This window comes from Aricia agestis, chromosome 16 (genome assembly GCF_905147365.1).
Source record: "Aricia agestis chromosome 16, ilAriAges1.1, whole genome shotgun sequence".
Taxonomy (NCBI): domain Eukaryota; kingdom Metazoa; phylum Arthropoda; class Insecta; order Lepidoptera; family Lycaenidae; genus Aricia; species Aricia agestis.
Genome location: NC_056421.1, coordinates 65,307 through 209,485, shown reverse-complemented (window position 1 = coordinate 209,485; position 144,179 = coordinate 65,307). Strand labels below are relative to the sequence as shown.

At 38.1% G+C, this 144,179-nt stretch overlaps 10 protein-coding genes and 1 long non-coding RNA gene across 12 annotated transcripts; 8 read left to right on the top strand and 3 right to left on the bottom strand.

Moving 5' to 3' along the window:
* Nucleotides 1-2,457: 2,457 nt before the first annotated feature.
* LOC121734867 (major prion protein 1-like) lies at nucleotides 2,458-4,887 on the top strand. The gene is made up of 2 exons (XM_042125506.1): nucleotides 2,458-2,484; nucleotides 4,453-4,887. Exons 1-2 carry the CDS (start codon nucleotides 2,473-2,475, stop codon nucleotides 4,789-4,791), a joined length of 351 nt encoding a protein of 116 aa, XP_041981440.1. The 5' UTR covers nucleotides 2,458-2,472; the 3' UTR covers nucleotides 4,792-4,887.
* Nucleotides 4,888-15,177: 10,290 nt separating this feature from the next.
* On the top strand, nucleotides 15,178-16,977 carry LOC121734851. The gene is made up of 3 exons (XM_042125479.1): nucleotides 15,178-15,221; nucleotides 15,652-16,017; nucleotides 16,712-16,977. The coding sequence occupies exons 1-3, from the start codon at nucleotides 15,210-15,212 to the stop codon at nucleotides 16,916-16,918; spliced, it is 585 nt and encodes a 194-aa protein (XP_041981413.1). The 5' UTR covers nucleotides 15,178-15,209; the 3' UTR covers nucleotides 16,919-16,977.
* Nucleotides 16,978-21,008: 4,031 nt separating this feature from the next.
* Nucleotides 21,009-22,518, top strand: LOC121734929. The gene is made up of 2 exons (XR_006036803.1): nucleotides 21,009-21,056; nucleotides 22,333-22,518. It is a non-coding gene; the product is annotated as an uncharacterized LOC121734929 (long non-coding RNA).
* A 12,122-nt stretch (nucleotides 22,519-34,640) lies between these two features.
* Nucleotides 34,641-36,879, top strand: LOC121734985 (intermediate filament protein ON3-like). The gene is made up of 2 exons (XM_042125652.1): nucleotides 34,641-34,702; nucleotides 36,487-36,879. The coding sequence occupies exons 1-2, from the start codon at nucleotides 34,691-34,693 to the stop codon at nucleotides 36,877-36,879; spliced, it is 405 nt and encodes a 134-aa protein (XP_041981586.1). The 5' UTR covers nucleotides 34,641-34,690.
* Nucleotides 36,880-40,126: 3,247 nt separating this feature from the next.
* Nucleotides 40,127-40,841, bottom strand: LOC121734984 (keratin, type II cytoskeletal 5-like). Its single transcript, XM_042125651.1, has 2 exons — nucleotides 40,830-40,841; nucleotides 40,127-40,705 (listed from the first exon to the last, which is right to left on the bottom strand). Exons 1-2 carry the CDS (start codon nucleotides 40,839-40,841, stop codon nucleotides 40,127-40,129), a joined length of 591 nt encoding a protein of 196 aa, XP_041981585.1.
* Nucleotides 40,842-42,592: 1,751 nt separating this feature from the next.
* Nucleotides 42,593-47,129, top strand: LOC121734983 (fibroin heavy chain-like). Its single transcript, XM_042125650.1, has 4 exons — nucleotides 42,593-42,612; nucleotides 42,782-43,271; nucleotides 44,199-44,239; nucleotides 46,488-47,129. Exons 1-4 carry the CDS (start codon nucleotides 42,601-42,603, stop codon nucleotides 47,127-47,129), a joined length of 1,185 nt encoding a protein of 394 aa, XP_041981584.1. The 5' UTR covers nucleotides 42,593-42,600.
* Nucleotides 47,130-55,123: 7,994 nt separating this feature from the next.
* LOC121734982 lies at nucleotides 55,124-57,176 on the top strand. Its single transcript, XM_042125649.1, has 3 exons — nucleotides 55,124-55,234; nucleotides 55,723-55,989; nucleotides 56,909-57,176. Exons 1-3 carry the CDS (start codon nucleotides 55,124-55,126, stop codon nucleotides 57,026-57,028), a joined length of 498 nt encoding a protein of 165 aa, XP_041981583.1. The 3' UTR covers nucleotides 57,029-57,176.
* A 10,859-nt stretch (nucleotides 57,177-68,035) lies between these two features.
* LOC121734588 (DNA repair protein XRCC1) lies at nucleotides 68,036-76,056 on the top strand. The gene is made up of 12 exons (XM_042125168.1): nucleotides 68,036-68,167; nucleotides 68,438-68,548; nucleotides 69,023-69,109; nucleotides 70,174-70,338; nucleotides 70,827-71,052; nucleotides 71,857-72,106; nucleotides 72,512-72,759; nucleotides 73,036-73,177; nucleotides 73,704-73,842; nucleotides 74,042-74,332; nucleotides 74,649-74,762; nucleotides 75,581-76,056. The coding sequence occupies exons 1-12, from the start codon at nucleotides 68,117-68,119 to the stop codon at nucleotides 75,722-75,724; spliced, it is 1,968 nt and encodes a 655-aa protein (XP_041981102.1). The 5' UTR covers nucleotides 68,036-68,116; the 3' UTR covers nucleotides 75,725-76,056.
* Nucleotides 76,057-76,170: 114 nt separating this feature from the next.
* On the bottom strand, nucleotides 76,171-89,990 carry LOC121734589 (eukaryotic translation initiation factor 3 subunit F). Of its 2 annotated transcripts, XM_042125170.1 has the most exons (7): nucleotides 89,850-89,990; nucleotides 89,462-89,608; nucleotides 80,103-80,326; nucleotides 78,533-78,679; nucleotides 77,031-77,162; nucleotides 76,339-76,420; nucleotides 76,171-76,303 (listed from the first exon to the last, which is right to left on the bottom strand). In XM_042125170.1, the coding sequence occupies exons 1-6, from the start codon at nucleotides 89,956-89,958 to the stop codon at nucleotides 76,346-76,348; spliced, it is 834 nt and encodes a 277-aa protein (XP_041981104.1). In that variant the 5' UTR covers nucleotides 89,959-89,990; the 3' UTR covers nucleotides 76,171-76,303; nucleotides 76,339-76,345. The 2 variants fall into 2 exon arrangements, with proteins under 2 accessions (XP_041981104.1, XP_041981103.1); XM_042125169.1 differs by having other exon boundaries at nucleotides 76,171-76,420.
* A 2,582-nt stretch (nucleotides 89,991-92,572) lies between these two features.
* LOC121734590 (bolA-like protein 3) lies at nucleotides 92,573-93,772 on the bottom strand. Its single transcript, XM_042125171.1, has 3 exons — nucleotides 93,629-93,772; nucleotides 93,380-93,529; nucleotides 92,573-93,202 (listed from the first exon to the last, which is right to left on the bottom strand). Exons 1-3 carry the CDS (start codon nucleotides 93,674-93,676, stop codon nucleotides 93,065-93,067), a joined length of 336 nt encoding a protein of 111 aa, XP_041981105.1. The 5' UTR covers nucleotides 93,677-93,772; the 3' UTR covers nucleotides 92,573-93,064.
* Nucleotides 93,773-95,376: 1,604 nt separating this feature from the next.
* On the top strand, nucleotides 95,377-115,852 carry LOC121734587 (ribosome biogenesis protein BOP1 homolog). Its single transcript, XM_042125167.1, has 10 exons — nucleotides 95,377-95,533; nucleotides 95,687-95,800; nucleotides 96,210-96,281; nucleotides 96,596-96,872; nucleotides 98,174-98,336; nucleotides 102,407-102,554; nucleotides 102,982-103,158; nucleotides 103,631-103,774; nucleotides 105,810-106,152; nucleotides 114,889-115,852. Exons 1-10 carry the CDS (start codon nucleotides 95,459-95,461, stop codon nucleotides 115,833-115,835), a joined length of 2,460 nt encoding a protein of 819 aa, XP_041981101.1. The 5' UTR covers nucleotides 95,377-95,458; the 3' UTR covers nucleotides 115,836-115,852.
* The last annotated feature ends 28,327 nt before the right edge of the window (nucleotides 115,853-144,179 follow it).

Sequence of the window (144,179 nt, the reverse complement as noted above, 5' to 3'; positions counted from 1 at the left end):
GGTTAGGTGTTGTAAGCGGTGATAAGAGATATGAGTGGTCGCTGCAAATAACTTTTTTGTTTGAACGCTCAATATTTAAAATTGGTCATTTGCGCGTCAAATTTTATATGTTTTTTAAACCATCTACTTACAACTAGTTGTATAGTTTATGAACGAACGATTTCGTATAAACTTACTCAGATTTTATGGTCAAATAACAAGACTCAGAATTTTGTAAAAAGATGTAGAAGATCAGGACAGACACTCTTCTTGAGATATTCCTACAATCGTCAGCATTAGTATCAAGATTACCGCGACTCAGCTAAATCTAACATAGTATATAATTAAAGGAGCACATAATATAATATATAAATGGCGGCCATTACACATTTCCGACGGAAGCTGCGCTTGCACAATGAGGGCAGGCGGGTCACTCCCAAACTGGAAGTGGTTAATTCGCTAAATTATATTACTAGCTGTTGCCTGCGACTTGACGTTGTCTCAAACCCATCTTACGAAGAGCTGTACACGATTTCACCAAGAACAATTGATATTTGATAGCAACATACTATAAAGAGAATTGTACAGTGTACTATCGTACAAACTACAATTATGTTTTTAGGGCCGAAACACATAACCGCGTTGCGGCATTACAACGGAAAGCGGAATTCCTTAGTTTTTTTTTATATGAGTTTTGAATTGTTTGGCCCCCGATTTTTGCGGTACGATGGCGCAACGCGGCATCCGTAAGTTGTTCCAGACTAACGCTCTTTGTCATTTTGCCTGATGTGGAATTATTACTGGTGTTATTTTATGTGACGCCTAGTTCGCATCTAGAACAACTAATACAGTCGTCTAAACGCTACAAGATCATTGAAAATCTGTATGAAAATTACAAAGGTGGCTCTTCACAATGGTCTTTGCTGGCCCACTACAAGCCATCGCCATTGTGTAGACAGGGTGGTGTATGATGGCGGACGATGACCAGCTGATTGCCAGGCAGTAATGAGCCTTACGCCATTGTGTTTAACACCAAGTGATCGCGGTCTATACTCTATAGTATAGGCCCACGATGGGCCATTGTGTTTTGGCTACTTAAAAGATATCTTAAATAGCCAGTACACAATGTTGGTTATATGATAAGGTTAGGAATACTAAGTTGCCACCCTCTTAGCCTCCCCCTTTTCACGATGAGAACCCAAGAAGAGCGAGACACAATAAACGAAAAAAAAATGCAAATAGTATAAACTGAATAGTAATATTTAATAGTAGAATGATTGTATAACGTGGGAGCCGAAACAGTGCTTATCGTACTTCGTATCTAGACCTCGAACATATACCTGTGTGCAATTTAGATGTAGGTTTCCATTATGAACTTAGTATTAACTAATACAGGATAATATTATACACAGAACACGCCTTTTATAATAATAACTGGCTTCAAATGATAAAATATTGAAGTAAATACAATTCATGGAGTATTTAGTCTTACGGACCTCGAACATAGTATTTTTAATTATAGTTTTAAAATTGAAATACGGTTCATATGTATGTGTGTGTGGTCGAAGAGTCTTCACAATAAAATTAAATTTAATACGGTATATTTTTACATTAAAAGAACATATTTTCTCCCTATTATCCGACTACAGTAATTTCAAAAGAAATGATTTTGAATCTATCATTTCAAATCAATCATAATGATGAATGATAAGATGAAAAATGGTTTTAGTAGTTTTTTATTTATTTACACTTTATGCAATTTACAAAGGCGGGCTTAATGCCTTGTATCATTCTCTACCAATTTTATAAATCTTTTAAGCATGTTTGTATGTATATTTTGTTCTACCATACTTAACGTCTAAGCTACTGATCAGATTCAAATTAATGAAGTGTTAATAGATTCATACCAATAAAACGAGAAGACATATGCTTCATATCAAGTTTCCAGTATCGTCAATGCCTATATTATATAATACTATATTATATTATTACATCTTTCTTTTAACTTTTAACACTTTAACAAGTAAACCGATTTTAATGGCATTTGGTGAGAAGATATTTGCGTCCTGGAAATAATAGAAGATTACAACTATGAAAAAGAATATAATATTCCAATCATGGAAGAAGTGCAGTTCACTATCAAAATAATATAATGGATTTCTACGCGAACAAAGTTGCAGGCTACAACTATCAATAGTATTTGGAAACACTTTTATGTGAAATTAGTTTTGGACACACATGACTACAGCCGTATTAGCCATTAATCATCATCGCCTGGCAGGACTATCGCTCGCCAGTTGCCACAGTAACACCTGCTAGTAAGTGCTCAATCGATTAATCATTATACCTATTCATACGGATTTTGTCTTGAGCGTTATCTAGCTTAGTTCAGCTTTAGGTTTAGGAGGGGCTAGGCCTAGGGTTTGTATATAAGCACTAGGGCCCGGCCCTAAGTCTAGTCTCACAGGTTACCCTACAACGACACTTGTTAAAATGAAAGCCATAGTAAGTACTCAATATTTTTTATGTACAGAGAAAAAATATAAACAGATCACTAAATTTTTAAGTTTTGATATTAACATCTAAATATTTAATATGAAATTGCATAAACAAACCATAGTTTTTCTTAAGTTTTGAGATTAACATTTAAATACTTAATTTGAAATTGTATAGAATTTGAGATTTAATAATGAAATTGACTTATATATTTGTTATTTTGATTGGTTGATTTATAACTTAAAAGTTCAAGTTCCGTTCTTTTTGGAGATTGACGTAACTTTCAACTTTAGTCGCAGGTGAGTTCAACTTTGGTCGCAGCAGAGTCATAATTTTCAATTTTGTTTTCCTAAAAACTATACGAGTATAAATTTTGCGATTTGTTACGGTTTTAAAGTAGAGTTTTAGACATGCGATTTGTAAATATTATGTACTTAAAGTGACTAGTCAAAAATAATACAATAAAATATAGTATAATCCGCAAACTATATAGACAAAATATTGTAATTACTTCGGTTAAATACGAATTGACACATTATTAATCATATGTAATTAATAACAACTTTATTAACAACAACTTTACATCTGTTACATAATTTATAGTTATTAATGAACAAACATTTAATAATTGCATACTTTGTGCAGCTATAATTGACTAAATGTATTACTTCGAAGATTAAATAAATTTTAATTGCTTTCCCGTTTCATTATTTTTACAATAGCAACAATGTTTGATAGAGTTAGCGGTAAGCTGCGGAACTCGCGGTCTGACATTTGATACACAAACCATTAGTAATCGTGCGCATGAGTTTTAGTGAAGAACCTTTAATAATGTGTGTGTGTTTAATAACATGTATTGTGTAGTTGGTAACTAAAATTTCAACGAAAATTAACTTCGATCCTGATTGTAGATCTTCAAAATATATCATGTTAGTTTGCTTTTCCTTGAATATTTTGAAGCTCTTCCACTGAAACGCGGGAAGTCCTTATATTAATCCTAAGTCTCATTAGTAAAAACTAAACAGAGAAGAATATTATATATTATACAGTAAAAGATTTTACATAAAATTACCCATCGAATCCGTTTCGGTTACAATGTTTTGCTTTTAATAATATAATAGCTCGGAATAAATATTATAAACGCGAAAATGTGTCTGTCCGCCTGTTACCTCTTCACGCCCAAACTGCTGAACTGATAAGATATTATACTTCGAGTCCCGGCAATATAAAATACTTTTTATCCCGAAATCATTCATTCCCGCGCGGTATTCGAAGTTTGATACAAGAGAGTTATGGGCGTCAATTAGTATTTGGACTATAATAACGATTATTTATAAGCGGTTTCCCCGAGTAGAGGTGATCTTAGTTACACGACTTATATCACCTTCTCCGGGGTCAACGTATGCTCGCTATGACCGTCACTAATCGATTTATCACATCCACTTTACCGGATACTGCTGTAAAAAACTATCGATCTATAATATTTTGATGATAATGTACCGCGGCCATATTTCATATAAGTTATGCTAATGAGTTCAACACTCACGAGTGTTGGGAATCTGCTGCTTATTTCTTTCGATACGAAATATTATACTTTATTTTGTAAGTTACAAAAACTCAACGCATAAAACGTTTAAAATTATTTTCAAATCTAACTAAAACTAATCTCCCAATATTGCAGATACAGCATAGAACTAATGATCATTCATAACATAACATAGAGACCGCTACAACTGCCTACATTAAATATATAAATATATATAGTTCTATAAAATAATGTGTATATTTACAATATCTCTAACTTAATACTCTCACGGGATCTTACCAGCAGGCAGTGGAGTCTATAGATATATTGACAAAGCTGTATGTTAGCCTATCTATACATCCTGGTAGTTACCATTATAGGGGTCCCTGTTGTCAGTAAAAAAAAACAAGTAGTCGATTTGTAGTTTTTAATTTTAGTTCGTTCTATCGTAGATTTGCATCGTCCTGCTGGCTGCGGCCGCCGTCCTCGGCGCCGAGGAGAAGAAGACGGAGAAACGCGGGGCCATCGGCATCGGCGCGCCGCTCGTCGCCGGCTGGGGCGGCCACGGTCTCGGCTGGGGCGGCGCCCCGATCGTCGGCGGCTGGGGCCACGGCGTCGGCTGGGGCCATGGCGTCGGCTGGGGCCACGGCGGCTGGGGTGCCCCCCTCGCCGCCCCGCTCGTTGCACCCGCACCCGTCATCAGCCATAGCGTGGCGGCCCCCGTGCTGTCGCACGGCCTAATCGGTGGCGGCCTCGTCGGCGGCCACGGCCTCATCGGCCACGGCTGGTAGAGAAGTTCAGTCGAGTCTCGGTGTACTCGAGGGCCGAGACGAGGTGTGCCAAAATAGTGTTTCGTGATTCGTAAAATAAATTCCTTTTGTAAATAATTTCATGTTTTTCTTGTGTTGCAGCTTTGCAAAGATCTTCTGATTCCATCCTAACTTTTACCTTCCTTCATTCGCTTATTTAACTCGGCCATAATAATTTATTCTACTTTAACACCTAAACATTAAAATCTTTATAAAAATAAAGTGGTAGTTAAAAGAATAGGCCCATATTCCGTTGTAGTAACATTGAGACATCTAGTCACCCGCAGCGGGGCATGTGTGTCGGCAGTAGGAGAGCTCCTCCACCGACATTACCGCGCCCTGTGCCCTTATAACATTTAAATATCTCTCATTTTAAAGTAAAATCGTTTAACCAATTCCGAATATTAATACCGTCATTTGTATGTATTATACGGAGTGTTTCAGGTTTATAATTATTTGAACTTATAAGTTCAAGGAGAATATATTCTATGATAAAACTGAGTCGTGGTAGCAGAAGCAATTGACTACGTTTTTGTAGCGTTAGCTAATTTTTGAGATTGGGCTCGGTCATCATTTTATTCGGTTATCTTTCTAGGGCGTTACAAATACGAAGATTTGCCCTGCCCACCATGTTCAAGAATGAATGGAAAATTCGAACTTCAACAGATATTTTCATCCAAAATAGATTAGTTACATATTTATAACTACCCACGCGAGCTAGTAATACCAGCTAGTCATAGTAAACCTTTTTTTTTTAAACTCACATGTTGTAGGTATAATGGGATATGGTAATTTTGATATTTGGGTCATTAGGTAATCGTTGGAGTAATTCTATTTTTTTAAACTCGGTCCTTAGAAACAAGAAACTTTTTTCTTTTTCTTGCTTGCCATAATATTGCGCTGTTTAAAGAATGTTTAAAATATTATAATTAATTATAATATTTTAAAACTCAAGACAGCTTAATGGTGCATTCAATTCGTGTGAAAAGTAAAAAAGTTGTACCGAGTAATACAATTTCATAATAATCTTATTGAGCAACAATTTACCCTTTGAATTATAGAATAGTCTACAAATTTGGCATTCAATACAAACTCACAAGCGCACGATATCGTAGGAAGTATAGCGCTAAAGTTTCACCATTATAAATGGAAAATATAACAAATATAACAAATTCCAACCATTTATAAATCAATAACTTAACTGATTTGAATGAAATATGGCACACATATAGTGATTTATAGCCTTAAAATATATGTATTATGTTACGGTCTTTCATCATATTATGTGCCAAAGTCACACACCGCAGCTGATTATAATAAAATGTAGTAAAACTTTGCTTTATATAATGAGTAATAATTGTAGCAAAATCTAGCACAAGTGAAATGTCGAAATAATAACTTTCCTCCGTCCCTAACTGGGACTTAAAGTACTTCCATATACTTCAGTGGTTACATCCTAAATATCAAATAGACTGACAGATATATTTCGCATGTATGGCTGGACTAAAGTTTATATAACTGAGGAGTTTGTGAGCTACTTATAGTGATGATGTATACGTATGTTGATACACAGATAAAATCTAATGTAAGATAGCGAAGTTGCAAAAAATCATTGTAAGTGTAAATTTCGCAACCTGTTTATACAAGTGGGCCGAGCTAGGAATGGGTTTGGTAACCCGGGACCAGAGACCAGTATGTGCCTATGTCACAATATGTGGCGTGTCCTGCGCGAATGTGTAACATGCAGGCATTCCATTTGCGCGAATGTGTAAAGGAAAATCTAAAAAAACAAGGTAAAATCTATACATCTATACATATAAATAAAATTGGAGTGTCTGTTTGTAATATTAAAATAATCGTTTTTTACCACATGCATATGAATTTTTAGACGGTACATACACCAAAATAACAATTTTTAGAATTTTTGTCTGTCTGTATGTCTGTCTGTTTGTTCCGGCTAATCTCCGAAATAGCTGGACCGATTTTGACGGGACTTTTATTGGCAGATAGCTGATGTAATAAGGAGTAACTTAGGCTACTTTTTAACCGACTTCCAAAAAGGAGTAGGATATTTTTTACTTTTTTATGTTATACCTATGTATTTTACTCCGCCGTTTGTGGACCGATTTTCAAAATTCTTTTGTTGTTGCATAAGATAATTATGGTCCAAATTAGATACCATGTTCATAACGTTCATTCTTTGTTATCAACTTATCACATTTTTTTGACGCGGACGAAGTCGCGGGTAATAGCTAGTAGTCAATAAAATTACACGTTTTAGCAAAATATTATGTGTCTACTTTATGTGTATATATTATGTGTATATTAATTCAATATAAAAAATATATTACTTTGAAATATTTGCATATCTACTGTAAACAAAATAAAATGTGTAAGTATATACTACAATAATTATTTATTGGTGACGAAGAGTGCTTGGATTGGTATTGATATTTTTTTGCCCGCATTTTCAAACTCTTACTGTGTATTCCCTATTAGGGTAAGCTAGTGTATAAAGTAATATAAACACTTGTTAATCTTAGAAAAACTTAAGAGGTGTCAAGGGACACCCAAATGGAACGAAGTTATAAAAAAAAACCCGCCATAGAGGATTCCTCTATGGCGGTATATACCATTCGGTAGAATTATAATTTTCCCGCCAGTTGACGTCATCGTCACATCAACGCCCTCTGCCCCCTACTTTGCAGGTACTAAATAAGCGTCGGTCAAAAAGTGTCGTTACAACTTTTTCCGTCTAGCCCCTTTTCGCAACACGCGATAAGGAACTTCGTTCCAAAAAACTGATAGATCGCATTTTTAACCCCCGACAAAAAAGAGGGGTGTTATAAGTTTGACGTGTCTGTCTGTCTGTCTGTCTGTCTGTTTGTCTGTGTGTGTATCTGTCCGTGGCATCGTAGCATCCAAACGAATGGACCGATTTTGATCTAGTTTTTTTTGTTTGAAAGCTGACATGATCGAGAGTGTTCTTAGCTATAATTCATCATCATCAGCCTACTCAGTGCTGGACAACCAGAGTTTATCTGGTTCATGAAAGGCCGTTAGCAACTTGTATTCGTTTGATGGGTTTTATATTTCATTCTTTATTATTATTATTATTATTAAACCTCCTTTGGAAACCTGACGTTTTTCCACAACCAAAAGTAGCCTATGTGACTCTTCATCCTTTCAACTAAGTCTACGTCAAAAATCAAGTCGATTGGTTGCTTCGCTAGGCCGTGAAGGAAGGACAATCAAACTAACAAACACACTTTCGCATTTATATATTAATATTAGAATGGATATTGGATAGTAATGAAAGGCAAGTAGTATAGTAATACTGTATACTCGTACTGTATACATAATGATTATATTATTATTAATAATTGTAAGTTTTATTTGTTTCTTATAAAAATCGTTATTGATATTTATAGTAGTAAAAGGTACCAAAAAGGAGAAAAGTAGGACTCTACAAAAAGAAGTGAGATCCCATCAAAAACATCCTGTAAGAAAACCAAGTCTCGCAACTCAGTTTTTATACTGTAAAAATTTATGAGATCCACGCAATACCAAGTCGGTTAATTTATTCAGTCCCTACCTAGGGGACCGTCTTTCTCAAGTTATTACGTAAGTTATTATCATAAATCAATATTAAAAATCTTTTACGTTTTAAATAAATAGATCGACTTGGACATCGCATGAAAACACAATGTATCTTACAATTTAAATACATAATTATGCGATTGATGCAAGCCCGTAGTGCTGTGTGATACTTTATAGTGTTATAAAACAATCTAATCATGCGATGTCCAAGTCGATCTATTAATATATATCGTATATTAATAGATCGATATAATAACTTGAGACAGACGGTCCCCTAGGTAGGGACTGAATAAATTAACCGACTTGGTATTGCATGGATCTCATAAATTTTTACGGTATAAAAACTGAGTTGCGAGACTTGGTTTTTTTACAGGATGTTTTTGATGGGATGTAATTTTCTCTAACCTACATTAAAAACCTTTTTGCTATGGTGGCAAAAACGTCCCCACCGAGGAAGCTTCTTACTAAAATGTGGGCTTTATGGAACCGTCGCGAGCTCTTTAGTTGTTTTGGCGTATTGTAAATGATCGGAATGTCACCGCCATTATAGACCAATTATAATTAAAGCGAAGTTGCGGATATAAACGAGTTGGGACGGCCGGAGAATTCCCGACCGCCAAAATACTATCGTACGACAAGAATTGTAGTCTTCGAGCATAGAAACGTAGTACAATTTCTGCTGTGTAAAATTACAGGTTGAATAATCATACTCTTTTTCTCTCCTATAACTTAAAGAGGAGTGATAAAATTTAGAACGACAACTAACAACTAACTTTTGTGACGCTTAGACATTAATATTTATCTAGAAATCTCTTAATTAAAGCAAGGTTTTGATTATGAGAAGGATCTCATTTACTTCCTTTTACTATTATACTTCCTTTACCAGGAGGTAAAGGAAGTATAATAGTCAAATTTCTGCACGAATAATGTGGAAGTCAACAAATGTACTACTAACTAAAGTTACTACGATTTATTATAACAGGTGTCGTGATGTTAGAACTAAAATTCATAATAGCCCTTGACACATCGTATCAGTTACATTTTCACCACCATTATGAGGTGTGGCGATTCAAAGAAATATGTCTAACGAGTGGGCAGCGAAATATAGAGCGATATAGCGTCAACCATAAACCTTAAGTTAAAATTCACATATTATGTGAATACAATTTATTTTCACATGCGTAAGTATGAAACTATAAGAATATAGAGCCTAAATCTCGAACCTCGGAGCGAAAAAGCCCGAAAATCCAAACGAGGTTTTTATGAATAAGTCAATGAATAATTATTATTATAAATTATTACTAAGCAAAGGGGCTGTCTGCCTCCCTTTAAGATCAACCATACAACTAGCAACAGCTCCAAAAATACGTGACACGGTTTAAGGCAGATCCGGCATACCAGCTTTCAACTTCAATACTACATAATAAAGTTCATATGTCACCGGATCAGTCGACTGTGCCTACTGTGTAAAATGTAATAAGCTGAAGCTGTTTAAAAAACCACTAAAATATAGCATTAATATTCATTGGTGTTATTTGCTCACAGGTCGGAGATAAAATTGGGGCACGGTAGTGGACGCGCCAAGACGTGAAAATGGAATGCTGATATACAATGCTCAAGTCCACGTACTTTTCTATGCGAAATAAATTATACTGTATTCCTAAAAATTGTTCTGTTTAGTTATAAATTCAAAATATTCACAAATGTGTAGTCATAAATCGTTAAGTCAGCTATGGACTGACTGTACATCTTGGACCCAAGGTGGACCCGCACTCAGAGACGAATATTAATTACTAATAATTAGAATTAAATGAATATTTTGACAAAAGCTCCACACATTATCTGCCAAACACTTCATTAAATTGAAGTTTAATCATCATTTAATGTCTCTGACTGTGGCCGTTAGACCTAATATTCTAGAACCTACCTATCGCCGTTTGACCAATACTTGTCTACAAATATAACATCTCAATCAAACTCGACTTGGCATGACATTACATGAGCAGTTTCGTTGTGATGTAATTATACAATACTACTGACCTATCTGCTCGTTGACTCACTCAATCCCAGCGCCTTCGACTTATTATCAGCTGTTTAAGTATTTTATGTACAAGTTCTGTTATACACTACCGGGTGTCAATGTATTATTATTAACTATATTTATCCTCATCTTAGTCTGACTAGTCCTATTGGGCTGAAATATAGTCGTATCGTATGAAACTTTCAATTAACAATGATGATAATAATGGAAAACAACGTAAGGACACTAGCACATAGTTGAGCCCAGACATATTGACCTGTTCATTCCTCTGGACTGGTGCACTACATACTCTGTGTTTGGACAACCATATAGACGTTTAAAATAAACTGACCCAGTCCCACAAGCGATAACGGATGCTAAAGTCTTAGAAGTTAATCTATACATATAAATAAAATTGGAGTGTCTGTTTGTAATATTGAAATAACCGTTTTTTACTACATGCATATGAATATTTAGACGGTAAATACACCAAAATAACAATTTTTAAAATTTTTGTCTGTCTGTATGTCTGTCTGTTTGTTCCGGCTAATTTTTGAAATGGCTGGAGCGATTTTGACGGGACTTTTTTTGGCAGATAGCTGATGTAGTAAGGAGTAACTTAGGCTACTTTTTTAACCGACTTCCAAAAAGGAGGAGGATATATTTTAATTTTTCATATTTGTTTGCGGATAACTCCGCCGTTTGTAGACCGTACTATGTAAAAATTATTTTGTTTTTGTATAAGATGTAGTCCGAATTTAGTAACAATGTGATAACAAAAGTGATGATCTTATGATGCATTTCATGAGATATCAACGGGATCTTTTTCTAAAGGATTTCAAGCACATACTACCAAAAAGTATGGATGTGCACCGAAGTATAATATCCTGGTTCCGAAGGTGCTGTACAGAACTCTTGAATCATTTACCCTTTGGGTAGGTAAGCCTAAAATGGGGAAAATCATCTTTATTATTATTTTTATGTTGACGCGGACGAAGTCGCGGGCAACAGCTAGTTACTAATAAAATAATTAGGCAAAAAATGATGTAAAAAGTAGTATTTAACAGGGTGGATGATTTAGATTCTTAAATCTAAATCATTGAGGTTATTAAGAACATACAATAATGTATACACAGATTACATGACCTTGAATGTTCACACATAAAATTATAGAGCAATAATTTATATTATTTTGACACAAATATACCAAAAAATACCTGACATTATTGTAGAGGTGCGATAAATTATGATATCAAAGTTAAGCAGCCTTCGGCGAACTTCAATGTTTTGGGGATCCTTAGAAAAATATATTTACAACCATTACAAGTTTTTTAATTATCTTATAATATAGTTTTAAGCATTCATTGACAGATAGAGATGTAGATAGGGCAAAATATTAAATATCTTCTCCTAGCCAGCCATAAAACTAGTTTTTAAGCTAGTCCTCAGATATTATTAATTATGAATATTTCGATGCTATAAAATTACAAACGTGAATACGACCTCATTATTTTTGTAAAACATTAAATTACGTCATCAGAACTTAGAGGAGAACTGTATTAAAGTACTAGTAACTAGTAGTCATGCCTATTGCTAGTTTTAAAGCAAATACAAAATCCCAATATACGAAACCCTTTTTAAATACACGGCTTACGATTGCTAATGTTATTGAAGAACAGCCATAAAAATAATATGAATTATTGAATTTGGGAAATCCATAATACCGACCCGATCGCCAAACACAGATGTGCAGATTATTGTAATGTTTTATTTTTATGTATCTTACATAATGTTCATTGGGTTATCTTACTACCAATTCCTTCACAAGATAAAAATTATATGGTGATTTCATTACGCAAATTTAAAATAGATTAAAGGGTAAAATACAAACCATGAAATCAAGATTGAGTTTTGATTCCCTATTGCCTGAGTACCTGTGCATTAAGGGTTTAGCCTAATTGTTGAAGCATTATTTTGTAAAAACACAATTCAAGTAAGTTACAAGTTCAATACTCTTGAATAGCAGTTATTCACTTAGCACATAAATGGTTAATAGAGATTTAAGCCTACAAAAGTAACTCTACAGAAATCTTTTTCCACATTTTTTATTTCTTGTTCATTAAATAATATCACATATAAGTCCAGCTGTTATGTTTATGGATATATAATTATAGAATATTCTTTTAAAATATAAATATAAAACAAGTTATGTTTGGCTTTCGTATGGTCATGAACTCAAAATAGTTTCTCGAACAAAATATTAGATGCCAACTAATTTAAATTAGTTATTTATTTTAATTGGAATTCCTAATTATTATATAATTGCAATAAAAGGATATGACAGGATATAATATATAACTCTATCTACTAATGAATTACATTATTTAACCCATCAATCCCCGCATAACAATTGAAAATCTATTGTGTCTGCGATTCCCACGATCGAGGTATTACTGTGGTGAAAATATTTGTAGACTAACGAGTCACAACGTGGTGACTATCAAGATAGGTCTACAGATATCTTATCTGAAGACCTGACTTTAACTTGCTTTCAGCTTTGAACTTGCTTTCGATGTCTTAAATGAAAAATTGATCGTCACCAAAAGACGCTCTTAATGATAAATACATAACAACAGACTGAAAATAGCAAATATAATGAAATCACATTATCACAAAATTATCAGATTTTAATAACATAAACAAACCTCGCTGCAGCCGCATGCCAGTCTCGGCCAAACCAGCTAGTGATGAGCTTTAAATTGCAGTTTTATTCTTCTCTCAAAAATATCTTGCAGACATTGGTGTTCATAAGGCAGGTAACTTATCGACTATAATACTTAATGTATCTAGTATAATTCTTGCATGCTTTAAACGCTCCAAGAAACGCTCCAAAACACAGTTATTTAAACAGTTTTTTTTATAAAATGTAAAGCATCAATTATACAAAATTTCATGACAAGGAAATGAATTCACATCCGTGACCAAGGACGTTACTTATTAAAAGCTAAATGGTCGAGAGGAATGTGATAAATATTTAGATAACATTTTAGAGACACATTTTACTAATGCTTATTAATTAGCCCTATAAATAATTTTATTAACGACTTGGTAAAGTAATTCTTTACAATCAAGATTGATTAAATATTGATACTATACTGTATATAAATTAAAAGAAAGACCTACCTAATACAGGCATTTCATCCAGATATTATCTAGTACACAGAATTTAAAAAATTAGGAAATTTCTGAATTTATCCAAAAGTTAAAATCTATCCAAAAATAATAATGTAAGTTTTTTTTTTTTTATGAAATAAGGGGGCAAACGAGCAAACGGGTCACCTGATGGAAAGCAACTTCCGTCGCCCATGGACACTCGCAGCATCAGAAGAGCTGCAAGTGCGTTGCCGGCCTTTTAAGAGGGAATAGGGTAATAGGGGAGGGTAGGGAAGGGAAGGGAAGGGAATAGTTGAGGGTAGGGAAGGGAATAGGGTAGGGGTTAGGGGATTGGGCCTCCGGTAAACTCACTCACTCGGCGAAACACAGCGCAATCGCTGTTTCACGCCGGTTTTCTGTGAGAACGTGGTATTTATCCGGTCGAGCCGGCCCATTCGTGCCGAAGCATGGCTCTCCCACGTATAAAGTTTTGTTTATTGGAGTAAAACTTAATATTTCACATCACTATAAACACATGATGAACCTAGGAATAGGCTAGACGAGACCGGGATCCGGCCACTAGACGTCGATCAGCTCATTGAATATATTTCACGCGATGACTTCATTGCACACGAAGCACCCGACATTTGAGCAGAACCTGCAGAAAGCCATTAAAAATATTTACCGCGTTCACTGATGTAAGTACCCCACTTCTTACCGACTATAAGCTACTAATATCTAATAATAACAAAAGTTTAAAATATTGTTAGTAACGCTATGTGTCAAAAATTCCCATAATGAATATTAATAATAGTATCCCAGCTTGGAAAAAAATTGAAATATGACAAACTATAGTATAAATCATCAAAAATCAAATCATTTATTTCGGGCATCAGAGGCCTATAAAACAAATACCTTAAATCTAACATACATAATATTAATTATATAATAAGTACCTTAAAACTAACATTCATATTTTATATAATAAACTTAAAAACTAACACTGTCACGTTTTGCCGGCGACGTGACTCGCTTCGTTCCGGAGTCTCCCCCGGAACCTCCGGTAAACCACATCTATCGGCCAGAACTCCGGTGCCTCGAAAGTCGACAGAAGATGCGTCGGTACTCTCACCACAAAGGAGCTAAATTTAACCTTGGGGCGAGACTGCAGACGCTCGACCCTAAGGCGCTTCTTCTGGATGTAGTCCACCACGTCCTGGACCTCCATGGACCAGTGCAGGCGGGATATAAGAGCATATATAGTCTGATTCATTGATAGTGATATAATCAGACATACTACAATATATCTATAGATCTCAATTATGTAACAAAATATGCAAATGCCGGCGCGTTATACGAACAAATTATAGGATCCGATGTGTGATAAGTGATATATTTAACTGTAGTAACTCGTTCACAGAAAAATAAGCCTTTTAATTAAATATTCATGTTTTGTAAATGATAATATGATAAGTTCGTACCGGTCCGTAGCCGGTTTGGGATCTATCCTGCTCATAGGTATCGATATTATTACCCATCTTTTCGTATATATACGATGGGAGGAGCAAATTAGAACAGTACACACTTGCCTTATTCCACAGTAGCGGGTCACACACTCTCATTCAACATGAAGGTCTTGGTAAGTTACCCTCAACATCACTGATATTTTTAAATATACTTTAATTACAGATAAGAAAAGAAAACAGTTAAAAAGTAAAAAAATAAAAACTATTTTTGGAAGTTATTCAGAAAAAAACATCGGATATTTGTGGGCCTCTTTCCAAAAACTTAATTGGATCGTAAAAAAATATTGACTGACATGACTGATGATAGAGTAAAAGCCCCGGTGTCTTGTACTTGAATACAATATTTCTCTCATTGCTTGTACTTTTATTTTACTCTAAATATTTTATAACAAATTTTCGACCTATAAACGTTTGCTTATAATCAAGTGGCATCAGACGTCATATCTCTCACGTGGAACAAGCGTTGGTATTTTCCATCTCTCTCATAAAATCTGCTATCTCATTTCCACACAGTTCACAATGTTATTCATCGTCTTATTTTAGATTGTTCTCGCCCTCGTCGCCGCCGCCAGCTGCGCCCCCGCCAAGGAGGCCGAGCGCGAGAAGCGCAACCTGATCGGCTCCTACCCCCTGGGCTACAGCACCGGCTTCAACAATTTCGGGGTCTCTGCCGGCCCCCTGGTCTCCAACCAGGTGCAGCAACAGGACACCGTCGAGTCCCAGCACGTCCAGACCTCCAACCTCAAGTCCACCTCCACTAAGTCCCTCCTCCAGCCCACCTACCAGGCCATCCAGCCCGCCATCCAGGCCTACCAGACCTACCAGCCCGCCGTCCAGACCTACCAGACCTACCAGCCCTCAGTCCAGGCCTACCAGCCCGCTAGCTACGTCAGCTACCAGCAACCCGCCGTAAGTTATCATTTGATATATTAATGATTTTTTAAAGGCTAAGCTATTCAGTTATCTCTATAATTAGTAGTAGTATACCTAGTCTGTTTTTGGTACAAAGATCATCATTACCTTATCAAGCCATCCAATAGCATTGAATCTAACGTAACTCTCTTTTTGACGTCAATAGACTATAGGCTGAAATTGCAAGATTACACTATAGCGTAGACTACAGCCAATTAATTAGGGTAAATGACTAGTAGATTGGACAGTACTAGTCCAATGACTATATGTTATTTTCTGCTTTTGTGCTTTTTCCAATGAAAAAGCACAAAAGCAGGAAATTTTTAAAGCAACATTAATAAATATGGTGTTTTTGTGCTTTTTCCAATGACTGGTACTGTCCAATCTACTAGTCATTTGCCTTAGCTTTTCCGCAGTAAAAAGTTTAAATTTCATATTTCACTCACAAATTATAACCTTTGAGCCATCCTAGTTGGCTATGCGGAAGTTGTGCAAAAATTACGTGTTATACATAATATAATATTATATTTAACATTTATGTAAACGCAGCATTAATCAATACATTATCTTCTTAAAGATTCGAAGCCTGATTAACCTTACAACAGCTAGAACCATCAAGTATTAAAACTTTTTCATCTGGATCTCGTGTTCTTGGTGTACATTGTTTGATGATCGTTTCTCTCTCTTGCAGTACTACTCATCCGCTGCCCAGGTCCTGCCCGTGCAGTCCTCCTACTACAACGTGCCCTCCTCCGTGCAGTACGTGAGCCAGCCCTCCCTCTACAACAGCGTCTACCAGCCCTCCTACTCCGCCCTGCCCTCCTACTCCGTCTCTTCCCCCGTCGTCTCCTCCGGCGTCGTCTCCTCTGGCGTCGTCGGCACCGACCCTTGGTGCTAAGCAGCTCCTCGACAAACTCCCACCAAATCTAGTGCCATTGTAGTTACCACATTATGCAATAGTTACAGTTAAATAAAACACAGTATTTTCTCAATATTTTCTTTTATTTTTGCCTAAACGGTTTTTTTTACTTAAAAAGTTCTTTGATAATTTTTCTAATTCATTTTTTAAATACTAGTAGTTTAAGAAGTTATGTGGGAATTCGCAAGAAGTAGATGATATTAATGCATTCTACAGAACTTTTCATTTAGTTTAGATAAATAAATAAATAATCCCAGACACCGTTTTGTTACTTTTATGAGACAAAGCCAAAAAAACCTTGCTCTCACAATATAAAGCTCTCATAAAGTAAAGAAATATCAAATAATGCATGCTGCAGGGCCCGCAAGGTTGAATTGTAGAAGGTAGGGCTCATATTCTCTTCAGCTATTATAATACAACATTTGTGTTTTTTTTTCAATATAAATTGAGTATAGTTATATAAAAATAAATAGAAGTACAATAAATTTAATGGTGGAGTTCAGGAAAAATCAAATGTTACTGAAACGGTGACATTATTATAATTGCAGCATTTAAACGATAAAATCGATAAATCCCATTATTTTTAATTAAAACTTCTTTTAACTTTATTTATATTTTAAATGTGATATAAACAACGGATGATCAATTACCGAGGACCTTCACAACCTGTCGTAGAGGTCCCGGGCTCCGCCGGCACTTGACCATTAACTTGGAAGCGAAACTGATTTGATAAATTGATTACCAGATTGAAACACCATCAGATCAGATTATCGTAATAAAATTAAAGATTATACAAATGCTTAGGAAGAACAGTGAATTCCGAAACGCAAATCTTTCTGCCTAGTGATAGTGTATTTAAAGCAAAAACAAATTAGCATCAAAGGCCCTCCAGCAGATTGTAAATTGATTTTACCACACCTAAATTTATTACATATTTTATCCATACTAATATTATAAATGCGAAAGTGTGTCTATCTGTCTGTCTGTTACCTTTCACGCTCGAACCGCTAAACCGATTTTGCTGAAATTTGGCATGGATATACTTTGAGTCCCGAGAAAGGACATAGAATAGTTTTAATCCCAGAAAAATGTACGGTTCTCGCGCGATAAACTAATTTTGGCGCAACGGAGTTGCGGGCAGCTGGCGTCATCTAGTATAATATAATTTAGTACCTGTTTAAAGTAATAAAGTAGAAGTTTCAATCTCTCACGCAAGTGAGTGCTATTATAATTTTTCAGGCGTATAATACAAAAAATATATGTTACTCGCAATACTTGATTAGGATAAACGCGGTGTATAAGTGTCCCTGACTGTGTGCTTGTTACCTCTTCACGCTTACACCCCTGAACTGTTTTTTTCTTTTTGATATGGAGGCATAATTAGAATCCTGAAAAAGGGTTTAGGATAGTTTTGATGCCGTAAATAAGGCAATTTCAGAGCAACGAAGTTAGATGGGCAAAGTTAAGGATAGACACAAAAGTCAAGTTATTCTATTAGACACCATAATACATCATATTGATATTATGTTATTCAATATAGCCATCCATAAAATTAATTGAAGATAATAACACGTGTAGTCTCCAGGTAATTTATTGCAAATCGAGATACAAAATCAATTGAAAAACCAATTAGTTCCTTTTTTTTCATTTATTTTTTTACTACATACTTAATAGGAATAATTTAAATTTGAAGAATTTTCCCGTCCATTCTAAGTTATTTTTTACACTTGAATCAAAATGAATAATTGAAAACGAGTATAAGGGCGAATGCTCACATAAGAACAGTCTTAAGACAGGCTATTGGAAAACAAATTATTTGTTTGTGTATTTACGCCATGAGATTTATTTTACTGTAGCAACAAGACTGTCGTAATAAATAAGTGGCCCTATGTATCTAATTTACTGAATTAACGTGTATTAATTTATTGCATGATGATTGCTTGATAAAAGAACTGTCATTTAATCCTTCAATCGTTGATTCTTAGAAATCTAGTGTTATTCTATTGTGTCTCGCTCACCGGTGAGCTTATGGGGCTTAATGGGTTAAATTGGTAGAATTACAGTGTCTTTTCTTTGTTTGTATCTGAATAGAGTGTAGTACAGAGGCGTCAATATCAACAACATTTGTTTTGGATGGTGTTATGCAACGGCCGGTAACTCAGCACCGTCCTCGAGGTGTAGACCGGCTCCATATTTGGCAGATCCATTTTAAACTATTTGCATACACACCGTTGTGATTACGTAATTCGGTAAATATTTAACCAGAGTTGGTAAAGGAGATGAAAAAACAATGATTTAAATGAGATGTATTATTTTTGTATTTAAAATAGCTCACTCTACATGCCATATCCATCTTTTCTCAAGTTTTATACATCTTCGAGGTGGAGGAGTTCTGGCCTGCCGGTGTAGTTTACCGGAGGTTCTGGGGGAGGCTCCCGAACGAAGCGCGCATCACGTCGCCGAAAGAGACTTTACGTGATAAAGTGTAGTGTGATTGTGTGTGTGAATGTGTAAATAATATTTTTTTTTATGAAATAAGGGGGCAAACGAGCAAACGGGTCACCTGATGGAAAGCAACTTCCATCACCCATGAACACTCGCAGCATTAGAAGAGCTGCAGGTGCATTGCCGGCCTTTTAAGAGGGAATAGGGTAATAGGGGAGGGTTGGGATGGGAAGGGAAGGGAATAGGGTAGGGGATTGGGCCTCCGGTAAACTCGCTCACTCGGCGAAACACAGCGCAAGCGCTGTTTCACGCCGGTTTTCTGTGAGAACGTAGTATTTCTCCGGTCGAGCCGACCCATTCATGCCGAAGCATGGCTCTCCTACGTGTATATATATATTAGGATAAAATTGTTCGGCGTGCATCCGTTGTCTGATTGCCATAACACAAGTTTTTACTTAGCATGGGATTAGACGACGTGATGTACGCTACCTAGCTTTTATACTATTGTATAATATTATTGTATGCTTAATAAATAATTTGAATTTCAATATGAATTAATTTTGTCTGTGCGAATGGAACATAATATTGTGTTCGTATGTTACTGTTCTTTCCATGAGTATAATATATAATATAAATATATAACGTCTGAAATAAAATTGAATTCGTAGAAGCTAGAGTTTCTGTCTAAAGCTAAGGATCTCTCTGAAGCTCAGCAACAAAGGCTTGAAGCGAGGCGCGTAGCTAAGAGGCTACATAGGCGGCGTCTGGAGAACGCCGCGCCGCTTACACGAAATGAACCAACAGTGAAGCTCTCTTCTCAAGAAGTTCTCGAAGAGGCCAGCAAAATCATTCCATACCACCGCTGCGGCAAAAAAGAACCGGGGATGGCTCGTGCTTTGCGGTCGAAAAATAATGCTCTGCTTACCCTCCGCTTGGCATCCACGGCCGTAGCTAGAGGGGGGCATTGGGGGGCAATGCCCTACCTTAAAATCATAATGCCCTACCTTAAAAATACCAAAACCCAAGAAATCAATAAATTATGATTATTTTTTTGTACTTCTGCCCTACCTGTAACCAATGCTGCCCTACCTCAAATCTGACTGTAGCTACAGCCCTGTTGGCATCGCCGAAAGACAAGGGTATTGGGAATTTAGACGGTAAACCCTGGTAACTACACTTCATCTCGGGCCACTTCATAATTGTTATCATATGCCGAGGGTGGGTAGGGACATACGTGTAACGTATTTCCTTCCAACAAATAACACTTCCTTCTAAGAAAATACCAGTCTTAACCACTGAGAGTATTTAGAACATTTCTATTTCTACAAGTACCTTATGAGTTACTTACTAAAACTCTCCAAAAACCTATGTTTTGTACTATTTCAATATAATTTTATTATTGAAATGTATTTTTTTGGAAAATTCTAATCGCACTTGATCTTGGCGCGTCCGTTGACAAATACCTTCGAACATAAAATTCGTTAAGCCGTTGTTATTCGATATTGTGATTCAAATGAGGCGATTAGCTGGACGATATATAGTGGTATATATAGTTGTATGTTGTATGTTGTGATGCATCATGAGGTATATATAAGATGGGTCTCGAGCTTGAGGCACAAAGTCTAGTGCTTGCGCTGTAACAAACAATACCTCGATCAACATGAAATACTTTGTGAGTATTTTAATATTATAAATAATATTATATTTAAATTTTAAACTTAAGTTTGCATTAATAATCTGAATACTTACTGTAATTGATGTTTGTTTTGTTTAAGTGTTGTTGTGTTGTTTAAGTATTGTTAAAAAGTAATCTAAACTTTACTAATCTTTGGAGCCAACCGTGTTATAAAAGAAGTGAACTGTTTCAAAGAAAATATTCTGTTAAAATGCACAGAAATTTGGAGCAATGAATATTTTTTGGTAAATGTATTATTTGAAACTAATATTGAATGGTTCATAAAATGTAAATAACTCTACATTCTTCGAAATCACCACCACCAATAGTGTCGCGTAAATTTTTGAAAATATTATGTTCCGTAGCATTTATTTAAAAATCATTTACAATATGGAGTGTCAATAATCTTGTGTTATGTACTTAGATTTCTTTAAAAAATCGTTTATTTTTCATTTTCTTTTTGCTAATTACTACTGTGCGCCAGAAGGAGGATTATAATAATATTATGTTTTCGGGAATGTATTAAGTAAATACATTACTTTAGCACGCTATAAAACCTTAAAATGTTCATCAGTGTATGAGAACTTGTGATGAGATGTATCAGTTATTTTCATTTGATTGATTTCTTACTAATTATGTCATGCAAATTACGCTAGGTATAAAATAAATCAGTTTTTCGGTTCGTTAATTTTATAATTAATAGTCATGTTTATAACTGCATGGGTAAATCTCATGTCTACATCTGACAGATGTAATTAAAATTAGAACAAATTCGTAGTAATATTATACATCGTACAGATCAGCATTTTGGCATTGTAATAGTCGCATTCGCATGTTGCGAGCGCAGTTGTCGAGTAGTTGTCGAGTTGTCAACCAATCGGTCCGCCGTCCGAGTCGCTGCCTTGACAGCTCGTAACCATTACCATTTACCATAGTTAAACCATAATATAATTGACCAGTGAAACCCGTGTAGTAAATAGTGAATAAATAATTTAAACAGTTTTGCATCTTTTAAATCTACCAACCACGCGTGTGTTAACCATAAACTAAACCATCAGAACAACCAAAGAACCAAACCAAACCACCAAAAACTCCACCCCCAAAACAATACCCTTTTCAAATGGAAACGTGTCTGTCTCTCTATCTCTCTATCTATCTGTTATATCAAGGTTAAACCGGTAAACCAATTTTGAAAAGAACATAGGATATTTTTATCTCGGGAAAATACCGTCAGCTAGTAAGTTAATAAATTAAAATTTTGCCTTAATTCCAGTTGTCCCTGCTGTTGCTGGCCGTGGTGGTCTCCCTGGCGACGGCGAGCTACTCATACTACACCTCGCCCGTCGTCTACTCCCCGCGCGTCTACCGCCCCTACGCCTACACCTACACCTACCCCACCTACTCCAACTACTACACCGGCTACCGCGGATGGTGGTGAATAAAATGGTTGAATTGTAAACTTGTTTTATTGTAATTAATAGAATCAGGCGTTACTTTACGGAAATAGCTTTAGTAATATATATTTCGCGGAATATTGGTAAAACTAATAATAAACTATTTTTATTAAATTGTGTACTAAAGTCCCTCATCGAGTTTGCGTGCGTGCGTATTAACTATAGTAAAAAACAATTAAGATCACGCTAGCTTCCAAACAAACATAAAAACTTCAAAATCGGTTAATTCCGTTTGAAAGCTACGATACCCCGGACACAACCCCATGAACAAATTATATTATACTGATTTCTTCGCTTCATTGAGACCTTTTGGTCTGAATCTCTCTGTCTTCTAGTGCGTGATAAGTGTGTTGGATCACTTGTATCTTTTTTCTTTGGCCCTTTTCTTCACGAGGATTAACTAAGAACTATTGCGCCAACAAGCGAAACAATTTTTTTTAATAACCGGCCAAGTGCGTGTCGGGCCACACGCAATATAGGGTTCCGTAGTACCGCTAGATTTTGATAATTTTTGTATGGTATTGACCATACAAAAATTTTCTAAAACTTGCTGTTTATAACGTGTTTTACACTACATACTAACTACATCATCTCAGTTATGTTCAAAGGACTTTTAACTTAAAGTTCCTTTATACTTCGCCGAATTCCTTTTTTTTAGTTGATAGACTATAACCCAATAACTTATGAGGTCTTCTTAGCCGTGATAGTTTTCCTTTTAAATTCAGCATATTGCCTACTGCCGTGAATTTTTTCACATTTCCGTTTAGCTGGTAGAAGGGGGGGACACTGGACTCTAACGATTTTTTCACTTTAAAACTTCATGTTTCACAAATGGATCCCTAAATCGAAAAAAAATCTATGAATACTCGTAATATTTTTGAAAACGATCCAACACGGTGGGGTGGACACGAAAAAAAAAATACACCCTGCTTGATGTGTATGGTACCATAAAAAATATTTTTTCTTTCAAGAATTTATATACCATTTTGTCGGCATCATTAATAATATGTGCATTCTTGCCGAATTATAGCTCTATAAGTATAAATCATTATAAGAGACTATAGGTACCGACTATACCGGTAAGACTACCGTCTCTGAGCAAAACCGCGGACAGACAGACGGACAGACAGATAGACGGACGGACAGACTGAAACTATAAGGGTTCCTTGTTAACTACAGAACCCTAAAAATGGTTTCATTCAAGTAAGTTGAAATTATGATTTGCTATAAATTTTGTGTAGGCGCTTAATAAACTCCTTAAGCGACCTCAAAAACCTTAGCTCCTTAAATAGCCTTGGGTCACTTAATACGAATATACATATTTTTTTAAATATCTACACATACATAAACATTAAGGTACTGATGAATATTGTAGGTTTTATTTCATCATAATCCTTTTATAATATTTATCCTTTTAACATAGTATTTACTATGGGTGGGTTGTTACTTTAACTATAACTGTAACTTTAACTATAACTACAATGCAAAATGTCATATATTTGGTTAAAGTCAAAATGGACACCATATTTAACCATAACCTTGAGCTCGACAAGGCTTTGAATGAATGTGGCGAAAGAAGGAACTAACGCTGTCATCATACAAAAACGTAATTTTTGACAGTTCTCCTTTACCAGCAGCGCCCCCGCCCACGTTCATTTCAAGCCTTGTCGGACCAGCTGTCATCTGTCAAATTCTGTGGTCAAAGGTTAAGGTTAAAGTTAAAGTTCACCTTAACTATAACCATAACTTTGAGCATAACTTTAACTTTATCCACGCCTCTGGTGCAACCCACCCTATTCCAGTCCTGGTAATTTTGCTCATATTTATCATCATTGATTATGAAATATGAAGACGTAAACACAAAAAAAAACAATCAAATGTACAAGTTTTGGAATATTTAACCTCGGTCCTCCGTCCTAGGTGCTATCAGAGAAGTTGATTCATAGACAGATGGTCCACGTAATTCGGTCGCGTTACGTCAAACCCATCAGCAGCAGCAGATTGCAGTTGACAATGAATTAACATAATTCGATTTAAAGACGTAGGTCCGTCAACTGAAGGCTATGAATCAATTTTTTCGATGGTACATGACAAAAATATTGTTACCATTTCACTAAGCTGTAAAAAATAAATTTAAGATGTGAATGAATTAACAGAAAAAACACAACATCATTTTTGTACTTCTTTAACTTGGCTTCATTAACTTACCACACAAAATAACAATAACATACCTTATGTTCTGCCTTTCATTGAAATTAACATTTTATTGAAATATTTCTAAAAATATTGAAGTAAAAGTATAAGTGGAATTTTTTTTCATTTCCAAGTAAAAAAAAAATATAATTAAAGAGAAAAAAAATTTTTTTGAATACGTAATTTTATTATTATCGATTGAATAAAATAAAATTTGAGTTTAACATATAAAACGAATTAAACTACGTGTTGTTAAAAACTTTTTTCAGTTACAGCATTGGAATAACAAAAAATATCAGGCGAACATATAACCTCCTCCTTTTTGGAAGTCGGTTAAAAATGGACAAACAATTTTAAATCAAACCAGAAATGATTTTGAACATTTACAGATTTCTGATACTAGTGCTAATACGCCCACGGCAGCCTAAGAAATCGTTACAGATATCAACATAATAGTCTTCGAACATTACCTGCTGCAATTATAATAAACAAAAGATTGCTGTCGGTCTGTCTGTCCGTGTATATGGTCGGCGCCGCTGTGTCTCCTGCGGGCGGCGGCGCGGCGTGTGTGCACGTGCGGCGCGCGGCGGCAGTCGGCACTGAAGGGACATCATTATAATTTGATTGACAACATTTTCTCATCATTTCCATATCGAATCATTAATCGAGGTTTCTTTTTATGATATTTAAATTAAATCACTTAGAATTTTCGAGGGCCGTGTCAACTGATCCATATTTCGTAATCTCCGGGTTTAAATAGGGCCACCGTGGTCGTCGATCATCAAACACATCTGCTCCTTCGAACTCGCAACCCCCAGCAACCGACAACCGACAAAATGAAAACTTTCGTAAGTGCCTTTAATTTTTTTTGTTCATTTTTCCTTGGTTATGCAAAGTATCCTTTATTTATGTTTAATACTGATTTCGCAGATCACTCCTCCCTAATTTTAATATTCGTGTAAAATCTAACATCATAGTAAAGCTATCTTAACCAATACAAGCAAAGTACAAATAATATCGTAGATTTTTAATATTTAACAGACTGAATTGAAATCACTGGGGTAATTCTGTACTAGAAATCCAATGAGCTATGTATAAATTGATATATTTATAAAAACGTTATTTGAAATAAAATCTGTGACTGTCTCTAAATACACCTCGAATTAGTCCCGAAAAATACTATAGAGACGAAATTTTATAAACAACTTCTCCTTTAACGCAAACTCAAGTTGTAGACAGCTTATTTGTTATTATTATTGTATTTAACAAGTTATCACCTGTTAAATACAATAATAATAACAATTATTAATATACCTCTATAGTAAATCATTAAAAGATTATAAAGATAGACTGCAATGAACTATGAAGTGGTCGCTAAGGTTGGGTTGAGCCAGAGGCGTGGTTATAGTTAAAGTTAAATATGGCGTCCAAACACCCCATATCCTCATACGACATCTGTCAATTTTTCCTGTTATAGTTAAGGTTAAAGTCAAAGTTAGTTGGTGCAACCCAGTCTTAATGTATTTTCGTAGCGCCTCGTAGCGCGTCGCGGCGCGGGCGTCGCGGCGCGGGCGTCGCGGCGCGGGCGTAGCTCGCGGGCGTAGCTCGCGAGCGTAGCTCGTAGACGCACGAGCGTGTAGCATCTACGGGTGACGTAGCAGGATATATTTCGCATAACAATAAATAATAATATTATGTAGCTAATAAAATTTTTTCTTTTTTGAACATGACTTAAATAAAGTATTACATTTGTTTTATGTTATATCGTTTATTAATTTAAATTACATAGCATAATAAAAAAAATATTTAAAACGCTTAAATAAGTTATTGCTATTTTTATAAAAAAATCGTATCGTTTAACTTTACTTGACTTGAATTGACCTACGAATAATAAAAACTAAGGAATCGTAACTCCCATGCTATTACCGTTTTAAATTTGGTTCCTTTTGATCCGTCATATAACGTCAGCCTAATACCGCTCAAGGTCACCTAAATATTGCAAATGTATTGAAATGTGTGCCTAAGGTACACTTTTTTGACAAGTATTGTAGAGCATGTTTTTTGATGGAGTTACTTTTCCTTAGTTTTTATTATTCGTAGGAATTGACATACGCGGACCACAATATGACGTAGGTCCGTCAACTGCCTAGGCATCAATTTCCTCGATGGTACAACCCGCTCGGTACAGCACCACGTGGTGCGCCACGGTACACGGTTACCGGTAACCCAACACCACCCAACACCACCCAACACCACCCAACACTCACATTAACATAACGACGCTCGTCAATTATATAATGATCACTTTCTGTCACAATATTATATGTTCGTATTAATTAATTACTGTTTTATTCAATAATGGGTGTGGATGGTGTGCTGTGGTTCTAAACTTTCACGTAAATACCACAATTATATCGTAAAAATTGTAACTAGTTCTTTGACTTTAACAATTCATTGCTACCAGAAGCTTAGAACTAAACCGCTGAATAGATTTAGATTATATTTTGCTCAATAAGTTTATTGCAAGCCCCGAGAACGATATCTATTTTTGACATTTGTATGCATGAGAAACTTACGATATGAGGAAACCATATTAAGGCAAATATACTATATTAATTGTGATATTTTAATCTATAAGAAGTGCTGTTTTTAACCAACGTTTACAAAAGAAGAAGTTGTATGGTAATCTGCTTATATTCTATTCATTATTTCAGGTGGTCCTCTGCGTGATCTTCGCTGTGGCGTTCGCGGCGCCCGCCGACAAGCCGGACGCCAAGCCGGAGGAGGGCGCGCGCAACAAGCGCAACCTGTACAGCCTGGGGTACCCCTACACCTACACCTACCCCGCCTACTCCGCCTACACGCCACAGGTACCTACTCTTATTCAAGTATAATTATCTATAATCCAGATAACGAGGCATACAATTTTACACAAATTTTCACATTTTAGATAAAGTTTTGTGGCTCGATACGCCGTTTAGACTTTAGTAGAAATTAACCTAATAATAGTTCACAGTGAAATCTTTATCAATATATTATGGTGGACTTTTATATATTTAAATACTATATGAACTATAATTTCAACTTCTATATCAGAATCAGGGTCACACCAATGTCCCCGACATACCGAGCGTTTCTTTACGTTTCATACTATGAGGTTTTCGTTCGTGTGGAAGAAACGTTTTTTTCCCATTTGACTTGCTTTTGATTTCGATGACCATATTCTGCACTAGCGTTTGCCTGCGACTTCGCTCGCGTTAAGAATTATTATTATGTACAAACTTTCATCGCCCTTTTAACCCCTTGACGGTAGAATTGGTCAAAATCCTTTCTTAAGGGATGCCTACGTCATAACATCTACCTACATGTCAAGTTTCAGCCCGATCCGTCCAGGGGTTTTGGCTGTGAGTTGATAGATCACTATGTCAGTCAGTCAGTCAGTCACCATTGAATTACATATATTTAGATAACAATGGATATACGATGTATATGTGTACCTCACAGCAGCATGGTACAATTTACCTAGTACGGTTATATTTTTCATTTCAAATATTATGATAATAAGCCCTTACTTCTTCCCAGGTGGTGAGCTACAACAGCCTTCTCCACGTGCCCAGGGTGGTGAACGAGCCGCACGTGGTGACCGTCCCCCGCGTCTACCACGAGCCCCAGGTGGTCTCCGTCAACCACGTCGTCCACCACCCCACCATCCTCTACAAGTAAAGCACCCGACGATTTCACCTAGCTATTAAGATCAACGATTAGGGTGTTCACTTGATGTAAATTGTCCTACCTTTGATACTTAAAATGCAGGTATACAACCCGAATATCAACGATAGGAGCTTTTACCTGGCGATTAAGATCAACGTTTGGAGTGTTTACCTGATGTAACCAATTGTTGATACCTCAAACGCTAGAACCTTATTGTTGTATTTATTTTGACCCGTGCTATCCAAAGGACTACTGATGTTACAATTGTTGTCGAGACAACGCAAGTCATTTTATTTTAAGTTTGTTATATTCTGTTGTTATTATATTGTTTTTATTTACTCCGTCATTTGCTTTAACTACCTGACCTCTTTTCGTTACGGACTCGTCCCTGACCGATATAATTAATTTAAGATCTAAACAACCTCTAAAAGGATGTAGTGAATACTTTAGTTAAATTTATGAACCTCTTAAAACATTCATAAATATTAACACCGACACTCGGTCGGTTCCGATCGCTTTAATTTAATATGCGCTTGCGCAACCGGTCGGAATCGATAACATTAAGCCCGAGTCATCACTTATTAGTGACTTGTATCTTATTATATTTTGCCAGACATATAGACATAGAGACTAAGCTCGAAATGATACGTATACGATTTAAGCCTAATGATTTTTAGGAATTTATCTTTAGGAACAACTGCAATTTAAAATATATTTTAAACTAGATGACGCCCGTAACTCCGCTGCTCCAAAATTCGTTCATTTTCACACTTCTTCCAGAATAAAAAGTATCCTATGACGTTTCCCGACACTAAAAGTGTCTCCATATCAAATTTCACAAAAATCGGTTCAGTGGTTTAGGTTTGAAGAGGTAACAGACACACTTTCGCATTTATAATAATATTAGGTATTGATGTTTTAATAAGTATAAAAATTACGATCCATTGCTTAGTAAAAATATACTCATTTATTTACATCAGCAACGAGTTTTAAATAGATTTGCAACATAAACAACAAAAAAGTCGTTGTAATTGTAGAACATGTAGAATATTAAGTGTCCAGTTCTCACAGGGTGATGAAACGTGGCAATGGGATCAGGTTTGCTGATGATGAAACCGTTACAATTCTACGGATCACAATATTTTGATCACATTACGGAGTTTCGGTGCTACGATGCAAATTATACCTTATGTTTAGTACATAAGGTGGAAATTCGATGCGTCTAAATTAATCATCAGCTGATCGACGCACAACGTTGACGTCTGCAAAAATTAACTTTATTGCAAAGTCAGATGGTTCGATTTTGTTTGCAGCTTTCGAAGAATCTGCCCGACGATGTACCGGGGCCGCTGCTCGTCCTTGCTACGAGGTGTTTGACCAAACATGGCAAATGTTAACAAATTGCGACAAATTTAACTCTAAATATTATAGTATAGATAGTTTAATTAATTATTTAAAAACAGACACAATTCTATTAAGTACACAGCCAAAAGAGACTTGTATAAAAATCAAACTAATATAGTCTACGCTAAGATGCTTGAGGCGTTGAATTTTTTTCTGATTCAAATTTGTGATTTTTAAAATAATTTGAGTACCGTGCCCAAAAACAACTGTAGATAATAGTATATGAAAGTGCTGAAAATGTTTTAATTTGATCAAACAATAATTATTATAAATACATAAATAGTCATTCTCGTCTTAAAGTTAATGTTAAATAAACAAGATATAGCAAAAAATAAGTATATTAATTAACATGTGGACATAAAATAGTAATATAAATAATGCTAGTAAAATGTCTTGTCACATTTTGCAACATTCTAAAGTAGTTCACTTTTGAGCCATACTCTAGTTTATTTCAACATTAACGTTATTGTGTAAAGCTATTTTTTATTTTAATTGGCAGAACGCTTATTATTTTATAATTTGCAACCATTTGTAACATTTTGGTTTCAAAAATTATTACCAGGATACACTGATGATCGTGCGAGGATAAAACCTGCAATTATAGAGTCACATTTAAAAAATTTGCTTGGGGAAATTCCTAAGAATTCACATTTTAAGATAGGACTGCGGAAAACACTTCTTAAAGGGTATCGTAAGGAAAGGGCAGGTAATTAATAAAATCTTTGTAATGATGATGGCGTAAGAGCGAAGATACGTCGCTCTTCTACATTACGTAGCGGTGTGATCGCTGTGCTATAATATTATCCAAACCACATTTATGCGTTTCGTCATCGGATCTTTGATGCTGGATTATGGGATAGTTCTATAAATAATTTAAAAAAAAGAAAGTGTTTGTGGTTACCGATATGTGACGTGTTACTCGCTGGCCATCATGTGTGTGTTATCGACGCAACGTAAGTCTAGCATACGATGCGATAATCTGTTGCGCCGCAGACACACGACACGACGCAGTGTATCAACGCTTAGGTCGTCACCTCCTAACCGTGACCTTTATAACAGATGTACACGAAATCTAGAGTACAATATTATATAATGCTCCGTCACAGAAACATTTTTGGAGCTCTAATCTCTGCCACACTCGCATTTGAAACAGAATAGGCACACGCGAGTGAGACGTAATCGTAACGATATTCGAGGTGTGAGAATCGAACCCCTTAAACCGTTTGAAAATGAACGTTTAAGGTGGCACATTAGCCTTACATAAATTAATACGATACACTCCTCGCGCAAAATTTTTAATTAAAAGTTTGGCTTTTACAAAACATATGAGATCGTGACTAAAGATCCATAAATTATTGTGATCAAGTGTACAGTCGACGACATATCCGTTGCACCATCTTTGAGTCTTATCGCCAAGAAATAAAGTCGATAATTATTCAACTTTAACTGTACGTTGAGCGAGTGGCTCGCCTTCGTGGTCCGTTTTGAGTGTTTTTATTGACCGTTAGTTACCAAATGCATGGGCGTGGCGAGATTCTCGCTGATATGAGCCAGGAGACGAGCATCAGCATCAGGATGTGATCCAATCTCAAAACACAAGAGTTTTCCCCCATTCGAGCTAATGGTCCTGGTTCCAAAATCAACTGGTTAGGGTTCCGTTTTAGGGTTCCGTAGTCAATCAAGTTTTGCTGATTACAGAACCCTAAAACGGAACCCTAACTAGCTGATATTTTGTATATTTATATGTTATTGGTTATTTAATTTAAGAGTAACATTGTCCTACAAATATAACAATCCATATTTTAAGACCATCAAATCAAAGTATGAAATTTTTTCTATCTCAGTTAGCTACCACTTTCGAGATTTTTCGCAAATAAAAATGTTGTAAGTCTTATCATAACTGTATTTTAAAAAGATAAAACCGACTTCAAAATTGTACGTAATTTAGAATTATTATCTCCAAAACTACTAAACCGATTTTGATGAAACTTGCACTATTCCATAAATTGAACAATACCTAGTACAACAAAAAAAGAATTACTGAAATCGGAATGGTAATTCCAGAGATATCTGAACACAAACGTAAAAACATACATACATACTTAGATACATACATAATTATATACTTACACTTTTGAAATTTGGCATTAAAAATGAAGCTATTTACAAAAAATTAGCTTGATAGTAATAAAAAAAATGTTCTAGGGAACCCGGACCACAAGCTGGGCAATAAGTATCCCATATATAAGGATAAACATTGGAATTAACATAATAGTAGGTCCGTCATCTACCAATGAATCAATTTCTCCGATGGCATATAAGTGAGACCGTCTTACTAATGTAAGAGCATGATACATGGGAGAGCCATGCTTCGGCACAAATGGGCCGGCTCGACCGGAGATATACCACGTTCTCACATAAAGCCGGCGTGAAGCAGCGCTTGCGCTGTGTTTCGCCGAGTGAGTGAGTTTACCGGAGGCCCAATCCCCTACCCTATTCCTTTCCCTACCCTCCCCTATTCCCTTCCCTACCCTCCCCTATTACCCTATTCCCTCTTAAAAGGCCGACAACGCACTTGCAGCTCTTCTGATGCTGCGAGTGCCCATGGGCGACGGAAGTTGCTTTCCATCCGGTGACCCGTTTTTCTTCGGGTATCAAGAGAAAGACATCGAGATAGTAGATGTCGCAAACAACACGACTTTTAGACGAGACTTTGAACGAGAGCGGACCTCTTGACCACTAGATACTAGATAGTTATTAACTACCTCTTGAAATCTACACATACACATAATATTAGAAATCGGCCAAGTGCGTGTTGGGCCACGCGCAATATAGGGTTTTTTTTTTATTATTATAAAATTGTGGCCGTCTATGGACTGTTCGTCCATATCCTTTTTTTGTTATTGTATTATTTAGATTTTTCGCACCAAGGATAATTGAAATAATATTATGAATTTTAATTAATTGTGGTCCATCACGCCATGGACACTTTTTTTTTTTTTTTAACATAAGTAATCTATAATTATATATATACTTAGTAGAATAGACTATAATATATTATACATATAATAAATAAATATATATTTATTGTTTTATAAATTACTAATAATAATAGTATGTTTTGAACGGTGAGGTCCCAGTCGGTGTGGCGGCAATATAGGGTTTCGTAGTACCGCTAGTTTTTTTATATTTATAACGTGTTTTACACTACATACTCGTACTAACAACATCATCTCAGTTACTTTCAAAGGAATTTGAACGAAAAGTTCCTTTATACTTCGCCGAATACATTTTTTAGTTGTCAATAACTTATGAAGTCTTCTTAGCCGTGATAGTTTTCCTTTTAAATTCAGCATATTTCCTAATCTCGTGAATTTTTTCACATTTCTAGAAGCAGCCGTTTAGCTGGTAGAAGGGGGGGACACTGCACTCTAACGATTTTTTCACTTTAAAACTTAATATTTCACAAACGGATTCCTAAATCGAAAAATGATCTATGAATAATCATAATATTTTTTAAAAACATATCCAACGACACCCCATACGATGAGGTGGAAAAAAATTCATCCCCGCTTGATGTGTAGGAAAGGTACCATAAAAAAAAAAAATTAAGATTTCAGATACCATTTTGTCGGCATCATTAATATGTGCATTCATGCCAAATTACAGCTTTGTAGGTCCTATAGTCTCTGCGCAAATCCGCGGACAGACAGACAGACAGAGAGACGGACAGACGGACAGACAGACGGACGAACAGACCGAAACTATTAGGGATCCTTGTAGACTACGGAACTCTAAAAACTAGATGACGTCCACAACTCCGTTGAAATTCGTGTATCACGCGGGACCGTATTTTTTTCGGTATAAAAAGCATCCTTTGTCCCTTCTGAGGCCCAAAGTATCTCCATACCAAATTTCAGCAAAATCGGTTTAGCTGTTGGAGCGTGATGGGATAACCGACGGACATACACACTTTCGCATAATATTAGTATCCATATTATAGTAATTTCAACGTCATTTTGCGACTTCTTACAAAAATAAAGATTAATGTTTTTGTAAAAAAAATCTCCAATTCACTTATCAGTCCAACCAAACTTCCACCGCCTTAACAAGCATTTAGGAGTATGCCTCTTATGCCATCGACCTAAAGGACCCGTTGTGCATATCTATACTAGCTAAAAGCCGAGCTTTGTGAGGGCTCGCGTCGTTTTTCTGACTGATGATAACACATCTACATGTTATAAATAAAAATTATTACTATGTTAAATCACAAATCAATAGACATGATAGTTTTTCCGCAAAGTGTACCACAAAAGTGCTCAAGTTGTGGGATATAGTAAAGCTCGCTTCGCTCGTCTTGATTAAAATATTATCTGATTTCTGGTTTGCAGGAATCTGCAGCTGCTTAACTGAAAAAAATCGCTAATAACAACATCGCACTATAGACACGCTCTTTTAAGCAGGATGTAGCACACTACTAGTAACTAATTAAATGTAGGTTTAATAGCACCAGTTAAATACAATTAATAAAACACAAATAATCAATTTTTAAAAATAAAGTCTTTAACCGTAATTTAAGTACCCGTACCTAACAACAGATTCCTAACTTGAGTCCCTGACAGCGAACATAGCTATTATACGATTGAATTTACGATTTTACCAAAAACAATCTTAAGGTTAAACGATAGGATTAAATTGTTGGATTCCCAGCCTGGGGCCAGAGCCTCACGAAGGTCGTCGCTGCACCGAGAGTTGCGCACGCGCAGCTATATATAGCGAGCGTACTGTCACAGGACATCATTCGCCACTCATTGTCGAGTACCAACAGTACCAACAGTACCAACAGTACCAACACCAAACATCACCAACATGAGAACTTTCGTAAGTATCTCAGCCTCCCGACTTACATTCAAGTGTAGTGTCGCATTACCGTCTCAAAGCGTAGTTAGTATCTTGTGTTGTGTCAAAGTGACAGTGAAAATAAAATAAAAAGTGTCCTAACTAATGGCATCGCCAAAAATAGAGCTAAAGAAAGTCTAAGCACATAAAATTCTAAATAGACTCATCGGTGCTTTAATACGAGGACAATTTACATTACAATCGGTTAAGTCACATTAGACCCTTCGCCTAAAATTACTTACTTCAGTACTTCATTTGGTTTATCGCTTGCTACCTCTATATTTGCCCCTGTAAACTCACTACAATCTACACTACTATTATAAAGAGGAAAGATTTGATTGTTTGTTTTTCTTGAATAGGCTCCGAAACTATTGGACCGATTTGAAAGATTCTTTTACCAATGGAATCCTACATTAATTCTGCTGAACATGGGCTAAATTTTATTTTGTAAAAAAATAGGGTTCCGTAAGATATTTGGGATTTTCAGACCCAAGGTGTAAAAAATCAACCAGAAATGTTACTTTTTTCGCGTACGTGTAAACTATAAAAGATAGAACCATAAAATGTTCTAAGTAGTGTAGAAGTAAGTAGATCTTTTAAATATCTACAAAAAAGTCCGCGACACACTATACCTATCTATGTTGAGTGAGGCACAATAACCAATTTTTTTTTTTTAAATCTTGAAATTTTTTTGGACTACATTTAAATGCCTTTATTTTACTCATGGCATTAATTCTTATCAAAATAAATTATTTCATTACTAAATACAGTTAATGTAGATAATATATTTTGGTATTTGAGTGATTAAAATTGGACGTTTGGTTTTAATGTTATGGCGAAATTAAAATATTACGATTTCTGCTGCACGTTGCGAATTGGGCGTCGTCAAGGCGCGCCGCGCGGGTGTGCTCGCCCGGAGAGTCCACGTAAATATTAATTATTATTACCTCGATCATGGGAATCGCAGACACAATAGATTTATAATATAATAGTTATGCGACAGCCGGGTGCCGCTTCATTGATGGGATAATATTATAGTGCTTCATTAATTCATTACGTTTTGAATGACTATTATTTTTGATTGCTATTATAATTAATTTCTATAACTATAAATCTCCAATAGCGGCAGCCGGCTGCCAGCATAACAATTATTGAAGATCTATTGTGTCTGCGATACCCACGATGCCGATGGAAGTATAATTAGGTCAGACTTTCAAATTAGTAGGTAATGTTTTACTAATGGTCAACTAAACGTTGGCCTATCCCGAGTTAGAGCTGCTGATAATCAATTTATTTTGCTGCCACAAAATAAAACAACATCAAATATCGTTTACAGGGAAGCTTTAACCCAATTTTAATGGAATCTTTTACGCATGTATGATGTAGGTAAGCATAAAATAATAAAGCATAAAACTACAAAAAAAAATCAAATACTTTAAACAAAAAAAATACATTTAGGAATTACAAAATAGTATAAATAATAGTATCTTCTGTAGGTAAGGATAACATAATCAAACATAACACTTAAAATATAAAAAAAATACAATAAAAATGTGTATAATATTTATAATATTTATAATATAGTAGTTACTGGCTAAATAGTGTAAACCATTTTTATGTTCTGCTTAACATAAAGATTGACTAAGAAATAAAGATTGAAAAAGAAATATTTAAAAATCAATGTCCACCCGTGCGAAGCCGGGGCGGGCCGCTAGTTAGGATATAAAATAGACACAATAATTAAGCTTATAATGTGATGGTTTCAGTTGATCGTCCTCGCTGTAGTCGCGTGCGCCGCCGCCGGCAACGTGAACCGCGACAAGCGCAGCGGCTGGGGCGGCTCGCTGGGCGGCTGGAGTGGTTCCTCGGGCTGGTCGGCGCCCTCCGCCAAGCTGGTGACGGTCAACAAGGTGGTGAACACGCAGCGCGTGGTGGAAGTCCCCCAGGTAGTGAGCGTGCGCAAGGTCATCAATGAACCCCGCGTCGTCTCCGTCAACAAGCTGGTGGCTGCGCCCAGCTACTCCTCCTACAGTTCCGGCTTGGGCTACGGCTCCGGCTATAGCTCCGGCTACGGCTCCGGCTACGGCTCCAGCTACGGCTCCGGCATTGGCTCCGGCTATGGCTCGAGCTACGGCTCCCACAACAGCGGCTGGTGGTAAACCGTAGTTCAATGTAGACCCTAAAGTATTGTACAGTTTATGTTTATATATATTTTAGTTCACTCATTTTGTTCTCTCCGATGGATGCTATTTTTATATGTAAATAAATTTTATTTTTACACATATTAAAGAAATTTCATTTTACCTTTCAAACTGGCAGAAGTCCTATTAATTGCAGATATTCTGGCATAGAACTCACGATTGACCGAATTCAAAATGATGAAGATTGAAAACAGAAATACTGCGTAGAGAGAAAGAATCTAATATATAAAATTCTCGTGTCACAGTTTTCGTTGCCATACTCCTCTGAAACGGCTTGACCGATTCTCATGAAATTTTGTGAACATATTGAGTAGGTCTGAGAATCGGCCAACATCTATTTTTCATACCTAAAATTATTTATATGGCAAAACAACGTTTGCCGGGACAGCCAGTATATTATAATTATAAGAATATATTAATAAGGTTCATTTAAGAATACTAGAGATCGCCCAATGGTCGAAATTCGACCTTAGTTTCAAAGACATTAGGACTACTACCTATATTTTGTAAAAAAAATATTGACTTTATCATAATATTTTTTTCAACTCTTATCTCTGGGACTCAGGCTCTGATCTGCTACTGGCCATGTAAGCATTGTCTAATAGTACATAGATTCAATAAAAAAAACTATAATCTAGTTTCAATTTGTCATCTTGTTGTCAACAGACTTCAACTATAAATAAAGAGTGACATAATTCATATTATGCTTGTATAGGCTTGTCACTCAAAAATCTGTCATTTTTCCTAGTGTGTGTGTTGTAGTGTGTGTAATGTTTTATTTGTTAAAAAAATGTATGATAAAAGCATAATTTCAAAATAATATTAGCTCGGTGCACTCCTTCACCATATAAACTATAACTGTGCAAAATTTCATTCATCTACGTTTTTCCATTTTTCGTCAAAAGGGATACAAAGTTTTTGGCTCACGTATTAATATATTAGATTATAGTTTTTACCTTGGAAGTCAGTTTCAATTTTTTGGTTAAAAATAATACATAATACATCCATGACTTTACTGATACTTTGTTTGCTCGATATCTAAACTACACAGTTATTTTCTACAAATTCACGTTTTCTGCTCCACACTATTTGGTTCGTAATAATTGTTGATATGTACTTTTTATACTTTAATAGAACTTAGAATTTGACTTAAGGCTTTGAAAGCTAAAGAGCTTAAGAAGCTATTAAAGTCTAACTAATATAGATGGTGTAACAAAACTAAATGATAATACTTTAGGGTGTGTATAGAGTCCACTATCAAATTAGCAGCGCTGACCACCTTTTTTTAATTAAATGTATGGGAAAATTGATGTCGCTCGGGTGCTTGCCCATACAAAACACACAAAAAATTACTCTTTCAGCGCTGCTACTTTCACAGTAAACTAATACTTACATAATAACTACGTTCACAATAAACTCATAAGGGACACATACAAACCCTAAAATATTATCATCATAGTTATGTTACACTTTTTATACATTTAAGACTAATAAATAAAGTATTTTTATATAAAACTATATGTACGCAAAAATTACCCAAAGCATTTTGTAAACTCTTCAATTAAAATATTTAAATAAAATGGTTTTTTTTAAGATTTTTATTAAATTATTCTGACTTTAAAAACGTCTTTCAAGGTTAGCATTTATTAAAATTTAAATCTAGTGAGTAAGTAACACAGACTCACTTGTTATAGGCTATAGCTAGGCTTATAAATTATGTTAGTAGCATTATATTTATGTTTATGTAAATAATAACTTAAAGGCACAGCAGTGACGCACATATGGACAGTCAAGTCGACTGGCTATCATAGCAAGATTGCTGTCGGTACTCCCCCTCACTTTGCGCACTAAGGACGCGCATCGTTTGCTCATAGTGGCGTAAAAGCAATGCTCGCGTGCCTCGGCACACCCTGAAGCGATGCAGTAGCGGGGAAGTCCCAACAGCATCCTGAATGCGTTATTGACCTGGACACTAGTAATGGGAATTAATGCTATTTTCTATTAATTTCATTAACATGCTAATTTTGATGTCACAGCATGCTTAGTATTATTGCTTTGCTATTTGTTAAAAATGCGGCATCGTGAATTATCGGTTCGCATCGCACCGCTCGCGTCGTGTATTATTTCGCATCGAGTGAAAAATAGCAATTCATTAACAGTTAGCACCGCGGTGCGAAACAGCGCGCACGTGATTTTTATATATCGTATTTATTAGCAAGTACGATTAATTTAATTATTGCTAATAGGCATTTAACAATTAATTATTATTGCTAATGCTAATTTTACAAACACTACTGGACACGGAGAGCGTTGTAGGCCCTTAGCGTGTATGAGCTCCATAGAAGCTGCAAGTGAAGAAGGTGGTGCAAAATGCTCTGAAGAGAGTTATTTTGACCGCCCTCGTACAGCGCGCAAACCTGCGGACCAACATATTAGCACGGACCGGTAACGCCCAAAGTCGGAGTCAGCATGTGTCCTAGGTATTAAAACTTGTGTAAAAATATCCACAGCCGAACCTATAACCTCCTCCTTTTTTGGAGTCGGTTAAAAAATGTGATAAAAACCTATTCTCAGACCTAACAAATGTAGTATAAAAATTTCATTAAAATCGGTTGAGCCGTTTTGGAGGAGTTTGCGCACAAACACTGTGACACAAGAATTTTATATATTAGATGTAACAGTGTTAGAGAATCAATAAAAAAATACTATCCATTGTCAATTTGATCACAGACCAAAAACCAAAGAGATAATTCTGGTAATATGCACATTGCAGTGTGTGTAATCTAACTACTATTATAAAGAGGAAAGATCTAACTACTATTATAAAGAGGAAAGATTTGATTGTTTGTTTGTCTTGAATAGGCTTCGAAACTACTGGACCGATTTGAAAGATTCTTTTACCATTGTAATTCTACATTAATTCTGCTGAACATAGGCTAAATCTTATTTTGGAAAAATATAGGGTTCCGTAAGATATTTGGGATTTTCGGACGCAAATAAACTATCACGGTTCAAAATTTCATGCTCCTACGTTTCCGCATTTTTCGTAAAAAAGTATTTCGCTCGCGTTTTAACCAAAAGTAAACAAAAAACCAGAATGTAAAAGAATAAGACTTTATTTCATATAACTTATAAATAAAGAAAGACTAGAGGAACAAAAACATAACAAAATTACAAAACACTTTGGACTACTATCACTTTACATCTACCACCAGCCGTTGTTGGCGGCTACGAGGCTGGAGCCGCAGCCGTGGCCAGAGCCGCATCCTGAGCCGTAGCCGATGCCGGAGGCATAGCCGGAGCTAATGCCGGAGCTGATGCCGGAGACGTAGCCGGAGCTAATGCCGGAGCTGATGCCGGAGCCGTAGCCGATGCCGGAGACGTAGCCGGAGCTAATGCCGGAGCTGATGCCGGAGCCGTAGCCGATGCCGGAGGCGTAGCCGGAGCTAATGCCGGAGGAGTAGCTGGGAGCGGCCACCAGCTTGTTGACGGAGACGACGCGGGGCTCGTTGACCACCTTGCGCACGCTGACCACCTGCGGCACGTCCACCACACGCTGCGTGTTCACCACCTTGTTGACCGTCACCACCTGCGCGGCGGGCGCGGCGTAGCCCACGCTGGGTGCCGCCCAGCCCGATCCGCCCAGCGAGTAGCCGGCCGAGCTGCCGAGGGAGTACCCGCCCAGGCCGCCCAGGGAGCCGCTCCAGCCGCCCAGGGAGCCACTGCGCTTGTCGCGGTTCACGTTGCCGGCGGACGCGCACGCCACCACAGCCAGGATTACCACCTGAAACGTAATCAGAAAATTAATTTCCAAATCCCAATATTAAGTACTATTCAATTGGGTTTCGAGTACACCATAGTTAGAATCGTGATGTGAAATTTTTGTGGTTTTATTAATGTATACTCACAAAAGTTCTCATGTTGTTGGGTAATGAACTGGTGTTTATCTCAAAGGATATAAGCGAGTGATACTCTTGCTGCAAATCATTTCTAATTTATATCATATTTTTTGCACTATTTTGCAACCCTGTCCTTGGTGTCTTCGTAGATCACATCTCATTATACAGTGTGGCAAGAATTGTATTTTTTTTACTAATTTTAATTAAAAATATTAGTTATCCTTGTGTGATAATCGGTTTATCACACAAGGAAAGTTAATTTTATCTTTATAGGTACACTATGTTTTTTTGCACACATACATAATGTGTGCAATAAAACATAGTTTGCTCTGATCTCAATGACACTAATAAAAAAATATTAAACTTGTAAATAGCAAAATAATAATTAATTATAATATTATTTAATGTTCACACGCTAAAGTAAAATTACAAATAAAAACTAATAACTATAGTGTAACAATGGCGGCCTTATATTATTTATTTATTTATTTAACTACTTATTGCACATACCATGAAATACAATACATACCTACACACAGAAGAAAAACGACACAACAGGTACTACTGTCTACTTATCTCTAACAGTTTCTTCCAGCAGTCTCGGAGAGAAATGTGATAGAAAATATCAGATAGGGACATATAAATTATAAAAACTAGATAATAATACACAATATATAATTTAAAAATAATAATACTAATATCGTGTGTTAATAATAATATAATAATCGTGAGCCACTTTAATTTCTTTCTTAAATTGATACAATATTATGATCGTACTTTTTTAGCCCAACGCAGATGGATGCAGAAATTCCGCAACCGTTCCAGTTTTGATAACAGCTCTTCGGTAATGTCCTACTAGCAGGAGTCCGCCTAGTCAAAGGTATGAAAAGTAAGGGTCTGAACTGTTAAGTTGTTGTGTTTTAGTATGTAAGGTCAAGACTTTTTGAAAGTTTGTCACTTTGTTCGTATAATAAATCGGAGTACAATTATTAAACATGATCTTGGCACAATGCAAGCGCTTGATCATGTACTTACTACCGACTTTGTGACTTTTTGGGATTCACCAAGAGACCAAAAGAGTAAGCCCAATCTGCAATCCGCTGTAGATCAGTATTGACGTCGCTGACTGCTTACTTATAATTTATCGCCAATCGCACATTGAAAACATAATAATATAATGTGATTGACGATAAATCTGCAAGTAGTCTGCATAGATGGATAATAATGGTCCATGATGCCTGCAATAAAATAGAGATGAAAGTTACATAATATGACTAAGGTCACTGTGTTACTAAAATTGAGAATGTTAACAGTATTAACATTAGATGAAAGTATATTATGTAGATAAAAAGTAAACATATGTCATATTTTCGTAACATAATATGTTCTTCAGTAAAACTTGTTTCAAGCACAAACTTCAAGCAAATATTTTTATATACTTTCTAAATACATAATTGAAAAATAATAAGAGGAAGTGCCGAGTGCGTAGTACTCATACATACGTGTATACCGTATACTACGGAGTACAGTTATTTAGCACAATAACCGGCGCTCGGCCTTGAACTTATCGCGTGAACTTGCGACGTCAGCGGCCGGCGCACGCGCAGCCCGCGTGTGACGTCACCGGGTCATTGCGCGCCGCTGCAACCTAAATGTCAATGCGAAAACCACGAGGCTGAGATTGCAGCATCACATTTTGGTCCTAGTATATATTGTGATGACTCCGAGACGAGGATATCATTCGCCAATCCTAGCACCACTAAGATAACCAAACATCATCATGAGAGCATTTGTAAGTATATCAAATGCGACAGATAAGAAAATATAATCATCGATTTCGAGTACGACACATAAAGCTTGAATATTGTTTGGAGTTAAGATTGTTATTCCATTTTTTTTCACTTTTTAATAGTAAATAATTGAAAAACACCGTTATTAAATTGCAAATATTTGTCTTATAGGTGGTAATCCTGGCTGTGGTGGCGTGCGCGTCCGCCGGCAACGTGAACCGCGACAAGCGCAGCGGCTCCCTGGGCGGCTGGAGCGGCTCCCTGGGCGGCCTGGGCGGGTACTCCCTCGGCAGCTCGGCCGGCTACTCACTGGGCGGATCGGGCTGGGCGGCACCCAGCGTGGGCTACGCCGCGCCCGCCGCACAGTTGGTGACGGTCAACAAGGTGGTGAACACGCAGCGCGTGGTGGACGTGCCGCAGGTGGTCAGCGTGCGCAAGGTGGTCAACGAGCCCCGCGTCGTCTCCGTCAACAAGCTGGTGGCCGCTCCCAGCTACTCCTCCGGCATTGGCTACGGCTCCGGCATCAGCTCCGGCATTAGCTCCGGCTATGTCTCCGGCATCAGCTCCGGCATTAGCTCCGGCTACGCCTCCGGCATCGGCTACGGCTCCGGATGTGGCTCCGGCTACGGCTGCGGCTCCGGCCTCGTCGCCGCCAACAACGGCTGGTGGTAGACCTGACTCGACTCGTCCAAAAATCTCAAAGTCTGTTTACTCGTAATTTATTGTTATGTTCAATTCTTCGTTGATTTAGTTGTTTAAAATGATTACAAATATATTTTTACAAAACAATTTATCCGGTTTCAATTATAAAATATCATGTACCTACTCTTTTTAATTATTAGTAGATATCGAGTGACAATAGTAATTAATAATAATTGTTAAGAATACAAGCAATCGTAATTCGTAAGATTAAACTTACCACTAAACAATATTCAGTATGCCATTAATTAGCACTAAGCGGCGCGCGTTGATGTCTATTGTACGAGTACTATTGAACAGAGTTATACTGGAGCTTTCGTGTTCCTCTTTTAACTCCAAGTTAATAGTAAAGCAGGTTATAATAATATTATGTTTTACATTATAACGTGCAATTAGTATAATACGATGTTTTATACTTGTCTGTTTGGGACTCATCTCACATTTCGGACAACGACAAACATGCTCATTCATTATGTAAATAATATTATGTTTGTTTGCAGGTACCTACCTTGCCCTACCTACCTTGAAATGACTACAATAATGCAAAACTCTAAAGACATTCGCGGCGCGCATAATTGCCTGAAACACAAAATCAACTCATATATTTTGTCATAACGTGCTTACCCCCCGCTCTATAAAATTAAGTATAGACAAAAAATGACTATAATTTATTATAAAGTCGGTATATATTTGACTAGTATTATATTATAGCGTTTGATTCGATTCAGCGGTTGCAACACGAGGTCGGGGCAGTTTTACATATTCAACAAAACATTTTGTGCATTATTTTTAATGAACTTATAACCGGGTCAAGTTCGGAACTCGCACCATGAATAATAATCATATTAAAATTAATATTCACCCGTTGCTAATTATTTTATAACTATAGGTAGCTATCTAATAAAATCATCTCAAGCTATGGTAAACAAGGTATGTAAAGATAGCAACACACTTTTGTTGATGCGCATGTTTAGATGAACTCCTAAACTCAGGCCTTTGCATCCTTTGTGGATGGTTTATACAGTATTTTCAGAGCATAGTAACCACTCATTAATATACTGTAAAGCCTACGAATAATGTTACACCAATAACGTGTCAAGTGAATAGAAATTTAAATGTTGTCCCACAAAACGCTGAACATCTATAAATATTTTTATTAGCTAGTTAGCAATAAATATATTTTTAAGATCGTAACCGTATTGTATTTTTATGTTGTTAGTCCTAACGCACAAAAGAATTTTGGGTACATCGCGTAAACTAATTCATCAAGCCCCATACGCTCACCGGTGAAGGAGTTCACCGGTGAGCGTATATTGGGGTGTCTCGACACAATATAATATCTATAATTGTGTCTCGTTTCCCCACGATCGACGGGTTAAATATTATTTATAAATTACAATTATATTTTGGACATTTTTGTCTTATGTTTTAGCCTACACTGTCCCACTGCTGGGCAAAGGCCTCCCCTCTTTCTTTCCAAAGTTCACGATCCTGTGATGTTGTTGGCCACTCTTTATCAAACGATGTTGTTTAGTAATTCATAATTAATTATTTTATTTTAAAACAGGGAAAAAAACAAGTTACACTCTCTCTAATATTATAAAGGCAAAAGTTTGTGAATTCGTGAGTTTGTGAGTGTGTATGTTTGTTACTTCTTCACACTTAAACGGCTGGAGCGATTTCGACAAAATTTGACAAGCAGTTAGCTGACCTACTGGATTAACATGTTCATAAAGCTTGTCATCGAAACCATAATAATTTTTTTAAGCATTAATTGCATTTCAGTATATCAAGTGTCTTGCAATAGTTTGACTCTATCGTCAACATTATGCACTCTGCGTTTTGTATGTTTAATTAACATAATATTTTTCTTTTTCCTTATTCTCACGTCAATACATAAGGAAACTAAGGCTACTGTATTCAGTAACTTCGATATGATTAGATGTATTCATGGTGTGGTTGCCTCACATCGGCCCAGCGGTGCCTCCCGAAATATTAATTTTATGCGTTTTTGTTGAAAACCGCCAAGGATGGTGTTACGACACGCACCGCTGTTCCATATATATACCCGGCCGACCACCACACACTATCAGTTCCATCAGCCCCAAACAACACACACCATGAAGACCTTCGTGAGTATTACCAACATTTAAAAAAAAATTTAAAAAAATAAAAAAAGTATTTTCTATGTACCATGATACTGAAAATGGAATTGATACTTTTTAAACTTTAATTTTTTAAACGCTTCCCGTGATTTTAGATAAAAAATTACATATTATTGATACCTAGTGGTGTAAAAAAAATCTCTCGGAAACCGAAACAAAGGAAGGCCCTTATCCAATCCTAAAAGTATGAAAATTAGCTTTATAAACTTTTATTATCTAAGAAATACATAATCATTATATTTTTAGAAATAGTTAACTTTGTTGCCAATTACAATTGATTTTAATAGTAACGTTAAAAGACTTGCAAAAAGTACGAAACTTACGAACAAGATGTGTAACAATCAATGATTTTATATGAAAATACCGTTTAAATAGTAAAATTTATAGTCGATGCATTATATGAAACAAAAACTCGTAGCCAAACTTTGACGAGTCGGTTAAAAGTGTGCAATGTCGAAATGGTCAAAATACAAATATGTAACCTTCCGGTGGCCGGTGCTACACATCTCTATGGAAATGTATTCCGATGTTGCGCAAGTTGTTGATGGTGCCAGGTTTGGCAGGCCCGTGGAGCCACTAGCCAGGTCACGGCGACATTACAATTATTACAATATTACTGAATTAAATTATCATACACGAGAATCATTTACATATTATTTAGAAATTACTGAGGAGGACATTCGAAAAATAAACCCAAAAATTATTTTTTTTTTTCATAAAATACTACTACCTATTATTGTCACTTTAAAGAGCGTAATAAAAAATGGACACCCGGATGGAACGAAGTCGCTTTCTATGGAAGAGAGAGAGAGAAACAGATAGAAATACGCGCACGCCGCATGGCTTACAAGTATAGCAAAAAAGTGTCGTTACAATTTTTGGTCGTAATTTTTTCCGTCTAGCCCCTTTTCGCAACGCGCGATAATTAACTTCGTTACAAAAAATATCCATAATATCTATCAGATTTCTAATGTCATCTGAGTTGGATCTACATCACCATTGTTGTCCCCCAGGTCGCAATCCTCGCCCTGGTCGCGTGCGCGGCCGCCGGTAACGTGCGGCCCAAGCGCGGCTTCCTGCACGGCGGCTACGCGCCCAGCATCGGCTACTCCGCGCCCGCTCTCGCCGCCCCGCTGAGCTACTCGCCCGCCCTGGCAGCACCGGCTATAAGCTACTCCGCCCCCGCCCTGGCCGCGCCCGCCCTTAGCTACTCGCACGCCCTGACCGCCCCGGCTATCGGCTACGCTTCCCCGCTCTCCTACTCGTCCCACGCCCTCGCCGCCCCCGCTCTCTCCTACTCGACCCTGGCCGCCCCCGCGATCCGCTACTCGGCGCCCGCGCTCGCCGCACCCCTGAGCTACGCTGCTCCGGCTCTCGCCCCCTCCCTCGCCTACGCCCCCCGCCTCGCCCCCGCCATCGCCCCCACCGTCGCCGTGGCACCGGCCCCCATCGCCGTAGCCGCCCCGGCCGCCAAGGTGGTGACAGTGAACAAGGTCGTGAACGCTCAGCGCGTGGTGGACGTGCCTCAAGTAGTCAGCGTGCGCAAGGTGGTTAACGAGCCCCGCGTGGTGTCGGTCAACAAGGTGGTCCCCGCCGGCCTGGGGCTCGGCTACGGCTCGAGCTACGCTGCGGGCTATGCCAGCGGCTGGTGGTAAACGCCAACACGATTATGTTCCAAAGCCAAATGTGATTTTAGTTTATGTTACTCTTATTTTTTAAATATAATTTTGATACAAAATTACACGTTGTGTTTTAATACTTTTGTTTGCCTTATATTAATATTATTGTCGTCTAAGTTTGATCATTTTTATCTAGATCTCATTCCAAGTTTATTGGACTCCAGTGTACCTTACTTTTAGAAAATCTCTCAATTTTATTAGTGACAATACTTAGTTTATTTAATTTGGCGCCTACATTGAACTAAATACAACGCCGTTGACTGTTTATTTGCTCTTGTAAATAATAATAAATTAATCACATTGCGTTGTTCTTATAACAAATTTTGCTGGAATATTTTAGCAGGCGCTTAAGTCGCCGTGTTATGGCTTGTTTACACGAATTAAGTTAATAAGCAGTTAACTAGACTTTAACTAAATTTTAAGTTGTTAATTGCACGTAAACACAAAATTTAGTAGCAAGTAGCAAGTTAAAATTTAGTAAGTACTAAACTAGATGACATTTAGAATTTAGTTACAAGTCTTGTCTACTTAATACTTGTAAACCAGCCATTAATGTGACTTGACCATGTGTTAGACTAAGAGTATATTTACTTATTATCACTAGATTACTATAATAATATGTAAAATATTTTATGGTCTAACACTACGAATAATAAAAACTAAGGAAAAGTAACTCCGTCAAAACATGCCCCACAATACTTGTCAAAAAAGTGTACCTTAGGTACACATTTCAATACATTTGCAATATTTAGGTCACCTTGAGCGGTACTAGGCTGACGTTACATGACAGATCAAAAGGAACCAAATTTAAAACGGTAATAGCATGGGAGTTACGATTCCTTAGTTTTTATTATTCGTAGGTCTAACAAAATTCTACACGTTTGACGGTAAAGATCAACTTGTTTGGATTTTGGCACTGCCATCGAACATGTTTCAATCTAGTGCCGCGTCCAAAATTCAGCACCCAGTAGAAATGTAAATGAGTTTCTGGTGGTACGTTTAAACAGCTGATACGCTACATTGTAACGACAATGAAATGACTCATCGTAAGCAACGCTCACTTAGTATCCAGCAAGTGTCACTACTCACAACCTGTGACTAGACAATCTACGCATGTTGTAATGTAATGAGAATCTGATCACGCGCTTCTTAATGAATGAAACAGGAGAGTATCAGAACAGTAGCAGTTTTATATTGTCGATCTCTATTATATTAAAACTGGGATTTCGTGGAAAAGAGGATGTTTTAGTAAACCACAAATAATAACTTAAATTGCTGTCATCGTTTAGGACAATTCCTCATTGCAAATTAAACGTTTTTTTATAAGTACTTGAGTTTTTACATGAGTTGATGCTAACGAAAATCAGATAGTACTCTACATAGAGAACCGTGATATCTGTTTTCCGTTCTAGTCTGCATATATTTAGAGGATAAGATCTCTACAAACTCTACCTTAATTCCCAAACTCGATAACAATGGCCGCCCGTAACAAAGAAGTATTCGGGGCAATTACAGAGCTATGTAGACTGTAGAGGCTGTATGTAGAGAACGTATGGCGCAGTAGAGCAGGGCCTCTCAAAGTGTGGTACGCGATAGTTGGGTTCACCAGACGCCGCAGCAAGAACTACATTTGTAATGTTATCAATATGTGCACAGTAAGGTATATTTGTTTGTTTGTACATGATGCCGATAGATTAAATAAATTAATATAATTATAAAAGAAGTTTTGACACTGTATTTTTTTGTTACCTTTTAGTGAAATAAGAACCATATAATTATAGTTTCGTCATAGGTCAATTTTAATATTTCGCATGAGTATCATTTTTCATGGAGTTAGCCGAGTTTTAAAACTTTCGTGGAACAAAAAGTTTAGGAAACCCTGTTACAGAGTCTGCAAAAGCTATGTGAGGTCGCAAGTATGAACGCAGCATTGTCAAAATTTTCACATGTGTGTCCGTGACACATGTGGCTACTAAAGGTATTATACAATTTTCCAGATAATTTTGTATAACTAGCATTTTTGTGTAAACAATATTACCTGCGATCCATGATAAGTACCAAGTTATATATTCTTGTTTGTGGTGCCGGTTTCTGTACAAACTAACAAGCTATAGGAGTATTATAGGGTATAAATATACGTTTAATATTAACAAAATTTCACCTTGACCAGCTTCAAATACGAGCAATTTCCCCTTACAACCTTACCTTAAAAATTTAGATACAAAGATTACGACCACAGAGACTACAGACGTAGTCGATATACTTATTTGTACATGAGTATGTGACGGCGCTTTATTCGGTATCGGTAGTGCGGGAACTTTGTCGATTAATTAACCTTTCCGAGGAGTCTGTACCTTGTAGTAATGTAAGAGTGTTATCAATTACAAAATGACATTTTTTGAACCGAAAAAGGTTAACGAGCCGTAATTATTTTTTCGAAATGCGTCCAAAGGTCTTATGAAGGTCAATATACAGCTACTGCCAACTCTAAACTTGAAATATACGGTTGAATTGAGAAACCTCCTCCTTTTTTTGTCGTTAAAAAACCTTTTTTTTACAATGTCTGTGTTTGCTAGATACTCAACTTTTCGAGCAAAGATCTTGATCTTTCTAGAAGACATTTTAGACATTGAAATACCATATTATATTGCAAATCATACAATGCTGTACTGCAAATCGACAGAGAAGAAGAACACACGCTGTTTCGCTTTTCTAGCGAGTAAACAATAAAAAAGGAGTACTTGTGTAAGTGGGAGATTAAAGACTCTAATTTCTTTGGCGCCCTTTTCCTAGTCCTTTGCTTGCTGCCTCCCTTTGCTTAGCTTTTGTGTACAAATGTCATTAAAAATTGACCATCAACACTATTCGCGACAGTAAGGTGAGCGTGAGAACCTGAGAGAAGGGAACCCAGAGACCTTCGGGACCTTTCGTCGCCGATCTACAAGGACGGATGGGTGCAGGCTGATGATGATTATTTAAAATATATAAAAACTGACCTGCACAAATCTGAGTTATAAATAAAATAAAATAAAATTAGCCTTTATTGCTGTAAACTTATAAAACATAATTTTGCTATACCTTCATCTAATTTTAACTAAACATTTATCATACTTAAATTATTCTAAGTTTAACGGCATTCGGGTGATTTTTTTTTTTGCTTGTCTTTCGACATAGGCCTCCTCCAAAGATTTCCATTTTTCTCTGTCCTTTGCAACTCTGATCCATTCTGTACCAGCCACCTTTTTCAGATCATCTTCCCATCTTTTCGTTTGTCCACCTTTGCTTCTTTTACCGTCTCTTGGATACCACTCTGTTATTATACGGGTCCATTTATCTTGCCTTTCTCTTAACATATGCCCTGTCCATCGCCATTTTAGTATTCCATATACAGAATGTGCCTGTTTGAATTGTGTTCTGTTTTTTATGTGTGTTAGTTTTACTTTGTCTCTTCTATTGACTCCAATGATACTCCTTTCTATACTATTTTGGCAGACGCTTAGTTTATTTGCTTGGTTTTTTGTTAATGACCATGTTTGGCTACCATATGTTAAGCAGGGCAGGATACAGGTGTTGTAAACTTTTCTTTTAGCTTTCATAGGCAATGCCTATTAGGCATGTCTCTGTCCTTCATAACTTCGCTAAGCGACCAGTATCTCTTCGAAGTGTTGGCAATCCTCCTATCTATTTCTTTATCCATAGTTTTGTTGGGCGAAATTAGTTGTCCTAAGTAGACGTACTCGTTAACATATTCTATTTTCTGCATATTTACTATGATTTCATATGTTTTTGAAGAGTTAGTCATGGCTTTCGTCTTGCTGATATTCATTCAGTCACACAAATCTGAGTTTAAGTTAGTTAAATGGAACGTTGTCTTTATAAAGAACAAGGATGAAACACTTTAACTCTGATCTGCGCAAGTGGGCCTAAGAAGTTAATTTGAATAATATAAAAATTTAAAGTCCTAAAATATTTGTTTTTATACATTTATACAAATCTTGACGAAAATGTTACAAAGGAAAAGGATAAAACATAATTTATTTAATTATATAATATGGAAATTTATCTTATATATAAAATTCTCGTGTCACAAGTGAGTTCACAACGTTAGCACCGTAATCCTCCGAAACGGCTTTACTGATTTTAAACAAAGTTTATATAATGCATATTCAGTGGGTCGAAGAATCGGCTACTGGGTACTTTTTATATTGATAAGTGCATTTGTTAAATAAATAATAGTAAATTATTACAACTCGAGACTGACGGCGACCATTGTTTGTGCGACGGGATAGCGATGGACGTTGCCATGGTGACATACTTATTTAGTCACTTCAATCAAATAATATGGGCGAAATACTTTATATGGCAAAGAAATGTTTGCAGGGACAGCTAGTTTTGTAATAATAATATAATAACTAGATAACATAATCTGAGAGTTACGTTTTTCCATACAAAAGACATCAACGACATTCATAGATGTATATTTTAGTATAATGCAATGATATTCTATGTTACTAACGTAACTAGATTAGAAGTTTACGGTAGCAACGCGTTGCCACTTCGAAGATGCCTGCAGGCATATCTCACATACATAATGACATAACGAATATATGACTTGACATTGTCTTTTGAACAAAAAAGTGGTTACGCATTGCTGAGAATCTTTTGTAAGACATTGATACTCTAGTATTTTAGAAACTCATTGGTATAATGTGTTTTTTGTTTTTGCTCGATATTACAGCAAATACAGAGGCCTCATGAGATAATAATCACGTTAGTTCAGCTTGTTACAGTTTATGGTACACACGGGATGGCAAAACTACAAACACGTATTTTGATTGTGTCATTGGAGTTTGGGCTAAGTGAAGTGCAATAAAGATTAAAAATAATAATATTTCATATTAAACAGGGCAAGAATAATAATAGTGGCAACTAGATGTCGCATGAAACTACGTAAATACAAAAGCAAATTCAGCAGCATTCGATTGTTCCCGCCGAAATAGTAAATTTTTTTACAATCTCTACAAGTTTTGAAGCCACCGCAACTTTTGGAATTATATATTTTAATTCAAACAAACAAACAAATATTTCCTCTTCGTTACGTGCAAAATAAATATTATTAATATTATGATTGTGATGATATTGTGACCTGCATCGAAACTTTCCCCGCATGTGGACGGTGGACCAAGTTCAAAGTCATTATCTAAAGTCAAAGTATTCCGCGGTAACTCGGTGTATGCTCGGCGTATCCTCGGCGGGTATTTCGCCGAAATATGATGCAAGATAAAGGTGTTCGCACATTATAACGTCTCTAAAGAAACCCAGCGTTATTATAGAAAATATTAAGTTCTATGTGACTCAATTATAGAGGTTACATTTGAATTCTATAATAATATGTGCTTTTTATGTATTTTTATGTGTTTTTTGTTTTTCTGACACGTTTCGGCTGCTTTCTAGTACTCTAGTATCGCTCAAATGACAGAAAAATAAAAATGCTCTACGAAAAAATCCATAGGTGCTCAAAACTATATAAACCACATTCACGTTAACAAAAAAAATGCTATTTGAAGAGTTATCGTGCAGTCGTAGTGTACTCGAGCCTTCACTCGACAAAAAGGTATAATATTATGTTACAATTCCAAAGATCGTTTAAAAATTCCAATATAAGTATGTAAGGAAATCGGGTCATATTAATTTCAGCGTACTTATCAATGCCATACTCATCAATGGTAAACATGTTGCAAAAGTATATAGTATACAAGAATAACATTTATTATCATTATTTTGTAACTACAAGTAAGTATACTATCTTGAATGCTATTCTAGAGGTGTCAGCGGCAATGATGCCGCTGACACCTCTAGAATAGCATAATAAATTAATATATAGAATAATAAATTTTCTTTATACACACGTATGAACGTGTGTATAAAGAAAATTCGAGGAAACCGTATATTTTCCTGCAATAAAAATCAATGTTCATCACCTATCTACCATGATATTATATTGTAACAAATTTAGAATTTCGTCGAAAAGTAAGTGTGAAATTGTATAAAATAAGTTGGCCCCATTTCTGTGTAAAGCGATGATATAGAGAAAAAGGATATAACATTAGAAAAAATATGAACAAAATACGTAGGTAAAGTTTCACGTTTTTTACGTGAAAGATTGTCAACGTAGTTACGTGAACTCGTCGCGGAACCGCGGGCCGGGCGCGCGGCGCGATCAGCTGCTCGTCACGGCTGCACCAGCTTCCTGAAAAACATTTTAATGTTCATCGTGCATACAACATAGTTGTGTGTGTGTGTGTGTGTGCTCTTTACTTTCATGTACAGTTTCATGTAGTCGCTGAGATATCTATGTAACATTTTTCTTGTTGAACATATTTATATTCGGCTTTCATATTATATTTGTAGCAAATTAAAAAATATATAGTTAAGAAAACGTATAATGTTATGTATTATGAATACTTACAATAAACCTTTGTATAAGAAGTTGTCGTAACAATGATGGCTTAAACTGGCCTTCAATTTTTTTTATACGTGGGAGAGCCATGCTTCGGCACAAATGGGCCGACTCGACCGGAGAAATACCACGTTCTCACAGAAAACCGGCGTGAAACAGCGCTTACGCTGTATTTCGCCGAGTGAGTGAGTTTACCGGAGGCCCAATCCCCTACCCTATTCCCTTCCCTACCCTCCCCTATTTACCCTATTCCCTCTTAAAAGGCCGGCAACGCACCTGCAGCTCTTCTGATGCTGCGAGTGTCCATGGGCGACGGAAGTTGCTTTCCATCAGGTGACCCGTTTGCTCGTTTGCCCCCTTATTTCATAAAAAAAGCTACATTAGTACTTTATAGGAGCATAATACGAGTATTTATTATTGACTGATTACCCCACCCCTGTCTTCCACCCCCCCCACCCCCCACCTCTTCCCGCAGTAACCCGCGCAAGTCCTTGATACCTTCTCCTCGATCCTCGATCTAGTCACTAGTCACATCAGTGACAAAACACAAACACCATTCCAATGTTAATTACTATGCCATTCAAATTGCATCGATTCACTACGTAGACAAACTACCATTAAATTATACTGATGATGATTTAATTTTCTTTTTCAATAAAATATGAAGACGACTTTACAACAATAATAAGTTTACCATACTTCTCCGAAAGTCTCAAAAGTTATCGGGGAACTCTCTTTCCTATCATTTCTTTTAGAACATGACAAGAACCAAGTCTTGGTTCCTTCGACATTGCAAGAAATTGTCATCTTTACACTCAACAGAAAACGTAGGGCGAGTATTGTCCCCTCACAATTTAAACCACTAAGTTTAAAATTGTGAGATTAGGACCGTTAAAACCAGTTCGAACTCTAATCGTCGAATTTGTAACCCACATATAATTTTATAGTATCAAATTCGTGTTTTGCAAGTGTGTAGAGTTACCACGAGTGTCGCATACTCTCTGTTGTTGTAATTCCTATGTGGGTCACTATTTGCGAAAAATCTGAGGAAAATTAAAAATATATATTTTTAAACAAGGTTCAATTTCAATAACTTTTTTTACTATTATTTAAAAAAAATAACTTAAGTTTACACTAAACTTATTTAGTTGATTTGCTATAACGTGACACCAAGATAATGTCTAAGTAGATGTAAATCAAAACGTCTATGAAGTTTTGAAAATTATAATTATAATATGTACGCAGTAAATCTTGGTCAAAGTATAAAACCTCAAATGAAAAGGAATAAAAACCACAATTGCTTCAACAAGTCGAGCTCGCCAGCTCTTAGAACTTTTTTAAATCTTGAATAACGTCCAGGATTAAAGCTAAAATACAACTCGTAACCGATTACCGTTAGAACACATTCTTAATTTAAATTACCTTAAATATAAGTAAAGCATCCCAATTGAGTAACTACCCGTCCCAGTGTCAGTGCGTGCGGCGCGCGGGTCCGCAGTAATTAATCATAATGAGAGCGGTGTCGCAACGCGCAGGGGGCCGCAGCGGTGAGGCCGAGACACCACCGTATATAACGCCCGGGGTCCGACACACAGTAACCACTCGCAACATGAAAGCCATCGTAAGTGTCCTTACTCCTTAGTCCTTAACCATAGTCGAGTCGCCAGTTAAAAGTCAGTAGCCAGAACAAAAGCTAGTGTCATTGAGTTTGGAAAAGCGGTTAAGTTTGCATTGGACTCGTTCTAAACAATACAGCTCGCAGCTCATGTGTTTTATGAGAACCTTCATATTTTTTTTAAATCTTTTTATTTTAATTAACTGTTGTGACTATAGCAAAAATAACGGAACCGTAAAAAGAATTAACAAGTGTAAATAAAGCTGTTTTAAAAAATGCATTGATCAAATGCAGTATTTTCAAATACTCTCCATGTGTGTTCATCCTCTACTGTAGTCTGTTCTAATATATAACCTGGACGCACACAAAAAAAAAACCATTAAATAAAATATGTGTCATTATATTTCTTTATACCGTGATAAAAAACGTAGGTACCTATTGGATTCCATTCCCGCATCAACTTCTAACGATCTTCTTTTCTTTCTCGTTTTCAGATCTGCATCGTCCTGTTCGCCGCCGCCGTCTTCGCCGCGCCCGAGGGCAAGCGCGACAAGCGCGGCTACCTGCACGGCTACCACGGCCTGGAGTTGGGCCACAGCCTGGACCTGGGCCATAGCCTGGGCCACGGCCTGGGCCACAGCCTGGAGCTGGGCCACGGCTTCGGTCACGGCTTCGGCCACGACCTGCACCTGTCCGCGCCGATCGTCCACGCGCCCGCCGCTAAGATCGTGTCCTACAACAAAGTGGTCTCCGTACCTAAGGTAACAATCTTAACGTGCATCCATTTGAATGCAATATTAATGCAGCTGTGCTGTTTGTTCGATCTAGTTCATTTTCTATCAAACTACAAAACTGTTGACATGTCAATTTTGTTTATTTTTATAAGGGACTGGATCAAACGAGGTACAAAGTTGCACTCATTTTTCCATCAAAATAGTAGAATAGTTAAACTTGATTGACTGTGACATACAAGAATATGTTCCATACAAAAGACATCACCGAGCTCAAGTAATATCATGTAATACAAAATATGCGGTAACTATACTATCTATGTGCGCTGCAACTATTTTTTCGATGCATTTGGACCTTTGTATTTTTTTAAACTCTCTGTCAATTTGCGTAGAAAAATGGAGATTGACAAAACCAGTTTAACTGTGCATAATATTAACTTATTGTTCACGTAAGTTAAAAATAAATCAATATTATGCACATTTGTGGTCGCGTGTGTGTTGTCTATGATCATATTTTTTCATTAGCGTCATAATAACCGTTTAAGTTTATTATCACGTCGCCGGTAATGAGCTTCCGACGTGAACTACGTGATCGAGTACTATTCATTTACGTAGGAAATATTACAGAATAGATTTGTTTGTATAATAATATGAGCATAACACAATTTTAATAACATTTCAATATTGAAGAATAATATTTCATATTATTTTTGTCAATAATTGATTTTTTTATTAATATCAATATTCAACATGATTATAAGTAAGGGTGCTATGGTGGGGCAAAAGCACGTACGTACCCTGCTCAATCATTTGACTTCATTTTAAAAAACATGGACTTATTTTTTAGTCAAAGAAAAGTCCCGTCGTATGCTATTTGATGATATTTAGAGTATAATAATACAATATTTTTTTAATAACAAACTTATAAACCATATAATTTTCTCTCCAGGTTGTGGAATACCAGAAGATCGTGTCCGTACCCAAGGTGGTCTCCGTACCCGAGGTGGTGAAGGTCTCCAAAATCGTCGAGACACCCCACTACCACGGTCTCTCGCACGGCTGGTGGTAATTTAGAGATATAATTCAATAGCCGAAGTACAAAATACTAAAATTTTATAACAAACGTTTTTACCATGTGCAATATTATGGAAACAGACTAAAATATAAAATGTTTTGTTATACAAAATTATATATACAAATGTAATACAAACGATATACACTGTGATATTATGCTGAATGTGAAAAATCATAATTTTCCTACCGAGCGTCTGAGGCTCTCTACCAAAACTATTTAGTTGTAAGAAATAAAAATTATTTTTATAAACTATGTCGCATTATTTATGTTTTGTCTAAAGCTGCTGCACACCGTAACTTATACTTTGTTCAAATTCATAAATACTACTTTAAGAGACACTACTAAGAGTCTACATCCTATTAATCTACATTCAGAATTTATGACACGAATCCTGAAGACACAAACTTACCGTTTTGCCGAAAAGCTTGAAAAATAAATTTTTTGGACCTTTGACCCTGAATAAAAAATTTTGCACACATTGTGGATATGATTGGAATTATGGGGAACTTTCAAATTTTATTCGTAATCACAACAATATTACCGATTTTCAGCTTGGTGCGAATTTATGCAACCTTACAGGGATACAATGGGTTGACTAGGGTATCAAGCACATACATTCATTGTTCCTCCGATCTTATACCCCATTCGTTTTGTTTGACCGGTCCCACGACACTATTCACAATCAATACAAGTCATAACACATAAGTTAGCTTCCGTTATTAGTTGTCGCATGTATAATAGTTCAATAATTTTATTTCTTGTTAATTTCTAACCATTTTGGAAATAAAACGTTTTTCACTTTTAATTGGAAATTTGCCCTCTGATCGAGCGTGTGAATGGCAAGCACTAATGGTAGTATCGCGTGAGTGAACATATTACAACTGATACTGTTCGTCGACCTTGACTCATCAAACTCCACCAGTGCTTCTCACACCATGCTATTTGAGACGTAGAACAAAGGGACCTTCAAATTATATTACAAGTACTTGAGAGTTGAGATATAAATTTTTTTTATGAAATAAGGGGGCAAACGTGGAAACGGGTCAGCTGATGGAAAGCAACTTCCGTCGCCCATGGACACTCGCAGCATCAGAAGAGCTGCAGGTGCGTTGCCGGCCTTTTAAGAGTGAATAGGGTAATAGGGGAGGGTAGGGATGGGAAGGAAAGGGAATAGCCGAGGCTAAGGAAGGGAATTGGGCCTCCGGTAAACTCACTCACTCGGCGAAACACAGCGCAAGCGCGTGAAACAGCGCTTGCGCTGTGTTTAGCCGGTTTTTTTGAGCCGGTCGAGCCGGCCCATTCGTGCCGAAGCATGGCTCTCCCACGTATAAAAATTTGAAAGAAAGAAAATATAATTTATCCATAAAAATTTACATCCATAAGGCCGGTATTTCGGGGCCATTTTGAAACTTGAAATTGACGCCGATTTTGTATTTTTTGTGTTAAAATGTTCTAACCTGCGTTTTGAAATCGTCGTTATTTAAACCGTGCTCTTTTTATGCAAAACCTATCAAGCAAATCACTATTCACTCACACCCAAGTAGGTGTGTATCATGCACCACCTATATATTATGGTACAAATAATGATTAATTTGTGCGAAATGTTGGAAGGTTACAAGTTAAACCTCTTCGAGTTAGATTTTGCATATTGAGTCTAGCGTTGAGAAATGTATCGAATACGATCATCTATTACGCCGCGGCAGGATTAGTATACAGACTATACATAAATACAGTATACACGTGACGACATCCGCAGGAGATTGTCCGATGTACCGCCGAGGAAACAACAACCGGTAGGAGGGTGTTCTATATTTTTGTAACCGACTGCGCCAAGACAAGGTTATGCATATATTTTCTGTGGCATGCCGAAGGGCCTAAACAACTTGACAGATTTGATTTGACTTGAGTTTTCAGTTACAGTATCAGAAATCAAAAAAAAATCAAAAAATCTTTATTTTCATTAAATTTACATATTTGCAATGTGGTGGAGTTCTCCTTTTAAGTAGAACTTGTATTAGGAGAGACCCGCTCTATCGGTCTAACATGAATTACAATATGACATTACAGTGATTTATGCTTGTTCCATAATAATTGATTTTTTATCTAAGATATAAAGGCCTAGTATAAGTTAAATAATATTTCTATATTTTAGTTTCAAATGTGTGTGTGTGTGTGTGTGTGTGTGTGTGTGTGTGTGTGTGTGTGTGTGTGTGTGTGTGTGTGTGTATTTTAGTGCTCTATTTATTTGTGTTACAGGTGTTGTAATAATAAAGGTATACTTATATATTTTATTTTTCAATATTATGTATTCTTTGTAAATATAAATTATTGAGCATAAACATGCATACACATATACTTATACTATATGTGTTTAAAATATTATTGTAATAAATAATATATATTACATGTAATAAAAATGAATATTTGCACGGTTATTGCAGTAGTTGTTCAATCTCCCCATAGGTTAATTGTTTAAGCCAATTCATTAATGTTTTTTTGCACTTACTGTATGGAATTGAGTAAATCTGTTTAAGTCTGTTTATTTTATTATAAAGTATAATAGAACATATGCAAAATTGTTGTTTTGCAAATGATGTACGCACTGTTGGTAGGGTGATAACACAACGAGGGTTTCTTTTATTCAGTACACTCGATTCTATTTTTGTATTTTTATGTGTCTTAAGTATAGTTTGAAGTATATATAGTTTTCTTACAGATAGAACATTACAATCTTTATAGAGTTGTTCTGTGTTGTAGATAATTTTCTTTTTTATCATGATTTTAAGTAGCCCTCTCTGTGCACGTTCTAGGTTTATTATATGTGTCTTTGATGAGCCTCCCCAGACCGTTATGGAATAAAGAATTACAGATTGTACTAAGGAGGTATATATATTTGTTATAAGTTTTTTATCCATAATGTTACGTAAGTATCGAAATATCCAGGTTAATTTTCTGATGCGGGTTGAGACAGCAGTTAGTTGCGGGATCCATGACAATTTACTATCAAGAATTACACCCAAATATTTAGTTGAGTACACCCTATCTATTTTTTGACAAGAACAGTTATTATTTGGTCTTAAGTTACAATGATGAGCTGTTATATTAAGATTACTAGGGGGCAGGGTTGACGTATTGATAGCAAATGGGATATAGTTAGTTTTACTTGTGTTTAATGTAAGTGAGTTTAAGTTTAGCCATTCAATTACCTTATATAGTCCAGTTTCCGCACATTTATATACTGTAGACCAGCTTACGTCTTCAAATAGCAATGCTGTGTCATCTGCATACGATATTATAGTACAGTTATGTAATTTTAAGTCTGTTAAGTCGTTTATAAACATCAAAAATAGGGTTGGGCCGAGCCCACTACCTTGAGGGACAGAATATTCAGAAGTTAACATTTCATCACTAGTGATGTTTGAGTCTAGCTTTACTTGCTGTGTTCTATTAGTCAGATAGCTGGTCATAAGTTCCATAAATGGACCTCTGATTCCCATTTTCTCCATTTTTCGAAGAAGAAGTGGTATATGAACCGTATCGAATGCCTTTTTTAGGTCTAGAAAGATACATAGTGTTTTATTTTTAGTATCAATGCTTTTTGTAATACGCTTTACCAGATCATGTATGGCATCTTCAGTACTAAGTCCTTGCCGAAAGCCGTATTGGGATGTAGATAAAAGATTATTTTTATTAAGATAATTTATTAGGCGTATGTTAATTAATTTTTCAAGAATTTTTGCTATTACTGTCAATACCGATATCGGTCTATAGTTATTAATATCTTGCCTATTACCGTTCTTAAAGATTGGGTGTATTATTGACCGCTTTAATATTTTTGGAAATGTTCTATTTCTGAAGCTAATAACACTCAAGTGTGTAATTATGGGAGTTAGTGTGGATTTAGCCATTTTTATGAATTTGGTCGGTATTTTATCCCAACCTGCTGCGGATTCGGACTTAAGGTTAGTAATTATTTTACTTACTTCCAATGCGTCGGGTTCAACCATGCCTATTGTGTGTAAACATGATGGTAATAAGTTTATGTATTGATTGATTGTATTTTGATTATTTTTTATGTTTTCAGCTAATCTTTTGCCAATATTATTAAAATGATGATTGACAAAGTTCGCGGAGTCTGTTGGATTGTTTTTTAGTGTAATTAATTCTTTATTAAGTGTTTTTTTTTGTTTATTTAAGTTAGTAATATTTTTAATACAATTCCATAAAGATTTGTTATTTGACTTAGCTTTGTCGATAAGTTCTCTTTCGTAATTGGTTTTAAGTTTTTTAATTAAGTTAGTGCAATAATTTCTATATCTTCGATAGGTTATTTTAAGAATTTCGTTATTTTTGTCCTGCCTAAGTTTATATTGTAGTTTATTTCTATTTCTAATACACTTTAATATACCAGGCGTAATCCATGGCTTAATTATTATTTTAGTGTTCGCTGGTTTAGATACTGTGGTGTTTAGGTTAAGAGAGTCCGAGATAATAGATGTTAAATTTGTAGCTAATTTATCAGTGTCATTAATTGTAAATAAGTCATCTGTAATTTTAGATTTGAGGGTTTGCAGTGCTGCCTTGTAATCTGTATTTATTCTAGTTTTACTGCGTGTGTGTTGTTTAGTTTTTGTGTAAATAAAAAGACAAATCATTTTGTGATCAGTGATAGTTGTGTTAAGAACCGCGATTAATCCGGAGTAATTATTAGGGTTTAAGTTTGTAATTACGTGGTCCAAACAGCTGTTTTTTCTTGTGTCAAATGTGTGTCCTAGTAGCAATCCATTAGATGCCATCATATTGATATAATTTTCTGTGTAAGTACTATTATGACCTTCTATTATATTTATATTTATGTCTCCTAGTATAATTATGTTTTTGCTACGTAAATATGAAGAATTTAAGTAATTATTTAGTGAAGTAATAAAGTTACTTGGGTTTTTTTCTGATGGGGGCCGGTAAATACTGACAATAAAATGATATGGCGTAGTTACTTCTAGACAGGAAGCTCCAGCAAGTGTTATTTCTTTGACATTATGTTCGAGTGTCTGTTTAATAAATAATACTACTCCATCGTTCTGGTTAACTTTTCTAATTGAATGATATGTTATATAACCTGTCCTATGTGGTAGGGATTTCTGTGAGTTAATTCGGCATTCTGATAGCGCGATTATATCAGTGTCATTCTTTAGGAAACTTAAATTGACCTCAAGGTCATCAATATTTGTATTTTTATGTATGCTTCGTATATTTTGTGAAATATAGTATAGCTACCATACTGTGTAGTACAAAATTAATTTAGACCCAAAATTCCTTAGATGAAAAATAACGATCCGGAAAATTTATTTAACCCTAAGTAAGAGGTAAATAGCATAACGTAGTATTATACCATCTCGTAATATTTATATTTCTGTTGTTACAATATTTTTTTAGTGTTTCTATATTCGACTGCCAACCAATACAATATAATATTGTGCGGAGGATCGAACTATCAGGCTTATAATATTTCCCCGTGTGTACATTGTATGGTTTGTAAACTTATGCGTTGGTTAATTTAATCAAACTCAATTTACTTTGGCGAGAAGGTTAATGATATACGTGTACTACAGTTACTTGATGGTGCTTGTAATGACTTATGACTAGCACTTATTGAGTGATTAATGATTTAGTAATTTATTGTAAATTATTTCTATAAAGTTGAATGCAACTTTGCCCTTTGTATTCAGGGACACAATATATAGGTTTGAATCTACCTAAGACAATACACTGAACAACAATAATTACATATTCCCTTTGATCTTAACGTAAGGAAAGCCCATTATAATATGAAATCCATAACCCTTTATCCTCCTCCCTAATGTACACTGCGGACCAATGCCGTAAATAGGGCAATGCCACCGGTGCCCAGGCACAGGGCGTAGACTCTGGGGGGCGCAAGAATGGCCAGACCAGACAGATCCTTATTTTTCGAATTGCTCCCGATAAGTTCCCGATAATGTAGTAAAAAATATCCACAGCTGAACATATAACGTCCTCCTATTTGGAAGTCGGTTAAAAAACAAAGGTGCAGTTATATAGAAGTTCGCACAGGGCGAAAAAAATTCTATTTACGGCACTGCTGCGGATAGGTGACATAAATAATAATAACGAAAAACAAATCTTAATCTTGACTAGACTCTATAAAAACCGTTTTTAGCTACTAGGAAAGGAAATATTATGGGAGTTAACGATTTTTGCCGAGGTGAGAAGCTCGTAGAGTAGGGCTAGCGGACCGGCGTTGCACAATGCACAAGTTACAACCCTGAAGACAACAACGAAGGAATTTTAAAAACTAGTCGAGGCCTATTGCATTTGTCTCTACATTTCTAGTTTCCACATATAAAGTGTAGTTTGTATTCCACGGGGCAGTGCTGGCGCGGCGGGTTTGAAGTAATTTCAACTGGTTTGTAAAATGTTACCCAACGGTGAAATTTGCAACTATATACTAGTTTTGAACACTTACAGAGTTTGTCTCTCTCGGTGTTTCGGTTCTGTTCCAGTGGGTGTGGTCTAGTGACCACAATAATATTATGTAAATATGCGTCGGGAATAGGAAATCAGTGCTTCACGATAAACTCCTCAATAATTCATGTAATAGTTTTTATTATTCGTAGTGTAAACCTAAGAATAATAGTTTATTATGGAAATGATTAGAATCTAAAATATCTGATATTTTTATATCTAAAAGGTATGATTCGATTTTGATGTTGTTTTGTATTTCAGTCCCAGGAAAGGATGTAAATTGGTTTTTAGTACGAAAGATTTTCTACTAAAAACGAAATACGTGAATTTCAGCGCAACAAAGTTGCGGGCAACATGCTGTTTGTAAAACGATAAACGGTGTAACTTGATCACACAGTTTTAGTAGGAGGGCCATCAGTAGCTCTACCATGAGTTTAAACCTATAGTTTTTAGCGATACTCGATACCGACTACGTATATTATTTAGTATGGCAAATTTTACAGCGCCTCTAGCGGTCACTTGCGGAAATAAAATCACCATACTACTTATTTACGTAGTCGGTATCGAGTATCGATAAATACTATAGCTTTAAACTCATGGTAGAACTACAGATGCCGGCCACGTCCAGTGCGGGCGGTAATTGTATATCATTTGCTGTGAAATAGTTTAAATACGACACGTTTGTGACCGGCCGCTTGCGTAACCCGTACTTTATTCAGAACACCTAGTTTTGGCTCATCGTGACATCAGGGTGTAGAAACAAGGCTATTTCCCTTGACCAGCAGCTTCGAGTAACCTTTTCGCTACCGACAATGCTGTTCTGCTTTCCACGGAGGATTGGGACTACAACCGCGAATAATAATATTATGTAGGGCTCGCTTAGTCTGTTGAGATAAGGTAGTGGACGCAGCCACTAATGGTAGTTAACCTAGGTTAACTCAGCAGTACTCTAATAGCACGGACCCAGCCAAAGCCGTAGAAAAATGTCGGCAACTCCAGAAAAGTTTCTGGCAACTTAAGAAATTATACAGCTTCGATTCAATCCAAGTTGCTAATACCTTCAGCCCAATGTAAAACGACTTTTGACCAACCAGACGTTTGACGTTGGTTTTGTGTAATATAATTGTAGTGAAATTGCTACATCGAGAAAGCATCGGAAAAGTATATCAAAGCTATATCAACAGCATTGAATTCTCCCAAGTCTCAACTTACCCTAGTCAATTAGTACGTTTCGTCCGATCGTCGACAACATCGCTCGAGTCGACACACTGTAGCGGACCAGCCCCCGTAGACAAGTGGCATACATTTTGTAGCGCTAGCGTTAGCGTTAGCGCTTCGCCACTTGTCTACAGGCCCTGAAAAACTAATTAGCTACTCAGGAAGCACGCGCATCGGATACAGCACGCACTGGAACTGGGAAGTTGCAGCTTGGCTGAGCACGACTAGGGGGGTGCGGGGGACAAGGGGGGGCGTAATTAGCGCGGGCAGAGGCGGCGCCGGCCACATCGGTTCGGGAGCTCGCGGCTGCTGCACACCACAGCCGACATGATGGACTACACTGTGAGTACTGTGAATTTGGCAGGCTAATTTAGGGCTGTCATGCCCTTGACGGGAAGGAAGGCCAATTTGGGCAGAGTTATGCATGCCCTGAACCTTTGCCGGAAGAGTGTAGTTCAAAGCAGAAGAGCAGGATTTATGATGTGCTCCTAATTATCGCGCTTGTCTTAAGATATCAATACGTGTGCTTAAATTATCTTTATCATACAAATAACCAGCTTGTTTCATCCCCGTCTTTGAGCGCAGTTACCTGCTAGGGGTATTCCCAACAGCTTTCCAACCTACATAACGTGCCTCGTCTGTTCCAGCTCCATATCCTGCTGCTATCGCTGGCGTGCGCACGCGCGTACCAGCAAATCCAGCAGTACGAGCCGTACGGCGTGCTTCTGCAGCCGCGCGCTTCCAGCTCGCGCGCCCCGCTGCCCGCTGACCTGCTCGACGAGTACGAGCCGTACGCGTACGCCGCGATGCCCATGCCGGCCATGCAAGTTAGTCACGTGAACTGAAAAAAGGGATTTAGAATACAATGTGTTCGAGGCCTTAATCGATACACGGTCATTCTGGCATCAGTTCAGTCTGATCTAGACTGACGGGAGGATGATCGTGAAGCCACGTGATTGACGGACCATCCGGCCATCATTCTGACGTCAGTCTCAGACTGCTACACTAAACTGATGCCAGACTGACCGTTTAACCTACGTCTTGGTTCACTTCATGCATGTCGTTTCCGTGGCGACAGTAGGGCGTAGGCTACTTTATTTACTTCGGGGTAATATAGCTTTTAAAAGCACTGCAGTGTTATCGACTTTTTGTGAGCCTTTAAAGCTCTCATCTCACCAACTGCTTGATTGGCGACAATTTTCGTGAGTTCGCTAGCTCTGTCGCTCGTCTGTACTAGTCTTTGAGATGCTCCGAGAAGAGTCAGCTTAATTTTCTTCCTTTTGTGCTCCAGCCTCGTGTTGTGTTTGCAGGTGCTGCACGTGGTGACGCCACCGCAGCCGCAGCCGGCCCGGCGCCGGCGCCGCCCCGCCCCGCGGCCCGCACCGCGCCCCGTCGAGCCGGCCTACTCCGAGGAGCAGAGCTACGAGCAGGAGGCGGCGGACGACGCCACGGTGCTGGTGTACGCGCGCCCCAATCGCCACGGCGGGTACACGTACCGCCGCCCGCTGTCCGCCGTCGCACACGCCTCCGCCCCCGTCGCCGCCCCCGCCCACGTCCAGCCCTTCGTCGTCCGGATACACAAGTACAAGCTCAACGCCGACCGATAGGCGACCGCGATTAGAGGAAGCGTTGTAACTTTGTAACTTTCGATTGTATAATGTATAGGTATATTATCATAAGTATTTTGTACAAACGTGTACAAAACAGTTGTATGATACTAGTTATAGCGAAACTATTGTTCTAATCACGGCTTAAAATTGCTCGCACTGTGTCAGTACTCAGTTGTCTCACCTTCGACTCTTAATTTTGGAGATACTAAGTGTAGGTAGTTTATCCATTATAAGGGACCTAAATAGTTACCTAAAGATTTATCAATTATTGCTTAATTTTGTGAATAGTATTTTGTTAGTGCACGCTACAGGTTCTACCTATTCATGTCTTAGACGTTAAAATATTTAAGAATTATTAATGTAAGTAATTGTTAAATATTGTAAATTTATTGTTGCACCATGGCTTTAAACGTAGTGTAAGAATAATGTATATTATGTGTGTTATTAATTTATTTATTAATTTGTGTTGTGTAATTTATTTATTTGTGTTTTGTTACCGTGAAATATATTGTTAAATAAAATATAAAATTTTATTACTAACCCATCAAGCCCCATAAGCTCATCGGTGAGCGAGACACAATAGAATAACAATAAATTTCCAAGAATCCGCGATCAATTTATTAATATAGTAGATTAGAGTTATAATCACGTCACGAGATCTTTTCAAAAGAAACGAGTTCTTAGCACTATCAGAATAATTTGATTCATAGGCAGGTGGCGAACCTGCGTAGGTCACCACAGTAGACAGATTAACTAAAGGTCGCGTTTTGTCAAACCCAACCGACAGAAATAACGACTTTAACGTTGACATAAGCTGACTAAATGACACAGGTCCGTCAACTGCCTATGAATCAATTTCCTCGATGGTACATATTTTAAGTGATCTCGAAGTTTCCTTTTTGTTCATCAAAGTTCCCATATGATAACTAAGTATATTATATCTGTCATGTATCATAATTACCTAACAAGTTATAATCCGCCTAAAAAACATTGAAAGGCCTGGAGCTTACAGACCTCTACAATTTACAGCCACCACTTCCATGACTCGTGCAAATTAAGCAGGGGACTGAAATATCCAATACAATATTATGACTACAGCTGCTGTTGTGGTAAAATTCATTTCTCTTACTCTATAATCAAATAATAATAAGAGAATAAGCGGCTTATAAAATATTGAATCCATGACAATGACTTTCACTATCAGCAGCAGTCGGCGGTCGTGCACTAGACACTAGTGCTACGTTCGTGGTGGGCGCTGCGTGCGGGACGTAAGCAGAATCAGATGCCGGAACACGATTATAGCATCGATAAATTTATGCCGAATAGTGAATACTCACCCACTTCCATATTCAACTCCGCGCCGCCACGCGTGATGGCTCGGAAGAAAAACCGACCGTGACCGATTAATGAAATTAAGAATATTTTACGGCTGACATGCGATCAATTGTTAATAATTAATGTTATCGATTGTAAATAACACTTCAGTAAGTACAAGTTGACTGGAATTCAGGATTTAATGGTCTACTCCAAGTCTACTCACTACTGGGTCAAAGCTGGCAGCAAAGCTTTGCTTCAAACTTAGAGCCTCATGTACAATTTATTTTTTTTTAATAAAAAAGTAGGTATGTCAGTGTCAAATGCCAAATACGAGTTTTGAAAACATAACCTCAAAATTAACCAAAACAATAAATTGCGCCAGATCTAATGTAATTTAAAAAAAATAATTTCCTAAAGTTAATATGATTATTTAATAATGCCGCGTGTAAAAATTGATTATATAGTAAGTTTTAGCAGTGAAGATAAAGTAAGTATCGGCTACACCAATTTACAAATTTTTTGAATGTTTCTTGCTAGATTGTTTTGTTCTGATGATTCCTTTATTTATAAAAAGAGGGAATATAATTAATAATCAGTCCATGAATGCTAATAGGTGAGAATAAATTACTTTCAATGACATTATATAAATGATTAATTTTCGAGCAAAAAAAACTCATCTAACAGCTGTACAAAATATCACAACTCACAAGTTTATTTTATTTATACTACCTTAAACCTCAATTAACGTCGTTTCCAGGAGAACCCAGCTAACAATTTGCTATCATGGGAAATTAACAAAAAGAAATGGCTGTGTAAGGAATGGGAGCCATCCTGTTCCATTGTGCTGCAGCTAGCAAAGGCTGTTCAGGTAACTTTTCGATTTAAGTATTAATTACTATTGTACTTGACTTTGACTCACTTTGATCAAAATTAAAAAAAAAACGGTTTAAGTATATGTGAGAATAAATGAAATACTTAAATTTAAATTCTCCACGACACAGGGAATCCTAGTGTGGGGAGCAGTGTTTTGTTTATTTAAGATAACATCTACTACTTGAGGGAAATAAAGATTTGTTTATTTGTTATTTGTTAAAAAAAAACGAAGTAAATACCTATTAATTAGTGCATAATATTATGTGTACAAAAACAATAATTATACTGTAGGTAAAACCTCATCAAAAAGGTATCCTAAACTAACCCATTTTCTTACAGTCAGCATTAAAATATTATAAAACTAGTACTGCTAAAATTAAGTATTTAATTTGGTCATTTTTATTACTTTAGTAATATTCCAATGAAATACATATGAATTTATTTATTCATAAATGGAAAAACATTCCAGATAGAGTCAGTGAACATTGGTGTGCACCATGCCGCTCTTGTGGAGGTGCTGGTTGGACTCTCTGAGAAACCCAATGATCCCTTTGAGGTATGTTTACCAAGTACTTGTGTAGTAATATTGGTCATAGAAGTACTTAAACTATAGTAATAATGTACCATTGAGAAAATTGATTCCTAGGCAATTGACCTACATCTTTTGGTCGGCCTGTGTCAATTCAATGTTAGCTGTGATCGGTCGGATGGGTTGACTTAACATGACCAAACTATGTAGGTCCATGAACACTCAATAGCCTAGGAATCAATTTCTCTGATAGAACATTATGTACCAAGTACTTGTGTAGTAATATTGGGTTTGTTATAACTGCAATTTCAAGTTCTCGTTAAGTAAATTACTATAGTTATAATGCTGTTTTTAGTATAATAAGAAAACATCAACAAGTATTGCTTAATTAAGAACATTTCACTTATATTGTTATCATAGAATTGAACAAAATTATGTTGGTCAACATTTTGTGAAGCAGTCAAAAGTAGGCTTCGTAAATGTAATTAAATAGCAAAAAACAACTAAGTACTGCCAAAATAACAGACCTGCAATTCTTCTTCAATGTATTTTCTGGGCAACTCTGAGTCGCAGAGCAATAATTATCATTGTAAGTAGTGTACTGTAGTTTATTTTCATTGTCATAACAGAAGTCTTTACTTAGCATAGGATCAGATTAAAATTTATAGCCTTCTGCATACATCCTGTTGTTTGATCCCATGCTATGTTATATATTTTGTATAATGTTATTGATAACATGTTGTATAAATACAATATGTTTAATCTATTGCAGCTATTCTCAAAGTGTGCTCCACGGAGCCTTAGGCCTGCGAGCGATACATATGTTTTGAATAAAAACTTTTTGATTTTCTATTCTTTACAGTTTACACAATACCTCACCTTATATTCTACTAGATGACGCCCGCAACTCCGTTGCGCCAAAATTAGTGTATCGCGTCGGAACCGTACATTTTTCCGGGATGAAAAGTATCCTATGTCCTTTCTCGGGACTCAAACTTTCTCCGTGTTAAATTGCAGCGAAATTGGTTGAGCGGTTTGGGCGTGAACAGACATACTTTCGCATTAATAATGTTAAGTATGGATGTTTCCAGGTGCTAGTCCCCAGCTGCGTGTTCGTGTCGGCGTCTGACAGCCGGCGCGGCGATGGTGTGGAGCGCGTGCGCGGCTTCAGCGGCGACCAGCTCAGCGACAAGCGGGCGGGGCGCTGGGACCGCGTGCGCGTAGTGTGCTCGCAGCCTTATAACAAGAGGGTGCAGGTGTGTCGATTCTTTAAGGTAGCCTTTCGAAGCGAGCGTCTATTATAGCGTCAGTGACGCCGCGACTGTGAAAAATGTATGGTTCGGCGTCGAGCACAGCGACACTAACGAAAAGTCTGTGGCGTCAAAACCATACATTTTTCACAACCGCGGCGTGATTGACGCTATAATTACTTTGCGGTGAAATTCGTTAAGCGCGCGTGAACCAGACATCTTTCCGTTATAAATGATAAATTATAGAAACCATTGTGTGCCATTTCCTTTTCTTTCACTGAATTCGAAGTAGCTCCATAGCAAACATGTATAACGGTTCAATTCAATTCTCTTCAAGCGTAACAGACAGACTCACAGATACACAATATATTATAATAAATTCCCAAGTACAATATGGATAATTATTGTCATAATAATTTAATGATCTTTAAGAAAACTAGATAAAATGGGTTTATGTAAGGTAAATGCTAAATACTAAAATTATTATGTTACAGTATGGCCTGACATTCGTCCACATACACAGCAAGGAGAGCGACGGTTCGGGTCCTCAGAAAGCAGTGGACCACAAAACAAACTTGGACCCTGTAACCAAAGTCGCGGACCCCCAGGGCAAGGCCGCGGCTGGCCCCCTTTCGCGACTGCTGGGGCTGGACGCGTACTCGTCTGATGATGATGACTTCCGCCCCGGTGAGCTGTTCGCGCAGAGGAACAATAATACAGGTTAGCTTTTTGTACCTAAATGTTATGTATACAATGAATATTTACTTCGTTTTGGATCTTTGCAGAACACTGTTGATAAACAAGCAAGAAAGTTTATATCTTAATTCGGTGTGCTTGTTTGCAAAGGCCTCCTCCTGCTCTTCCAAGTATTTGCTATACTGTGCTACTCTTGTCCAGTAAGAAAGTTACTGTCATAAAAAAGTTGCTTATATTCATTACACCTATTTGGAGTGTATTTTAAATTATATTTTAACCATCATGTATAAATAGAATTATCAATTAATTTTGTGATTAGTATTTGCCATCGAGTTAATAGTTTTTATATGGATATTACATAATTAATCAATTACCTCAATGTACCTACCTGTAAACTTGTATAATATTATTATTTATTATATTTATTAAATCTTCGGTTATGAGTTATGACTTATGACCAATAAATAATAATAAAGTTAATATACCTAGCGGAATAGAGAAACAAAGGCCTGAGCAAGAGAAATGTCACGTATATTTATTACTCTATGCTATCAGTAACACTGCGTGGTAAAAAGAGATGTGTGATACCTACATGACGGCAGCACTCTTTTTTTGACGTCCGGTCGGCACGTGCCGCACGTTGACAATTTAATCTCATAGAGTTCATGTTCAATCATGCTTGTGTAAGTGTATACATACACATATTTTTCACACAGATGAAAACCAATTTTGGTTTCTTTTGGCAGCTTGAGATTGTTGCTCTATTCCGCTAAGTATATTAACTTTATGGTTATGACATGGTTATGACATTAACTTATTATGTTACAGATGCTCAAATCAGACAAGCGTCATCACAGGCACTGAACAACATAAACAATGCTTCAACTAAACTCGTCAAAACACCCATAGCCAAGACCAACAGACAAAGCGGGGGCCAGCCACAGACAGACAGGAAACGGGACAGTCTGTTGTATACAGAAGACGATGATAGACCAAACGACAGGATTGACAGACTCGTGCAGAACCATCGGACGGAGCAGGAACGAGCTAAGAAGAGAAACCCTGATAGAGAGCTAAAGTAAGTCATTTTGCATTCTGTAAATGTTTCTTGGTATATAATACTTTTTACTTCTATCTACTACAATAATATTACATAAATCATAATAATATACTTACAGTAACCATAGATTATAATTATTATAAACATACTTTAAAATATTATATTAATTTCTGGTAGACAGTTTATGATGGTTATTATTGGTTTTATTAGTTGGTTATTGTTGGTTTTAATAGGGAGATCGCAGACGACAGACTTTGTGCGATTGAGTCTGCGGCGCCCATACAGTCGGCATGGCCGTGCCATGCCGACTATCTCCCTCCCTTAGATTATACTGATACTGATATAATCTCAGGGATATACTGATCTCCCTTAGATTATAATATTGAGATTTAATACACAATATAAACAATTTTGGGATTTCAGAGATAGCGGTCGGGCGAAAAGAGAGAGGATAGAGGAAGACAGGAGTAGACATAACGACAAACCTAAGACAGAGAAAGTGAAAGACAAAGAAAAAGATAAAACGAGTAATGGTGAAGTGCAAAACAGGAGAAACGAGAAAGAGGGAGATAGTAGTAACAGTAATAAAGATACAAAAAGAAACGATAAGGGAGTCGACAGACGCGCAGCGACGTCGGCCGTTGTTGACACACCGAAAACTAAAACAAACGGTAATTACAAAATAAGTACTATTACAATAATTTTAATTGCAATTTTTTCCATATATTTATTTTAACTATATCAGACAAAAGAAAGATGAGTAGTGAAATACTCTCATTATCAAAAAATTACATAATATTGTGTACACATACATAGAGTTATAATGTTTTGTCTTTGTCCTTACAAATGTGAAGGTCTTAGGTAAGATGCAGTTTACAAATTATTAAGAATGTAAGCCCTTTGTAAACTACTTTGGTCGCTAAATAATGAGTATTTTACTTGTATAGCTGGCGGTTCAGATGTACTGGCGGGCGTGGTGTTCTCCATCAGCGGATACGAGCAGCCGCGGCGCGGGCGCGTGCGCGACGCCGCGCTCGCTCTCGGCGCGCGCTACGAGCCGCACGCGCTGCAGCGGTGCACGCATCTCGTGTGAGTACACTCACTTATATTAATTAATTACCTTCAAGAAGAGAGCGTATTTCCTCTTAAAAGCCGACAATGATATCATAGACGTGGGAGAGTCATGCGTCGGCACGAATGGGCCGGCTCAGCCGGATAAATACCACGTTCTCACAGAAAACCGGCGTGAAACAGCGCTTGCGCTGTGTTTCGCCGAGTGAGTGAGTTTACCGGAGGCCCAATCCCCTACCCTATTCCCTACATGTAGCTACTTTTATTTCGCGATTGTGACGTCATGTTATAATGGCGTGTCCCAATTTTGAATTTTAAAGTATAAATAAAAGGGTAAAACAAGAGGGATGTAAATTCAAACTTCGTATTCGATTTTTTTAAACTATACTACAGACATACTCTGTAAGTGACGAGCAAAAACATTAAATGTATCTCAAAAACCGTCTACTAACCTTATAAAGCCACCAGCACTTGTAGGTTTTTAACGCTGAATATCCACAGACCACAATAATACATAATAATCAATAACAAATGAATGTTACAGTTGCGCGTTCCCGAACACGCCGAAGCTGCGCGAGCTGCGGCGCGTGAATCCGGGTGCGCGCGCCGTGCGGGCCGAGTGGGTGGAGCACGCCGCCGCCGCGCGCCGCAGGCCGCCTGAAGCGCCCTACGCGCCTGATAAGGTGACAATTAGTCACTCATTTTAGGGAATCAATATTTTTTTTTTACTTTTTTCCAAGCTATGCGAAAGTGTGTCTGTCTGACCGTTTGTCTATCTGTCTGTTACCTATTCACGCCCAAATGTCTGAACCGATTTTGCTTGGTGTAGAGATATTTTGAGTAGTGTAATGCTACAATGCGATATTTTAATGCTATTTTAAGACCCCGCCCCCCGCGCCTTCTTCGTCGCCGCCTCCTGTCGTGCAGTCTCCGCCTCCTGCCGCGCCGTCGCCGCCTCTCGACGTGCCGTCGTCGCCTCCTGCCGCGCCGTCGCCGCCTCTCGACGTGCCGTCGTCGCCCAAAGCCGTGACGTCACCGCCGGCAATCAGCGACGCGGACACGGATGATGAAATTGAGCGTGCGATGCTGGCGGGAGCGGGGGCAGAAGGTGATGATGATGACGGAGCGGACACGGAGCCCGACGAGCCCCCACCCAAGTGTGATAACCCTAAGGTATAGTTTTTTGTAATTATAATGTTCAGTACCTCGAATCACCGTTCAATTTTCATTTGCAACATGTGCAAGCTCCCATCAATATTTTGTGGATATCCTGAGATACAAGGTTAAATCATTTAATTCCTATGCAGCATCTAATATTTCTATTGGTATATTCACCTAATTCTGATAAATAAAAAAGAATATGAAACCTACATTTACTGCAAACTAATTAATTCATCTGAATACGCATAGCAATACATTCAAATTGGTTCAGCAGTTATAACGCATAGACATTAAACACACTTTCGTATTGATATTAATATTTCACCAGCACCTGCCCGCGCTGTTCGCGGGGCGGCAGGTAGTGTTGGAGGCGGGGCTGGGGGCGCGCACGGCGACGCAGCTCGCGCGGTACCTGCGGGCGTACGGTGCGCTCGTGCTGCAGGTAACTAGTCCTTATTCTCCTAATAAAAAAACTACGTGCCCGCCTGAAACTGGACCCTGCGCACAGATGAATGAATGTAGTTGTCAACGCGTTTGGGGTTGGGATAGATCATAGAGATAAACAAGAAGTCAAGAATATTCCTGTATTGATTCAACTCATAAGTGCCTGATAGACGTACGAACTTAAAGTACGCGGGTTTTAAGTTCGCGAACTTACTCGGCTCGCGTCGGTGACACACGAGAATCGCTCACACCGGATTACCATGCCCCCAGGCTCGCGGCTCTTCGCTGACACACGGGCGATAAAGATCGTCAAGCCATAAGTCCGCATACTTACTCGCACGTCTGTCACCCCCTTTAGATCTGACTATAATTAAATGGGGTATGAGATAATATATGATCGAGCCACGCGCTCGGTAGAAAGTTACACAAAGGTGCAGATGCCATTAGTTATTACCTAAGTTACATCTAGGTAATAAGGCAACACACACACGAGACGTTACAGTAGCAACTAGCGATAGGTACTCAGGTACAAAAGTGATAAATTATTACGCCATTGACGCCCACAACACTGTTTGGGCGTGAATGGGTAACAGACAGACACTTTTGCATTTATAATATTAGTATGGATACTTGTAGTTTTCGTATTACTTTGTTAGTCTCGCTAAAATTCGAGAACGACTGAACCGATTCGGCTAATTTTAGTCTTGAAATATTTGTGGAAGTCCAGGGAAGGTTTAAGGAGGAGAAGAATATGGATTAAGGAGGAAAGTGATACGAAGTTCTCGGGCTCATCTAGTATTTTATATTTATTTTCAGGCGGACGAGGTTCTCGACGAGGGGTGTATCGACTACGTGGTAATGAGCGGTGCGGGGTGGGGGGGCGCGCCCGCCGCACGCAGAGTGCCCCCGCAGTGGGTGTGGCGCTGCCATCGCAAACAGAAACTATGCTCCACGGACTAGTCTCAGCTGTCTAGTCACTGGACCATAGAGCATAGGGCTGACCATAGAGGACCAGAGACAAATAAACAATGTGAAAATCTAGCTGTCTAAGAAATGTTGCCCACTACTAAGAGACAAATTAGAACATACAGAAAGACGAATCAGTTATTTTATATCTTATTTTCTGGACATAGGGATGGATTACTTCCGAAGAATCTCCCAAGATAAAAAATCTCTGAATAAACTATAGTCTTCTTGATTTTAGATTGCTCAACAGTTTAATGGCGCAACGAAGACAACTCGACCATACATATTGTGTTAACTGTTATATTAATTATAATAAACTGTGTTTTTGTTTGCAACTATTGTTTTATTCTAATTTTTATATGTTGCTGTTAAAAATTCCCAAGTTTAATATTCAATTGTAATATTTAATACTATTCATAAGAATTAAAATAAAAGCAACATTTATATTGTGTTGAATGTATTGAGACCGGTATAGCTGTACAGTGGGGCGGGTGACATGACATCGCGCGTTACTGTCACGTCAGATCTTGCTGTGACGTCACGCGTTACTGTGACGTCAGGTGTTGCATGACGCCAGATGTTGCTGTGACGCCATGTGTTACTGAAACTCAGGTGTTACTGTGACGTCAGCAGCGTCAACTTCTCGTTGAGCTGGAGTTGAGTCTTGATCAGTTGTGCGAGGGTCACCACCTGAAAGAAAGAAAATGTGGGATTAGCATGGTATATAACATTTATAATTTTTTAAAATGTTCTATAGTACATTTACGTTACGAAGAGTCATCAACGCAATCACCAAAAAGCATTGTTAGCACCAATAAAGTTGTGTTCGTAAAGTCAAATGACACATTTAAAAAATAATATTTTATTATTATTAGCCTTTATTCAGAAAACAATACATATTTCATTTTACATGAATTGCAAAATATTCAAATTAATTATTATTCGGTAGCGCGGTCTTCGTTTCTGTGTGCCTCTTGGTAAAAAATAATATACATAACAAAAAGTCACTGACCTTCATTATACAAGTACGCTGGACTTATGATACCTCACTTTGAAATGACAGCTATTTTTTGTGCCTATTTGAAGAGGAATCAGCGCCCCCAATGCGGGGGAAGGGAACTAATCTGACGTAAAAATGACGTTTGAAAGTCGCCATATTGGCGCTAATAGCAGTAGTGAGAGTACTTGGAACTAATGCTAGTGATGACAACCAATAACGATTTCACTTGGGGCGACTCCGGTCGACCTACCCTCGTCGACCGCCCCGCGCTACCACCTGCGATATATTGTCAGTACTCACCATGAGCAGGTCCTTGATGTTGGAGGTGAAGGCGTCGACGAATGTGTCTGAGGCGAGCGCCGGCGCCGCCGCCACCAGCTGCAGCAGCTCGCGACCCGCCGCCGGCCGCGCCGTCGACCGCCCCGCTAACACCTGCAATATTGTCATTCATTATGTACTACTTACATATTTTTAAGGTTCCGTATAATACTAAGAAGCGAGCCGCCCCGGCTTCGCACGGCACGGGTATAAAATATATAGCCTATGTCACTCACTGAAGAAATGATTAAAATCGATTCAGTAGTTTTTAATTATATTCATTACTACCCGTGGCCCGCATTGGTCGGTACCGCCGCAAAAGCTACGTCCCGCAATTTTAGAATCTGTAATATTTTCGAAAATATTCATTTAAATCATATGTATATAAGATTATGAGGTTAATTTAAAATTTTATACAGAAATTCAAAAGTAGCTGTTGGGTAATAATACTTCCCTCAAGAAATGTTGTATTGTTTTGTGACAAAAAGAGAGTAACTTTGACAGCAAAACGTCATTGACAAACAGGTGCCCCTACCAATGGCTGAATTTGTTGAATACTCGCCTTAGTGACTGCCACCAAGTTGATGATTCAATCTCTATAGTATGTATCTGTTACGCGCAAAGACCGAAATCGCTCAGTGAGCGAAAAAATAGCTCACAACGCGTTGTGGTCATAGTGAAACAGCCACGACGCGTTCTGGCATTCACAAAACGACCATAACGCGAAATTCGTGTCGTGGCTGATATGCTATTCGTTTTTCTTGATTTGTTCTTGATTGATTAATCGTCCATAGGTATGGAAGATTATATTTGAACTACCACGCGTACTACAAAATATTTTTTCTTTTACTAAATCACTGCATAACGTGTTTTTCATTATTATTTGAAAATATACATTGTTCCATAATATCCGTGCTAATATTATTACTGTCTGTCTGTCTTACGCACTGTTTCACTGTGACCACAACGCGTTGTGAGCCATTTTTTCGCTCATTGAGCGATTTCGGTCTTTGAGCGTAACATATCTACTAATCTACCAATAATTTTGACCTTCATAAGTGTTACTAAGTGACAATTGTGTATATATATAATTGGAATCTCGGAATCGGCTCCAACGATTTTCATGAAATTTAGTATATAGGGGGTTTCGGGGGCGATATATCGAATACCGAGCAAAGCTCGGTCAAATAGCTAGTTATTATAATATAAGATAACTGATTTTCTTAATGATTGCACACCTTGGGAAAAATAATTTGACAGACCATAAGACCTATACAAATGTACCACATTTTTCACGTTTTAGGTAAAAGGTGGCCTCGTGCGAGTTTCTTACGCCGGTTCTTCTCACCAGGTTAGTTCCCGAACCGGTGGTAGGCATTCTAAAAGTGTTAAATTTGTTAACCTATTTAGAAATAAATATTTTTATTTTGTTGGAATAATTTTAAGCAAAATATGGATAAGTGTCAAAAGCACAGGTCTCGTACCTCCTCAACATACTGCAGCAGCTGCTCGAGCAGGGCGGACAGCTTGGAGGCGGCCTCGGCCACCTGCGCCAGGTCCATCATGGGCTGCACCTGCCGCGACCGCCCGCCCCCGCCCATCGTCTTCTGGCACAGCTGGAGCCCCACCACCTGACACACAAATACACCATATAATAAAATACTTAGATAAGATAAGCCTTTGTTTGACGACCTCCGTGGCTCAATGGTTAGAGTGTGTGGCAACTCAAGCTGGGGGTCGCGGGTTCGAATCCCGCCGAAAGAAACAAAAAGTTTTTCAATGTTCCTGGGTCATGGATGTGTATTAAATATGTGTATGATATAATAAAAATCTTAAATATATTATGTAAAGTATAAAAGTATTAAATATATTTCCGTTGTCTGGTACCTATAACACAAGTCCTTCGGGTACTTAACATGGGGCCAGACTGACGTGGTGTGAAGCGTCCATAGATATTATTATATTTTATATTTGTTTACAACAATTATTATACATTTACATAATTACACAAAAAATAAAATTTCCTTGTTGGTTGTCTTAATGTCGGCACTACATTATCCGCCCGCACATTATCCCATCTCTCATCCTCTCCTCTCCCTTCCTGTGACACTTTCTCCTTCACATATGTTACTGAGGATGATGTCGCTAAGCATATAGCGGCTATTAAATCTACTGCTGTAGGCAATGACAGTCTCAGTCGGCAGTCGGCAGTCGGCACTACTTAGTACTTAGTATACTTGTATAGGCGAACGCGTTGGCCGACGCGTTGGCCCAATGTGTAGAACGGGCGTTCGCGCGTTGGCGGTAGGTATTTCGCCTGTTCTACACATTGGGCCAGCGCGCCGGCTAACGCGTCGGCCAACGCGTTCGCCTATACAAGTATGTTGTGCCGACTTAAGACATAGGCCTCCTCCAGATTATGCCAAAGTCAAAGATTATGTAAAGTCCTGGCTTTACAATCTCTTCTCCAGTTCTTTGGTAGGTCATCTTCCCACCTTTTACATTGCCTTCCTTGTTTTCTTTTTCCATTCCTTGGGTACCATTCTGTTAGATATTTGGTCCACTTTTCTTTGTTCGACCTCATCCCGTAGTAAATTTTTACGCAGAAATCTATGTAATTACTATAAACTGAAAAATAACTCAAACATGTTAAATATTTTCATATGAGAAAATGATTTTGGTATTACGTATGTATGAGAATTTCGATGGCATCCGGCCCCTTAAACAGCTAAACACAAAACTTGGTATGGCAATATTTAGAGCACTAGTTCCCAACCTGTACACAGCTGTATAATTATATGTCTAACCAAACCATTTCCATCATTCTTGTAAATAAACACACCATATATAGCCGACTTAATCTTCAGGATGTAAGGCTTATAAAATAAATAAGAATAAAAATAAAAAAAAAACACACCATATATCATGGTAAGCATAAAATTGTAAAAATTGCTAAGAATGAATATAATAAAACAGACCTTGCAAGAAAATATTGTGAACCCAAACATATTGCTTCTACTATATTTTTCGTGTCATTAAGACACATCCACATACCTCGGGATCATAGCTGATGAGCGAGACGTCGATGGGGGTGAACATGCAGCCCTGCTTGCCGCGCGGCACGCCGAGCGCGACACACACGTACGCGCGGAGCCCCATGCGCGCGCCCGCCAGCGACGTGTCCAGGGTCACGTGCACCGGCGAGCGGCACTCGCGGGCGTAGTACTCGTGGATGACGGATGAGTGGTTTGTCACCTCGTTGCCCGTTGCCCACCAACCTGGAACATTGTAATTTACATTTAAACTATATACCGATTCAATTACAGTTTACATTATGCCCATCCCAAAATATTTTAATGATACACATTTTGTTTTGCGGGGTTTGCATTTATGACAACAAAAACTCTTTCGTTTTATGACTACTATCAACACTTTTGTGCCTTGTTAGTATGATATTTTAGCTGGATCCACAACATAAGTGATTAATAGTTTCTCATCATTTTGATTGAGTGCTACTACTTATAAAAATACATATTTTTGAACATAAATTTTCAATTTAATAAATCCAAAAGGAAGGGATATTTTTCTTACACTTAATCGGGTACAGGGAACTATTTTCCCACCCTCTCAATCTAGCTGAAATTACAAATATTTTTGAAATGGCAACCTTTTATGATATTTTTTTACACTAATAGAGTCTACGATAATGTTACGGTACATGGTATACGGACACGTGGTGCGCAAGTACATACTCGAACCTTCTAAAAAGGTCCATTGTTTGTTTACGTGTTTACCCTTTATTTGTTAGCGTGTTTGAATTTAGACCTTATGACTGAGTCCATAAGGTCTAAATTAAATTCAACTTACTGCACTTATCGCAAGGACGGCAGTTTTATTGTGGTACATGCCCGAGCCGCCTAGAAATTTCCCACGGTTGTTTACTTGTTTACGTGAATCGGGAAATTTCTGGAATTCGTCTCGCCATATAAAAAGAGCCGCAGGCAGGTCCGGCAAGTGAGTTCCTTTCGAGCTATCATCAAGGCGATTTCGGAGTGATCAATAGTGAGTGAACCAGTGAAACCTGCGACTTGGCTACGACCTAGGACAGTGATAGTGCTTAGTGATTGGACCTAGTGATTTGTGTTTGGACTTAGTGCTAAGTGTTGTGACCTAGTGTTTAGTGCAGTGTTAATAAAGTCTTCAAGAGAGTCACCAGGTCTTTCTCTCCAAATCCTCGAACCCTAGCACGTAACAACTGGTGTCAGAAGTGCGATTTGGAGATGCCATTGACTCCGAGAGAGGACTTCAAGGGGAGTGTCAGGACAAGGGCGCAGCGAGCTGCTGCCATTGACTCCGAGAGAGGAGTTGCGGAGGCCACACCCACTGGGGACCAAGCTCCGCCCACTGAGGGACAGGCCCCACCCACTGGCCCCGCCCACTGGCCACGCCCACCAGGCTCCGCCCACTTTGGCTGAAGCCACGCCCGCTGGCTCCACCCACCGGGACACGCCCACTGGCCACGCCCCTCAGGCTCCGCCCACTTTAGGCATGGCCACGCCCACTGGCTCCGCCCACCAGGCCACGCCCACTAGCTCCGCCCGCCGAGCTCCGTCTGCTCAACCCCTGCCTACTGGCTCCAGCCACCATGCATCGCCCGTAGCTTCTGCGGCCCCTCAAGTGGCTCCCCAATTACAAAGCCTAATTGAGTTAATTCAGGCTCTGCGAGAATCACAAGACCGCAAGTTCAGCGCTTTGCAGGAGTCTCAAAAAGCTGAAAGTCAGGCGTTGAAAGATTCTCAAAGGGCAATGATGGAGTCACAAGAATGCAAGCTCGGCGCTTTGCAAGAATTTCAGAAGGCTGAAATCAGAGCGATTCGAGAATCACAAGAGCAGCAAAAATACCTCCAAGAAAAAGCACTTGGAGCTATAAAGAATGTAAGTGACACGGTGACTAAGCTTCGTAAAGATGTCGACGTAATGGACGAACGCGTTACCGGGTTAGGAGTGGATGTGGAAAATGTAAAAACCGGCCTCACTGAACTTCAGAAGAAAGTAGTGCGCCTGGAAACCACAGGAGTCGCGGCGTCTAGTGGAGCTTCCGTAGTGGTACAAGGACCAAGAGTTAAAGTGCCACCATACGACGGTACTACTTCTTGGAACGCTTATCGTCAGCAATTCCAGACGGTTGCTTCTGCCAACGGATGGACTGACGAACAATGCCTGACCGCTCTCACTGTCGCGCTCAGAGGGCAAGCCTTGTCAGTCCTGGAAGCGCATACAGGAAATGGGTTTAAAGACCTGATGGAGGCCCTTGAATCCAGATACGGGGAGCGACACCTGGAGCACGTATTCCGTGCTCAACTTCGTGACAGAGTCCAACGCTCAGGAGAGGGACTACAACAATGGGCGTTGGAAATTGAAAAACTCGTCAAGAAGGCACACCCAGGAGCTGACGCCAAGATGGTCGACACGAATATTGTGCAAGCATTTGTCGACGGAATCAGGGACCTGGAGGTCAGAGCTGCAGTGAGGCTACGTCACCACACCTCGCTTAAGGAAGCATTGGCGCATGCTTTAGAGGTCGAGGCTGTTCGGCGTGACATACGGCAGACATATAAGATCCGCGAGGTCTCTGAGGAAGTCAAGGAGGTTAAGGCTCCTACGAAGAGAAGTTCTGGAGCCATGTGCTACAAGTGCGGCGAGAGGGGCCATCTTCAGCTTAACTGCCCGCAGAAAGAGACCCAAATGGCAAGGATGAAAATGCTCGAGGAACGTCTGGAACAAATGGAGGAGCTGCAAAAGCAAGGGGCCTCGTTCCCTGCCCGTGATCAGGGAAACGAATAAAAGCCAGGACTAAGGGGCGAGTGCTGGCTGACACGGAGGAAGCCCCGATAACGGTTGTCTCCCAAGCAAGCAGCGGGAATAGTCTGGTGATTCAGGGGACTATTAACGGGACGGACTGCAAAATGACTCTAGACACAGGAGCCTCTAGAACAATAGTGAACCCAAATTTGATAAAAGCCGCAAGGAGGCGCAAGAGGAGAATTAACTGTCGGCTTCTTACCGCCTCCGGTCAGCCAATACCCGTCCTGGGAGAAATGTCAGTTACGATGAATGTGGGGGAGTCCTCATACCCTCATGACGTTATCGTGGCTGAGATTATGGATGTTTGCATCTTGGGTTTGGATTTCATGAAGAAGCACAACTGCAGAATTAATGTCGCTGACGGAGTTTTCAAGTGTGGTGAAGAAGAAATTTTCATCCTTGGAGGCGCCTGCGGGAAAGTTGAATGTGTAAAGAAAGTCATAATACCTGGACGTGCGGAAACTCGGGTGCTGGTGAAACTACCGCCAGCTGGAAAGAAGAAGTCAAACAGATGCGTGTTAATCGAAGACACACCTACCAAGACATCAGCGCAAAAATTGATGACGGCAAGAACCCTTGTTAGTGGAAGCAGTAACGCTGTGGTCAGAGTTTTGAATCTTGGTGATCGCGAGATCTGCTAGAACAAAGGTGACGTCATTGGAAAGTGCGAGGAAGTTGTCTGGATGAGAAAGTGTAATTCGATCACAGGCTCAGACTCAGCAAGCACCAGCAACTATGGAATAGTGACTGAGCTACTCGATGACTGCAAGAGTAATCTGACTTATTCGCAGAGCATGAAAGCTAAGAAGTTTTTACAACGCCACGCGAATATCTTCTCCAGTCAGGAAGGCGACCTTGGAAGAACGTCGATGGTTCAGCACAGGATAGATACCGGAAGCGAGAACCCAATTCGTCAACGAGCAAGACGGATACCCATTGCAAAGGAAAAAGAAGTTGAAGGCCTTTTGGAGGACATGAGAAGGAATAAGATAATTGAACCGTCTGCAAGTCCGTGGTGCTCACCAGTTGTATTAGTGAAGAAGAAAGATGGCAGCACAAGATTTTGTGTGGACTACAGACGTCTCAATGATGTCACTAAGAAGGACAGCTATCCATTACCTCGAATCGACGACACTCTGGATACCTTGAGTGGCATGAAATGGTTCTCGACCCTGGACCTGAAATCTGGATACTGGCAGGTGGAAATTCATCCAAAAGACAAGGAGAAGACAGCGTTCTCCACCGGTAAAGGTCTATGGCAGTTTAACGTCATGCCCTTTGGATTGTGCAACGCACCTGCCACATTTGAGCGACTCATGGAGTGTGTACTGGCAGGCTTAGTTGGAGAGGCTTGCTTAGTCTACTTGGATGACGTCATCATTGTTGGCCGCGACTTCGAGGACCATTTGCGAAACTTAGAACGAGTTTTCGCCAAAATAGAGGGGGCCAAGTTAAAGTTGAATCCGAAAAAGTGTCGTTTATTCAGGAGTAAGGTGAACTATCTCGGCCATGTTATCTCCTGTGATGGAATTCAGACGGACCCGGAGAAACTAGAAGCAGTCCAAAATTGGCCAACCCCTAAGAACAAAACCGAAGTGCGGGCATTTCTTGGCCTATGCTCCTACTACAGGCGTTTTGTTAAGGGATTCTCAGAGATAGCCAAGCCATTACATCGGCTGACAGAAGATAAACGACAGTTTATTTGGGACGAGACTTCTGAAGATTCTTTTCAGAAACTGAAGAAACATCTCTGTGAAACACCAATCCTGGGGTATCCACAACCTGAAGGTCAGTTTATAGTCGATACGGACGCAAGCAACACGGCCATTGGAGGGGTGTTATCTCAAAAACAGGGTGAAAGAGAAGTTGCAATTGCATATTTCAGCAAATCTTTATCTAAGCCAGAGAGAAACTACTGTGTGACAAGAAGAGAACTCTTGGCTGTCGTAAAGACGCTACAACATTTCAGCAAGTATCTCATTGGCAGACACTTTTTACTGCGAACTGATCACGCAGCCTTGAAGTGGCTACTACAATTCAAGAACCCAGAAGGTCAAGTAGCTCGATGGATTGAACAGCTCCAGGAGTATGACTTCAAGACCGAACACCGCAGCGGAAAGTCGCATGGGAATGCCGACGCACTCTCACGAAGGCCGTGTTCAGAAGACTGCAAACATTGTGTTAAGCAGGAATCTAATGAAGTAACATTAAAGTTAACGAAAACAAGTCCTTTGGGCCCATGGGAGAATGATGCTATGAGGGAGGCTCAAGAAACAGATGACGACCTTCGGCACATCATCACATGGAAGAAACGGGGTGATGAAAAACCAATCTGGAGTGAGGTTGCACCCACTGGCGCTGTCACTAAGGCGTACTGGGCGCAATGGGACAGCCTGATACTTCAAAACGGAATACTCTACCGGAAATGGGAGAAGACCAACGGCAGAGAGTTCCATCTTCAGATAGTTGTCCCAAGAACGAGAGTACCGGATGTTCTCCGAGAAATGCATGATGGCGTATCAGGAGGTCATCTAGGAGTAAAGAGGACGTTAACAAAAGTGCGAGAACGATTCTACTGGTTACATTGTCGAGACGATGTACAGGATTGGTGCCGCAAATGCACTACTTGCGCTGCAGTGAAGGGACCACAGACAAGGAGCCGTGGGAGCCTGCGCTTGTATAACGTTGGCGCACCGTGGGAACGAATCGCAGTTGACGTAGCTGGGCCATTTCCCGTGACGGAATCGGGAAACAAGTATTTTATGGTCGTCATGGATTACTTCACCAAATGGCCCGAAGTGTTCGCCATACCAAACCAAGAAGCTACAACAGTCGCTTCTAAATTAGTCGAAGAAGTGATATCTCGGTTTGGTGTGCCTCTGGAAATCCATTCTGATCAGGGCAGGAATTTCGAATCGCAGGTCTTCCAGGAAGTGTGCAGAATTTTGGGAATGCATAAAACGAGGACCACCGCGTACCATCCGCAGTCTGATGGAATGGTTGAGAGATTTAACCAGACCCTTGAGAGGCATTTGGCGAAATTGGTAGATGACAAACCAAAGGACTGGGACAAGTATATACCGCTCTTCCTTCTGTCGTACCGTACCGCCGAGCATGAGAGCGTAAAAGCTACCCCGGCGTATGTCAATTACGGTAGAGAACTGCGAGTACCAGTAGACTTCTTGACAGGAGGGTCACCGGAGGAACCGAAGACCGTACCAGATTATGTCTGCGATTTAAGGGAAAAGATGCGCTATATACACGCCATGGTTCGGGAAAATGGGTTACAGTCAAGTGAGAACATGAAGACCAGATACGACCGGAAATCGAATACAAGCGGCTTCGAAGAAGGGTCACTGGTGTGGCTGCATAACCCAACTCGCCGAAAAGGCAAATCTCCAAAGTTGCAGACCAAGTGGGACGGCCCATACAAAGTGGTTACCCGATTGAATGATGTGACTTACAGGATTCAAAAGCAACCAAGAGGGACATTCAAAGTGGTACACATAGACCGTCTGGCGCGTTACCATGGCAGTAACAATGATCCTCGGGACGAGCATCTCTAAGAGGGGAGTAGTGTTACGGTACATGGTATACGGACACGTGGTGCGCAAGTACATACTCGAACCTTCTAAAAAGGTCCATTGTTTGTTTACGTGTTTACCCTTTATTTGTTAGCGTGTTTGAATTTAGACCTTATGACTGAGTCCATAAGGTCTAAATTAAATTCAACTTACTGCACTTATCGCAAGGACGGCAGTTTTATTGTGGTACATGCCCGAGCCGCCTACAAATTTCCCACGGTTGTTTACTTGTTTACGTGAATCGGGAAATTTCTGGAATTCGTCTCGCCATATAAAAAGAGCCGCAGGCAGGTCCGGCAAGTGAGTTCCTTTCGAGCTATTATCAAGGCGATTTCGGAGTGATCAATAGTGAGTGAACCAGTGAAACCTGCGACTTGGCTACGACCTAGGACAGTGATAGTGCTTAGTGATTGGACCTAGTGATTTGTGTTTGGACTTAGTGCTAAGTGTTGTGACCTAGTGTTTAGTGCAGTGTTAATAAAGTCTTCAAGAGAGTCACCAGGTCTTTCTCTCCAAATCCTCGAACCCTAGCACGTAACAATAATTATTATAACAGTATCTTACTAGCAAACCAGGCCTTTCAAGTATCAAATGTGAATGTCAGAATCAAATAAATGTCAGCTTTGAAAAAATTGTGCGATTTTCACATAGTGGAGACATAAATCTGCAAAGTTTCTTCAAAAAAGATTCTGGTAAGTAGATTTTTGATTTGTTATGTACTAATTTATTGTATTTTGTTATGACTTTCAGTGCAAAAACTTAATGTTTATGTGGTTTTGATTAATTTGAAATACATACTTGCAAGTGGGAAAATAATTCCCATAGTCCATTAGCAACACCATTTTGCGTCACATTAGGGTGGAGCGAAAAATGTTTTTTTGATATTCGTTTCGGCATACCTATAAAAAGTTGCTGTTACTGTTCACAAATATACGTACAAAATTTTATTTAGATCATAATAAATTTAGAGGTGCCCCCAACGTCATGAACTTTAGAGAAATTCAATAGAGAAAAACTTTGTCAAAAACCACCAACTTCTAATATTGCCAAATTAACGCTGAATTATATTCTGTGTATTCCGTTACGTTCGTAACTGTTTAAGCTTGAATATTGCTCAGATAGATGGGGAGATTGAGGCAGGAGAGGTGATTTCATTGCACTTTTCAATCGTTGTCTGAACGCCATAAAGTGCGCGCTATTATTGTAATTCTGCTTGTGAGAAAAATTGATTTTAAGCTCTACCCACAAGAAAATAAACTCCTGCAAGTAATATTTTTAAATTCCTGTTCACTTATTGTTGATAAAATACTATTTTCGATATACTCTATACCTAGTATTTCTCTTTATTACAGTCATAATATATCGTTAGAACACGAAAAGAGACATGTTATCCCGTTTTTGGTTTATCGAAGAAGTTACCAGTTTATAACTACCAACTCATATTTCTGTTATATAAATTACATAATTATTAATTAATATGAATCAAAGCTGGACAAAACAACAAAAGAGCCGACAGTTCATGATGTATCCCAAAGACTGGCTACGGAAATTTTACATATCTGGCGAAAAGCGTCGCTTCCCAAAAAATAAGTATATTATTTACTTGATTAACGAACTGCAAGAAAAATAAGATAGGCCGTGTAGATTTAAATGTGACTAAAAATATGAAGAAAATAAAAATACAAGACAAAGAATGACTTCAAACAAAGAGATAATGGATCCTAACCATCTGTATACGCAGAATTTATTTGATGGCAGAAAAGGTGGCTGTGATGGTACAGTTGTGAATATATTTTCAAAGGAGATGTTATTTGTTTTATGAAAGAAGTAATTAACCAACTATTAAAGCATTTTTTTGTTTGAAATGCGTTATTGTGAAATAAAAAAACAATTAAATACCAAACAATCTCCTTTTTTCTGATGATCATTCCTTTTAAATTCAATTTATATTTTCTCGATAAAAATATTGATACCACTAACCAGAGCCTGTAGTCAAGACCTTTTCTTTATCGATTCTTTATAGAATCGTCGATCAAAATGTATAGAATTGACATTAGACGAGTTGAACGTCAACGTCATATTCGCGAATTTTAAGTCAATTCCATACATTTTGATTGGCGATTCTATAGAAAAGCGATAAAGAAAGGGTCTTGGCTAAGGCATCAGGCTTTTATTTACCGTATTACAATGTAGTTTTTTTAACAAGGAACAGTAAATATAGAAAAATACTATTTGTCAAAACTAAACCAATGTTTTCAAAAAATTCGTATTTTTCGAATTTTCAGTTGGGTTGGGGCACCTCATAACATCAAGACAAGTAAACTATATTTTGTATTCAGAATTTACTCATTAAAGAGCAACTTCCTATTGCTATGCCATTAAAAAAAATTTAAAAAAAAAATCTTTATACATTATCGCTCCACCCTAGTCACTATATATAAAAATGTGTCTGTGTAAACTGTTTAAATGTCTGATTAATGGTTTTTTAAAGAAATAACTTTAAAAGTTTTGGTATTTTACTGTTTACTGGATCCTTTATTCTCATACTGATACATAAGCTTGTTTTAGTTCAAATAATTTTGTGCACATTTATTGAGGAAAATAAATACAAAAGTAGAGTCAGCACAACTAACTAGTCTATTTATATAATTTTCCACATTGGGTGGTCATGTACAGGCACAGGGAAATAATTTCCCACCCGTAAATACTTAATTATTTTCAGTTTCAGTAATTCATAATTGATTTTATATATACAGATATCCTAATTGACCTAAGAACATCTACTTAAGCCATGCAAAACTGTTTTTTTTTCGTTAGGCCCGATTAAGGGTTAAAGTGCACATTTTGTTTCAGTAGTTTTTTTTGTAATGTTTCGTTTATTTTATATTATATTATTCACTTTATGTGCTTTGTCTTATGTGGAAATAAAACATTTCAAATAAGATAAACCTACTAAATCCTTACCGACTATGCTCTCTGATGCATTCACTCTCCTGTTCAGCTCATACACGTCCATGGCGTAGTTGAGTTCAGCCTCCACCTGGTCGGCATGTTCCTTGTGTGGCACGCAGAAGCAGTTTGTCACTTCCACCACCCCCTTGTCTGACGTACCTGAACCAGAAAAAACACAAACATAACCTCAGCATTTATCCAAGTGAACGTAAACGACTTACAGACACCAGTCTAGGGTTCAAACTTCAAATTATGCGATTTACACCCAGAATTATTCATTGTGCATTATATTTATACCGAAAAAGTTATAAACAACCAAAACAGAGAGGTTATGATGCAGTATACGTTGACACATGAAAAGTAACTATGCCTTATAATTTGAGCACGAATTGATACCAACCCAGTAACGTGCCGATAACTCGGTGTGAATCTGCATTTCGCCGTTCATATGCGTCGACAATTTGAAACAAAACAACAGGATGAATTTTAACAACTAAGTTGAGCGCCATGTTGACGGCAAAGAGAAACTGAGTACTGACAGATGTCATTTGTCAAATGAGTATCAATAATTTGACAGCTGAATGGCATTTATACTTTTTTGAGATTTAAATACAGGCACAAGGCTATTAAATAAAAGTTCCAACATTATATTTTGATATATAACACGTCTTTGCATATAGTTTTATACGCCTCTAGTATACCGACGCTGCAAAACGCGAAAATCGAAACGCGAAAATCTGCGAAACAGGAATAGAGCGAGATGCAATTTTTACCCTTAACGTGTGGCGGGTCCGCTGTTTCGCGGACTCGCGGTACGCAAATCGCAGCGTCATCGGTCATCGGTCATTGTACAGCGGACTCGCCAGGCGAGTCGCCGGCACTGCAATATAAATTGAATCAACTCGCCACGCGAGTTCACTGGCACTACGTAACGGTAAATTCAAATGTTTGTTATTTTTGTGGCCGTTACAGTGTAACTAAGGTGTTCAACGTAGAGTTCGACAAGGCTGTTTATGTACGTGGCGAGAAAAGGAACTAACGCTTCTATCATACAAAAACGTCATTTTTGACAGTTCTCCTTTACCAATTACCAGTAGCGCCTTATATCCTTAATCTATGAGTTGCGCACATTGACTGACATTGACACAATTTAGCTTGTAAAAATGGTAAAATCTCTTTGGATATAATAAAAGGTAAGTTTGTTTTGTAATTTGAGCAGTGGTTATCAATCTTTTTGGTTACTGTTATGGTTATATTTTGAATTTCTAATACTTGTGATTCTTGTGAATAGTCAATTTTACTTTGAAATATTTTAATACGGGCTTTACATTAAAATATATTTTAATCTAAAGCCCGACGAATTTAATTGAAAATAATTAAAAAAGAAACCACTCACAGTCTGTCAAGAAAGTGAAGAAATTAAAAAGTGGCAACATCGTAGTGTCATCCCTTTTTTTAGACTGATTTGAAAGGGATGACACTACGATATTGCCACTTTTTAATTTCTTCACTTTCTTGACAGACTGTAGTTTGTTGCTTATTAGCGTGAACATGACTAGTGATTGGACAGTTCTAGTCATTGGACAGAGCACAAAAACACTATATTTTTGTGCTCTGTCCAAGGTTAGGTTGCTTTAAAAACTAGCTGTTTATCTTTAAAATCAGGCGTTCTTTTACTTTAAAAACAGGCAATTTTTAAAGCAACATTAATAATTATTGTGTTTTTGTGCTTTTTCCAATGACTGGTACTGTCCAATCTACTAGTTATTTACCCTAGTTCCATATCACAAGTATTTAGGTAGTCCATGCTATTACGTTGACGTCGTTTTCTAACATGTAGGTACATATTATATCGTTTTTTTCCTTTCAAAAATAAACGGGATCTCTACGCCCGGCCCACCGCGTTAAGTTTAGCATATATTTCGTCTAAACTATAATTTTAAGCAGAAAATACGGATCTGCACTGGAATCAAATTAACGTGAACTCCCGGGCGAGTCGGTGGCACTAAAAATGTTAATCAATGTTATAAAATTAAACATAATATGCTGTTTAATCTATATATTTAGGTATATCACAACAATAGACTAAAGACATAAATAACAACAATTATAGTTCTAAAGAATGAAATTCATTTAAATTTTGAGAACTTGAATAATGCTAGGGTGACGTTATGATGGTAACTTATACATAATATGGTCATGTGGGTCAAGTGTGTGCAGCGTGTAAGTGTGCGCATTTTAAATATCTCGAAAAATATACGACGCTAAGGAACGGAAAGCCCCTTCTTCTTCGTAGGGCGTCCTGTGGGTTATTACCCACAGGACGCCCTACGAAGCGCTCGTGTCAACGGCTGTGCGGGCGGCATTTTTGGATTAGCAGATAAATGAAGATTTTTGCTCAAATATTTACGATGTTTTGTAATTTTTAATGCATTATTTTTTGAAGTCATGTATTTTTTTTCTAAATAAGCTTTTTGCTATCGAGTGCAACGTTTTTTTTTTATGAAATAAGGGGGCAAACGAGCAAACGGGTCACCTGATGGAAAGCAACTTCCGTCGCCCATGGACACTCGCAGCATCAGAAGAGCTGCAAGTGCGTTGCCGGCCTTTTAAGAGGGAATAGGGTAATAGGGGAGGGTAGGGAAGGGAAGGGAAGGGAAGGGAAAAGTTGACGGTAGGGAAGGGAATAGGGTAGGGGTTAGGGGATTGGGCCTCCGGTAAACTCACTCACTCGGCGAAATACAGCGCAAGCGCTGTTTCACGCCGGTTTTCTGTGAGAACGTGGTATTTATCCGGTCGAGCCGGCCCATTCATGCCGAAGCATGGCTCTCCCACGTATGATATATGATATCAAGTTTGTTATTTGCCAGTGTTTAGGAAATTATGATGATGCAGGAATTAACAATATTCGTATAACCCTGTTCCTATGCTTTGGGTTAAGTGTGCGCAGAAGCCTTGTCCCTTATGTGGCGAACAGTATTCTGAACCACCGACTGAAGGTTGGATTGAATGAAGCTTTTGTGGAATCTGGTGGCAAAAACAGTCCACCAGCTCCGCACACGACTTTTTTTTTTGTATTAAGTACCTACATGCAAGACGAAGTAACAAAATATTTTTAAGTGAAAATATTTATCATAATATTTTGATTTGACGATTTTGTTCCTTACTTTAAGTAACTATGAGTTGTTACAAATAAAAATTATAAAAGAATATTCTTTATGTTCTAAAATATTTAAATATTTTGTTGTTGCGTACACTTACCCAAAGTGCTGCGTACACATACCCCGATACTGGGGCAAAAGTGCGCAAATGTAAGGGTTATTGTTTTCTAAAGTTTCAATATAAGCTACTGAAAAATACAATTGTTGTGTTTAAGTTGCTCACAAATAAACAGGCTTACAAATTGACGTAGTTTTGTTTCATTGTACTAATAATATTTAAGTTTTTTAAAGTATCAAAGTTTAAATGTGCACACTTGATCCACAAGACTCTGTGTACTTAATGAAAGATAATAACATCACCCTAGCATTTTTAATGTCCAAAAATGATAGAGTAATGTATATAGTTACTTACAATCATGTAACTATAGAATGGACCTTAACAAAAGACACAGTATTAATTGTCAACTTTAGACGGATTTGTGTGTATTCTAATACCATGCATTTCAGCTATTTCACTTTTTAGGGATTCTGTAACAAGTCTATGCTGCTTCACCCTGGACAAGCCAACAAACTCTTTGGCTTCAATGCTAATCTGAAACAAAAAAACATAATGTTTTAGGAATGTTAATGGAGACTCATTCAGTGGTAATTTATTTGCACAAGTTTTTGTCGGTGATTTCATATACACAAAGAGTCCAGAAGCTAGAGGCAATTTGAATCGAAAACAATGTAATATTTTCTTATCATTTTAGGATATATATAGATTAACCTCAAACATAGCTCCACAGCCACCAGATATGTCTTCAACGCTCACATAAGTGATCCCCGGTATAGCTTTCTTCAAAGCTTCAGTCAGCTGCTGCTCCTTCGACACACAGTTACGTTCGAAAGCACTGCCAGCACCTCCTACCGTGCGGGTCTAGAAAGCATCCAAATATTTTACTATAACTCATAGTACAATAAGAGTAATAATTATACTTAAATTCAAGGAAGTAATTCAGAACTATCATAAACTTACGAGACTGTTTTTGAGAGGCTCTAAGGCCCTAAATAGCTGTCGAAACATGTTTGTTTAATATTTGAATATTTTATTTTATAATATTTTATATAATTTTATACAACATTTTCTTAAATATTTTTTGTTTTAAAGATTTTTCTAACCTAAAACTTTTCAGATGTCAATAATTTTGACAACTGTCACACTGTGAACTGTCACTCAAAAGTTTTTTTTGTGCCTCACAAAGTGCTCACAAAGATCTCTAAATCAGTTTTTTTCATATAAATTACATTTGATAGCGATGTTCGGTGTAATATATAATACATTTTTAGAAAATGTACAAGTATAACCTATTAATTAGAGGATTTAAACCGTAAAAACATTAAATTACTGAGGGAAAACAGAATTTTGGTTCCTATTGTGTTACGTTTTCTTTGAACAATATTTTAAAAAATGCATATTTTTCCTTTTGATATAGTTATTTATTAAAAATATAAATAACAAATACATCAACAAAGAGAAAATAATGTATTAAAATTGTAATTTATCGTTAAATTTCGCTCTGGACTTTTTTCTGTGTTACCTTGACAGCAAATCGCACATAAAGTTTTGTTTAAACAAGGATTCTAAAAGTAGGTACTGTCATTTGGTATTTGTTTAATTTCCCTCTTCTCCCAACTAGAATAATAAGTGTTGTGTTAGGGCAATATTTTTCAGTTAGTGCCCTTTGTACTATATCCTTATAAGTGTCTCCGGGCATACAAATATTAGAAACTGCCTGTCCTTTGCATATTCTACTTAAATAAGTACCTAAGTTCTGTCCTAACTCATCACTAAATAACCTAATATTTGATTGGCTTTCAGTATGTGCCTTCTCAGTGGAACATATATATGACATATTAGAAACTGAATGATCCACCTGAAGTGAGGAAATATTAAGTCTCAATAAAGAATGAACACGCTCCTCATTGTATCGAGTTACTTCAAGCAAATCATCCATTGCCAATATATGTGCCTGTATTTCCTTTTGTGAAGATTCATACTTTTTTGTCAAACTGTCTAAAGTATCATGTAAATAGGAAATTTCTAACTGAAGGCTGGATACATCGGCCTCATAATCACATTTTGTCTGTTCTAAGACAAAGTTACAATCTAACAAGTTATTATGCAATTGGTTGGTTTTGTTTGATACTGTTTGCTAATCTGTTCATAATGTTTTTCATTGAGAGTTGGCTATACTTTTTGCTACATTTTTTAATTTTAATATATTTCTTTAATTTTTTCTTACTGTTCATTTTAAGGGATGGTACTGTATCATCACAAGCATAGACATAATATAAATATATTATGTCTATGATCACAAGTTAAGTCTAGGGTAGTAATGTCATTGCAAGGCACTGACAATTTCACGTTTGGAATAAGTTTCTTGAACAGGTCTTGTGTTTGACTGTAATTATGATAGTCTAGCTGGTCTTCAAGTTTCCAATAATTCCAAAACTCCATCGAAAGTTTCAGTAAAGCGTCTACCACTTTACTGAATCGACCAACTTGACTTCTTGACTGTATTGACTTTATACTTAGACTTTGACTAGACTTTAGAACTGACTGACCTGACAATAATGTAGAAAATTGTATTAAAGAATATTGTTTTCCCGCCATAATATGGCCATGGTTATAGCCGAAGTGCCATTATAAGAAGAAAAAAAGTACATGACCAGTGACATTGACATCGAACAACTAATAAAAAAGAAGAAGAAAAAGATAGAAAACAATGCGCATACTAACCTGTGATACTAACTGCACGTGTATAAAATTGTAAAATTAATTTTAGATTAAATTCTTTTGAAAACTATGCCTCCTTTCAGAAAAGGTTTGGCCAAGAGAAAAATTGAGGCTGAAGAAACAAGTAAAAATCAAGATGACGATGTAAGTGTTAAAATTATAAGGTGGACATTCGTCTAAAATGTTACATCCGAGTTTCTGCTTTTGTAATTTTAATGTCATTGGAACACATTACGAAGATCTAATGGGAGGTAAGATTACATTGTAATAAACTTTAGTTTTGCGTCTGTGTTGTAGGAGTCGAGCAGCTCGGACGCTGGCGAGGACCTGATGCCGGGTGAGATAGACGACGAGGGAGACGCCACAGATTCCGAGCAGGAGGACCAAGCGGCTTCAGACGTGGAGCAGGATGTATGTGTTTTTTAATGTGGCAAACCAGCACAAAAAATTTGGCAGAGAATTTTGTGAGACTTCAACACTTACATAAGTGATCTCCGTAAATGTTAATGTAGATTTATAAATGTAGAAGCATCTAAAAATGTTACAGGCATATTAATTGCTATGGTGGCCATGCTGAGAATATATTTCTGCATCCCTAATCCCTAGTTTTTGGGTCATGTGAAACTAAAAGCAAATCTAAAGTGTTATTTTCTTAAGTCAAGTGTGGCAAGCACTTGCACTGCTTTATGGTAATGCATAAAATCACTAAGCATGGGCCATTTGTTTTACATATTACTTATTTCTCTCAAATAACGAATGCAGTAGGTTTTTATTCTTTGTTTACTAGCTGCTTAATTATACAATAACATTACATTTTCAGGAGGTGCTTTTCAATGAGAGTGATGATTCAGTCATAGAAGAAGATGGTTCAGAGGAAGAAGCTGAGTCCTCAGTATGTATATTTTATATTAATAACAATTATTATAAGAAACCGTTTTCAGCAGTAAGACCATCTTTTATTTTACTACAAAATAAAGAATTTTCTATTATAAAATAAAATAAATAAAAATTGTTTTATTTCTGAGTAGATTTTAAGAAAATACTTTCAGAATGTTGATACTACGGTGACTACCACCGGTTCGGGAACTATCCCAGCGTAAGAAACTCGCAATTTAATTCTAATTATAATTTTTGTTCTTTGGTATCTTAAAATTGTACTATAATTATGATAGAACTTTTGTTCAACAATATTCTTGTTTTAATCAGGAATTGGAAGATTCAGAGGACGGAGACACAAGTGATGAAGGTGACAATGATGATGATGAAAGTGATGAGAAGGAATCAGAGGAGAGCAATGACAGTGGAGCAGAAACAGCCACTGCCACCCCACCAGTGTCCAGCGATGAGGCCAATAAAAAAGAAACAAAAAAGACAAAACAAAAAGTTAAAAAGAAAGAAAACAGTCAGAAGGAAACATCAAAAAGTATAGATTTATTGTCAAAGAAAATAAAAGAGGTAGCAACACTACCCGTACAACAGAAAGGTAACAGCTTATAGTTACTTTAGAACAATTAAATGTGCTAAAACTGAATATCCTATAAAAATGTAAAAGTGATGTTGGTTTGAGCTTTTAACACTTATGATTTTAAAGGTTTAACAAATTTATTCCCATAAAGATAACACCACTAATTCAGTTCTTCATCTGCACACATTTTTTAAATTCTAGTAAAACTTTTACAGGCTGCTCAATAGAATTGCCATAATCAATGTTAGAGGGTGATTAAAATATTTATATAGCAAAATTGTCTAGACCAGCACATTGGGACAGTCAATTGACAGTCGAGGCAGTAAACCTTGAATACTTATATGTTATGCTGTATTATGTTTATTTGTAAAATGGTGAAAGTTCCTAAATAAATGTAAAACAATTTTTTATGATGAACTTGTATCTTACAAAAACCGGCCAAGTGCGAGTCGGACTCGCGCACCGAGGGTTCCGACAGCTTAAAGGTATTATAGACCTGAGTATTTGGTATGAATTTCAATTTAATACCTCTACGCGTTTATGAGGAAATAGGTAGTAAGTTTAAAATTATTAAAAAAAAATATATTATGTGATGTAACTAAAAATTTATGGTTTTCGTAATTTTTCCTTTATCTATGCTATAAGACGTTGCTTCGTACCAAATTTCAAGATTCTGAGTTAACGGGAAGCACCCTGTAGGTTTTGATTCCCTTGCAAGTGTCGAAAATTTGCGGCATAAACGGCTGTATCTTTTGATTGCGTTGGCTTAGAAGTTTGATTTTTTCACAGCTTCAAGGGACAGTAGACCTGAGTAATTGATATAAATTTCAGCTTCATACCTCCACGCGTTCCTGAGAAAAAGGGTCTTGACAGACGGACAGACGGACAACAAAGTGATCCTATAAGGGTTCCGTTTTTTCCTTTTGACGTACGGAACCCTAAAAATAATATTTTTAATCTTAATCTATGTATGGTAGGAACTTATTTTAATCTATGTACGGTGGGAACATGAGTAACAGCCAGAGTAATTGCTGTTGATAGGCATTTGGATATTTGAAAAACTGGATAATTGATGTACACAAAGAAAAGCAGGTTTGGTGCATAATAATATTATAATATGCAGAAAATCAATGTTTATTAATTAAATTAAATAATTTAGAAATATAATAATATTCAGTTGCAGTCTGTATAACAGAGGGTCGGACAATCAAGTTTCTACCATAAGTGAACTAGCTGAATGACAGTCTGACCTCTCGATGCAGGACCTAAACTACAAGGGTTAGAAACTTGAAAATGTATTATGTTTTATGGTATTCCAGACGAGTACGAGTCAGGTGACACGTCGGACGAGGAGGACCGTCGGAACACGGTGGGCGACGTGCCGATGTGGTGGTACAACGAGTACCAGCACGTGGGCTACGACCTCGACGGCCGCAAGATCATCAAGCCGCCCCAGCGAGACCAGATCGACGAATTCCTCAAGTCAGTATAAGCACAACAGACATGGCTGAAGTGAATATCAGTATTAGAGAAATTGATAATCACCTAAAATATCACAATTACTTTGACTTGGTATAAACCAACGATATTACTTTAGTTTCAATCAATGTCTCTAATACACCACAAATCAAATCAAAATATTTTTTATTCAGAGTACTTTTTTTACAAAAATATTTCCGAACGTCGATACTAAGGTGGATACCACCAGTTCGGGAACTAACCCGGCGAGAAGACCCGGCGCAGCGTAAGAAACTCGCACGGGGACATCTTTTACTAAAAAGATGGAAAATTACAATTTAAAACATAAAAAGTGCACCAATGCTCTCGACGACCTCTGTGGCTCAGTGGTGAGCGCGTTGGTAGCTCAAGCCGGGGGTCGCGGGTTCGAATCCCGCCGACGGAACAAAAAGTTTTCAATGTTCCCGGGTCTGGATGTGTATTAAATATGTGTATGATATAATAAAAATCTTAAATATATGTATAGTATAAAAGTATTAAATATATTTCCGTTGTCTGTACCTGTAACACAAGTCCTTTAGGTACTTAGCACGGGGCCAGACTGACGTGGTGTGAAGCGTCCATAGATATTATTATTATTTTATTTTTTTTCGAAAGGGTCTAAGCTACTGGTCTGGTTAAGACCACGGCAGTTTAATCATGGCTATAACTAGTCTGTTGCTAGTTGGTTTGGAGATAAGCAATGAGGGGGCCTGGCCCCCTCCCCTAAAGTCACATGTGTGACATTCTAATCGGGCAATGTTGAGGAGAGCTATGAAAATAAGCTATTTTTATCTGACGTGGGGACACGGGTCCCCCCTGTTCTTAAGGGGTCCGACCCCTTTCTCACTCTCCGACGAGTGAGGCTGCACGCGCGCGGTAGCACAAACTAGCTGCGTACGAGTTATCGCGGTAGACGAGCTCAAGTTATTGTTATTGTATAAAAGAGGGCCGTCCCTCTCCCCTTCCGAGTCCGGTTGGGGTGACATACGCGTGTATGTTCTAATGTCAAAGTAATTGGAAGAGCTCTCTACGACAATGTCGCGGTCGCGGTCATGATTTAGATGTGTTCCTATGCTATCCGCATGCGAACTCGAACCCGGGATCGAGCTCGGCACCGGATTTTGGTCGGTCTGTCTGTTTGTCGTTCGGGTCGTGTTGAGTCCTCGGGGAAGGCTCCGGCGTCGTCCCCGGTGCAGTACTAACCACGCGGGTGAGTGTGATTTGTGTTTACGTAACTGCACACAGTACGTTACGTATTCTGTGATGGGGTCTACAGGGTCGGCTAAGATATGCTTAGGCCGTCTGAAGGGGTATCGGAATGTCCGTGCGTCATGTTCGTAGCCCACAGCCTTACGAATGAGCGGATTGGGATGTACTTTGCCTTTCTCAAAGAATCTCTCTGAGAGTTCTTTGATATAGGCTTTGATAGTGATAAGCTCGCAGTCTCTATGCAAGTCGATGTTTCGCATGTAACGGGGGGCACCTGTTGCCATGCGCAAAAAACGGTTTTGAACTCGTTGCAATTTGTTCATCTGATTGTCACTTATGTGTGCGAAAGAGACGCACGCATAAGTGAGTATCGTTCTTATACATGTTTTGTATAAGGTGAGCTTATGTCTTAAGAGTATACACCAGTGGCGAGAGAAATTGAAAATAGGTATTTGAAAATGTATTGCTGTCTCACCAATCTCAAGGCTCCCACCGCAGAGCGCGATAGAGACAACACGACAAAAGTTCTAATAAAAGAACAGAAAATCTTCGATTCGTTGTCCGCTGATTCCTTCTCCAAAACTTAACTGATTTAAGAGGATACCACAGCGGCTAGAGAAATGAAAAAAAAGTACGTGTAATATCTATAGCTGTCTCCATTACCTCAAGCCTATACCGCAGAACGCGATAGAGACAACTGCAAAAAATCCAGAAAATCAACGATTCGTTGTCCCCTGATTCCTTCTCCAAAACTTAACCGATTTAAGTACTTTTTTCATTAAAGATTAAAAAAAGGCTTGAGCTGTGTTCCTATGTTTTGCTTTTTTTGTATAATCTATCCAAATCTGTTTTCTGGACGTTTGAACACAGTGGAAAATCTGGCCATTTTTTTGGGTTTTTGAACGTTCATATCTTATTTAATAATTAAATTATGAAAAAAAAGAAAACATAGGGACATTGTATTAGTGGCCGTAGATATTCAGGAAAAAAATTATAACTCTACTAGCATTATCCAGGGAGGAAACAGGGGACAACGTTTGTATGGAAAAAATGGCGGTGTGGAATCCTCTTAAGTATTTTTTTCATTAAGAATTAAAGCAAGGCTTGAGCTGTGTCCCTATGTTTTATTTTTTTTTGTATATTTTAGCCAGTTTTGATTTCTGGGTGTTTGAACACAGAGGAAAATCATGCCATTTTTTTGGGTTTTTGGACGTTCTTATCTTTTTTAATAATAAAATTATGAAAAAAAAAAGAAAACATAGGGACATGCTAATAGTGGCCATAGATACTCAGGAAAAAAATCATAACTCTACCGGCATTATCCAGGGAGGAAACAGGGGACAGCGTTTGTATGGAAAAACGACGGTGTGGAGTCTAAAGCCTGAGAAAGGACATAGGCTACTTTTTACTGGAAAAAAGGGTTGTAAGGGGGTGAAAATGCGTAAATTTGTTCAAATTAAGTTAGTTCCAAAAATTCATAATAGATGGCGCCGTGCGTCTCAGTACATTGCGCTGACGATTGCTCAAAGTCTCAAACTCTTTCTATAAGAGGTGGTATCATCTTATATCCGCAATCCGCATTTCGATTTTTTTTCGATTTCTTTATTACGTTATAACTCAGTACTTTATCTATGCAGTGACGTAACCTTAAACCTATCAATGATAAATAGTTTATGGGTAAAGTTGTGTAATTGGGGGGCTAAATAAGCTTTAAAATTTGGCATAACATAGAAAGTTTAATTTAAAAAATGAAATGTTATGTGTTTTGATTTAAGGGATACCAGGTTTTTTTTTTATAAAAGCTTTTGACACCAATTTTGTTGACATCGCGCGCTATAAACTGAAGTCCACGCGGACGAAGTCGCGGGCAACAGCTAGTATGTAATAACGCGATATAGCAGCTGTTGCATTCAGATTTCAGCACATGTATTAAATGTAAGTCGGCACGAAACAAGTTTGATCCTGTTTAGGGTTCCGTACCCAAAGGGTAAAAACGGGACCCTATTACTGAGACTTCGATGTCTGTCCGTCTGTCTGTCTCCAGGCTGTATCTCAAGAACCGCTATAGCTAAATTTCTGAATTTTTTACAGATTTTGTATTTCTGGTGCCGCTATAACAACAAATACTAAAAACAAAATAAAATTAATATTTAAGGGTCGCTCCCATACAACAAAAGTGGTTTCTGGCTCGTAATCAATAATGGCAACCTGTAGACACTTGAAATTTTTACAAAATCCTCAATTATATGTATTATGTGTACTTTAATATTTGATAATAAAATTGAAAAAAAAAATTAAGGGGGGTTCCCATACAAAAAACACAATTTTTCCCCTACTTTCGCTCTAACCGTACGGAACCCTTCGTGCGCCAGTCCGACTCGCTTGGCCGATTTTTTAAGTTATTGCATACCATTTATCGCGGGCTTTGAGCGCGACGACCGAATCAAGAAATTTCGTTACGAAAAACACCTAAGATTCGTCTAACGTCATTTCAGTTCGGCGGACTTCAGCTCGGTGGGGCTCGGGGTGTCGGTTGTTTGCGTGCGACTAGACGTCTGACGTATGCAAGCGCGGATCCAGGGGGGGGGGTCATGGGGGTCATGACCCCCCCCCCCCCCCTTGGCTCGGTCCAGGTCCTAGTCGAACCACTAAGTAAATAATCAAAATTAAATTATAAGTTCTTGTGTCTTGACCCTGACTATGTGACCCTCCCCCTGGCGCCAAAGCTGGATCCGCCCTTGGACGTATGGAGATTATAATTGCACAAGTTGCTATGCGGTTTACCACGGCTGTCCTCTAGTGCCACACGTATTTTTATTCTGTTATATGGTTTTATGTAACAGGAAATGCGAGGACCCGGAGTTCTGGCGCACGGTGCGCGACCCGGCGACCGGCCAGGACGTCGTGCTGTCTACGGAGGACCTGAAGCTGATCGAGCGCCTGCGCAGCGGCCGCGCACCCACTGCTAATGAAGAGGAGTATGAACCTTGGGTGAGTTACGTTTGTTGTTTGCTACTAAAGGATCCATAAAGTACGCCACACAATTTTCATGATTTTTAGAATGTCACACCTCCCTTTATTTTAAGACAACCTCTGTCAAGGTATCGAGATATTATGTACAAATACCCTATAAATAGTATTTTTTGTCTACTAACTATAGTATATGTAGACAGTGAAATTTCCTATCAAAATAAGTAATAATAATTTTTATAAAGATATAAGTGGTTGATGATTTTTTCAAGTTTGAAAAATACAGTTTTAAGCCGAATTGAGCGTGAAAGGCGTAAACGCTCTTAAATCGAACAATTAGACGAACATAGACGGGCTGCATCTCAGCCGCGCGGGGGAGTCTATGCTTCCCGCGTATCAATTATTTGACTTAATTAATATCTAACATGATTTACTATCAATTTGCCAGGTGGAGTGGTTCTCCCGCGAGGTGCTGGCGACGCCGCTGCGGGCGTTCCCCGAGCACAAGCGGTCGTTCCTGCCGTCCCGCTCCGAGCAGCGGCAGGTCGCCCGCATCGTGCACGCGCTCAAGATGGGCTGGACCAAGACTAGGAAGGAGATCGCAGCCGAACGGCGCAAGCAGCGGGTCAGCGACACACAAACCTCGATCTATATGAGTTATCTTTTATAGGATCCCTGCTAAGTCTAGCCGACGACGTGTTCCCATCTTACTCACACACCCACACCTACTACTGACTGTCTTTTAAACTATTGCATATTAAAAAAACATTTAAATTACTTAATTATATAATTAAATTTAATTTTAATAATAAATTAGATTTAAATTACAAAACAGGCAGTTAAAAAAAAACTGCCTCTTTTGTAGAAATGAACTACATGTTTTTTTCAAATTTTTCTCTACACCAAAAATACATAATATTTAGAATGAGGTGAAATCATTACGTTGCGCCTTCTTTAATGATCTTTTTACATTCGCAAAATAATGAGATATTATATTTTATATGCATTCTATTGTAAATATCTTTTAACAAAGTATTAAAGGCATACCTACCTCATCAATTACTAAATAACGCTAATTTACTTCCTGAACATTACAGGAGCGTCATTTCTACGACCTGTGGGGTTCTACGGAGGGGGCGGAGCGTCGCGGCGCCCGCCACATCCCCGCCCCGCGCCGCCCCCCGCCCACACACGCCGAGAGCTACAACCCCCCGCCGGAGTACTTGCTCGATAAGAAGGAGGTATGTTCATGTTGTAGGGATTGATTTTTTTTAATTAGAGGGCAAACGAGCAAACGGGTCACCTGATGGAGAGCAACTACTGTCGTCGTTGGACACTCTCAACATTAGAATAGTTGCAGTTACGTTGACATCCTTTAAAATGGTAGTGATGTGATAGCTATGAAGTGAAGTGGGTTTTTACAAGAGCAATTGCTATGCTTACACATGTTAATGTAAAGACGCCATTGCGAGAGCAATAGTTATACTAAATACTAACTAACGCGACTAATGTTGTTTGCGTCTTCATGTTTTAAAAATGTTGCCCGATAAAATTTAGGACAAAGTGAAAACGAAATATAATATGTTACATAACCCCAGCTGACCCGATGAGCGTTATTAGGAGCTATTTCGGGTGAAAAAAAAATAGATATTGGCTGATTTTCAGACCTTCCTAATAACCACAGCTGTCTGGTGGTCAAACATTCGAGCGTGAGCCTTCGACGCGGATTGACGTACACAGTAAAATTTTATTGTTACTAACTACCTGTACACTATGAATAAGTGTGGAATTTGTAATAAAGCGGTCACGAAAAAATCGCCCGCAATAACTTGCAGCCGATGTGAAATTGCTGTTCATGAGAAGACGGAATGCAGTGGTCTAAACAACAAACAAAGAACCGCTCTTCGAGCAACTGAGACGCTCGAATGGGTGTGTAGCGCATGTCGCCTGTCGTCAACTCGAAGAACATCATTTCTATCAGCTCAAGGAGATGAGGACGAAGACGAAGATGAAGTTAATTCCGACACTATGCCTGGGGTTGATGTAAAGAAAATGCTGGATAATATAAGCAAAGAAGTTCATAAAATTGTAACGAAGGAGTTGGAGCAAATAATAAAATCAATGCAACATATAAGTGATAAATTTCATGAATACGAAGAACATATTTCTGCAACATCTGAAAAAATTAAAATACTAGAACGTAAACAAGTGGTACCAAAAAATCAATGCACCCACCTAGAAACAACAATGGCTTCTTTGGAACAACGTCTAGAATTGGGGGAACAGTCGGCGTTGGTAAACTGCATTGAAATTGCCGGAATACCAACCCAAAATGATGAGGATGTGAACAAACTGGTAAAAATAGTAGCTAACTTAGTACAAATGGGCACCGAGGATAAAACCCAAATACAAGGTGCGCGACGCCTACCCGCACGAAAAGGCAAAAATTGTGCTATTTTGGTGCATTTACATAACCAGGAACGAAAAACTCAATGGATAACCGCTGGCCGAATCGCAAAACTTACCGCTTCCTGTGTGCTACCTAACTTATCTGGAGAGATTGCAGCCGAACCCATCTACATCCGAGAAGCACTCACCCCACGTACCAAGTATATTTTGTCTAAGGCCAAACAAGATCTTAAGGAAACAAAGAAATTTAAATTTGTATGGTGCAAATATGGTAAAGTTTTTGCGAGGAAATCAGAATCAAACAAAACTGTGTGGATTAGGTGACAAGGACATAGAATCTCTTGCTTCCTAAATATTTTATCATATAATATTTTCTTAATTTAGTAACATTAATATCTAAAACTGCATATTTTTATGGATAGCCACTATTTATCTAGTAATTGTAACGAACTATTTAATTGCACTGATATTCTTAACTTTACTAAACAAACATGTAAGAAAAATTCTAATAACCTCATATGTATTCACACTAATATAAATTCCCTAACTAAACACTTTAGCGAATTAGAACAAATTGTTTTGTCCCAATGTAAGCCTCAAATAGATATTATTGTCATCACCGAAGCTAATGTTTCATGTAAAATAAGTCATTTGTTCCAATTAAAGGACTATACAATGCACACCCTACTTCAAAAAAACAAAAAAGGTGGAGGTATAGTGATTTACGTTCATAATAAACACAATCGCGATACTAGAATTTCATGTATTTATCGAATTAATTTATAGTTAAATAAATACTGAAATAATACACCACATTTGGAGGGTGGTCTGTACTACTATGTTATGCTTATTATCAACACTCAACAGATGAAGGAGTGGGACCGCCTAGCCGAAACACCATGGAAGCGCAAGTACACGTTCCTGCCGACCGCGCATACCTCCCTGCGCGCCGTGCCCGCGTACCCGCGGTATATCCGCGAGCGGTTTCTCCGCTGCCTCGACCTGTACCTCGCGCCGCGCGCCATCAAGATGCGGCTGACGATCAGCGCCGACGACCTGGTGCCCAACCTGCCCTCCCCGCGCGACCTGCAGCCCTTCCCCACGGCGGAGGCGCTCTGCCTGCGCGGACACACCGGCCTCGTCCGCGCCGTCGACTTCGACCCCACCGGACAGTACATAGTGTCTGCGAGCGACGACGGCACCGTCAAAGGTACGAGCGACATGTTGTAAATATCAAATGTTTTTTCTTAATTAGTCTATGCTGTCCCATTGCTGGGCAAAGGCCTACCCCACAGTCAAATCGTAGTAAATATATTTTTTTAATACAGCTCATTTGAATTAGAAAAGATACAATAGGGAAGATGCAGTCAAGTGTTTTTATTATGGCTTAAATTAAAAATTAAGACGGAAGGTTTGACGACCTCTGTGGCTCAGTTGGTGGGCTGTTGGTGACTCAAGCCGGGAGTCGCGGGTTCGAATCCCGCGACTCCCGGCTTGATCTACCAACAGCACGAAAAAAGTTTTCAAAGTTCCTGGGTCATGGATGTGTATTAAATATGTGTATCATATAATAAAAATCTTAAATATAATATGTATACATAGTATAAAAGTATTAAATACTTGCTGTTGCCCGCGACTTCGTCCGCGTTAGCATAGTAAATCACATCCCAAGTATTATTTATTGTACAAAAATATTCAATATACAGAATTGACTTTCCTACGATTTTATTATATAATATAGATGTTCCGCGCGGCTTCGCTTGCGTAATTTAGGAATTTCACGCAACCGTACATATTGCAGCAAAAATAGCCTATGTCCCTTCACGTGGTCTATTCTTCATGTTTGCCAAATAACATAAAAATTGCTCCAGTAGTTCATAATAATATAATAAGCAATTCCATATAATTTCCCCCGTTTTTTCCACATTTTCATCTATTTCTTCGCTCCTTTTAGTCCTAGCGTGATAAATATAGACTATAGCCTACCTCGATGAATGGGCTATCTAACACTGAATTTTTTTTTTAAATCGGACCAGTAGTTCTTGAGATTAGCGCGTTCAAATAAGCCCTTTCATATAATTTCCCACGTTTTTTCCACATTTTCCTCTATTTCTTAGTTCCTATTAGTCTTAGCGTGATAAAATATAGCCTATAGCCTTCCTCGATAAATGGGCTATCCAACAGTAAAATAATTTTTCAAATCGGACCAGTAGTTCCTGAGATTAGCGCGTTCAAACAAACAAATAAACTCTTGCCAATTATAATATTAGTATAGATATTTCCGTTGTCTGGTACCCGTAACACAAATCCTTCAGGTACTTAGCACGGGGCCAGACTGACGTGGGGCGTCCATAGACATTATATTATTATTATATTAATTTCACTTATCTAATAAGTCAAAAACAAAATTTAAATACATAGAATTCTTTGGTTAAAAAACAAAAAAAAATTTTATTTCTTTATTTAGAAGTATTGCCACTTTGATTTCAAAAAAAAATTCCGATCCTTGTTTTTTCAAATTCATGTTTTTATTATCAATCAAAATTAATTGAGAAGAAAACATTACAATGCAACTTCTTTTATGTTCTTTTTCATTGTACGTGTGATATAATGAGTTATATTTTATAGTCTTCACAAGTGACTTACAATTTTGAAAAAGGAAAATATGCTCACAAAAATATATTTATATACTAGATGTCCCGCGCGGCTTCGCCCGCGTAAATTAGAAATTTTACAGAATCCGTAGGTACATTTTCCCATAAAAAATATTTCCCCCGTTTTTCCCACATTTTCCTGAGTTTCTTCTGTCGTATTAGTCTTAGAGTAATAATATAATATAACCTTCTCGATAAATGATGAGTCTTACTCGATAAATGATCTATCTATCACTGAGATAAGTTTTTAAATCGGACCTGTAGTTTCTGAGATTGACGCGTTCAAGCAAACATACTCTTCAGGTTTATAATATTAGGTAGATATAGATTTTTTTTAATTATCGCTTGACAAACTCGAGTCTCGATCTAAAAGACTATGAAATGGTATAATATGGTAGTGATGATGATGATGATGATGATGAAGAATGTAATTTGCATAGTAGCATATTATGCTTTCTGTTCTTAAAACAACGCCGAAACTCCCAAACTTGTATCTATAAAGAATCGGGGATTCTCTCAGCACCTTCCGAACCACGGTATACCAGGTATATCTCGGTGCAAAATCTTACTTGTTGGTAGCATATGCTTAGAATACTTCTCACGAAACCGAAGTCACCATATGTTTCCCTATAAGTTTTGAGGAGTTCCCTCGATTACTTATGGATCCTTCATCAGATCACCACTTTTCTGAATATAATACCAAATTGGGATGATACCCTATATACCAAAAGAAAAATTTTGAAAATCGGTTAACAAACGGCGGAGTAATCGTTGAATATAAGAAAACGAACATAACACCTCCCCCATTTTGAAAGTCAGTTAAAATTGTAGCCTATGTGTTATTTATTTAATATTTTAATCAGCACATGAATTGAATAACAAAATTTTTTTCAAATTAATCGTAGCACCATCTGTCAGGACAAACTAAAATTGAAATAGAATAATATTGAATGCGATGATAGAGCCGTCCGCCGGATCTAATGTAAAACATTCAAAAATCAACAACTCCTTATAAATAAGAAATTAATTGAAAAAACATTTTCCAGTAGACCAAACTGTAAATCTAAACCATTCTCGAATCTCCACGAACACACACAAAAAATTTCATCAAAATTGGTCCAGTCGTTTAGGAGGAGTTCAGTCACATACACACGCACACAAGAAATATATATATTAAGACTAGATGTCCCGCGCGGCTTCGCCCGCGTAAATTAGAAATTTTACAGAATCCGTAGGTACATTTTCCCATAAAAAATATTTCCCCCGTTTTTCCCACATTTTCCTGAGTTTCTTCTGTCGTATTAGTCTTAGAGTAATAATATAATATAACCTTCTCGACAAATGATGAGTCTTACTCGATAAATGATCTATCTAACACTGAGATAAGTTTTTAAATCGGACCTGTAGTTTCTGAGATTGACGCGTTCAAGCAAACATACTCTTCAGGTTTATTAATGATTAAACGAACTTACTTGTACGTGAAGTTCTATCATAATTATACGAAGTGTTTCGTCCGAAGAGATTAGTATCTAAATATTATTTTCTAAAACACAATGTAGTATCGCGTTAAGTGATACCACCTCGCACTATAGTTGAAAGCTGCTGTCAACACCAAAAAAAAAAAAAAAAAAATTATCCCCCACTCCAAACTCAACTTTCCCCAGATTGGAGGCCCGGCTTCATTTAGTTGAGATAAACGATTATTGTGATATTTCTTATACTCATGTAAGGGCTGTATTGGGTGGGTGGGTATCACTAATCTCTTCGGACGAAACACTTCGTATAATTATGATAGAACTTCACGTACAAGTAAGTTCGTTTAATCATTAATTATACTCGTGTTTCGTCCTCAAGATTAGTATCTAAATATTATTTTCTAAAACACAATGTAGATGTTTAGAGTAAGAAATATCACACACAGGTATTTATAAAAATCCTTTAATATGAGTACACAACTTAATTAAAATATTACAATCAGAAATAGAAAATTCTAAGAGCTAATTATAACAACTTCTTATACTTTAAGTTCAAATTAAAGTTAGATATTATAAATTTTATTTAATCAGTGAACACAAAGACTTAGCTAGAGCAACATTATGGTTCTCTACTATTGGTCTGTCATAGAATTTAGCGAAGGTAGTGGAATTGCCGCTCCATCCTGCAGTTTGCCTGATGGCATCGAGATTAACACCTAGCTTTTTTGCCATCGAGGTAAAAGCATGGCGAGTGCTATGTGATGAGAAGATAGATACGTCAATTCCACTATCTTTCAAAGTTGATTTTATCCAGCGGCTAATAGTTTGGCTGGAAACCGTTTTGTGAGGTTTGCGAATACTAATAAACAGTTCTTTTGACTTTCTCAGATCTTTTGTTTTCTCTATATAGACTTTAAGAGTGTCAGCTGGACAAATTTCGGGGTGTTCATCAAAAAACGGTAAATACAAAATCGGTTGCTTTGTACCTATTTTAGAAGACTTTATAAAATCACATATTTTTATAATTACTTGATTATTAGAAATCACAATTTCATCTACTTTTATTTTAGAGATAGTTTGTACTCTGTGGGCGGTTACTAGAGCAAGCAATGTGACACATTTTTTAGATAATTGGTCTAAGGATAAATTTTGATTAGGAAACCATGAAGCTAAATAATTAATCACCACACTAACGTCCCATGTATAATTGTAACGAGGCAATGGTGGTTTTAATTTATAAACACCTTTACAAAATCTAGAGACCCTATCGTCGGCTGATAAATTTTGGATAACTAATGACAAAGCGGACCGATAACTATTAATAGTTCCATACTGCCCCCCATCATTATAAACTTCCGTGAGGAATTTTAATATCACCGGGATAGACGGTTGGTAAACATCAACAGAGTTAATATGACAAAATGCATACCACTTTTTAAAACAAACGTCATATTGTTTGAGTGTATTTTCCGACAGGGAAGCTATCATTATCTCTATTGCGGATTGTGGGATACCTCTTTGCAGCATCGCCTTCCCGATAAAATTCCTGCAACCAGGGTAAGGTGGTTGTGTATGTTTCTGGAATTAGGTATAATAAAATTATTAGAATCTATTCTCACTAATTTTGATGTCAACAATTGTGTAAACATGGGGTACCAGGGCTGTGTAGGCCAATCCGGTACAACTATGATCCCTTTTGCCCTATCTGTAACAATTTTTCTCAATACTTTAAGAACCATTGCTACAGGGGGAAAGGCGTAAAAATTTAGTTTAGACCAATCCAAGGTAAAGGCATCAATAGCAAAGGCGTCTGGATCTCTATGCCAAGAGACGAACTTACTACACTTTTTGTTAATTCGAGTAGCAAATAAATCAATTTGGGGAAAAAATGAAAGTGTGTTCACCAACGTTGTATAACTATCCACCGATAGTTCCCATTCTACATCTGGATGAATTCGTCTAGATTCTTTATCGGCTATAGTATTTTCACTCGATTTGATATAAGAAGCGAACACAAATATTTTACGGTTTTCACACCACTGCCATATGTCCTTGGCGACTCTAGAAAGGTGAGGGTATTGTATACCGCCCATACGGTTTATATAACTGACTGCTGTGATATTATCGATACGCATTAATACCTGACAGTTCCTGTACTCTTTAGCAAAAATTTTAAGGGAATAAAGTGCAGCCAAAAGTTCAAGATGATTAATATGTAGGTTTAGCTCTGTAGTAGACCACCGACCGTTAGCCGTTTGGCCCTCACAACACCCGCCCCACCCCGTTGTTGAGGCGTCAGAGAATATTTCCAGACGATATTGATCATCTTTGATTTTATGAGAAGAATGATCGATATTATTAATCCACCAATTTATGTCCGGCAATAATGAATTGGGCAGGTACATAACTTTGTCGTAATCTTCGTTATTTTTTAGATTAAGGTACTTACATCTTTCGAGTTCTTTGGTATATAACCAGCCATATTCTATTGCCGGACATGCAGAAACTAACAAACCTATAAGTTTAGCTAACGTCCTTATTTTAAAACGGCTTAATTTTTTTATTTTAATAAGTTCAGATTTAATTCGTATTCTTTTCTCTAGTGGTAGACTTAAGGACCATTTACTGGTATCAATAATATAACCTAAGTACTTTACAGATGTTGATGGCTGTATCACACTTTTTTCGTTATTTATGATAAATCCTAAGTGTCTTAATAATTTTTGAGTAATATCTACATTTTTGACACATTCTTCATAAGTACCCCCAATTAAAATTAAATCATCCAAGTACATAGAAGATAACAAACCGCACGATCGTAAGAATTTAACAACTGGTTTCATAATTTTGGTAAAAATATATGGAGCTGTACATAAGCCAAACGGTAAAACATTGAATTCATATAATTCATGACCAACAGAAAATCTAAGATATTTTCGTGAATCGGGATGAATATTAATTAAAAAATAGGCATCTTTTAAATCGAGGGTAGCTAAATAACAATTTCTTGAGATTAATTTTAAAACTGTGCGGATATCCTCCAACTTAAAATGACGGGTATTTATGAAAGTGTTCAAATTCTTTAAATTTAAAATGAATCTCATTTTCCCATTAGGCTTAGGTATTAAAAAGACACGGGATACAAATTGTTCTTGACAAGGTTCACAACGAGAAATAGCACCTATTAACAGTAAACTATCAACGGCTTCTCGTAATTCTATTGAAGGCGAATTAAAAACTTGTACACTATTTTGATAAACTGGTTCGTTAAATTTGATTTGATATCCTTTAATGCAGGACAATACGGACCGATCAGATGTAATGAGCGTCCATTGCTTATAAAATCGAGCAAGTCTGCCCGCGTAACGTACCTCGTCTATTGGCGGCGGCTCTGTTTGGAGTGCCGCGAGAATGTTTGAGCAGCTTGCCTCGGAGGTGGAGCCCTCGGAGCGGCAGACTGTTGATGCCGCGGTGCTTGGCCCGTCGGCTGTCTGCGAGCCGAGGTCCCCGTCTTCCAGTTTAAATTATGCCTTGTCGGTGCAGGTTTTATCTGTTTTTGTTGTTCTGCCTTCAGGTCCGAACTAGACTTCGAAACTGCTTTAGCAGTTTTTAACGTTTCGGCTAAATTTTCGCCAAATAAATAACTGTCAATCTTTGTCAAATCTAGGTGGTCTTTTAAATTCTTTTTAACGAAGTTTAAGGCTAGATTTCGCCTAGCAGTCGATTGAGAATGCTGTATGTCGCATAATAAGCGACCCAGGTCCATTAAATCCCGCATTAAAGCGTTGTTATCGCACTTATTAATTAAGATATTGGACATTATAGATCCTAACGACGAAATAGCTGCCGCCATCTGGTTTTGTCTGTATTCGATGGCTTTGTCGCGTTTGACCACTGAATCCGATAGGGCTGCTTTAATTTCAGCATTAAGACGTGGCGCTGCAATGTTAGTGCAATTGCCTGGGACCTTATGTTTCTCAATTAGAAGTTTTCGGTTATTTTTGTCCAAACCGGAAGTACAAATGTGTGTAAATCTGGATGCAATTTCTTTATGTATTTCAGGCCCGTAGGTGACGGCCGTTGACGGGTCCTCACCTAAAATCTCGATTAACTCGTTTTGTGGCCTTTCATCATTTGAAGCAACGTTTTCGGTCACGGGAACAACATCCGTTGAAGTTCCCGGACAGGGCTGTTCCGGTACATCCGGAACAGCGTTTTCGATCGGAAAAGAGTTATTTATTTCCGCTGGTATATTGCCTTCCGTTTCTGGAATACAAGGAATAAAAATCTCTTGTATAATTCTACATCTATATAGCCCATGCGACTATTCTGATGCAAAATATTAATAACCGTTAACCCACTACATCTATATAGTCCTGATGACTATTCTGATGCAAGGAATTGGTTATAGCAATGATTTTTAAATTTTTATTTTTAAATGACTTACCGTTAAGATTTTCCGGTGCGATTCCAATTGAAGCTATCGATGAATTTGAAGAACTACTTGACGAACTGGAGCTGGATATTGATCTTCTATTGTAATAGCGATCACGTTTTATTTCTTTTTCTAATTTTCTCAACTTTTTAACTATATAATCGAGACTATTATCATCACTTTGCCTTTTAGACATTTTTTATTATTTTATATTAAATTTTAATTTAATTTAAACGTGAAACCAAATGAGATGCGAAGTGGTTGAGCACTAAAATGCGAATGAAGCCGGGCCTCCAATCTGGGGAAAGTTGAGTTTGGAGTGGGGGATAATTTTTTTTTTTTTTTTTTGGTGTTGACAGCAGCTTTCAACTATAGTGCGAGGTGGTATCACTTAACGCGATACTACATTGTGTTTTAGAAAATAATATTTAGATACTAATCTTGAGGACGAAACACGAGTATAATAATATTAGGTAGATATAGATTTTTTTTAATTATCGCTTGACAAACTCGAGTCTCGATCTAAAAGACTATGAAATGGTATAATATGGTAGTGATAATGATGATGATGATGATGAAGAATGTAATTTGCATAGTAGCATATGCTTTCTGTTCTTAAAACAACGCCGAAACTCCCAAACTTGTATCTATAAAGAATCAGGAATTCTCTCAGCACCTTCCGAACCACGGTATACCAGGTATATCTCGGTGCAAAATCTTACTTGTTGGTAGCATATGCTTAGAATACTTCTCACGAAACCGAAGTCACCATATGTTTCCCTATAAGTTTTGAGGAGTTCCCTCGATTACTTATGGATCCTTCATCAGATCACCACTTTTCTGAATATAATACCAAATTGGGATGATACCCTATATACCAAAAGAAAAATTTTGAAAATCGGTTAACAAACGGCGGAGTAATCGTTGAATATAAGAAAACGAACATAACACCTCCCCCATTTTGAAAATCGGTTAAAATTGTAGCCTATGTGTTATTTATTTAATATTTTAATCAGCACATGAATTGAATAACAAATTTTTTTACAAATTAATCGTAGCACCATCTGTCAGGACAAACTAAAATTGAAATAGAATAATATTGAATGCGATGATAGAGCCGTCCGCCGGATCTAATGTAAAACATTCCAAAATCAACAACTCCTTATAAATAAGAAATTAATTGAAAAAACATTTTCCAGTAGACCAAACTGTAAATCTAAACCATTCTCGAATCTCCACGAACACACACAAAAAATTTCATCAAAATTGGTCCAGTCGTTTAGGAGGAGTTCAGTCACATACACACGCACACAAGAAATATATATATTAAGATTACCTCTGAGATTGGACCTCTGTTAACGTGTCGCATATATATGTATCAGTGTGGGAGACGAGCACGGGGCGGTGCCTGCGCACGCTGGAGGTGGGCGGGGCGGTGGCGGGCGTGGCGTGGACGCCCGCGCGCGGCCTCAGCCTGCTCGCCGCCGCCGTCGGCCCGCGCCTGCTGCTGCTCAACCCCGGCGAACGCATCGGCGCGCACCGCGTCGCCGCCCGCACCGACGAGCTACTGCGCGAGCCGCCGCCGCAGCGCGACGTCACCATGGACGAGCGCACCGCCGCCGCCGTCACGTGGGAGGACAGCGACCCGGCCCAGTGGGCGCGCGGCGTGCGCCTCGCCGTCGCGCACTTCCGCCCCGTGCGCACGGTGGCGTGGCACGCGCGCGGCGACTACCTGTGCGTCACGCTGGCGGACGGCGGCGCGCGCGCGGTCGTCGTGCACCAGCTGTCGCGCCGCCGCTCGCAGCTGCCGTTCCGGCGGGCGAAGGGGCTGGTGCAGGCGGCGGTGTTCCACCCGTCGCGGCCGCAGCTGCTGGTGGCGACACAGCGCGCGGTGCGCGTGTACGACCTGGTGCGGCAGGAGCTGGTGCGCACGCTACGGCCGGGCGCGCAGTGGGTGAGCTCGCTGGCGGTGCACCCGGGCGGCGACCACGTGCTGGTGGGCTCGTACGACCGCAAGTGCGCGTGGTTCGACCTGGAGCTGTCGTCGGCGCCGTACCGCACGCTGCGGCTGCACGGCGGCGCGGTGCGCGCGGTGGCCTTCCACCCCCGGTACCCGCTGTTCGCGAGCGGTGGCGACGACGCGCGGCTGGTGGTGTCGCACGGCATGGTCTACAACGACCTGCTGCAGAACCCGCTGCTGGTGCCGCTGCGCCAGCTGCCGGGCCCCGAGCGCCGCGACGACCTGTGCGCGCTCGACCTGCGCTGGCACCCCACGCAGCCCTGGCTCGCGGCCGCCGGCGCCGACGCCACTATCCGCCTCTACACGTAATAAACTCTACCGACCGACGTATTTGTTTATCTTTACCCAATCCCCTTACATAATATTGCTCGTTACAATATTATGGTCGCAGCGATTTGTTTTAAGGTGAGATCACACGACGCGACGCGACACTTTCCATTCCACAGCCGCGTAGTGCAGCTCACTTATATTCACAGAATACAAAGTAGGTACTACGGAGCTCATATTCGTATCGGGCGGGACGTGTCGCTTTAACGCGGACTCGTCTTTAATATTGTAATCAATACAGAATTATTGTTAGAAAGATGATAATAACACTTCTAAACTTGTCCCGGACTCTATATCAAAACGTGAAAAAGACATGGAGTCCAGAGTATATTTAACATTAGGAAAAATAAATACAAATGATATTTAAATTTTAAACTATAGTCCGTGCACGTCTTTCCTCGAGTATCTAAGGGCTCTTCCACACGACGTTTTTTACGGTCGTTTGTATCGATACAAACGCAAGTTGAACGCTCAGCAAATGCAAGGAAGCCTAAAGTTTTATACTTTATATCTGCCAAAGCCCAAAACGTGCAGAAGACGAGCGCATCAGAAACGCGCGTCGTCAGTGCGCAAAAAAAGAAACGTCGTGTAGAAGGGCCCTAAGATCTATAGTCTATGACAATTCTTCATAATATTTTCTTATATATTAATAATAAGACTTTCAATCACCAAGAGTGTCCACCACCTTTACTCAACGGAGTACCTCTGAGTCGTGTTACAAAATTTAAATACCTCGGTCATGTGGTGACAGATACTCTTAGTGATGAGGAGGATATTGAGAGGGAGCGCAGGGCGCTATCGGTCCGCGGTAATATGCTGGCACACAGGTTTGCCGGGTGTACAGCGCCTGTCAAGATAACGCTTTTTAAAGCATTTTGTCAGGCGTTTTACACCTGTGGTCTGTGGGCCAGCTTTACTCAACGGACCTATGGCGCGTTGCGGGTCCTTTACAATAACATATTCAGGTCTCTATTGCGGCTCCCTCGATACTGCAGTGCATCCGGGATGTTTGCCGATGCAGGAGTCGACGATTTCTATGCGATTATGCGGAAAAAGGTAGCGTCAGTGGTGCATAGAGTTCGGGAGAGCCGGAATGGGGTCCTGAAGATGATAGCGGAGCGAATTGACTCTCCACTCCTTCGCAGACTCACTGAACTACATGTCAGGGTAGCAAGATGAGCTGATGAGCTGCATTGTGATTATTTGTTTAGTTCATAATTATTTTATTATCAAAAATTATTTATAATATGGGCTTCTTTGTCTGAAAATAAATTTTATTTATTTATTTATTTATAGCTCTCGGTTGGCTGCATTGCTTTTAATTGTGTTGCCATGCTTTGTTTTCAATTTTTCTCCTTAATATTTGGTCGCTGTTATATTTTGATAAGTATATAATATTAATTTGTCTATAAAACCACAATTTCTTTTTTCTTGAGTTATGAATGCGATCTTTTTCTAAATGATCTAAAGAGCATGACTACATTCATAGCTCAATACGACATTTTTTTTGGGATGATACACAAAATATGATTATTAGCGTCCATTTAATACCCCGATCGTGGGAATCGTAGACACAATAGGTTTTAAATTGTCATGTGGCAGCCGGGTGCCGCTTGGGGATTGATGGGCTAAGACAATTTATGAGTAGGAGTTTTTTAAATTCCTTTTTATTAAAAAATTTTTCCCGGTGCCGTTAATAAAATATGTGTTAATACAGTCTGTCAAAAAAGTCATGAAATTAAAAAGTGGCAACATCGTAGTGTCATCCCTTTCATGAAAATCAATCTAAGAAAAAAGGGATGACACTATGATATTGCTACTTTTGATTTCATGACTTTTTTGACAGACTGTACTTAATTTCCATTATTCCATAAGATCCACAAACAAAATATTATATTATGCACTTTCAATTAAAATGTACTTAGATCTGGGGGCACGGCAGTGCCCCCTCCAAGTCGAGCAAAACGCTTTTTTGCTTGCACGGCCGTACTATCCTTTTCTCGAACCAATTCAGGCTCTTTTTGACCCCCTATAACTTCATTGTGGATAAACCAACAAGCCTGAATTTTCAGTTGCTAAGCAATCATTGTATAAACACGGTATGTTTAAAATTTTATTCAATTTGAACGAGTAGTTCAAGAGCTGTAACTTGTTAAAGTTTCTTAATTTTGTCACTGACTGACCGATCACCAAAAGTCTAAGGCACTTCTAGCAGACATAGAATCTTCAAACTTAGAATATAATTAGTGTTTAGTGTCTAAATCAAGGAAAAAATCAAATATTTTAAAATTTCTGTCCAGTTTTCTAGATACACTAACTTCATCAAAAACATCCTGTAAAAAAACCAAGTCTCGCAACTCAGTTTTTATACCGTAAAAATTTATGAGATCCATACAATACCAAGTCGGTTAATTTATTCAGTCCCTACCTAGGGGACCTTCTGTCTCAAGTTAGTACGTAAGTTATTATCATATCAATATTAAAAATCTTTTACGTTTTAAATAAATAGATCGACTTGGACATCGCATGAAAACACAATGTATCTTACAATTTATACATAATTATTATATTATTAGATTGTTTGGTCTATTGCGCTCCATGCGATTGATGCAGGCCCGTAGTGCTGTGTGATACTATATAGTGTTATACTAAACAATCTAATCATGCGATGTCCAAGTCGATCTATTTTTTTTTTTTATATCTGCCAAAGTTTTGGTTATATTAAATATATTCTGAATATATTTAATATAACCAAAACTCACAATTTGAAAATAGAAGTCAAAAAAAATTCAAGCAGATATCGTAAGTATTGTAATCAATTTATTATTAAAATACAATAAAAGTCACAAAATACATTTTAGTGTAAAAATTATATGAAAATAGCAAATCAAATTTAGCTACGAGGTTGGTCACCTGGGATCTTTAAACAAACTCCAGCGTGAATAAACTCAATTACAGATATAATTGCCACTCATCAGAGCACGCGAGCTTAGATATTTGGCAATAATACCATTTACTTTACTCTTATTAATTACCATTAATATGAGTAAAGTTTATAGATGGTAACATTTATGTGACAAGTAAGGTTGGGGAGCAAAGGACTCGTTTCCAGCTCCCAATAAATAAATAAAAAAAAAGTAAGGTTGGCCAACATTCAGATTTAAGTTTGTTGTCTGTTGAGCTTTGAAGTTTAGTTTGAAGTTTTTATAGTGCGCCAATGTGACGGCTTGACGTGACGCGAAAGTCAAGCCATTTTATAAATTTGAAAATAAATCGTTTTATAGTAATTTTATCAAATAAAGCTTTCGTATTTTATATTACATATCCTAAATAAATAAACTTTTTTGTGATATCTACCGGCTTCACAATAGCATTTAAGAACTATGAAACTTGAAAGTACTGTGCATATTTTTAATATTATAACGATCACCCAAACCGGCTAAAAGTGTTTTATATTAACTTTCGATCATTGTTTATGATGTGCTACGAGTTGTAAGAATACAAGTGAACAACAGACTGAACTTGTAACCATGAACAAGTGCTAACGTTATAGTAGTACTGGTATTTTGGAGTCAGGATGTCGGGTTCGGGAGCGACGACGCCGACGACGGTGGAGGCGCCGCCGCTGGATGACAGAGACCTGGAGCCCCGCACGCCCATGAAGCGCCTCGGCTCCACCAGGAAACTCGCAGCTTTTAACAGTAAGTGCTTTTCACATTAATTAAAAAGTAAAAATATCCATTCGAAATTTAAATACATTCTAGTTATTAGGAAGATTAATCAATACTTAATTACCTACTGCAATTAAGCATTGATTAATCTTCCCAGGATAAAAATAATACAAAATCTTACTTTATAAATAGAAGGAAAACATGGATAACATTTTTAACTAGACACCATACATAAACCAGTCATTAATACAATCATAATCGAATTTTAGCAGAGGTACAGGTAAACACTTACCGCCATACTCAGAGATATTTAATTACGATTAACCTTCAATTTAATGTAGAGTTTGACAGATAATGTATGGGGCTTATGTCAACATTTTGAAATAATTACATTTAAGTAATTAATGTCCGACTCTGAGTGCGGCAGTTAACTATTTAAAGTAATTAAGTTGCACAAAGATCTAATATATCAAGTTTATTTTTAGTACCAACAGCTCATGAATTACGTCTCTGGCTTTAAGTACAATTAATTTCAATGAAGTTCTGAAGAATAAGGTTTTCTTTGTTAAAATATTTTTATTGTATTACATCACATAAATATAAGTCATACATGTGGAAGAGCTTGACTCTTTAGCATCAAAGGGCCAGCTTGACCAGATCAATACTATAGCCTCAGCCCTCACGGAAAACTGGTGTAAAATAATCTTATGTTGTGTATGTGTTGTTGTTGAGTGAGTGAAGATGCCGATTGGACTTCAAGGTTTTAGGACCATAAACTAAACATACAGCACAAAACTACATATTAAATGCTCTAATGAGCAACAATTTAAAGTTAAAACACCAGTGTAGGCTTAATATTGGATGCACTCCTAGTAGCTGGAGACTGAGGAACATGAAGGTACGCAGTGAGGACAAAGACTTTGACTGTGGAGTCAATTACTGTAGACATCTCAGAAATAGTACACAATATGAAGCTAAAACATTTGACCTTTCATATATACATTAGCTGTAGCCCGCGACTTCTACATCGAACATCAACTAAATCGTTTACGCGTAAATCAGAAAAGTAAATTGTGTGGGAACCGCACATTTTTCAAAAAAGATAAATAGTTTAGGCGAGAGTCATAGAAGTTTATTGTGCGGGATCTGTATATTTTCCGGGATAAAAAGTATCCCTTGTCCTTTCCCGAGACTGAAAGTATTGCCATACCAAATTTCATCAAAATTCTTTGTCCTCCCAAGTCTCAAAGTATCTCCATACCAAATTCAATCAAAATCAATGATATTCTTTTTCATATAATATCATTGAACAAAATAGATTGAATAGTTTACGCGCAAATCATATATTGTGAAGTAACCATACATTTTTCTGGGACAAAATGTATCCTATGTTCTTTTTCGGGACTCGAAGTAAATGGGTCCAGCCGTTTACGTTTTATGTCGTGACCACGCGAAAAATAACGTTCCGCGCGGCTTCGCCCGCGTAAATTAGATATTTCACAGACAAATTAGTCCTCAAAAAATAGCCTATGATCCTTCACGTGGTCTTCTTCTTATTTGTGCCAAATAACAGAAAAATTGCTCCAGTAGTTCGTGAGATAAGCCCTTTCAAATAAATTCCCCTGTTTTTTTTCGACATTTTCCTCTATTTCTTCGCTCCTATTAGTTTTAGCGAAATAAAATATAGCCTATAGCCTTCCTCGATAAATGGGCTATCTAACACTGAAAGAATTTTTAAAATCGTACCAGTAGTTCCTGAGATTAGCGCGTTCGAATAAGCCCTTTCAAATAATTTTCCCCGCTTTTCCACACTTTCCTCTATTTCTTCGCTCCTATTAGTCTTAGCGTATTAAAATATAGCCTATAGCCTTCCTCGATAAATAGGCTACCTAACACTGAAAGAATTTTTCAAATCGGACCAGTAGTTCCTGAGATTAGCGCGTTCAAATAAGCCCTTTCAAATAATTTTCCCCCCGTTTTTTTCCACACTTTCCTCTATTTATTCGCTCCTATTAGTATTAGCGTGATAAAATATAGCCTATAGCCTTCCTCGATAAATGGGCTATCTAACACTGAAAGAATTTTCCAATTTGGACCAGTAGTTCCTCAGATTAGCGCGTTCAAACAAACAAACAAACTCTTCCCAATTATAATATTAGTATACATTATAATTATAATATTATAAGTATAGATAATATGCATATAGTCTCGAAAACTCAGTAAGTAGGTAAGTGCTTATCTAAGTAGATTTTATAAAAAGAAATTGTTACTTAATTACTGAAATATTATATTAATATAATATTTTAATATGCTTTATCTAATCAGCTTGTGCCACATCTGCAGGGTGCCCTTGCCCTTCTCAGCTGTTATCAGCAACAGGTGAGCTTATCTCCGACTATATTAGCTCGTTCCTGTCACTATCAAGGACCTTTATCTCATATATTTGCATATTCTTAGGCTGTCTTAGGCCGTCGCGCGTAATTAAATTTGTTTGAGGAAAATTATAGGCTCCTGATCAGGCTTTTTTATATACAGGTTTAAACTATTTTGATGAAACAACACATATTGTTACATAATCTTTAAAATTTATAGTCCTATTTTCTGATTTATAGAGCAATAAAGTCTATAAGTCATAATGTGAAGATATTTATACTGTACGGTATTGTAACTGTTCTATGCTAACAGTTATCACGGCGTGCTAATAAACAATCTGCAATTGTTTTGTTCATGTTCACGTTTTTATCGGCGCAGTAACAAAGACTATGCGCCTGTCTGCGTTATGTCACGCCCTGCGCCGGCGGCTCTGGTGCCAGTCGCGAGACATGTGGAGACAATTATAATATGACGAATCTCAGCCGGGTTGTAAACTTAGATTCGTCTGGAGGACACGGCGACATACACATTTTATGACTTATGAAAATATGGCCCGCCCCATCATAATAATATTATACGCGTATGTGAAGCAGAACAGGGGAGCCGCTGTCGCGCACTATGTCATTGAACACAAAAGGAAGAGCGGCCCGCTCCACACATCACCGTCATAATGTGCGCGTACCATTAACTGAGAGAACAGAAAGGTGATGATGATATTGACGTCGATTCACACGATGTAGGGCAGACAACACTACCGGTACAGGTGGTAGGTACTCCCTATTACGTCTACAGTCTACACAGAACCACCACTTCCAGTTACAAGTATAAAAAGTTAAAAGACATTCCTAGAATTGCGGCATGCCATTGTCTACACATTAGCGGACACATATGGAACTCACTCTGTATCTGGTCCGTCCGTCTGTCACAGTAACGCATGCGACATAAATATGATCGCTTTGTTAGTGAATCATGTTAAACGCATTAATTATTTATTATTGTTGTTATTATTATTAATTCATTAACCAAAACTGGAGTGAACAGGAAAACGGTTAAAAGGAATTAGACGTGTATGTACAACAGTCAACATAAATTATAGTATTGTATGGTAAACTTTTTATACGATTAATATAGAATGGTAATGCGACGCATTGACCCAACTCTTAAATAATATTTTATGTTTGTAATCCAAGTACATACTCATATTATGGACCTGAAGCTCTATGTAGAGCTCATAAGATCTAGTTCAGTGCTTGTTCCACTAAGTACATTAATACGAGAGGTTTTCAGCGTGTAATCTGTGTAATGTAGCAGTCGGCGCCGCGCCCCCCGCCCCCCGCTCACCCCCCCTCGCCCCCGCCGCCGCCCGCACATCTGGCGCTCACACGTTGGGGATCGGGAATATTTCACACTCCAGACGAGAAAGTTATCATACAATTTGTATGTTAAATTAGAATTACTGTGAAGGGAGAGAAAATCTGTCTAAGATTGGTTGAGAAGTGAGGACTCTTAAGTCTACAGGATCTACCGAAACCACTAAACCAAAGGAAAGAGACAAGCGACATCCATATACCTTATAAGTAGGCTTCGGTTCGATAACCTTTTACTGAATCGTCGAACATATTTTGATGCAGGCTGTGAAGATTTTTATTTCAGAGCAAGGACACAAAATGTACAGTTCCTGCCCGATAGACGAAATGTGGCGAAACGAAGCTGCGGGCAACATCTAGATTCTAGTAGAATTATCTAGTAGATCATCCGCGCTAGAAATACTCACAACATCTAGCAGTTCATCCATGACAGAAATATTTAGACCATAGGGGCGCATTATGTGAACATTTCACAATATTGATTGGCGAAGTTGTGTAACATCAGCATCTGCCCCAGCTGCACCGTCTAATCAATATGTATCCAGTATCGACCGGCCATTATCATAACCTGTCGGGATCGCGGAGAAAGGACCCTGATGGCAGATGCTCACTGATCTTACGTCATCGATATCAGCTTAGAATAGAAGTTCGAAAAATCAAGTCAAAAGGATGGTAAAACATTAAACAACTAGTTATCCAACGAGGTTATAAGGAAATCTTATGATTGTAAGCCAGGCAAAAGCTTCGGTGGGATCTCAGACCAAATAAAAAGTCTTAAACTTTTTATTTGGTCTGAGGGTGGGATATATAAAGCCAGATAATCGCATCGAGATGACTCGAATCGCGATCTCCTAATCGTATCTCTAGTCTCTACCTTTATTATATTCTACAATACCAACCAAATAACTTGTAGTCAATTTTCTTCTGAGTCCTTATACCTGTCAAGTATTTCGACCCATCAGCAGTCTTGCCTAGAAGCTTTGAGAAATGCGAAGAAGGTATTTCAATTGCCTTTCTAACGATGGAAGGCGAACTATCGCTATTTTAGAACTGGGATCATGAAAGATGATGAAGATGTACGACATAGAGCATCACACTGTTATGTTATAGTTGTTGTCCAGCGACCAGCACATAACTACAGATACAACCGTGACCGGTGACACATTGCGCCGGCTAATAAATTAGTTGTGCTCGCGTGCTGTGTGTTATGTTGTATGAGTAACGCTCTACGTGGTACGTGCTAATTAATTTAAATAAAACACATTATTAATTATTAAACAACAACGCACGACATTTCATTGTTATGTACAATAATTTAAGTATGTAATAAAATGATATACTTATGTTGAATTAGCAGCTTCCAGTTGAACATTACGAAGTCCAGCGTTACTGCTTGACAATCTCGTTAATTAAGTTGACAAACATAAACGCGCGAGTCGCGACTCATTGACGAGTAGTGTTTCGCTTAAAGTTTTAGTTTATTAAATATTTGCTGGTTAAAAGTTACTTAGTTAGTAGTTAGTTGATATACATAAAAAAGCACTTAAGTGACCCAAAAGTTTTAATACCTCAAAGTTTTAACTCAATCTTTAGGGAACAGGAATAGAGAGATTTTAAACGAGAGAAGAAAATAAGAGAATATTAGTATGTCTTAGATGTAACATCCTAATTCTTCCAAAAACCCGGACACAATCTTGAACATATTTTTTAAACTATAAACTACTAGCTGTTGCCCGCGACTTCGTCCGCGTGGACCTCAGTTTATAGCGCGCGATGTTCAAACAACAAAATTGGTGTCAAAAGCTTTTATTAAAAACCCTGGTACCCCTCAATCAAAACACCCAAAAACAGTTGTGCAGTGTGCACATAACTTATATCATTTTTTTTAAATTAAACTTTATTTATGCCAAATTTTAAAGTATATTTAGCCCCCCAATTACACAACTTTACCCATAAACTATTTATCATTGATATAGCCCGTCAAAAAAGTCACGACATTAATAGAGTCGCCACTTGTTTCCGGTGTGGCCTCTTATGGCCACACTGTATCCAGTCACTATAAAAGATTTTGATACTTTATATTAAATACAGTTAAAAAAAACACGTTTTAAATAATATGATTTATATAATATTACATTATGTACCTAGTTAAGAAAATTTGAAATAATTATGATGCAGTTATAGTGTGTGTTTAATTTACGACATCACAAGAAACAATCTAATCTATGTAAAGTATTATAATCTTTGTATAATATGTCATAGTCTGTCTCTGTCAAGAAAGTGAAGAAATTAAAATGTGGCATCATCCCTTTGAAATCAATCTAAGAAAAAAGGGATGACACTACGATGTTGCCACTTTTTAATAACTCGATCAAACGGTTGAACTGATGTGGCTAATTTTAGTCTTAAAATATTCCTGGAAGACCAGGGAAGGTTTATAAGTGACACGAAGTTCACCGGGACATCTAGTCACTAGTGTCACATATTATGAATTTATAACATCTGTTATTTAAGTACCCTCTCCCTGAGAGCTGCAGAGCTACTTTGATGAGCAGTGAGAGCTGAGAGAAGCTCACTCCTTTTTTTTATAAAGGAACTACTTGTTTAAGAAAATACAAAAAATAAATAAATGAAAAACAGGGTTTTGGTATTTTAATAAAATATGATCATCCAAATAATATTCTACAATGCAGCCGGAAACATAATCATCGCCACTTTCTAGGTCCATGTAGTTACAGCAGTGGTGTCACAGTGAAGAGGCACTTTCACCTTCAATAATCAGCTCTTCAATATCCTAATAAAGGGTTAATTCCCACTCCTTGTATTTATTTTCAGTATTTTTTTTTTCAAAATAATAGCATAAATTCTCCCAGTTATTTCGGTTATTTCGTTAAACGCTTTTTCTGCTACCTGTAAACATAAAACGTAATAATTATAATATTATATTATAACGCTGCTTCAAAGTGTTAAAGGAGTTAAGCACATATACTGTGACACGAGAATTTTATATACATCTAAGATACTTACTTAATTACGCAAAGCACCTAAGTCAAAGTACAGTCTGTCAAAAAAGTCATGAAATTAAAAAGTGGCAACATCGTAGTGTCATCCCTTTTTTCTTAGATTGATTTGAAAGGGATGATATTACGATGTTGCCACTTTTTAATTTCATGACTTTTTTGACAGACTGTACCTATCAATCGTTGTTAGGCGCGTTATATGATAGATTTCTTTGACAGTTCATTGTTTACGTAAATATAAGGTTTATGTAAAATTGTTGTTTTATTATACCACATAATACTTACTCAGGCTACTTAAAATTGCATTACACAATAAATTTGATTATTGATTGATGAAATATTATACAATAAATTTGACAAACAAAATTTATAAAACAAACGCATAATTACCTGCTACTATGGCGATTGAGCGATCAGAATCGGAAATGTGGACGCGAGAATTTCAGTGATATTTTCGCGGTTTACTATTTTTCTTCAATGAAAATCTTCGAATTTTCAGCACTATGACACGTCTTTCACTTTAATTATTAATAATAATCACAGTAACATGTAGTTTTCACATTGTAAAACTAAATTTAAGCAAATTGAAAATCTTTGTTTTGTAAATTTTATGTCATAGAGTATTGATACAACAAAGGGACAAATGTCAAAAGAGTGTTGCTATTGCTAAAAAAAAAAATTTCGCCTCCTAGACATTCTTGACGCACTGTAGGTTTAAGGTTACGTCACTCATCACTGCATAGATAAAGTACAAAGTTATTTAATAAAGTAAAATAGAAATGACAATCGAAAAAACCGAAAATCAAATGTAAGATGATACCACCTCTTATAGAAAGACTTTGGAGCAAGCGTCAGCGCGATGTAGGAGACGGCACGGCGCCATCTATTATCTATTTTTGAAAGTAACTTAATTTGAACAAATTCACGGATTTTTACCACCTTACAACCCTTTTTTCCAGTTAAAAAGTAGCCTATGACCTTTCTCAGTCTTTAGACTATCTGTGTACAAAATTTCATTACAATCGGTTCGGTAGTTTTGGCGTGAAAGCGAGACAGACAGACAGAGATACTTTCGCATTTATAATATTAGTATAGATAACTACTAACTATATAATAAACAATAGGGCACGATAAAAAATAAGATCACTGACTTTCAAGAACTCGGACATTTATAATTATGTTGGATCATCCGATTGTTGATTGCCCAACAATCATTCCGAGATAAGGATTAAGGACAACCGTCGATACTTGTATAACACGTCGGATGTGGGAATCAGGAGACATTACCAATTCGGTGCGCGCCGCCACTGATTGTAATTACGTCGCTGGCCATTGTCTCGCGGGCGGGGGCGGGGGCGGGAGCAGGGAGAGGGTAATTCAGTATTTCCGTCAGGAGCCAGGAGCTTCCTCCGCGTGAGTTAGCGTCGTGATGTAAGCGAGTGGGCAGCGCCTCCGCCGACCGCCGACGGTGCTGACTGCTGGCCCTTTGTCTTTGTCTCAGGACTCAGTGTGACCAATGAAATGGTTACGACTTTGTTTCGAAGAAAATATATTAAGAACTAGCTGTTGCCCGCGACTTCGTCCGCGTTAACAAAATGTGATAACAAAGATAATGAAAAAGAGGGAAATTTTCCCCCTTTTTAGGGTTCCATACCCAAATAGTAAAAATGGGAACTTATTACAAAGACTTTGAAGCCTGTCTGTCTGTCCGTCTCCAGGCTGTATCTCAAGAACCGCGAGCTAGATATTGCCGCCATAGCAACAAATACAAAAGAAACAAAATAAAGAAAGTATAATATGAAGGAGGCTCCCATACAACAAATGCCTGATTTTGGCCTTTTGCCGTCAATAATGGCAACGGGTATGACCATAAAATACTCAATTGTATTTAAATTTTATTAATCACTACATGTTATAAATCAAAGTCTTCAGTTCCGTCTGATCGTGGTAAAATCATGCGCTTTTCACCAATCGAAAGAATTTTTCTTCGGGGGCTAAGGCATATTAGTTTTTTTTAGTTTCTGTGTGCATTTGAGTAAAATATAATATTAACATTTCTCAGAGATATCGGAAATCTGGAATCTTTCGACGAAAAAGCTGCCTAAGACATAATATGAGATATAACTAAACTATGTATGGCGGAAATATTCTTCTTTTCTAGATCTACAAAAAAGCTCACTATACTTATAGAATATGTCTATCCTTGAAGGTGAACTTGCTTTTATTCGTTATATATAAATAAACACTACAGCAACGAAAGAGTTTTGAAAATCAGACAACAAACGGTAGAACAATAACATAATCAAAGGCAAGAGTTTTTATAATAATGTGAAGATTCATGGCATTATTATAGTGATGATGATGATTAGTATAATTGACACATTGACATTTAAATATGCTTTTAGTTGTTGAAACAACGCCAAAATTGCCGAACATTTCTATCATCTATAAGGATTCAAGAGTTCTCTACGGCACCTTCGGAACCAGGGTGTACTTCAGCGCAAATTCTAATTTTTTGGTAGTTTTAGCTTAAAATCCTTCAGAAAAACGTAAAATCACTATATGTTTCTTATACATTTTAAGGAGTCCTGTCGATTTACCAAGGATTGCATCATCAGATCACCACTTTCGTGATCATGTTACCAAATTCGGGTTACATCTCATATAACAACAAAAGAAATTTGGAAATCGGTCTACAAACGACGGAGTTGTCAGCGAACAAAAAATAAAAAAAGTGAAATATATCCTCCTCCTTTTCGGAAGTCGGTTAGAAAGTAGCCTAAGTTATGCCTTACTACATCAGCTATGTGCCAAAAAAAGTCCCGTCAAAATGGCTCCAGCCATTTCAGAGATTAGCCGGAACAAACAGACAGACAGACAGACATACAGACAAAAATTGTAAAAAATGTTGTTTTGGTGTATGTACCCTATATACATTCATATGCATCCAGTAAAAAACGGTTCTTTCAATATTACAAACAGACACTCCAATTTTATTTATATGTATGTATGTATGTATGTATGTATGTATGTATGTATATCTTAATATATATATTTCTTGTGTGCGTGTGTATGTGACTGAACTCCTCCTAAACGACTGGACCAATTTTGATGAAATTTTTTGTGTGTGTTCGTGAAGATTCGAGAATGGTTTAGATTTACAGTTTGGTCTACTGGAAAGTGTTTTTTCAATTAATTTCTTATTTATAAGGAGTTGTTGATTTTGGAATGTTTTACATTAGATCCGGCGGACGGCGCTATCATCGCATTCAATATTATTCTATTTCAATTTTAGTTTGTCCTGACAGATGGTGCTAAGATTAATTTGAAAAAAATTTTGTTATTCAATTCATGTGCTGATTAAAATATTAAATAAATAACACATAGGCTACAATTTTAACCGACTTTCAAAATGGGGGAGGTGTTATGTTCGTTTTCTTATATTCAACGATTACTCCGCCGTTTGTTAACCGATTTTCAAAATTTTTCTTTTGGTATATAGGGTATCATCCCAATTTGGTATTATATTCAGAAAAGTGGTGATCTGATGAAGGATCCATAAGTAATCGAGGGAACTCCTCAAAACTTATAGGGAAACATATGGTGACTTCGGTTTCGTGAGAAGTATTCTAAGCATATGCTACCAACAAGTAAGATTTTGCACCGAGATATACCTGGTATACCGTGGTTCGGAAGGTGCTGAGAGAATTCCTGATTCTTTATAGATACAAGTTTGGGAGTTTCGGCGTTGTTTTAAGAACAGAAAGCATATGCTACTATGCAAATTACATTCTTCATCATCATCATCATCATCATCACTACCATATTATACCATTTCATAGTCTTTTAGATCGAGACTCGAGTTTGTCAAGCGATAATTAAAAAAAATCTATATCTACCTAATATTATAAACCTGAAGAGTATGTTTGTCAATCTCAGAAACTACAGGTCCGATTTAAAAACTTATCTCAGTGTTAGATAGATCATTTATCGAGTAAGACTCATCATTTATAGAGAAGGTTATATTATATTATTACTCTAAGACTAATACGACAGAAGAAACTCAGGAAAATGTGGGAAAAACGGGGGAAATATTTTTTATGGGAAAATGTACCTACCTACGGATTCTGTAAAATTTCTAATTTACGCGGGCGAAGCCGCGCGGGACATCTAGTATGTATGTATGTATGTATGTATGTATGTTTGTATGTATGTATGTATAGATGTATAGAAGAAGGGCAAAAAGACAGACTGAGAAAGGATCCTACTGTGGTAAACCTACGCGTTCTAGCTTGTTTGCAGTCATGCAACATTTGTGCAAGATACATAAACATTTATAATAGGTACTCGTGTCTTGGCTAAAGCCTCTACTCTCTAACTTGATAGCTGTAGAAATCGCATATTATGTATATTACAAGCACGCCCGTCTCCCGTAGCTACTGGTGGCTTTTTAGGGTTCCGTAGCCGAATGGCAAAAAACGGAACCCTTATAGATTCGTCATGTCTGTCTGTCTGTCTGTCCGTCCGTATGTCACAGCCACTTTCCTCCGAAACTATAAGAGCTATACTATTGAAAATTGGTAAGTAGATGTAGTCTGTAAACCGCATTAAGATTTTGATACAAAAATGGAAAAATTATTATAGGTACAGTACAACTGAAACAAAAAAATTTTTTTTTCATCTAACCTATGCGTGTGGGGTATCTATGGATAGGTCTTTAAAAATCATATTGAAGTTTCTTCTTTAATGTTTTTGTAACCTGAATAGTTTGCGAGAGAGACTCTTCCAAAGTGGAAAAAATTGTGTCCCCCCCTCTAACTTCTAAAGTAGGGGCATGATAAGTCTAAAAATAATATATGGTGTACATTACTATAAAAACTACCAACGAAAATTGGTTTGAACGAGATCTAGCAAGTAGTGTTTTTTATACGTCATAAATGGTAAACCTTAAATTAATTTTCATTAAATCAACTGAAATATAAAAATAAATCAAAAACCTTTTAATTTCATTAAAATAAACCTTATTACTGCTGCGGAACCCTTCATGGGCGAGTCCAACTCGCACTTGGCCGCTTTTTGTTTTTGGCAGTATTACATTGTTAAGATTCTTATCGTACCGAGTAACAGTTCAAGCGGCTTTCTGCTACTGTGCAGTGTGCAGTGCGTGTGAGGTCCACACTTTTACGGCGTTACTCGAGAGCCGCGTTATTCCTCATAAAACCCGGGAGAGATCAGCGCCGATAAAAATTTATGACGCCTTCTCACTTCCCGTAAAAACAGTAATTAACAGGAAAAACATCGTTAAAGTGTTACAAATTATACTAAAACATTAATTTAATTAAGTTTAACATTTATTGTAATTTGGGAGTTGGCTAACCTCAGGGGCGTTGACTCTACATTAGCTAACTAAATGACTTGTCCACGCACGCGTTCACATACAGGGACACGAAGTGTACATATTATCAGATATTATTATGTAGCGATCGGCGGCGGTATGTAGGCTACATACATCACAGCCCCCTTCGGGACGAAGTTAACGTCGCGAAATGACACGTCAACTGCACAGCACAACGATTGAAACAAAGTGTGTTGTGGGTCGACCCCGGTGCCCCCGGTGCCCCCGGCGTCCCCGGTGCCCCCAATCATCCAATTGCCGGTGGTCGACCTCCCCGCTCCCGAGTCCCAACTGCGGCCAAATATTGACCAACGTCCGCCGCGCGCCGCTCCCGCTAGAGGAACACATCATTATGTTTCATTGAAAAGTTACACACTGATGGCTTAGTTAGGGAGCTATGTGATGAATATTAACAGCTATAACAGCTATATAAAATGGGGAAGCTCTAGTGCTTCGGCTTGTGCTTGTTTAGAAAACATATTTCGGTCTCACGTCAAACCGTCGCCGCGTCGGGCACGGCAAGATCTACAATAAAATCCTCCGCGTTGCGAAGCTTCGGCTCCAACACTTAATATTATTTTTTGGAATGAGAATCGTACCTACAATTATGTAGGTACGATTCCTTTTAACAAAATAATAAATTAGAAATTATTCTAAAGTTATAAATCAAGTGATATGTATAATGTAACATTAAGAAAAGCTGTACAGATCGACTCGTAAAGAAGCTTTGCTACTGCCGGTTACACATTTCACATAGTCGCGGGTGTACTCGCACGATCAGGCGATCCGTCTGCACGTTTTCCGGTCTACTCTATCGAGTGAGGGTGCTCCATGCGAATTATGAATTCATAAGCTCATACGTTGTGTATTCACACGCCGTCCGCCCCGCGCAGAGCTCATTATAATATTACACTCGGTAATGTATTACACATTATACACCGATGAATATTAAACGCTGGTTAAACGTCGCCGCGTCGTTGGAGCTGCCACTGATTTGCACCGACTGAATAATGTCGCTAGGATTTTAGAGAATGTTGACCGTTTGAGAAAATCAACGGCGCGGTAGAGATTGTTACCAACTCTACACAAATTGAGATTTGGTAACAAAATCGTTGCAGATTTGAAACAAAATGTGTCGTGGGTTGATAGCAGATTTGGAAAGTATAAATATGTATAATATAATAGTTTCCTTCCAGACAAGAGCGTCACTGGAAACCACGAATCTTTTACAGGATTTTTGTTTTCTGATCGAAATCTACGCTCTCTGTGATTTTATCGGGCGTTATTCTGTAAGTATAAGTTTATGATTATTGTTCGAGTTTGTGTTCTTCAAACTCGAGTTTATCGAAGTACCGATCGTGTCGTATTGTGTGCGGGAATAAAAAACATTGTAGGGCCGTGCCCTTACCTGCGAAGGGTCCCCGGCATGCGGGGGAACGATTACCACTTCGCGGTACTAGACGCCTTCATGCCAAGGGTATAAGGTTCATTAGCGTAGAAACTCTGGGTAAAATAATAGTGAACGGCGTCCACCAGCACCGTACAATAAACAGAGTCACTACCGCGCGTCGTATCAGCTGCGCGCTGCGCTGTGTGCCCGATGTTTGTCGACGACTGTTTGCTCATGAATTATGTGTTCATAATAGACTTTCCATTCTCTAATGTTTGTATTGTCTTATTCCCATTGTGTTTAAAACATTTTAATATAGATTGTTTGGATTGAAATCTGGCGGGTCATCACACATCTATTATGTTCCTATATTCAGGAGCATTTTCATAAAATAATCATCCCCATAAGGACACAGGTGACCGCGACAACAATAGAATAACAATAGATTTCCAAGAATCCGTTATCGAAGGATTAAAGTAGAGATTCGTTGCCTTTTAATGTAAATTATGTTGGTCTGCGATAAAAGACTCGCTTTGGTGTTATCGGATGCTTGTTATCATAAAACTCTTTTTATGTGATTAATTTTATTAGATGCACGATGCAGTACGCGGTCCTGTTGTAGGTTATCTGTAAAGTTGATAGTTGTGGAGCAGCAGGAGGACGTAGAGTCTAGGGTTATCTGTAGGTTTCCGGAACACAGTCCAAGTAGTCTACACTGCAGCACGGAACATTCGGAGCTCTGTTAAATCTAAAGGAGCCGTTATGTCCAGGACAAAAGGGTGGTGTAGCTCCGAAGTGTGGCCGGTCTGTAGGCAAAGGGGCGCGGGGGGGGGCTGGCGCGGCGCCAACTCAGCGTTTGGCAGCGGCCTTCGGTTAGTTCGTGCTCTCGGCCCATATCCCAATGTTTTACATTATGTCTCACTTCCGCGAGTCCCAGAACTATAACGACGCGAATGTACCGAGAATTGCAATAGAGCGATGCTTCAAACATGAATGGGAGAAAAGCTCCGGCCTCATAGCGAGACGACCGATTATAGGCGTTTCAAATATTCGCATCACTTTCATAATCCAGCGTTGGTAGTGACTACTGATCATGAAGTCGATTGCTTCTTAAATCTTTCGTGATTCGTCTGTACATTTTTCGGGCATATTCTATAAAATAAATCAACGATAAGTGAGATGTCGGTGTAATGAAGTCGTAAGCGCGATAACAGGCTCGAATCCTGATCGCGACGCTTGAGCGATCGATAAACGTACAGTTACAGGCAGATCTGTTGGCCGGCCTTTAAGTCTTATGGCCGGGTAGGAAGGCCGGATAGTGTGGCACCGGCAAACGCACCGCGGAGGCAACAGGTTTGCGCGTTCGGGAGATAGCCGATAGGGCGGCGGGTTCGATGGCCGCGCATTGGAAAGCTCCGGCTGTCGCGAGTCGTGCGGCGCGGTACACTGTACACATGCAGCCCGCCGCGCGGTGCCGCAGATACGATGCACTTATCGCCCGACGCGGCGCGACACAGCGATAACAGCCTAATTTATTGACTGATAGACGAAACGCGTCATCCGATTAGTCGGGTTTCCGGGGTCACATTTGGACCTTATTGCCGTAGTGAAAAGCTAAAAATGTGATAAACCGAGTTTGGTGTAACATTGTATACACTATTAACATCGTTTTTACAATGAACATATTAAAATGCGGTTAATGTATCTTATCACTCGAATGAGTTTCTTCAATGAGTCTATCTCGTACCTGTTTTCACAGCGCCGGAAGCTCGTTATCACATAATAGAGTGATATTGTGTAACGAGATACTTACTTCGCTTCATTGCCTCCTAATGCGCCACAATGGCCGCGACATTAGCGAGAGTTTGCATTTGCATTTATATCGAGTCTAGCCCCGGAGGAGGTCCGGCAGCCTTCGCCGCGACGCGAGATCTATTGCCGCTCGTCGGAGTAATCGGTCATTAGAGGCGGCCATTGTGGTCAAATTGGTTATTAGCGGGAACAATCGGGCGTGATTTACGCCGACGACGGACCGCGTGAGGCTGATGTCACAACTCACACGCTAATTGATACCACTCGGTCAGATGTTATGTCACGCCTGGTTACGTAAAACTGACCACCTTAATGACGAGTCTAGCCTAATGAGCGATTGTACGCTCGAGTACAACTACAGTAGAGTACAACTTTAATCTCCAAGACAATAGCACTCTGTGTAACAAGAGTAGTAGTTTTGACGACTCCCGCTCTTCCCACGTAATTATAGCAATCGGAGTCTGTCAGTTGCTTCCTTTTCGGTTCGCGCTCCGACTGCGAGAGCTTTGTCTGTCGGCGGTGGGGGGAGGGGGAGGGGCCGCCTGTATCGATACGGAGTACGGACTAGTTTGGAGCTATATTTAGTCGGCAAATCTCTCAACTCCATGTACATTGTACATTATCTGGAGTTTTGTATTCGCTGCGCGGCTCGTATGCGGATCGAATTAACATCGAAAGACAATGCCCTGCCGTCGTGAATTTTATATTAACCTGCGCGTTCGCAGCGACGAGTGCATGATGCATTTTTGTTGTCGTCTTAAATATCGGAAATATTAACTTTTATTATAATTTGATTCAGTTTAAAGCTTCATCCGCTAAACACAATATTTGACTTTTAGAAGACGCAAAGCTCTTTTGCTGATTTGGTGATTTTTTTATCTTAGTTAACTGTATTTTGTATGGTGCTCGGTTCCCATAAGTATTGACCGTACAACACAACTTGTTATAGCGGCTACTCAAGCGGCTACAACCGCCTCGCTTGAGTTTAAACGAGTGTTCGATATTTCATCGACGTGGGATAGTGCCGTGCGTGCGTTGTGGCGCTGGTGCGGTGGTGCTGCGTGCGCTAAATATAGCCCCGTCCCTCCTCCATGCTCCCTCGCCGCCCCCGCCCTCGTCCGCCGCCGCCCTGGAGCGCGGCTTAATCACACTTCCATGTAGGGGCGACTGATCCCCACTATCCTCGATCTACTTAAACCAGACACGGATTCAAATTGTAAACCGGATTCCGCTCTGTATTTTTTATTATGTTCGGCCGAACAATGTAACTCTACATTCCGTCCTTTGTCATTCTGCTCAGCAGAGAAAATGGTTTACGATTTAGGAAGCCTCTTCCTAACTTAGGCTAGTTACATCGTAAGTTGGACTAATCAACAGATTATAAAGATGTCGACTTTTTTGGATGGAACATGTTTTCTGATGATGCTTCGAAATAATGTTATGAATGACATGTTAGTAATTGCAAACGTGGTACTCCAGATTTTATGGTTGCATAGAGTCGAAGTTTATGTAGACGAATGGACTCGAAAGTCGAAACGCATCGACATCTACGAAGACTTGCTTTTGTTTGTTGTGAATATAATATAATAGTATTTTCCGAAGTTTCCGCTACACCACAGTGTGCAGTCATTGTTGCAGCGAGTGGTCAGCGAAGTAGGTCGCAGCGGTTTCCTGTTTGTGACTTACCCCCCTTCCCTCCCTCCCCGCTGAAGTGTATTTGTGGCATCTGTTTATGTGGCGCTCCGCGCTGAGCGTTCTCACCACAAGTTATCTACATAATATATTCAGTACCGTAGTTCCGTCAGCATCTTCCACAGTACAGGCTGATGCGGCTAAGCCTCTCAATTCGCGTCCGTACAAGACAAAATACCCTCCAGGTCCGGGGAAGCTCGTGAGCCAATTCCTTATTGCAAAGACCTGGAGTGCTTACAGAGCTTCCTCTAATATAAACTGGCGTATTAGATTGACGGGTCGTTTATTACGATTGACGTGTAGTGTATGACGAAATTGGAGCTCGTTATAATTCGAGATGGGAGTGTTCGTCGTAATTATTTGGAAAATGCCCCGCTAAGTGCTGCGTCTCGTCAACTCTCGCCGGCCGGCGCGCGCTCTACTTAGTCTTTGTTTATGTTTTCGATATTTTTCGGTCGCGGCCTCTACGGTGAGCGGTTCTCGGAGATATGAGTCACTGCAATTGGCACACCGCGGTTTAGTGATCGATAAATTGGCATTAATATGTGCCAGATTACTTGCTCATTTGGATTTAAGACTGATATTAACGTGGCCTAAATTGAGCGCTTCCATATTTTTTTCTTTCTAAATCTAGTTACCGGCGACAACTAATCGAACTTCTTACTCCAAAACCTGGAGTTTCCAAAGTGTGGACCATTATGCTGTTATGTTTGAACTTTGAACCAAAGTACAACCGTAAAGACCTGAAGTGAACATATTTTACTGATATCTGAATTGGTGTTCATAAACGTAAGGGCTCGCCGCGGGCTGAGGCTATAAACAACCTTCAGAATTCAGATTACCTACTCGTTGCCTGAACCTAGCTGAGTTGTCTTCGGCCCGAGTCTACTTTATGTAGGAATTGAGTGTACTGTATTTACTGTGCCATCTAGATAGCCTTATGTTTAATTAATCCTTCAAGCCGGTGATCGCGACAACAATAGAATACAATAGCATTTCCAAGAATCCGCGATCGAAGGATTAAATGTAGTTAGGTTTGAGGTTTTATTGGTTATGGTCTGCTACTGCCGGCAAATTATATGATATTTATTACTTTAATATGATAATTAGTTAATTGTAATTCGTCCACTTGCATCCGCATTGGTGTCCTCGGTGAAATAATGCAGCTGCTATTTGTAGTACAAAGAGCACGCTTTAAAAATATAAAATAAAGCAAAGATAATATCTTTTATTTAAAAAAGTTGGTTCAACTACATGAGCAAACCATACAAATGTAATTTATATTAAAGGTAGAAGAGGAATTTTTGATAACATTACGTACAAATTACAACAATTTTATAATCGAAACAACGAGAGTCGACACGAATCAGAATACTTCATATTAAATGTCAAATTGTGTTGTTCAAATTAAATGTCCATGATTTGAACATAATTTAAGATCCAATCTGTTGTTATCTTACATCGTCAGTAGAGCTAGAGTCTTGAGTCTTGACTCTTGAGGGAGTAGAGTTTGCGCTCCCTCCGTTTAATAGAATTACAATAACAATAGTTTGTGCTATCTGAGAAGTGTAACGTACTATAATTATTATCATTGGCTGTGAGAATGTGTCACTATCATATTGTACACTTATTAGTGTATACAGTATAGTGCGGCAAGAGCCCCGCCCGCGGCGCCGCCAAATAATTGCCCGCCTTATTAGCGGAGTGTCCCCGCTCCCCTTCTGCTCCCTCGGCGATAGGGCTTGGCTGACGGCCCTTATTGAACACACTAATAATACAATATGGCCTTTGTTTTTTTAACACAAATTACTGTTTAACGTTGTTCGTGGCGGCCGAAAAGGAAGATCTTCCGACCGAGCGAGATAGCATGCTCGGTCAGGCCGAAGCCCACTGACGACATTATATCTTGCCGTTCTACGAAACTTCGATAGCGCAATGCAGGAATGTTAGGCGAATTGTGGGTACCGCCACATCACTCCCCCCCGAAGACTTGTGGTATTCTTCGATGCGCTTGTGTTGTCAGGTGTGGGCCGAAGCTACGCGTGCAATGACCAGGAGAGGGACCCCGTGCTCTGCTTGCTGACCGGTCGTTGTAGCCTATGGCTGCCCCGATCAAGCCAGACACGGGTTCGACCGGCGCGGAAGCCTAACGCGGCTTATGGTCGAGGCGACCCGGTTATGCTTGATGTCTGCTGACGTGGTGCGGATGGGCGGGGAGTGTTGATGATGATTGATGTCCAGAAGGATGTATGTTCTTGTCGGTGGTCACCAATTTAACGTTGTTCGTGGCGGCCGAAAAGGAAGATCTTCCGACCGAGCGAGATAGCATGCTCGGTCAGGCCGAAGCCCACTGACGACATTATATCTTGCCGTTCTACGAAACTTCGATAGCGCAATGCAGGAATGTTAGGCGAATTGTGGGTACCGCCACAACTGTATATCTATACATATCTATACATATAAATAAAATTGGAATGTCTGTTTGTAATATGAATATTTAGACGGTACATACACCAAAATAACAATTTTTAGAATTTTTGTCTGTCTGTATGTCTGTTTGTTTGTTCCCGCTAATCTCCGAAATGGCTGGACCGATTTAAAAGGGGACTTTTATTGGCAGATAGCTGATGTAGCAAGGAGTAACTTAGGCTACTTTTTAACCGACTTCCAAAAAGGAGGAGGATATTTTTTTCTTTTTTTTTTATGTTTTACCTATGTATTTTACTCCGCCGTTTGTGGACCGATTTTCAAAATTATTCTGTTGTTGCATAAGATATGGTCCAAATTAGATACCATGTTCATAAAAGTGGTGATCTGATGATGTAATCCATGAGAAATCGAGGGGACTCCTTGAAATTTATATGGAAACATAGTGTGATTTGAATTTTTTCAGAAGGACTTCAAGCATACACTACCAAAAAATAGGAATTTGCACTGAAGTATACCCTGGTTCCGAAGGTGCTGTTTAAAACTATTGAATACTTATAGACTGATATAATATGTACGGGAATTTCGGTGTTGTTTCAACAACTAAAAGCATATTACCTAATATGATGTATCAATTATATTATTCATCATCATCATCACTATAATTATGACATGCATCGTCACATTATGACCTTATTAACGGTATTTCTCATAGTCTTTTACTTCAAAACGCGTGCTTTTATTATTATTCCTACGTTTGTTGACTGATTTTTAAAATTCTTTTCTTAAATTGTTGCTGAATATATATATTATATAGGTATAACCTGAATTTGGTACCATGCTTCCGAAAGTGGTGATCTGATTGGAGCTCCTGAGTCCAGGATCTTTTTTGGGACACACATAGACACCTCAACTATGTCTTTGATCAATCTTCATATTTTTTTAGTCGGTACCAGCTAAGTTCAACGGCAGCGTAAGTTCTATGTGCAATTTACTGCATTAATACAATAACCAATTTTCTGAAATCTATAATAAGCATAGCAAGTTCACCTACAAGGAAAGAAATAATATTCTATAGCGAGCGTTTTTTTGTAGATCTAGAAAAGGGGAATATTTCCTCCCTATATTATTTTGTTATGTCACATCTCATAGGGCTTAGGCAGCGTTTTCGTCAAAAGATGGCTTAATTTTTTCCAACACCTCTGACAAATGTTAATATTTTTTACTTTAGTAAAAAATATTAACATTAACATAATATTAACATCAAGTTGTGCATTTTAATGCACATTAGAAACTTGACAAGTTATATGCCTGAACCTCCCTAGGAATCATCATGTCGACTTTTTTTTTTATGAAATAAGGGGGCAAACGAGCAAACGGGTCACCTGATGGAAAGCAACTTCCGTCGCCCATGGACACTCGCAGCATCAGAAGAGCTGCAGGTGCTTTGCCGGCCTTTTAAGAGGGAATAGGGTAATAGGGGAGGGTAGAGATGGGAAGGGAAGGGAATAAGGGAGGATAGGGAAGGGAATTGGGCCTCCGGTAAACTCACTCACTCGGCGAAACACAGCGCAAGCGCTGTTTCACGCCGGTTTTCTGTGAGAACGTGGTATTTCTCCGGTCGAGCCGGCCCATTCGTGCCGAAGCATGGCTCTCCCACGTTTAATAGTGAAATTGTGAAAAGTGCATAAAAATCCGTGAATAAAGGCATTGATTGTATGGAAGCTTTCTTCAAATATTTACGTTACTTTCTTTATAATGAAGTTTTAGTGGCAATAGAAAACGTAGTTTATGAAAATGCCAACTATCTAGCTAGCGCAGTTCTTGAGATACAGCTTTGAGACGGACATACAGACAGGCTGCTGCTGTCTTTGTAATCGAATAGAAAATTTTCTGTCTTTGGTATCTAACTTATTACATTTTGTCGACGCGGACGAAGTCGCGGGTAACAACTAGTATTATATAATTTTCGCACTATAGACATTGAATGAACCGAGTAACAATTGGTATTGGGGCTGTCTGGTACATAGAGAGAAAAGACGTTAAAAATAAGCTAGTAACTATGAATGAACCCTGATATGAAACCAAGTAATTAATCCATAGTAGATAGTTTTGGCTAGGTCTTCGTTTTTGGCATTTAAATGTGTATCTGATATCAATGATAAATATATATTATGTCGACTATGATTCGTAAACAATGTATTATAAATGGCAAACGATAAGTGCTGAATGCTGATGGATCATGGAATAATCTGCCGTCTGCTCAATTATCTTAATGGAAAATACTAGTCGCCAGTCGCCGACCGCCGACCACTAGCCAGTAGTCGGTAGTCAGTACTAGGGACCGGAAACTACAGATCGATGAGTGTACCAACTACAAACCAACATAATATTATAATATGTACACTCGAAGACACTTTATCGCTGTAATATTGTCAATATTCAGCCGTAAGAATACCCAAAATTTAAACGAGACGTAACATTCGGTTTAGTTCGAGATGTTTAGCAGAATGAGACCATTACTCTAACCATTTATATATTTTGTGTACGAGGTTGTACGGTTTTGACAGGAGCGTAAAGGATATTATCACATTTGTGGAGAATACTTATTACACCTGGTAATCCGCCAAAGCTAGACCAGCCAGACGCCTGGCAAGCTTTACACTGGGTTTATGGGTGACTGTACCTAGTCCATATCACTATATTACCACAACAAAGCATGTAATCAGTAGTTAATTACTCCAGGATTAGATGATATCATCGGCAATAGCGTCAGTCGTCACATGCGGCTGGGAGATACTGCGCGCGGCGCGCTCGTTTATATAAGTATATAGAGGAGATAGAGATACTGTGAGCGATGGACGATGGTGTTGGCTGTGGGATAATATCGTACCACTAGTCTCTGCAAACTAATAAATTGTTGAACCAGTGTCAAGGGTCGAGAAGTTTGAAGGATTTGCGTAAACGCTCTTGTTGCACGTCAGGCACGATTCACAAAACTTTATGTTAGTAAAATGAAAAAAGTGTGTGGAAAAAATTTGGCAAGCCCGGAAGGATCTTCTGACGGGATGGTATTTACTACTATTTAATAGCTTTTTAGCTACCGTAAGCTACCTTAATACATTCTTTAAGCAGAGCACCTACATTATGTAGGTTGTAGAGGTAATGAATTCAATACTTGTAAAATGTAGAGTTACAGTTATTCCTGCAGAGCGTCAAGATTTTCGGCACTACAGCTATATCTTAATATATATATTTCTTGTGTGCGTGTGTATGTGACTGAACTCCTCCTAAACGACTGGACCAATTTTGATGAAATTTTTTGTGTGTGTTCGTGGAGATTCGAGAATGGTTTAGATTTACAGTTTGGTCTACTGGAAAATGTTTTTTCAATTAATTTCTTATTTATAAGGAGTTGTTGATTTTGGAATGTTTTACATTAGATCCGGCGGACGGCACTATCATCGCATTCAATATTATTCTATTTCAATTTTAGTTTGTCCTGAGTCCTGACAGATGGTGCTACGATTAATTTGAAAAAAAATTTGTTATTCAATTCATGTGCTGATTAAAATATTAAATAAATAACACATAGGCTACAATTTTAACCGACTTTCAAAATGGGGGAGGTGTTATGTTCGTTTTCTTATATTCAACGATTACTCCGCCGTTTGTTAACCGATTTTCAAAATTTTTCTTTTGGTATATAGGGTATCATCCCAATTTGGTATTATATTCACAAAAGTGGTGATCTGATGAAGGATCCATAAGTAATCGAGGGAACTCCTCAAAACTTATAGGGAAACATATGGCGACTTCGGTTTCGTGAGAAGTATTCTAAGCATATGCTACCAACAAGTAAGATTTTGCACCGAGATATACCTGGTATACCGTGGTTCGGAAGGTGCTGAGAGAATTCCTGATTCTTTATAGATACAAGTTTGGGAGTTTCGGCGTTGTTTTAAGAACAGAAAGCATATGCTACTATGCAAATTACATTCTTCATCATCATCATCACTACCATATTATACCATTTCATAGTCTTTTAGATCGAGACTCGAGTTTGTCAAGCGATAATTAAAAAAAATCTATATCTACCTAATATTATAAACCTGAAGAGTATGTTTGCTTGAACGCGTCAATCTCAGAAACTACAGGTCCGATTTAAAAACTTATCTCAGTGTTAGATAGATCATTTATCGAGTAAGACTCATCATTTATCGAGAAGGTTATATTATATTATTACTCTAAGACTAATACGACAGAAGAAACTCAGGAAAATGTGGGAAAAACGGGGGAAATATTTTTTATGGGAAAATGTACCTACGGATTCTATAAAATTTCTAATTAACGCGGGCGAAGCCGCGCGGGACATCTAGTTATAGTATAGTTTGGGAGTTTTAGTTGTTTTTGATTTTAATAATAAAACTAACTAGTCCGGTTAACGAATGACTCAAAAGAGGGTATAGAGTGCGTGAGCGGGAACCGAAGCGATTTCTGCTGGAACTTATTCAGGGTGATCAGGGACAAAACATACTAAAAGTCGTGACGTCTAGGAGGTGAGCCGGAGTGAGGGGAGGGCGACAAAGGTCATTTTTTTTGCTTTTTTGTCAATAACTAAAAAACTATGCGTTGTAGCAAAAAATATTCTATGACGAAATTAAAGCTTATTAAATTCTCTATAAATTAGATTGTATACACTTTTTCCAAATTCTCATCCGTTTTCGAACTACACGCTCAGGAAAAGTGAAAATTAAGAAAAGCTTTATTTTTTAATATTCCTTTCTATTTCTATTTGAATAATAGCTTTATCGCTACTGTGCTTCGTTCAGTGAGTGAGAGGGCCTCACTCACGAAACCCAAATCGCCTCATCACACCCCTTAAAGTGGCAACGCACTTGTAGCACCCCTGGTGCTGCAGACGTCGCATAGGCATTATGGTAACTATAGACCATACTCTTGTTTGCCAGCTTAGTTATTTGTATAAAAAACATCATGAATCATCGGGAATGAGCTGACCCCTCAAGAGTGAGGGTGGAAAAATGAAGGTAATATCTTGACGCCAAGAACAATAGATGACTTACCAGCATCTGAGGCTTTAGTAAGAACAATATTTTGTCGCTGCAAACAGAATTAGAAAGGAATACCTACATATTGAAAATAAAGTTTTTTTTTAATT

Bases quoted from the DNA above. Each gene is read 5' to 3' on its own strand.
- LOC121734851 (XM_042125479.1), top strand. The intron at 16,018-16,711 runs GTAAGTTATCAT...TCTCTCTTGCAG, and splicing joins TCAGCTACCAGCAACCCGCC to TACTACTCATCCGCTGCCCA.
- LOC121734983 (XM_042125650.1), top strand. The intron at 43,272-44,198 runs GCTGGTGGTAGA...TTATAACTATAG, and splicing joins CCTCGTCGCCGCCAACAACG to GTAGCTATCTAATAAAATCA. The intron at 44,240-46,487 runs GTATGTAAAGAT...GTTGTCCCCCAG, and splicing joins CTCAAGCTATGGTAAACAAG to GTCGCAATCCTCGCCCTGGT.
- LOC121734982 (XM_042125649.1), top strand. From the start codon at position 55,124: ATGAGAGCGGTGTCGCAACGCGCAGGGGGCCGCAGCGGTGAGGCCGAG. The intron at 55,235-55,722 runs GTAAGTGTCCTT...TCTCGTTTTCAG, and splicing joins CTCGCAACATGAAAGCCATC to ATCTGCATCGTCCTGTTCGC. The intron at 55,990-56,908 runs GTAACAATCTTA...TTTTCTCTCCAG, and splicing joins AAGTGGTCTCCGTACCTAAG to GTTGTGGAATACCAGAAGAT.
- LOC121734588 (XM_042125168.1), top strand. From the start codon at position 68,117: ATGCCGCGTGTAAAAATTGATTATATAGTAAGTTTTAGCAGTGAAGAT. The intron at 72,760-73,035 runs GTAATTACAAAA...TTACTTGTATAG, and splicing joins ACCGAAAACTAAAACAAACG to CTGGCGGTTCAGATGTACTG. The intron at 74,333-74,648 runs GTATAGTTTTTT...ATATTTCACCAG, and splicing joins CCAAGTGTGATAACCCTAAG to CACCTGCCCGCGCTGTTCGC.
- LOC121734589 (XM_042125169.1), bottom strand. From the start codon at position 89,958: ATGGCGCTCAACTTAGTTGTTAAAATTCATCCTGTTGTTTTGTTTCAA. The intron at 89,609-89,849 runs GTTGGTATCAAT...TTTCTGGTTCAG, and splicing joins AGTTATCGGCACGTTACTGG to GTACGTCAGACAAGGGGGTG. The intron at 78,680-80,102 runs GTATGTGGATGT...TTTGTGTGTCAG, and splicing joins TCATCAGCTATGATCCCGAG to GTGGTGGGGCTCCAGCTGTG.
- LOC121734590 (XM_042125171.1), bottom strand. From the start codon at position 93,676: ATGTTTCGACAGCTATTTAGGGCCTTAGAGCCTCTCAAAAACAGTCTC. The intron at 93,530-93,628 runs GTAAGTTTATGA...GATGCTTTCTAG, and splicing joins AGCCTCTCAAAAACAGTCTC to ACCCGCACGGTAGGAGGTGC. The intron at 93,203-93,379 runs GTTAATCTATAT...TTTTTGTTTCAG, and splicing joins GCTGTGGAGCTATGTTTGAG to ATTAGCATTGAAGCCAAAGA.
- LOC121734587 (XM_042125167.1), top strand. From the start codon at position 95,459: ATGCCTCCTTTCAGAAAAGGTTTGGCCAAGAGAAAAATTGAGGCTGAA. The intron at 103,775-105,809 runs GTATGTTCATGT...AACACTCAACAG, and splicing joins ACTTGCTCGATAAGAAGGAG to ATGAAGGAGTGGGACCGCCT. The intron at 106,153-114,888 runs GTACGAGCGACA...TATATGTATCAG, and splicing joins CGACGACGGCACCGTCAAAG to TGTGGGAGACGAGCACGGGG.